Source organism: Lemur catta, chromosome 2 (genome assembly GCF_020740605.2).
Source record: "Lemur catta isolate mLemCat1 chromosome 2, mLemCat1.pri, whole genome shotgun sequence".
NCBI classification, from domain to species: domain Eukaryota; kingdom Metazoa; phylum Chordata; class Mammalia; order Primates; family Lemuridae; genus Lemur; species Lemur catta.
The window spans coordinates 46004452-46148630 of record NC_059129.1 but is presented as its reverse complement, the minus strand read 5'-3'; the positions used below and the strand labels follow the sequence as shown (position 1 = coordinate 46148630).

Below are 144179 nucleotides of genomic sequence, written 5' to 3'. Positions count from 1 at the left end.
GGCTTTCCAGGCCAGGGTGCTGTGAGTGGCAAGGGCCCATGAGAAGCTCCAGTCTACGCCTCCCATTTCAATGGGGAGGAAAACGAGGCTGGCGAGGGGAAGTTTCTCTCCTGAAAGCCTTGTCTGCTCCTTCTCCTCAAGGCCGGGCAGTGCCGTCCGTTCCTCTGTGTCCCTGGAGGGCCCGGTGTGCCATTCAGAATGGAGACACAGGTGTCCATAGGATTCTCTAGACATGAGACGCTGAAAGGAAGTGGGGCCGTGGGGTCTCACCCTTATGCCCCTGACCTCTAAAGGTGTGTAAAGGTGTGCACCACATCGAAGGAAGAAACAGGAATCGCAATTGCTAGTTGCAAACACTCCTAGAGCACGAGGGTATAGAATATATATATATATATATATATATATATATCTCCTTTACCCCACATTTTTCAAACTTTCCCCGCAGAGAGACACCCTTCAGCCAATATGGAGTCAGAGGGGCTCTCTCTTTGGGCTCCTCTTTCCTCCTTCCCTGCATCCCCTGGAATTCTCCAGGCCCTCCCCCATTTCTTTAGTGACAAACCCATCTTTTTTTGACTAAAATTGGTCATCTGTCATAGTGCCTATTATTTTGCTAAAAGACCTGCCCAGTGGTATGCCGGTAAATATTGAACAACCAGCTCTCCAGGGGGGAAAAAGATATATCCACAACCCTAAAAGAATCAATAATACTAAAATATGGTAATATAACTAGGAAGCAATGAGTTGTGAGTACATATTATCTTTGTACTTAATATAATTTATTTAATTCTGAGTTTATATCATATATTCTCAACAGGGGCAAAAACTAGTTCTTAGTGGGGAATTAAAAAAATCTTGGCCAGGTGCAGTGGTTCATGCCTCTGACCCCAGCACTTTGGGAGGCTAAGGTGGGAGGATTGCCTGAAGCCAGGAGTTCAAAACCAGCGTGAGCAACAGAGCAAGACCCCATATCTACAAAAAAAATTAAAAAAAAAAAAATTAGCCGGCAGCGTGGCTCAAAGCTGTAGTACCAGCTGAGGCAAGAAGATAGCTCAAGCCTAGGAGTTGGAGGCTGCAGTGAGCTATGATTGCATCTCTGCACTCCAGCCTGGGTGACAGAGTAAGATTTTGTTTCAGTAAATATATATATATATGTGTGTGTTATTCCTTTTATGTATAAAGCACAGATATACACCTAGTGCATAAACAAATATATAGTATATCTGTGATATTAAACTTTCATGGGGGGAGGCAGTGATGGTAGGAGACTAAAGGGAAAAAAGTATAAAGGGCTCCTCAAGAGGCAGTAATGGACAAATGGTTGCGAGACACTGGCCTACATAATTTGATTCTTAATGACCGTTGTGTTTAACAACCAGCTCACAGAATCCCTGAATATTTAACAGTCAGCTCTTGCAAGCCTATATGAGCTGGCTCCAACCCCCAGGCCTGCCCCATTTGTGGTGGGGTGGGAACAAGGTAGAAGGGGGAGAGAGAACCCCTCAGCCCCCTGCAACCGACGCGTAGGAGAGATGTTGGCAAGTGGGGTTGAGGAGGGCAAGGAGAGTCTTCTGGGCCCCCAACAAATCAGTGGGGGTTGCCCACCCTCTCTGTCAGCCACCGAGTCCCTGCCCAAGACCCGGGGCCCTGGCCCACTTCATCCCACCCATCAGCGGTTCCCGTCCTCCAGTACCCGGGGGCGTAGCCAGCGTGGCAGATGGGTGGTGGCAGCCCCGCAACCCAACAGGGCCCAACAGGGATTTGCACACACTCTCGCCCTGGAAAGGAGGCTCGGGGAATCCAAACCATCTTTGTTGGGAGCCTCTGGTCGGGTGCTCCCGCTGAAAGGCCTAGCTCAGGCCTGGGGGTCAGGAAGGGAGGGGCTCATTTCCCATTGGGAATCAGAGGGGCCCATTCAGGGATGTTCCTCCTAATCAGATGTTCCCAGGGAGAGTAATGAGGATGACACAGCCCGCAATGCTTGATTAGGTTGGGCCCATGGAAATGTGAATGGCCATGGGGCACCCTTTCAGTGCTAGCCGGGGCGGGGGAGGGGGCTTGGGGACAGGCCAGGCATGCAGATCCCAACGGACACAAGCATGGGGCCCCCACTTGGGCCTTCAGCTGCCGCGTGAGAGGGGCGGGGGGCAGGGCGGGGGGCAGGGCGGGGGAGGTGGGAGCCCTTGTCCCGGGAGCATCGCTAGTGGTTGCTCTAATTGCTTCAGGGGAACCGGTCCAGAGTCAGCCAAAGGCACTTTGTTTTCTGTAAACAGGGCGAAGAGACATGGGGACCAATGGAGAGGTGCTTCCCTCTCTTCCTCTGCCCTGTCTGTCCCCCTTTTGACCCATTAGGAGGCTGGGGGCTCCTCTGCTGATCCCAAAGGCTCTCCGGACCCGCACAAAACCACTGTGTGGCTCCTCGGAACCTCGTGCTCCAAAGGCCCAGCTGCCTCCCAGAGGCCCAGGCTGAGAAGCCGCCCCACACAGTGGCGCCTTTTCCTTTCCCTGCCCTCATCACCGCCTTCCCACCCAGTCAAGGGTAGGAGTTAACTGGTGTGTGTTGAGTGCTCCCAGACTCCTAGTCAAAGCTCCAGTGGTGGGGGGGTGACCCTTTGTGCCCCATCTCCCCCGAGGCTTCTTTCTACAACGGTCGTTTATATGGTGCACTCGGTTCCTTACTCTCCAAAGACTCACTAGGGACTTACCCCACTCCCTGCCCCACAGGACTGTCCCTGCTGGTCTCTAGACCAGCTTCCAGCTTTGAGGCTTTTTCAGGCCTCCCTCAGGAGTCCCCTGAGCCCAGCCTATTCCTTGGAGCTGTGAGGCCAGCCTCAGTGTGATGCGGGAGGGGTTGGCCACAGGGATGCAAGCTGGAGTGGCGGGTGTCGAGACAGGGGACTATGTGCCTGAGGGCTGGCCAGAGGTCAGGAGCAGGACTCGCAGTCTTCATGCTCGCCAAGGCCACCCCCTCCTCAGAGGCCTTGCATATGCTGTTCCCTCCGCCTGGACCTCTCCTCCTTCTTTTCTTCATTAGCTTAGCTCCCAGTCATCCTTTCTGTCCCAGCCCAACTGTCACGTCCTCCAGGAAGCAGTCTCTCTCATTTCTTTCTTCTTTTTAAGAGATGGAGTCTCGCTCTGTCTCAATCCTCCCATCTCAGCCTCCCACGTAGCTGGATTGCAGGCACAAGCCACCACAAGTGCCCGGTGGGCTCTCTCATTTCCACGTTTATAACAAATCCCCATGATTACAATTTTCATATAAAGAACCTGTTTATTGGAGCTCACTTTTCTGGGGTATAAAAACGTGCATGTCTGTGTCTTACCGAGAGCTGCTAGAATGCCTGGTTTCACTTACCATTACACCCAGTCCAAAGATTTATTGAATGAATGAATGAAATGACTTATCACCTCTGTGAGGCCTGCCCCCCCCCCACCTGACACTCTCCATCCTGTGCCGTGTCACCTGCTCACAGGTCTGTCTTTCTAGGGCTTGGGACAATGAGGGAGACTCGGTGGGGAATGTGGGTAGTGGTGCCCCTCTGCTTGGGCTCATACTCAGCCTCTGCTGATTGCTCGCTCAGCAATAAGCTCAGGCAAGTTAGTAAATGTCTCTGTGCCTCAGGCTCCCCATCTGTAAAATGAAGGTGACAGTAAATGAGTTAATGCATATGACGCAGGGTCAGGCACATATGCTTTCCAATGAATGTGTCTTTTATTATTCTATCTGTATCTCTGGCACCCAGACCCCAGGGCTGTGGCCTGATCGGTGCTCAGTGAAGGCTCACGGACTGAGGCAGTGGGGTCTGGACTCGTCCTGGCAAGAAGGGAACCGGGAGACAGGAGAGTGTGAGCCTGCGGGTGAAGACGGGCGGTTGCCAAGGGCAGGGAGAATTTAAACAGCCAGAACCCCAACTGCCCCAACGTCCCCTACCCCAGAGATACTTTTTCCATCTGACAGCAGCGGTTCATTCGAGGAGTAGCAGTTGATCTGTGTTTTTTCCAATATTCATCGAACCAGCCTCGAGGTTTCCCCTCAGAGATCCTAGCACCACCAGCTGGCAACCCCTCCCCAGAGGTCTGGCTCTCAGCTCCGTGGGGCCATCCTGTCAGCTCCTAAGTTTTAATAGCTCCGACCTTTTCCCTTTCTTCCTCCAGCCCTGGGGGAGCCCTAGCAGCTTCCTGGGGTCGTGACTTCCATGATACTTCAGCATCATTCTCTTTTTGCCTTTTCAAGTCCTCAGCACTTACTTAACAGTTCTGCATATTAGATTCTCTCTGTTAAAATAACTGGTGCGGTTCCCGTCTCCTGGCTGGACCCTGGCTGGCGCACTCCCTGGATCCTCCGACCCGAGGCTCAGAGTGACGTGGTCAGGAGCAGGAGCCCCCAGCCCCCTGACTTGCCTCAGCACTGAGAGAACAGCCGCTCCGGCTCCGTTTTCAGGAACCCCGTGCACTAGAGATGGATGTGTTGCTCACGGGGATATCTAATCAGCCCTGGAAAAACTGGGCCAACAGTTAAACCACACAAACAAAACAGCCAGAGCTCTACGCAGAGCTGCCTGCTGGGCAAACGCCAAGACAAACAGCCGTGGTCTCTGAGCCTCACCAGGGACGCGGGCTTCCTGGGCCCTTGTGGAGGCCCCTCAAAAAGGAGGGGCTGAACCCCCAGAGTCTCTCCTTCTTGGATTCCAAGTCTTCCCTCATTCCCTCCAGGACTGAGAAACAGCCAAATGGAACAGACTGCCCTGTCTTGCTGCTCTAGAACATTCTGGCCAAACACGGAGCCTTCGAGGCCTTGCTGCCCTCGGTGCACGTCCAAGGCAGTGAAGTGCACATTGGATTCATCTGGGGAGCGTCTGGAAATACTGATGCCTGGGCCCCACCCCGGGAGTCTGGTCCCGGCCCAGCACAGGCAGTTATTAAAGCTCCCCGGGTGATTCCACCGTCTAGTCCAGATGGAAATCCACCAAATTAAAAGAATGTACTTGGATGGCAGTTCTCAGATTTGAGAGTGCATCAGAGTCCTCTGGAGGGCGTTAAACCACTGGCTGCTGGGCCTCATCCCAAGTTTCTAATTCAGTGGGTCTGGGCGAGGCCTGAGAATGTGCATTTCTCACGCGTTCCCAGCTGCCGCTCCTGGCCTGGGTACCGTACTTGGAGAACTCGTGGGAGTGGCGTTGGACATCCCAGCTCTGTCAGATGCAGTGTCTGCCTGAGAGCGTTTTGTGAGGATTGAAAGACATGACTTGGATAAAGAGACTGGCATGTCACAATGTTCAATGAGCCTTGTTTTCACCACAATATGATTATTATTTTAACAGTAGGCGAGGCTGCACAAATCTTGAGTTATAGCATGTGACTTGGACCCATGATTTTAATCAGAGCCTCAGCTTCCTCATCTGTAAAACGGGGATAGTGACCCCGCGGCTCAGCCCACCTCACAGGCTCAAAGGAGCTCCCTGATGTGAGCGTTTGCAAAACTGTGACGCTCAGGAAAGAGTGTTATTAGGAAGGGGTAAGCAGGTGCAGTCCCACCCTGGTGCAACTGTGCTCTCTCGGGACATCTGAAATAGCAGCGTGACATGCTTGTGAGAGGGGGATTCCGATGCCTCCCTGCCAGCCGTGGGCATCTGGAATGCCAACCCGGCATGCCTGGATTGGGGGGGGCGTGGGCGGTTGGCTCTCCCAACATCTGAGGGGAAGAGATGGGGGGACGGCCACACTCCTAGCCCATCCTCCACCCCACCGGTATGTCTGCCGGGAAAAGGAACGTGGCAGAAGGGACCAAAGCTGCGCAAAGTCCCTCACAGGCCCTCACCACACAGTTGCTGTCCAGGTGCCCCCCTCCGTGACCCTCCCCCTCCCTCTCCATCTGCCCCCGCACCTCCACCCACCTGGCTCCAGGGAGGGAGGACAGGGACGATGCACACCCCGCAAAGCCCAGAGGGCAGAGAGGAAACAACTGCTCTGCTCTGGGCAGGAGCTCCTCCCCTTGGTTTCGTGTCTTTCGGTTCAACTCGCAGACACATACTGCGAGTCTGCTAGCGAACGGCTGACAGGCTGGTTAATGTCAATGCTTTCCGTATTTAAAAAGAGACATGTTTGAGAGGAATGCCCTCACAAGGCCTGAGTTGGAAAGAGCTGGGAACCCTTGGCTGTGAGGATGTAAGACTGGGTGGCCCCCGCACTGCTCGTGGGGCAGTGGGGCAACTGGCTTTGACTTAACTCAGAGGCCTGAAAATGTGCATGTTTTGACCCAGGGGTTCCGGTCTAGGAATCCGTCCTAAGGAAATGTCACAAAATGATCAGGCTGGTTTGAGTCCTGGCTCCAGTGGTGAGTGACTTTGGGTAAAATACAGCCTCATCCCTAAAATGGGACTTAACAGCATCCCACCGCACAGGGTGGAGGAAGAAATGCGACAGTGCCCGCCTGTGCGGCCCCTGGCACACAGGAGGTGCTCACTGATGCAGGCGTCTTGGTGTGGGGTCCCCAGACGCAGGCCCCAGGACAAGGATGGGGAAGGGGAGCCCAGGAAGCATGGGAGGTGGGTGACACAGGGAAGTGCGACCCGGAAGAAGGAAGCCCAGTGCGTGTCGTGTCGCCACCCACCGGGAGCCAGCCACCTGTGTGGGAAAATGCCTGGAGGTAGAGTCGGAGTTCTTTCATGTGAGAGAAAAATCAACCTTTCTCTGGTTGAAGCCACTTGTTTTGCTTTTCTGTTGCACGTGGCTGAATTTAATCCTTGCATGATGCTGGAGGCCAGTGGCTGTCCCACCAGGAGGTTGTCCAAGGGACCCACCTTGGAGACCCAATGTCACAGTTAGGGTCTCTGCTGCCAACATCACACCAAGGAAATGACCTCACCAAGAGACCCTAGTCACACTCGTAGAGCTTAATTATGCAGTGAAAAAATGTCTTCCTAGGTAGGGGTTCATCCCTTTGCCCAAACCCCAGGTATCTGTCACCTCCTTGCTATCCTCTCGCTGCTCAGAGCACTATGGCACCTCCCCAAGCACCTCCCTACCCGCGACCCTCCCACACTCTCCTCCAAAACTTATCTGTTCCTCGTGCCCTTCTCTTCGGTCTCTGCTCCGTCAGGCAACAGCTAGCACATCTGACAAGTGCATTGGTGTTACTGGGTTAATGTGTCACCCTCCCAAGTAACAGATGTGCATTTTTGACAGGGGCCTTCTGGAAACAGGCCTTATGCCCAGAGCTGAATGACGTAAAAATCCCCAGAAAAACAAGAGGCCACCCTGGTGCTGGTCTCACTTCCTCTGTTCCACTCCCATTTCCTCCTTCGTCCCATCTCCTCCCTTGGCACAGCTGGCCACTGCCACAGCTCCTAACTCAGCAAATGCCAGGTCCCCACCCTCCTCTGCCATCCTGCCTGGGCTGCCATACTGAAAGCGAAAGGAGGAGTTGGAACAGAAAGAAAAAATAATAAAACCACTGAAAGAGAAGAAACAGCTGGCAGAATATTGGAAAAATTCCCAGGCGGGAATTCCCAGCCCTCTAGGCCTATGCCGGACTGAGGAAGTTCTTAAAGGACAACCTTGAAGTTCGTTCTTGACATTGTTCCCAGCTCAGGGGTGCACCTGGCCCCTCCCTCATCCCTGCCCTGCCCCAAAGGGAGGTATGTGCACAAACCTGGAGGGGAATCGTGAGGGTCAGAGCAGAGAGGGTGGGAGAGAGGGTAGGGCTAAAGAGGCATGGGGAGCAGGGGCCCTGGTGAGGGGGGTCACACAGTGCTTGAGGGTCCAGGCCCTCCTGGGCTTCCGGGGGACAGGGCCTTTCCCTGAGGCAGTGCCCAGGGAGAAGGAGGCCTGGCAGAGCCAATGGCACATGTGCAGCTGAGGGAGCGGCTGGACTAGCAGCAACCGGGTGGCGGCAGCCAAAAAATCAAGTTGGCTGCGCTTACCTAAGCCCGAGTGAGAGCCTACATCCGCTCAGGAAACGTGGATGAAAGCTGGCCGAGGCCGGAACAGGGATCTGGCTTGTGTTTCTGGGAGACTGGAGCAGGCATGGCAGTGGGCGGCAGGCGGGGAGGCGAGCAGCGGTGCCACCTGTGTAAAACGACAGCTCCGGTTGTGCAAGGGGCCTGCAGGCTGGTCACCAAGGCGGCTGGTGTCGGAATTTCTCAGGAAGAAATACGAAGGGTCCTGTGATGCAGAGCAGGGCAGAGAGGACAGGTGCAGGGGTGGAGGGAGGAATGGGAGTGGGTCTGGCACTTACCTGAACCCCGAATTTGGAGAGAAGGCCTGAGGTGGACATTGTGCGAAGCATCATCACATCACCTGGCCGAGCCTGGGAGCCCCGAGAAAGGCCCCCTCCCTCCTCATGAGCTGCAATTAAGGACAATAAAAAGAATAATTCACAGTGAACCTAGTAATCAGTCTTCTTTGGGGACGGAATGATTTCTGCCAAGTTCACTAATTCCAGGTAAGGTATGGCCTGAGGAATGGTCCAAGCCTACGTACTGATTCTTCTCTGTCTTCACTCTCCCCTTCCCGCCCCATGTCCCTCCAGCCACCTGTCCCCCCATCAATTCCACACACCGCCCGGATTAATCTCCTGAAACCCCTGGCTCTCCACTCCCCCCGCTCAGCATTCTCCCTCTCCAGACCCGCCTCTGGTGCCTGGCCAACAGGACCTTTGGCCACTTTCTTATCGAGGGTCATGGAGTGGGGAAGTGTCACGGTTAGAGCATGGGTTCTGGGTTTGAATTCTGCCTCTACCATTTGGTGCCTTCACTGTGTCTGTGAAATGGAGATGATAAGGACACTATTTCATGTGGGTGTTTTGAGGATTAAATGAGTAAATATATATACATTTAAAATAGTGCTTGGCATGTCATAAGCTCTCAATAAATGTTAGCTCTTATTTATATTGTTGTTGTTATTCACTAAAATGTCCACAGAGGAGGGCTCATTCACCAGCTCTCTCCCTGTGACTAGAATAGTGTCTAGCACATAGTAGATGCTCAATTAATATGTGTTGAAATGTTCTATTCTATAAACCCTCTGTCTAACCACATTCTTTCCCCTAACACTCTATACACTGCTACCTCTATGCCTTTGCTCATGCTCCTCCAACCTCTCCAAGGACCCTTACCCCATCTAACATAATTCCTACCAATACTTCAAACTTCCAGCTCCAGCCTTCCCTCCCCTCAGAAGCCCTCCCTGGGCTCAGAACCTGTACCAAACAAGCGCTCAGTAAAGAAAGGCTCAGCAGTTTGTGGCTGGGTTTTTTTTATGCTTTGGCTGCAAAACAGAGTTTCTTCTCTTACTTGGCATTTAGTGCTCACCACCTCTGGGGGTGGCCCCCAAAAAGCAGAGCACCCTAGCTACTATATATGTGCTTTATCTTGTGGTTTTGACATTCAGAAAGGGCTTCCCAGGTGAAAGCATCTGAATAACTAGACACAACCAGACATGTGGTCGCCAAGCCACATTTTCTGGGCTTTCTAATTGGTGAGTTGAGAGACATGTCATCTGTTTGCCCAAGAAACATGAGCCAGTCAGCTCCACATCCACAGGCCGCTTTCCATCCCGGACGGGGCAGCAGCTGCCTAAAACTTGGCTGTTTACGCATTAAAAAAAGAAATTCCATGGTGACCAGTTGACTCAAGCCAGCTCCCAAAGTGAGGCGGTAGTTTCAAAGTAATCCCCAATGACAGCAAAAGCTCTCCACCCAGTCCTCAAAAAAAAAAAAAAAAAAAAGAAAGAAAGAAAACGAAAAAAGAAAACAGGAGTGAAATTTGAGCTGGAGTATGCATGAGCCAATACCCTAGACCTCTGCGGGGACAGGACGCAGTGTCAGAGCTGCAGTTGGATCCCAAAGGTCACCATCCCCACGGCCCCCTCCAGGCAGGCTTGCCCTCTGCAAACACCCCACCCTGGGATGGGGCACTCACCACTTCCTGAGGAAGCCCATTCCGCCATTAGGAAGGTCCTCCCTGGAAAGCCAGGTGTGGGCAGAGGACAAGAGGCTGACCTTCCTGAGTGGCGGCTGTGGGCTCCACACGGCCTCCTTGCCTCACGTGTTTGCTCCACGCCCACCATCCCAGCACTGCTCACACGCTAGGCCTTCTTCCAAGAGCGTTACAGACACAGCTCTTTCAATCCTCACAGCCAAGACGGCAGGCTCGATTGCTTCTGCCATCTTACAGGTGGGGAAATTGAGGCTCAGAAACTCTCCTGCCCGTACCACTTGAAAATGGCTGGGCTGGACGGAAGCTGGCTCTGCTGGGCCCAGGGTCTAGAGCGAAGTGGAATTTAGTGTGGGCCCTTCCTTGCCCGTGAGAGCCCCCCAAGTGTCAGAACCCCACCCCTCCTCTGCAGTAGCGCTGCCGGGCCTGTGCCTTCCAGTCGCCATGTGCGTGAACTTTGCGCTCTGTCCTGTTGACCCAGAAGGGCTCGCTGATAAGGAGGACATGGCCCAGGTTTACAGTTTCCTCCCAGCCTCTCTGGCGACAGCCGGCTGCTTCCCCCTCCCCCACCTAGTCATACACATACGGCCACACTCACACCCATTCACTCACAGTGTCACACGACAGTCACACACACAGGCACACACATTTGCACTCATACAGTCACACGTGTGTGCGCATGAGCATATACACGGTCATTCATCTCTCGTGGTAAACGGGTGAGGACCGACAGGCATGGAGATTTACTTTCTAGAAAATCACGCCTGACTTCCCTTGCCATCCTGCTCAAGCCACTGGAGTTATTAGGCTTCTGTCTCATCCGCGTATAATAAACGAGATGCCTCTGAAGGACCCCCTCCCCGCCCTCCTTCCTCCCCGGCCTGGGGGCAAACCTGGACAGTCCCCGGCCTGGAATTGAGAACCCGTTTTCTTCCTCGTGCTGCCACCTTGTGACCTGAGCCCAGAACTGCGGGTTCCGTGTCCAGGGGTTAACCAAGTCCCAGAAGGTTCTGGTAGCCAGGTCAGGGGAGGTCTGCATCCAACTGCCCTCCTTCTACAGAGGGGCAAACTGAGCGAGGAGCCCCTCCGCCCACACCTGACCCTCGGAGTCCCCAGGAGGTCTGACTGCGGTTTCGCAGGCAGGCTCCACTGGCCGAGATGGGGGTGCGCCCGCTGGACCCACCCCCATAGGATTGTTGGCCCACGTCTGTATTTTCTTGACATCCTAATAGCGGATTTGGCTAAGTCTTGGTGAGGTAGGCATGACAAGCCGGTGACTGCAACCTCGACTCCCAGACACGGCTCTTCTCTTCTTCCCTAAAGCCTTGGAGGGTCTGTCTGTGGCCTTTGGCTTGGAGTTTGAGCTCACGGAAGTGACTGTGACTGACCCTCCCTTCGTCCTCACACGCCCCCACCCTCACGCTTCCAGGCCCCTGCTTTGATGAGGCAGTCCAGGATGTGTCCCCACCTTTCCTCCTTGAGCCCAGAGCCAACGTATTTATTTCAGGCAGAGTGATTTCATCAAGTCTCAGGTTTTTACTCGGTTTTTAGTCCTCAGGTGCAGTGGGATGAGTTAGTTCTATTCCCCAGGTGGTGGCTTGCTGGCATCATTGGCACTGGCTGGTCACCTCTCGTTTATGTACCTCCCTTGTCCCATGGCTACTTCCACTGCCCTGCCCCACGGGAGGCCATCTAGCATGTCCTTTGTGTTCCTGTGCAGTGTTTTGTGGGCACGGATTGCCACACAGCATTGCGTGGCGTTGTCTTATCTCATTACCGAGTATGTTATTTAATGTGTTTGGGGACAGGGTCAATGAATAAAACTTGTTGGGGGGTGGTAGTCCCTTAGAGTTCACTGGGACTCTCAGCATTAACGATTCTGAAAGTGACTGCCCTTTTTCACCAAGTCGTATTTCCTAGAACATAAACTCAGGATTGTGGACCACGGACACCGAGACCGGGCGCAGCCGTCTGCAGGCCTGGGGCCTCACCTCAGCTCCGCCAGCCTTTCCAGGACCTATCAGGTCCTTCACCCTCGGACCCCTGGGGTCCTCATCCATTAAACAGCAGGTTACACTAAGGCCTCTCCAATGTCCTGTCTACCTTGCATTGTCTGTGACACTCAGAGAGCTATTGTCTAGGATTCACCAGCCCTAGCACTCTTTCATTTACCTCATAGGTTCTTACTGAGCACCTACTCAGAGCCAGACTGTCTGGGTTCCAATCCCCACTCTGCAGTTGCTGCTGTGACACTGGGCAAGTTACTTAACCTTTCTGTGCCTGTTTCCTAAAATGGGGATAGTAACAGCACCTAGTCTCTGAGAGTTGTTGTGAAGATTAAATGGATTGATACAGGTGAGCAGTGCCTTGCTTGGTGCCCAGTGAAGGTTATTTTGTTTTTTTTCATTTTTTCATTAGACCCTATAATAACCCCTCGAAGTAGTTTAATTAGTTCCATTTTATACACGAAGAGACCAAGGCTGAAGGAGCAAAGTCACTTGGCCAGGCTTGCAGAATGGTATTAATACCGCCAGGAGCCAAAGCTAGGTCTCCAGACTGAGACAGCCACAGGACCGCAATCCCAATGTGCTGCCTGGAAACGCTGCGCAAAACCTTCTCAACGCGGACCTGAATGACGAGAGGTAAGCTACGGGCTGCCAGAGGCCATGCCTGGCCCAGCGGTCTGCAGTCACCGGAGACATCCTTCTCCCATACTGTGACTTCCACAGTGACTGGCCATTTCTGAGAAAGCGCCTGCCTTCTCCAGGGGCTTTATGAGTGTCTGGGTTCACCAGGCAGCCTCTGAACCAATGTGAACCCTAATGCTAGGCCTATTGGTGGCATATACCACTGGTAGAGGAGACTGCCTTGGGTTCTCGTCCTGGCTGTGGCATTCCCTCACTCTGGGGACTTACTTTCCTTCTCTAAGCTTTGGTTTCCCCACCTGTACTACGGGAATAGGAACTCTAGCAGAGTTCCGTGAGTATTAAGTTTTATGAGAATACTCCAATCTTGATCAAACTAACATTTACCTGATCCCTGAAGAACAAAACACCTGTTGTATAGCTTCATGTCACCTACGAACTGCCACCCACTGTGTGCACCTAGCATTTTCCTTCCCCCGCAGGGAGATGATCCCCTGGACCCGCCATACTCACAACAGCCTTATTCTTTTTCTGGAGACACTGAAGCCCCGAATGTTGGTGCTGGAAAAGACCTTGATGGCCGTGTGTGGCAAACCTGTGTCCTACCAAGGGCTGCCTCTGCCCTTGACAGAGCTTGAGGCTCTGTCATTGCTCATTCACTCCAGGGTGCAGCATGGAGAGGGGGAGGTCATCATACGATCACCTGCCCGCTTTAGCCCTTCTACAGAGGGGCAAACTGAGTGAAGATCCCTGCTTCCTTCAGCTGACCCTCAGGGCCACCAGGAGATCTGATTGGCAAGGGTGGGGGGGGTTGCCACCTGGACAAGCGCGGCCCTACGGGGATCACATCGCAAGTGATTACTGACAATCATTACCCAATTAGGTTTATTGGCTGAGATCTTTATCTTCTTGGCACTCTGTAAAATTTGGAAAAGCAATCTACTTGACCTCACCCACTTCGATACGTAACTTTTAACATGGTAGTGTACTGTAGTCATTGAAACTGTATGTTTGTTTCTCTTTTAGAAAACAATGAAAATATTTGCTGGGATCCCTGAGACAGCGGGCTAGAAAACAGGAAAGACCAGAAGAAAGCAAAAACAGAGTAAAGAGCTCCTTTCGAAGCAAAGGGAAAGCCCAGAATGATAGCACCTACCTGCTGGCAAGGCCTAAGGGCAGTGCAAACTCAGTATCCCTAGGGGAGCGAAACGGAGGGGCCTAAAAACCCCACCTGCTCAGGTTGTTCATTCACAAACTGTCCACTCCCAGGACTTTAGAACAGGGCAAGCCGCCCAGCAGGAGTTTGTCTTCAGTGAGTAACGGTTAACCACCTCAAGAGCAGTGCTGTACCAGGGGCTGTTCGGGGGCAGGAACCTGAGACTTACCTGTGCCTCTGCGACCCTTTGTGGTCCTGACACTCAGGACACAGGCTCGGACTCAGCTGTGGGTTTCAAACACAGCTAACCTGCCTCCGATCTTCATGACCTTGGAGAAGGCGCTTCCTCCTCCTGGAATTCAGTTTCCTCATTTGTGAAGTGGGGCCATGATATCACCTCTACACAGGAATGAAGAAACTTCCCGGCAGAGCGCGGTGGCTCACGCCTGTAATCCTAACACTCTGGGAGGACGAGGCGGGGGGCATCAGTCGAGGTCAGGAGTTCGAGACCAGCCTGAGCAAGAGCGAGACCCCGTCTCTACTAAAAATAGAAAGAAATTATATGGACAGCTAAATATATATATAGAAAAAATTAGCCGGGCATGGTGGCTCTTGCCTGCAGTCCCAGCTACTCGGGAGGCTGAGGCAGGAGGATCGCTTGAGCCCAGGAGTTTGAGGTTGCTGTGAGCTAGGCTAACACCACGGCACTCACTCTAGCCAGGGCGACAGAGTGAGACTGTCTCAAAAAAAAAAAAAAAAAAAAGAAACTTCCCATACCAAGCACACAAAATAAAATAGGCTAGAAAAACCAGAAGCTATCGGGTCACTTTTTTCCTTTTTTGTTTGTGTGCTCTCTAATTTTCCTACTATGGTCATGGGTTACCTTGGAATTAAAGTGAGTGATTGAAGGGGGTGAGGCTGAGCTGATAACGTGAAGGAAAATGCTGGGCGTGGCAACTTTCAGGGCCTGCTCGGTGCCAGGCACGATTGTTGATGCTTCACCTGTGTTGCCTCATCTCTTTGTTCCAACAAGCCTGGAAGGGAAGCAGCATGGCTCCCACTTCACAGCTAGGGAGACTGAAGTTCCAGAAGCCCAGCCTTCACTCTGATGAAAGCCCATGGTGATGCGCCAGGAAGGGGTAGATAAATGTGCCGGGGTATTATCAAGATCAGCACTCCAACTCCTGAGAGAGCAGAACCTTCTCCCTCTCCTGAAACACTACCACAGAGCCTCTGAGAAAGGCCTTCCCCATCAGAGCAATGCTCCAGGAACCAACTTCCAGGGGACTTGCTCTGGGTGAAGAGGAGGTAGATTTATTATTAAATGGCAGCACTGTGTTCAGCCAGAAAGGCTTCAGTGTATGAACTTACTTTTAAATTATGTTTCTGCACGTGTTTCTGCAAACACTGTTTGCATGTCATACTCTCCTACTCAACACATCTCATTCTCTCAACAAAAATGCTAATTATACTGTGGTAAGAAACATCTCCTAATAAGGATTTAACATAAATGCTTTCCTCAAAAAAGAAAAATGAGCAAGTTAAATTTCTAAAAGTCCTGTTATTTTTAAGCAGATTGTTTCTTTCAAAAGGCAAATGCCAATAAATGGCATTTTATCCTGGGGGTGGGCAGTCTACCTGTTCTCCTGTGCCCCCAGCCACCACCTGTTGCCAAAGTGTCCGCAGTCAACAGGGCCAGCCCTAGTAACAGGGCACCCCACCCCACACTGCTGCCCCACCCTCACACTGGAACTGCTGCCAGTGGGGCAACGCTCTAAGTCTCCCAGAGGAATGGAGCAGACTTGTGCAGCCTGGAAAACTCTCAAAAGAGCCAATGCAAGTCTCACGGTCACAGGTGTGTCTGCCTGTTGCTCAAGAGTCCCAATCTGGCCACAGTGAGGGGACTGAGGATAAGAAAGGGCAGAGGATCAGGGGACAGCCTTTGGGGCTGGCTCAGGCACAAACCACTGGGTGAATCACACCTGCATTGATTCCTGGAGCCGAATACTGTTTGCCATCTGTCTGAGGCTTTATCTGACAGGGAGATGGGCAAGTGGCCAGGGCCTTCTCAAGGTGAGAGGTTGAACATCCAGGCTACCAAGCACACTGCAGTACCAGATGTCTTGCCTGGTCACTCAGGGCACTGGAGTCAAGAGGCTGAACGCCTGGAGATGGCCCCAACTGGGCTTCATGAGTCTGAGCCACTCACTCCACCTCCCTGGCCTCAGGCTCTTCATCTTAGTGTGACGGTGTGGGCAACACAAGGGATTCTCATACCCTGGCTGCAGAGGTCTCACAGACACTTAGATTGAGTTAAAAATACATACACATGTCTAATAATTTTTTTCTCTAAACACTGTGTTTCCAGTAAATCTCTAATAATTTTTTAAAGTTTTCTTTTTCTTACATAAAACCTATTCAACCAAATGCATGTTAACATGCTGAAGTGATGTTCTTCTATGCTGTTTGTGCTTCTAGGTTGTTTGGGGTGGAACTTCCTATGCTGTCACCTCTGGGATTGCAAAATAAGGTGTTAAAAAATGTTAACATTTGCATTTACTTCTCTGTATAGCCAACACACAAAAATAAATTGGGTTCTGGGGTGGATCTAAGACTGCATTCATCAAACCTACATTTTTCCTGTCTTTATAAGCCAATATTATCTATTAGAACTTGATACCATTTTAAACTATTTTATATATTCTATATATTTATTATGTAAGATTTCATTCCCAAAAAAGTTTGGCTAGATTTAAAGTTTGAAAATCATCATCTCTGATGATCTCTAAGGTTTCCTGTAGCTCTGACGTTCTACTGAGCTGCCATTCCAAGCTCTGAACAAACCCATAGGGTTTTAAAGTTGTCCATATGGAACCTTTTAGTTTCCTGCCTTTGTGCCTATATGCACATGGCTTTTTCTTTATACAGCCAACTTTCTATCCAAACCCCATTCTTCAGCACTTAGCTGAAGTAAAACCCCTCCCACACAAAACATTTAACATGGGTCTTGGACCTAAGCTTTGGTTCCTAAATGGGATAACAGAACCTTCCTCAAGTGGTGAGGTTTGAGTGAGCTGGTAGATTTCTGTGTACATATATATAATGCTTAGCAAAGTGGGGGCACATAAGAATTCAAGGAATCGTAATTATCACTATTGACTAACAAAGACATTAACAAATGTATTATTATTGTCATGGTGGAAAAGCCTTTGGAGTCAATGCAGACTCAACTCTATTGATGTGTAACCTCAGGCAAAGAATTTGGCACAGTGACTCTCAATGGGGTAGTACTGCCTCCTAGCGGGTAGTTGGGCAATTTTTTTTTAATGACTATCACATTGGCCAGGGAGCATAACTGGCTTTAGGGGAAAGAGAACAGAGAATAAATGTCTGGGACATAAAAAAATTGCTCACTGCAGATATAAAATACGAAGAGTGCTTTAAGTTTTGCAAAAGCCAGGTAACTCAGGATAGAAAAAGTGTAAAAGGAATAAAGACATTGTCTAGAAAAAAACTGAATAATTAATTACATTGTGCATCCTGACTACTCAACTTTTCCCTAATCCAATTACTCCCCTTCTACTGAAGTATTTAAGTGCCAGGAACTGTTTTGTGCACATTTCTTATACAGACATACCTCAAAGATATTACAGGTTCAGTTCCAGACCACTGCAATAAAGCAAGTCTAATTTGTTTCCAGTGCATGTGCAAGTTACGTTTACACTATTCTGTAATCTATTAAGTGTAGAAAGCCATTATGTGTTTTAAAAAATGTATATACCTTAATTTAAAAATACTTCATCGCTAAATAATGCTAAGGATCAGCTGAGCCTTTAGCAACCTATCTTTCTGCTGGTTGGAGGGTCTTGCCTTGATGTTGATGGCTACTGACTGATCAGGGTGGTGGTTGCTGAAGGTTAGGAATTTCTTAAAATAAGTTTGCCACATCGACTAACTCTTCACGAAAGATATCTCTGTAGCAAATAGTGCTGTTTAATAGCATTTTACCCACAGTATAACTTCCTTCAAAGTTACAGCCAATCCTCTGAAACCCTGCTATTGCTTTATCAAGTAAGTTTATGGAGTATTCTAAATCTTTTGTCACTGGGCAGTGGCTCACACCTGTAATCCCAGAACTTTTGGAGGTCAAGGTGGAAGGATTGCTCGAGGCCAGGAATTTGAGACCAGCCTGGGCAACGCAGCAAGACCCTGTCTCTACAAAAAATCTTTTAAATTAGCCAAGTATGATGGTATGAGCCCTAGCTGCTTGGGAGGCTAAGGTGGGAGAATTGCTTGAGCCCAGGAATTCGAGGTTACAGTGACCTACGATCATGCCACTGCACTCCAGCCTGGGTGACAGAGTGAGACACTGTCTCCAAAAAAATAATTACATAAGAATTTCTTCCAAACTCCTGATGTTATTTTGGCCTCCTCCCATTTTGACTCTCAATTCATGAATCATGAGTGTTCTTAATGGCATCCAGAACGGTAAATCCTTTCCAGAAGGTATTCAATTTACTGTGCCTAGATCCATCAGATGAATCACTATCACTGGCAACTATAGCCTTATGAAATTTATTTATTTATTTACTTTTGCACATAGCTCATTCAGCATGAGAAATAAAATTTCTTAGTAAGACTTGAAAGTTGAAATTACTCCTTGATCCACAGGCTGCAGAATGTTGTTAGCAGGTATGAAAACACTCATTTCTTTGTATATAATCATCAGAACTGTTAGGTGACCAACTGCATTGGCAATGAGCAGTAATATTTTGAATCTTTTTTTTCTGAGCAGTAGGTCTCAAAAGTGGGCTTAAAATATTCAGTAAACCATGCTGTAGGCCGGGCGCAGTGCCTCACGCCTATAATCCTAGCACTCTGGGAGGCCGAGACGGGTGGATAGTTTGAGCTCAGGAGTTCGAGATCAGAGATCAGCCTGAGCAAGAGCGAGACCCCTGTCTCTACTAAAAATAGAAAGAAATTAGCTGGACAACTAAAATATATACAAAAAAAAAATTAGCCAGGCATGGTGGTGCATGCCTGTAGTTCCAGCTACTCACTTGAGCCCAGGAGTTTAAGGTTGCTGTGAGCTAGGCTTGACGCCACGGCACTCTAGCCTGGGAAACAGAGTGAGACACTGTCTCAAAAAAAAAAAAAAAAAAAACCATGCTGTAAACAGATGTGCTATCACTCAGGCTTTGCCTTTTCATTTTATAGAGCAAAGGCAAAGTAGATTTAGCATAATTCTTAAGGGCCCTGGGATTTTCAGAATGGTAAATGAGCACTGGCTACAACCTAAAGTCACCAGCAACAATAACCCCTAACAAGAGAGTCAGGCTGTCACTTGAAGCTTTGAAGCCAGGCATGGACTTCTTAACCTCTCTAATATTTAAGTCCTAGATAGCATCTTCTCCCAACAGAAGGCTACATCTACATTAAAAATCTGTCATTTAGTGTAGCCACCTTCATCAATTATCTTAGCTTGATGTTCTGGGTAACTTACTACAGCTTCTACATCAGCTCTTGTGGCTGCACCTTGCACTTTTAGGTTATAAAGATGGCTTCTTTCCTTAAGCCTCACGAACCAACCTCTGCTAGCTTTAAGCTTTTCTACTGCAGCTTCACCTCTGTCAGCCTTCACAGAAAGGAAGAGAGTTAGGGCCTTGCTCTGGATTAGGAATTGGTCAAGGAATGCTGTGGTTGGTTTGATCTTCCATCCAAACCACTAAACTTTCCCCACACCAGCAATATGGCTGTTTCACTTTTTTATCATTCAGATGTTCAATGGAGTAGCACTTCAAGAACTTTTCCTTTGCATTCACAACTTGGCTGACACAAGAGGCCTACCTTTCAGTATATCTTGGCTTTTGATATGCCTTCCTCACTAAGCTTAATCCTTTTTAGCTTTTGGTTTAAAGTGAGATGTGCAACTCTTCCTTTCACTTGAACATTTAAGAGGCCACTCTAGTTATTAATTGGCCTAATTTCAATATTGTTTCTCAGGAAATAGGGAGGTCGCCCAAGGAGAGGGGGAAGGGATGGGGAAAGGCTGGGTGGTGGAGCAGTCAGAACACACACATTTATCAATTCAGTTTGTCTCATGTGGGTGAGGCTTGTGGCACCCCCCAAAAATTACAATAGTTAACATCGAAGATCACTCATCACTGTAACAAATACAGTGATAATATAAGTTTGAAATACTGTAAGAACTAACAAAAATGTGACACACAAAGCAAGCACGTTGTTGGAAAAATAGCGTTAATACGCTTGATTTGATGCAGGGTTGCTACAAACCTTCAATTTGTTTAAAAAATGCAGTATCTTTGAAGCACAATAAAGTGAAATGCAATAAAACAAGTTATGCCTGTTTTAATTCTTATTAACCCATGGGGTAATGTCATTACCCCACCCATGTTAAAATAGGGGAGTTATCTTGGCTGGGCACAGGGGCTCACACCTGTAATCCTAGCACTCTGGGAGGCCAAGGCAGGAAGATTGCTTGAGCTCAGGAGTTTTAGACCAGCCTGATCAAGAGGGAGACCCCATCTCTACTGAAAATAGAAAAATTAGTGGGCATTGTGGTGCAAACCTGTAGTCCCAGCTACTCAGGAGGCTGAGGCAAGAGGATCGCTTGAGCCCAGGAGTTTGAGGTTTCAGTAAGCTGATAATGCCACTACACTCTACCCAGAACAAAAAAAAAAAAAACAAAAAAAAAAAAAAAAGGAAAGAAAGAAAAACAGTTATTTTTGACATTAAATTTTAAGGCCCAGTTTATAAAAACATTGCACTTCATCTTCTCCAATCCAGCAGTCTATTTGTCTTGGCATGTTATCCCTACTTCACTGAGGTCTATTTTCTGTGCTTATATTCAAATAACTGTTCTATCATTAGTTTCTGGCTGTAGTTCCCATTCTAGTTATCTACATGTGCCTCCACTCTTAATTTCCTCCAGGTATATGAAAGTACGGAATGGCTTCAAGTGGGTTCAAGCATCGTATTTATGCGTTCTGGCACACTCATATCTTGTATTTACATACAGAAATAGTTTATTTCAAACACTGCTTTTCTTCTACTTTTGTATTATAGTTAAGGTTTCTTATTTATATTTTTAAAAATAACGAATGTAGAAAATGGATTTCAACTTCAGAACAGTCAAGGATCATTACCAATTTTTGTTTTTTATAAAAAAGGGGCCCTGAGTCTGATAAAAGTTGAGACCACTTTCCCTCTCTGAGATTAATGGGAGATAACCCCAAAGTCACAAACTTGTGAAAAAAAAAAAAAAGCACCACGCATGTGCTCAGCATATAGCAATTCCACTATTTAGTTCCCTTCCCATCTGATTGGCTACCTTTTCACTCCCACACGTTGCTCAGGGGATATCCCCAGCACCAGCAATATGAACGCATTGAACGAAGGAGCAAAGGAGAGCATTTTCTGGTTACAAGCCTGGCTGCTCAGTGATACCAAGGCACGCACTCAGGGAATGCTGGGAGTTTCCAGTCTGGTGCCATAGCCTCAAGAGAAATAGAACCAGGGCTGCCTCTCCCAACAAAGTTGAACAGGACTGGGCAGACATGGCCAGCAGGCAGGGTCCCAGGCTGAGAGCACAGATGTGGCTTGTCCCATTGTTCCATATACAGGAAGGCCTGGGGGAATTGAGGTAAAAAGACAGTGAGGGCAAGGTGCAGTTCCCCTTCTTTAGAAGCTGCAGCGGGAGGACTGCTTGAGCCCAGTTCTCCAGGGATTCCATAGTGCAGTTAGGGATGTTTCTGATCCCGCAATGGTTCAAATGGCCACTTTTTTTAGAGGTCTCACTCTGTCACCCAAGCTGAAGTGCAGTGGTGTGATCATAGCTCACTGCAGCCTCAAACTCCTGGGCTCAATGAGGGAACCAATCCTCCTGCCTCAGCCTCTAGAGTAGTTGAGGACTACAGGCATGCACTAGCACACTTGAGTGCTTACTGATACCAGTCAGTGTGAGCCTGCCACAGAACTATTGCTTACTGAGTGTGCCATACCCTGCACTGAGTGCTTCATGTGCATCATTCCACATTCTCAAGGGAGATCAACACTAGAGACAGTTGCTTATTACCCAGATTATGTAACTGGTCCAAAGCCATAGACCTGTAAGTGAGGAAGCCAGGATTCAAACCTGGGCTGCTGGTTTCCTAGCCTGAAGGCCTTAATGTTACACTGCTCCCTGCACCAAGCACTGGAAGAGCCTTTCTCTGCCCATGTCACTGTGATCTTGGACAAATCCACCTTCTCATTTCTTTAGAGGACTTGGGACTACGGACTGTAAAGCCTCTTCCAGTTTATCTACACCTGGTCCTACAACGCAGGTTATATACAGTTTCAGCTCAATCACTGCTGGGCTGCGACGACTTGCCAAGCCCCTCTGAACTTCAATCTCTTCCTCAAGAGAAAGATGATACATCCAACCTACTAATGCCCTTTTGAATCACTGTCTTCCCGTCAACTGTTGTCATATCCTGAAAGTTGGCCCTGGTTCAGATACCAGTCTTAGATGACACACAGGTAAAAAACCTTTCCTTCCATCCACCTTTATTGAAAACTCATCAAAATCACCTCACGAAAGGAATGGACCATTTTTTCCAGGTCAATAGACCACAGTTGCTGGTAGAATATTAAGTAACTCTAATTACCAAGTCTGTAATCACTTAATCTAAACCAGTATTTTTTCTCCAGCAACTCAGAAATGCTACACAGTAAGCTCCTAAATTGGGCTACCCTCTTTTGAAACAAGAGGTCATGAATCCCTGGGGGAAAAAATGTATACTTTCCTCAGGCTGAAAGTTAGTATAAGTCCTCTAAGTCTGGTGTTTACCAGTCCTCATCTAAATACTCACCAATGTTGCTCTCACATTTCTAAAAGAGTCAAAACTGGGGAGGTAAAACCAGACTATATAGTAGTGGTATCAACTAGTCATAGCTTCGAATCATCCCCATGACAAAGTTAGTAGTGAACATAACAGACTAAAACAATGCCAAGCCATCCACACCTTCCTTGACAATGGCAAATTTTTTACCATATTGTACTGTGCATCACTTGGGCAACACAGCTAGGTAGGCCTATCAAGAAATGACTTAACTGCTGAAACAATTATGGTACCTGCCCATATAATGGCATATATTGTAGATCTATACAGTATTCATGCCTCAGATAAACAGACTTCAAATGTGTAAAGGAAAAAGCTGAAGGACGATGGTTAGCATAATTTCTATCTATAAATATTTGCTTATGATATATGCGTTAACTTTCTACAAGACTACACAATAATTTTAACAAGTTACATTTATAAAAGCCTGGAGGAGGTAATTATTTTTCAATGTGTACACTACTGACATTTCTTACCTTCAGCTTGTTTTACTTTTATAATTGCACAGACACACCCTAAATCCTGACAGTCACTGAGTGGCAATAAAATTGCTTTTTATGATTGGGTTGAGAAAGTTAAAATGTAGTGGAACAGAAAACAATGGATTTGGAGTCAAGGTTGGCCTGGATTCTGAATATACTATTTTAGTAGGACATGTAATGTGTAAAAAACACTTTCTGTTCTCTGTGATATTCACACCTCGCAAGTGGTTCAAGATCATATGAAAATGGCTCTGCTCAATGTTTGGCAGAGAGGGGCCCAAGGACATTACTTCCCTTTCCTGACCACTCCAATTGTCTTCACTGACGCTTCCAATTCGGTTCATAGGCCTCTCCTTTATCAGTGTGTTCACCCACTTCTCCAAACCTCACTCCTTGAAGCCAATTTCATGTCAAACAGACTGTCACACATTGCCAACTGAAGTCAGTAAACTACCTGTTCTCCATTAAATCCCAGACAGCTAGAATACACGAACCAGCCATTTCATTAGTACACTAGCAGCCCCAACTTCTTGGCTTTCCTGTCAGTACTAAAGCTGGTACAAGTTATCCAATATCCGCTTGTTCAAAACTATGGCTAGGCCGGGCATGGTATGGTGGGCTCATGCCTGTAATCCCAGCACTTTGGGAGGCCAAGATGGGAGGATCACTTGAGGCCAGGAATTTGAGATCAGCCTGGGCAGCACAGCAAGATCCCATCTTTGCAAAAAATTAGCCAGATGTGGTGGCACACACTTATAGTCCTTGCTGGTTTATGGCTACAGTGATCTATGACTGGGCCAATGCAGTCCAGCATGGGTTAACAGCGAGGCCTCATCTCTAAAAAAGTAAAATAAAATAGATCAATTTAGAATCTCCAAAAGTATGGCTAATGGAAAGTCAAAAACCATCAAAGTGGCTCTACTTCAAATTTGCAGCTTAATCATCCTTTGTTTTACATCTAAATTCTGGTGGTTTACATTCTCAATCGCTTCCCCGTCTCAACTTATGATTAAGTCATTCATTCCTTCCTCTTCACCTCAGATTCTTCATTCGTATCATTTGAATGTGAGTTCTTCCTTATGTCCCCCCACAGCACGTTGCCATTTTACACAATTCATTAGGTTTATCCTGCTAGCACTAAGGGGCTTTTCAAAGGATCCCCAACTAGAGATTCGCTGCCTAACTCCAGGTCTAAGTCATCCCTACAGGGCATATAAAAACACTACAACCAACACTTAATTATTCTAATCTAAAACGGGTGATAATGAATTGTTTAGTCTAAAAGTCACAACAGCCTAAAATTAACTCCAAACACAAATATTACATATGTTCTTTCTAGATATTGAGCTGGAGGTGACTTACCACTGTACCGATTCCTCACTGAACGCCTGTGTCATGGACTTTGCCACATGAAGGTGTCAAACGAATGACAAATCAACATTCCAATTTGTATTTTAGCTGTAAAATACTCCTTGAGAATGTAACATGGGTGGTTTTATCTAAACTAAAAATAAATTTCCTCACTATGAGATTCTGGTAACAGAGAGCCAGTTGGAATGGGTTTTTAAGTTACCAGCTGCCTGAGTTTAAGATTTAGAAATTGTTTCCTGAGGGGGTTATTCTTTCAAAATGAAACTAGGTCTCAAAATTTACACTATGTTCTATTTTTTACACTCACATAATTCCCATTTCCTTTTCCAAATGACCAATACAAACTGCAAATCTCCATTTCCTCCTCCCCTCAGGCAGTATTTTATAACTTAAGTGGCACCAGGCCATTCAACACCATTCTTCTTGGCTTCAATTTGAAGTTCGGGGCTTTGCAAATAAAAACAATGCCAACTTGCTCCAGATCAAATCTGAATGAGGTGCCCATCACAAGTGAACAAGGCTTTAAAAAGAGGAAAAGTCTTTTAATCTATATACTACCTTTTCCGGAAGCTTAATTTTGCTCTGGAAGTAAGAGTATAATATTCATCTCAGGACCCCTGCAAATGACCCACCAGGAAACAAAGTATCCAGTGTTTTGACATTTTCACTTGCTCACACACACTAACGTATAGCAGCAAAGACCCTAAGTGGCCACGTTCCAAGACTTTTGTAGTAAAACAAGTATACGTCTTATATCAGAACTGAGGAAAAACTGAAGTTGAGAAAAGCAATGTTCCTATACGTATATTTCATGTTAGCTTAGAAATCACTTTTAGCTGTCCATGAGTTCCAGATAATTAAGAGAAAGCACTAGGATACCAAATGAGAATCTAAACAACTGTATTATGAACTTCTGCAATCCAACAAGGGAAAACTTGCATGGGCAAACTAAGCAGTTATACTGAACTTATCAAAACAAATTTCAGTGACTCCATCTCACAGAACCTCTAGAGTGCTCAATTCTTTTCAGGTATCCAATGAATCCTTAATAAAACAAAATGAAGAGAATTAGTATGAACATAGAAAATTAAATTCAAAACACTACTGGATTATTTGGATAAAAATATACTTCCAACCCAGTTTTTCTTCAATGACTTTAATTAAAAATCTTTCATGTTCTTAAAAAATGGAAAACCAGAAAGCAACAATCTAGTAGTACAAAAATATACAACTGGAAGAGATTACCACCAACTAGATCTGACAACTAAATCCCATCCAGCATTCTGAAAAAACACATTTAGACAAAGTTCTAAATCACTGTTTCTTATATAACCAAGGATGTTTATCACCTAGAAAATCACTTCCAAATCATACAGAGCTAGATCACCCTGAAAAACTAAGTCAATGAGGCTGGAGTTAGGCTGTGTGTATTTTGAAGATCTCTACAATCAACATCATTCCTAACTAAGCGGCACTGTACTAAAATGAATATAATGAAACCCGGATTTCCCATCCAAATACAGGTTTGAGTGTGAGCCACTAACTGTGGTCTAATAGGGTACAGATGCCATTTACAGATCACATGATCTTTTCAAGACTCTCTAAGATACCCAACAGATGAATGGTACATACAGGATTAACTACATCTCGTATAACTAAGGTTTCTCTGGCTAATTTTGTTTTCAACTTTCTGCTTAAGACATCGAGGTCAGAACCAACCCACAACAAACTGAGAACCACAGATCAAGTTAAATATTCTTGAAAGCATTAAGAGCCAATTATAATCCTTAGATGTTTCCCTTATATTATCACAAAGTATTAATAGTGACTTCCAGTGAACACTTACTGTAGCCAAAGTTGTTTTGTGACTTTTAGTATTATAATCAACTCAACAAGATGAAGATGACTAGCTAACGTGACCTATAATTTTAGAAATTACAGAAGCTTCAGAACTTCCAAATAGCCACAATCCATTCCAGGTTTTAACAATCTCCATGTTCCAAATATTCTACAAGCCATAAAATGGTGCTTAGGACTTCTGGTTAAAGTAATTGCCAATTTGTAAGGCAAGGATAACTCCCTGATGAAGTCAACTCTGAGGTTCTGTATTATTTCCTCTATTAGCCACATTATACCTACCATAACCAATTGTCCTTTTTACAGAAACTCTTCCAATTTAGACTCCAAGTTGTATCCTGCCCAAAAAAGTCCATGTAAGTGTCCATTTATAAAAGCAGTATAACTGACACACCATATTGCTTCCTTAACTTCTTGGCTATCTTGCCCTGTTCCTAATACAAACGTGTATTTTAGGCTATGAGGAAACACCAAAAAGTCCAAAAACCAAGGTCCCAGTAATCAACAGGCCATCTTAAAAAGTGTCTTCCTGGAACATGTCCAACTACAAGGCTCATAGTGAACCTTCCTGACAGCAATTCTCCCCTCCCTTAATGAGATTTGTGTGAATGTTTAATAGGACCACTGGAAATAATTTTAGGGCCTAAATTTCAATACAGCCCTATAGATTTAACTCTTAATGCAATGACTTATCTTTCATGTTAAAGAAAGTATAGCATAATCAAAACTATCTTGAAAGTGCATATTTAAGGAAACTAAGCCACAAGACTGTTGCATTATGATTTAATCTAATTGCACAAAAATTTGAAATTACAACTCCCATTTTCTAAAAGGAAGGTTATGCATGCCTCCATATTCAATTCTGTACTATTACATTTGAACCATATCGTGAACTTTACATCATGGTGGACTGGTTTAGAATTCCCATGCAACACCTCAAATTATAAAATGGAAGCAAGTTTTAAAACTTTGTGGAAACTTTTCATGCTAAAGATAAAAGCCATTTTTAAACGGGCAACTCCTGGGTTATAATGTACCAGGATGCTGCTATACTTTAAAATATTGGTCACTATCATGGACCTCAAACTGGCTTCTATTCCTTAAAAAAATGGGTAACTATTATCACTTAGGTGATAACTAAATATTCCTGTCACTTCAGAAGACTAATCCATAGTGCCTCTCAGTTGTTTCTAATAAAATAAGAATTGTGTAACCAACTGCTTCCCCTGGGGTAAGAACAATGGTAAAAGTGGGTTCAACTGACTATTACACAATTATGCTAATATTTTATTAATTCAAAAGCACTTTACAAGAAAATATAAGTATGGCTTCCAATAGGAATGTTATACCTGGACTTTGTACCAAGCTCACAGATTTGAGTTTGCAAGGAAAAACAGGCTTTCAAGTTAAACAACAATTGTAACCAAAACTTTAATCCCAAGGATTCTCACAAAACATATTACAAATGACAGCATGGAAAAAAAAATCTTGCACAGTAACTCAAAGTTCAGCTCTACAATGTACCCTTAAACTGGCAGGACATTGGTATTTTGATTATCTCAAATTTCCAAATAAAGAACGCTACAAACAGCTATGTATTCGTATATAGCAATCACGTAAGGAACTTAACTTAGGATCTAAAGCAAAAGAAAAACTTTCTTGGAATTTACGTGATTCTATACCAATTAGGCAACCTCTGCCCAGGGTGAAAACTAGTTGGATTTTTCAAAAACCTCTAATTTAGTATAACAGTGCAGCTTTTATTTTTACCTGCTGGCTTGTTTCACACCAGCTTTTAAAGACTGTTCAACCATGGCTACATACTATATCCCAGAAGTGGAAAAAAAAAAGCAAATCTTAGTTCAATTTTTGCCAATTTTGTTTCTATATTTAAAAAAAAATCCACACTTCAGCTGGGCAGAATTTAGAGGTTTATTATTAGTTTATGCAAAACTAAAAAGCAAATTCAATTTTGCTTAAGGGAACATTGTAAAGTAACAATTCTTGGTATTACATGCCTCATATGATCCATTTCAAACCATAGAGAATTAGAGCTTTTCTGTCACTGTTCCAAGAGACAAACAAACTTGAACAGCTAAAACATCTTAAAAATGCACCAAGCTTATGAAGTCTCAAACAAAACTTGAATTTTCTGTACATACTCCTGTCAAATGAAGTCATTTCCTGTACACCACTTCTCTTGCAAACTGGTCTTCTATTTCCTTTCATTTGACCTAGATCGGCTAAAAGAAACAAAACAAAAACTTTTACATGTGTAACTTGGTGACAGTGACATATTATCAATACATTAAGGTAAAAAATTATGGCTTAGAAGACCAACCTTAGTGTATTATAGGTACGCAAGATCTTACCTTCGAGACCTAGAGAAGGATCGGGAGGGCTTATGATTTCTCTCCCGAGACAGTGATCTCTCTCTTCTCCTATCTCTAGAAAGGGACCTAAACCAGAGAAAGAACACGAGGGCCATTTTAAGTACGATAATTACACTTAACAGAATTATTTTCTAAGAAGTCTTTAAAAACTGAAAGTTGGCTTATCCTTACAATCTAATATTGGCTTTATATGCCACTTGATTCACTGTTAAAATCAAGGTCTATTCCCATTAACCAAGTTATTTGGAAAACAGCTTAGGAATAGCAGAAACTGCCATGTCTGAGAATGTAGCCGAAACAGGTAGAAGTTATTTACCTGCTCCGGCTGCGAGAGAAGCTTCTCCTTCTTGGAGATCTAAAAGCAGAAACAGGAAAATTAGGCTAATCATCAATTATCATTTATGGCGTGAGGTATTTCCCAACTTTTCAATCTCACTGTTGGGCCCAGTGAATGTGCCGAAGAACTGGCACCCATCGTCCAAAAATAAATAAAAATAAATAAATAAAAAGAAAAGAAAAAAAAGGCACAGAAAGATTAAGGAACAAAAAGCTCAAGTGAAAAGCAGGTATTCCAACCATGGATTCACTTTAACAAAGAATGCTTCACAGCAGATCTGTCCAATGCAAAACTTCATGTCAAACTAACTTCACTACCCAAACACCACACCAAAATGTAGTCCCACAAGTAGTTCCAAAAACAGTACCATAAACCAGTATTTGGAACCCATGCAAACCTATAAGTCCATGACAAGACTTAGGTACCAAGTGGATAGTGTAATTTTTGTGAAAACGCGCTAGGTGTAAATATTGATGCCATTAAGTGCTACATTAGAACTGCATTTGTGATCGTCACATTTAAGAGTGTGTTTAGGCTTATCAAAATCACCTTAGCTTGGCCCACACTTCACCCCCAAAATTTTAAAATTTTGAAAACTGTTAGTAAAACCATTTAAAGGTGATAGGATTCAACAAATTTTTGCCAGAAAGGAAAGCTAAATCTGTTAGAGATATTAAAATTTTTAGTTTGGCATCTCACACATGCAAATAAGTTTCACTTGAAGGTCTAGTTACATTATGAGTTCCCTATCACCCTTAAAAGTTTTTTCAAGCAATATATATGTACGTTACCATTCAATTATGCACAGCCAGCCTTTGATCCAGAAAAAAGAATTACTTTAAGCCGCTTACTCCTTATTTTAACCAGCAGTAAACTGTATAAGCAGGAAAAACTTACTAGTTTTGGGTTTCAACAAGCTAGAAATGGTGAGGTGAGGCTGCCGGACTGACGGCCAGGAAGAATTTGCTGAAAAGGTTTTGCCAGATGTTGCGTTGGATTTAGTTGGTTGGCGAAGGGGGTGTTGTGGATTTTTCCTGCTTTTTTGTTAGCCGAAGGCTGCTGCTGTAGTTGTTGTGAAGACATTTGGTAAATAAACAGCTGAGCTGATTGGCCAGGAATGTGTGGGCGGTCGAGGTGGCTGCTGCCGATTTGGTTAAGGTTGGAGAGAAGGCTGAGAGAAAACAGCATGCTCGGGAACCAAAGGGCGGTGCAACCTGACGACTGGCCAGCCTGGGTCATGTGAAACGACACCAGCCAAGCTGAATGGGGCGCGCTGGTCACATGACGCTGAAAGGGCTAGTTGACTGGCTAATGCAGATTCAGAGGGTGGTGAGAAGAGACATGATGGTGACTCTGTAACGGGGTTCATTTTTATTAATAGATGGACCAAAAAGCACAAAAAAAAAATGAAAAACAAGCCATCAGTACAACCATCTATTAGCTAACAAATACTCTTTATTATGATGGGCAACAGTGTGTTGTTGTTTTTCAAAATAGCAAAAGGGGCAAGATTTTGAACTCCTATCTCCTAGAAGGACTTCACTCACCTGTAAGAGGTAAATTTAGTCCCATAGAAACTATTTTGGAGATTTGAGGAGATGTGGAGTTATCATCCAGACAATACTGCCTGGTCCAAGAATGATGCCATTTTCAATTACAAAAAAACTGAATTCTCTCCTATTTGGGATTGAAGAACAGATGACTGGGATTACTTCTTTTTTAGCCCCCTTTATTGGTCAGTGACTTAAGTTAGTTTCAGAATGACTTCTACTTTACCAGTTGTAACATTAAAACAGCTGCCTGTTTGATAAATATTACAATTGTGCTAGTAGTAGAAAACACATATTGTGAAGAGCTAGAGTTGAATGTAATGTTTGTCATTATGGAGTCAAGAAATGGAAAAAGGCCTAAACTGAAGTATAAAGACTTGGAAAGATGCAACTAGAAGATGAACTAGAAGATAGATCCAAGATAGAAGTTACTGACTACCAACATGAACAGTGACCTAAAGACAAAAGCCAACACTCAGCACAACTCACATACCCCAAACTACACCCAGCAAAAGTTTCATAAAAAGTTCCGATTCTTCAAAGTTTAAAACCCACCAACAAACTTTAGGAGAAATACCTGCTCCTACTAGCTACTCCATTACACCAATACCTCTAAACACGCTCTCTCTCAAGTACCTGCGGCGAGGTGGAGGACTCCTCCTACGATAATCATCTCGAGGGCGACGACCCCAAGAGGGAGGTGGGCCGCGATTTCGACTTCTTTTTTCACCATTCGACAGTTCCACTCTTACACGGCAACCACACAGTGTTCTATGAGGGGGAAGAGACAAATTTAAAACAGTTTACCTTTCTGAGATATGTGTATTAAAGCAAAAAGTAAACACTCCCAGTTAGCTACTTTACAAACACGTTTGAATGTAAACTCTTTTAATATCAAAACAAGTTTCGGTTCCCTTACTTTTCTAATATTAAATGATTGAACTTTTTCCTCCAGCTTAATTTCAAATTAAGCACAATTAGATGGGTTTTTAACGTACTAACTGACAAGGAAACCAACTTTCTTTTACCTTTTTGTCAATCAGTCTGATTATTGAGCTCAATGCTAACTTGCTAACTAACGGGTGTGACCTAAATGTGAAGACCCCTGAATTTATCCTCGAAGAACTAGTTCTCCTACATCTTCATTGTGACTTCTTCCCTTGAGGTTTCCAGCACTTATTACTTACTATGCTGTATTTATTGGCTCTCCCCCAACCATTTTCCAAGTAAATGTCAAAGACAAGACAACCATTTTGGCTTTTAGATCACCCTCTCCCCTCAGTAATTGGCACATTAAGAAATCACAACCAAGAAGAGCAGAAGAAGTCCATTATCCCCCACCCTTTATCTACCCATAGCCATTAAATTTAGATAAACCATATTTGGACAGCAATTTGGAACAGTAGGCTCTGGAAAACATTACTGCAACCTGCTTGAGTGAAGGACCTTTCATACAGCTTTACAGCCAACCCTCAGATCCTTTTTTTTTGGTTAAGGAGAAAAGAGTCCCTGAATATTGACATGCTCCAGGACAGAAATTCTAAAGCAAAACTGATTTTTGAATCTGAAGGATGACCTGTTTTCCTTGATTTCATGAACTCCAATGGTTTCCAAATGTAGGGGGAGGGGAGAGAAGGAAAAAACTCAGGTGTTACTTGGTCAAACAGAACACTATAAACACAAAGGAAAATAGTAACCAAACCACACTTCCTGGAATTATTTCAAACACATAAAAGTAAACGTAATAACACAATAAAATCCTGTGTAATTATGATTTGTAAACAATTTTAAACAATTATCAGTCCATGTTCACTACTAATCATAAAAAAGTAAAAAAAGACTTCTCACTTTATGATGACTCTTAAAACATTTGATTTCACAGTTATTTCTAAAGACTTTGAAAAGCCATTCAAATACCATATGTCCTAGAGATTTTAAATAGTAAAAGACAACATTAGCCATTACTATAAATTAATCATTAAATTACCTTCCATCTAGCTCTCGGACCGCATCAGCTGCATCTCGGGGATCTTCGAATTCAACAAATGCAAAGCCGGGAGGGTTTCTAGCAACCCACACACTTCGGAGTGGTCCATAGTAGCCAAAAGCCCGTTCCAATTCAGTCTTGTTGCCATTGTTTCCAAGATTACCTACATAAACCTTACAGTCCAACGGACAGGAATCACGATGCATTTCTGTAACAAAAGAATACCAAAAATATTAATTTATCCAAATCATCTACAGTTAAAAACACAGATCCTCAGGTAAGAATTCCAAAATGCCAAAAAAACAAGAAATACTACTCCTGAAACATCCATTCTCGCCAATCTTTACTCACAGCCTTAGAAAGCCAGCAAATTAACAGTTATTAACCACAATGTGAGTCATGAGTTAGCGACTTAACCTGTCATTTCATTTAATACCCAAAATAAAGCATTTAGAAAAGTACGATAATTTGCTCAGAAACAAATTCTGCTGGGGACCTGAAAACCAAATGGAACAATGATGAAGACAAGAAAGCCAGTACTTATACCACCAAGTAAATTATAGAAAAGTGCTTTCATAAGCCAAAACTTAACCAGTTTTAATAAAATAAGGGCAACAATTTTCACTTAAAAAAGTGCCTTCTTTTATGCTACAGAAACTTTTCTTTTTCTACAGGAACAAGGTTAATACCTACCACATGTCATTAAATAGATCAAAGTCTTCTGCAGTAAAAATTCCTCAAGCAGAAGACTAGGTGTCAAGTTTTTAAAAAGTGTAAGCTCACAGCAGTATTCATAAGTAGCCAAAAGGTGCTAACCCAAAAGTCCACCAACAGATAAATGGATACCCAAAATGTGGTACATAGCCCTACAATGAGCTATTATTCAGAATGAAGTACTGACAAATACTACAGCGTTGAAAAATCTCTAAAACAATGATGTTAAGTTAAATGAAGCCAGACACAATGTGCAGATACTATACGAATCTGTGTATATGCAAAATCTAAAATAGGCAAGTCAAAAAAATAAAAATAAAATGGTAAGTCTACACAGACTGACTAGTGGCTGGCAGGGTCTGGAGGAAGGTGGGACCTGAGGGAACTGGGGGTGACTACTTAATGGGTACAAGTCCCCTCGGGGAGATGGAAATGTTTTGCAACCAGATAGAAATTATGGTTGCAAAACATTTGAGAACATACTTAATACCACTGAATTTGTACACTTTAAATCTTGAATTAAAGATGTGAATTTCACTTCAATAAAAACACTAAATTACAAAAAGACATTTCTTACTCAAAATTACTGCACTTCCAAAGGCTTATTTCTGATAAACCTTCAATACTTAAAAATCACTTCAGCAGTGAAATCAACTTGTAGATCCGTTTGAATTATATGAAAACAACCTACTCAGTAATTGAGCTTGAAGACGCTTTCCATAAACACCACGTTCTTCTCACTCTGGGCTAATCTAATTAAACAACCCAGTCAGGGCACATCCTATTCGCCGTGACCACACCCTGAGCCCAGGAGTTAGTTTTGAGACCAAAGCACTGGTGGAAATTGATTTTTAAAAAAAACACTGCCATGACCACTTTCAAAGCTACATATCAATGGGAAGCAGCTATAAGAACCGTGCAGCTCAACTTCAAGGAAGATCACCCGGTTAAATAGAAAGTGATTAGATTCAAGCTGAAAAAAGTGGAATCAAATTAAAACTACATGAAAATAAAGGTCAAGTACGGAAGCCATTTACTATAAAATGAAAAGTCCAGTCTTGATTACTGACTTGCGAAAAAAATCCTGAGAAGCTTCCCGAGAAAATGAGCCCCTCCCCCACCAAAAAAAAAGGCGCCATAAAAACTGAAAGGCCGCGACCAGGAGTACAGCTCGGTCACCGGCTCCCCCTCTTCACCCCAACTCCCGGCTAATCCCCTATCTCGGTTCATCCCCCACAGAAGGGTATAAACCCCTCCATTCCAAGGCTCGGAAACCCTCTGATGAGCCGGTGGCCCCCGCCGCCGCCCCGTGCTGAACGTCACAAAATGGCGGCGGCGCCTCTTTGTCTCAATCTGGCGCCGCCATTGGGCCTGGCTCCACCTCGCTACCGTGAAAGTTCCAATTCCCACGTCACTCCTTCTGTCGCCTTCTCTTACCGAAATCTAAGGTGTAAGTGCGGAGGCTCAAGTCCTCACGCTCCAATGGACCGTCCCGCTCCGCTCCGGCCGCACTCCCGCAGATGCTCTCCCTCACCCGGCGTCCACGAAATGGCGGACCACCGCCTTCTCCTCGCCCTTATTTATACGCCACACTGGGAATCACATGATTGGACGGACACGCCCAATGAGAGGCGGAGGAGGCCCTGACGTAACGGCTACAAGCGCCGCGGGAGCCGCGGTTGCTGGGAGCGCGCTTGGGCCGTGCAGCCGTGTGCTGGAGAGCTGGGCTGGTGCGCGCTCGTCGCCACGACCCTGGCGCTTGCTCCGGTGTTCTTCCGTCTGCCGACCCGCGAGCTTCCCACAGACCCCTCTTCCTCACGTCCACGTGGGCTGGGGTTTAATAAACAAAACCATTGTCATCACTACCAAGCACTGATAGAGCCGTTGGCTCCTAACAAGATTAAGGTATTGGCTGGATGCGTTGATTATCTCACCCTTGTGGGTGGTTAGTCAGGAACTAAGAACATCGCGTTTACAAACGTGGCTCAGAGTTGCTCCCAAGGTCACTGAGCTGTTTGTGACCAAGCTGGCACCAGACTGTGGCCGCCTAAGTCCCACACTTAAGGAAAAGCCTGGCTTGGAAAGTTTGCCCAACTCTAGCAGGTTTTCCCCCTGTCACCCAAACTTCCAGGACTTGGCACAGACGGCAAATCAGACCGGTCAGGTGATGTGGAAACTATCACCTTTAGCAAGTAACAGGAAAGGGAAGTTTCTGAAGAAGATTGAGTTTAAATTCCGGGCCCCCAAGCAAATGCCAAGCAGGGTAGCTGGGGCCTTTCTCCTAGCAGCGCTTGCGCTGCCTGGCAAAAGCTGCCGAATTTACCTGGGCCTCTTCCCCCCTGGAAAGGCAGAGCCTCAAAAATATTAACCATGTTGGAGTGAAGATACTGTGATTGTGTTAGAAAAATCACCCAAGATCTCCCTCTCCTGAATAGTTCGGCTAGGAACTTTGTCTCGTGCCCCCAAATTTACCCCTACCCCAAGCCCCTTTCAGTCTAGTCTGACATATTGCTAAATTTCGTTATATCTGCTCTGGGAAAAAAAGAAAAATAACCCATATTTTCAGTGATTTACTCCCCCTTTGCTGAAAGATATGCCAATTATTTTTTATTTCTCCAAGATATTTTTCCTTTGAAGCCTTGTATCTTACTGTGGCTACAAAAAGTTTATCTGTACTGGGGGGGGAAATACAAAGATTTAATAGCTCTAAGCTTGGTTTCCTCACTTGTAAAATGGGAGTTTCATACTACAAGGGAAAAGGGAGAGTGGGAACTACAACTGTTGAGCCAGGCCCTGGGCTGGCCTTGCCTGGTGTGTTTCCCAGGTGAGAAGGGATTCTAGTAAATCTTTTCTTTCTCCTTTGTCTCTCCTCTAGATATTCTTCTTTAGCTTACGTATATTTGCCTTGATTTACTCCCCTTCTCTGTGTAAGCTTTTCTCCTCTTTTTAATTTTATTTTCTTCTATCAAATCAAAGGCTCTAAAGTCAGATAGTCCTGGATTTGGATGGCAGTCCCCACTGCTTGTTACTGCTGAAGTATCAGAATCCCTTAACCTCTCTATTAGTTTCCTCTCTCTAAAATAAGATATTTAACACCTGCCTTGCCTTGTTATTATGTGCTGTTAAGGTTTTGTTTTGTTTTGTTTTGTTTTCTTGGTGGGGGGACAGGGTCTCACTCTGTTGCCCAGGCAGGAGTGCAGTGGCATCATCTTAGCTCACTCCAACTCCTGGAGTCAAAAGACACCAGCCTCAACCTCCCAAGTAGCTTCGATTACAGGCATGAGCTGCTGTGCCGAACCATGCTGTTAAGGTTTTGTCCACCTTTTTCCTATTATGGTCATATCTGCATCCCCAGGGCTTGAAAACTGACACAGCAGGCAAGCAATTCATATATTTAATTTTTCAGTTAATTAAGAGAAATGATGTATGTAAATAACCTAAATATTCTTTTCCCATCTTGTTATGCCATTTTTTCCCACCACTTTTCCTGTGTCTTTGAGTGTGTAATACTTGTCAAGCATGTGTCTTTCAGTGGAGTTCCCTTAATCCCTCCAACTCTATTCACAAAAGCATTCTGAACCTCCTCTGGCCATCTGTACCCACTTTCCATCTTCTAGTGACTTCAGCCAAGTGAATTATCCATTTGTGAGGGAGTATTTTAATGTTCCTTTAAATTTGTACATCCTAGAACCACAGGAAGCTTCAAAGGGGCATGTCAGAATTTCTTGGTAGGGATACAGAATAGGGATCATATGTCGTAGTGAACATCTCTTGATCTTCTCTGGGAAACTACCCTTCTCACAGTAGTCCATATTATCGATTCAGATGTGGTTGGGCCCTATACCCCACTTTTTCAGGGGCAGGGACATGACTACCTCTGGTTGATTAAATCATTCCAGTTCTTAGCCCCTCACTCCCCCCCACGCCCTCACCCCTCCACCCCCGCCCCATTAGGAATGAGGATGAGTAATCCAGTCAGACCAGTCCACCACTGCTCCTAGGCCAACCAGAGAGAAGTGTGTACGTTTCCTCTGATTAGCACAGTGCTGAGCCAGGGCAGCCATCTTGTTTGCAGGAGGGAAGAAGCTGTCTGAGGTAGACACAACACAGTGGGAAGAAAAGCTGAGAGATGGGAAGTAGGACCCCTGGAGGCTCTTGTTTAAAAAGCCTTGAACCTAGCTCCACTTTTGGAATTCCCAGTTATTTGAACATAGAGTCAGCTCTCTGCAACCAACTGTAGATTGAAAATATTTTTTTTTAAATCTCGAGTAAAGTGCAGTGGCATCATCATAGTTTACTGCAACCTCAAACTCCTGTGCTCACAGGATCCTCCTGTCTCAGCCTCCAGAGTAGCTGGGACTACAGGTGAATGCCACCACACTCATTTTTCTATTTTTAGTAAAGACAGGGGTCTCACTCTTGCTCAGGCTGGTCTCGAACTCCTGACCTCAAGGAATCCTCCTGCCTCGGCCTCCCAGAGTGCTAGGATTACACTCATGAGCCAGCTTTTTGCCTGAATAAACCCTTTAAAACGGGATTCTGATCCTTTTGATTATTTCAGGTTGACAACCTCATATAAGTGAAATCATGTAATATTTGTCTTTTTGTGATGGGATTATATCATGTAGCGTAATGTCTTTAAAGTTCATCCATGTTATAACATACTATGTATTTTTACATGATTCTCTTAAACAATTTTTGGATCACAATACAAACTGAATCATTCATTCATCCAAGAAGTATTATTATGGGCCGGGCGTGATGGCTCACGCCTGTAATCCTAGCACTCTGGGAGGCCGAGGCAGCAGGATCTCTCAAGGTCAGGAGTTCAAGATCAGCCTGAGCAAGAGTGAGACCCCATCTCTACTAAAAATAGAAAGAAATTAGCTGGACAACTAAAAATATGTAGAAAAAGAATTAGCCGGGCATGGTGGTGCATGCCTATAGTCCCAGCTACTTGGGAGGCTGAGGCAGGAGGATTGCTTGAGCCCAGGAGTTTGAGATTGCTGTGAGCTAGCCTGACGCCACGGCACTCTAGCCCAGGCAACAGAGCAAGATTCTGTCTCAAAAAAAAAAAAAAAAAAGGAAGTATTATTATGTATCTTCTATTTTTCAAACACTGAGATGGATTTGGGGAATAAAATGGTAAGCCAAAACAGCCTCAGCCTGCTATCTCTTCCAATAGAGAGAGGAAATTAGTGAGATAGTGAGAATCACACAAATTGTTGTGAGATTACTTACTCAGAAAATGGTCTGGAGAAGAGGGAATTGGTGCCCTAAAAACGTATCATAGGAGGGATTGGCCTGATCAGGTAGACCAAGGCTGGCTTCCCAGAGGAAGTGATGATTTGGTAAAAAGAAGGCAATAACTGGCAAGGTTAGTGAAAGAGAAGAGTAAGAGAGTGTCCCGGGAAGAGGGTACAGCATGTGTAAAGCCCCTATGGTAAATTAGAGAAATTAAGAATTTAATTTTTTTTTTTTTTTTTTTTTTTGAGACAGAGTCTCGCTTTGTTGCCCGGGCTAGAGTGAGTGCCGTGGCATCAGCCTAGCTCACAGCAACCTCAAACTCCTGGGCTGAAGCGATCCTCCTGCCTCAGCCTCCCAAGTAGCTGGGACTACAGGCATGCGCCACCATGCCCAGCTAATTTTTTCTATATAGATTTTTAGCTGTCCAAATCATTTCGTTCTATTTTTGGTAGAGATGGGGGTCTCACTCTTGCTCAGGCTGGTCTCGAACTCCTGACCTCGAGCGATCCACCCGCCTCGGCCTCCCAGAGTGCTAGGATTACAGGCGTGAGTCACTGCGCCCGGCCGAAATTAAGAATTTAAAAAAAAAAAAAAGACCATTGTGGCTAAAGCATAGAATAAGGGGTAGATTTGAGGTTTTATTAATGATATGTGTAATGGACTGAATGTATCCCTCCAACATTTATATATCGAAAACCTCATCCCCAATGTGATGGTATTAGGATGTGGGACCTTTGGGAGATAGTTAGATCACAAGGGTGGGGCCTTCATGGATGGGATTAGTACCCTTATAAAAGGGACTCCAGGGAGCTCTCCCACTCTCTTTTTTCTGCCATGTGAGGGTACAAAGAGAAATGAGCAGTCTGTGACCCAAAAAAGGGCTTTCACCAGAACCTGACTATGCTGGTACCCCGATTTCAGACTTCCAGCCTCCAGAACCATGAGAAATAAATTTCTGTTGTCCACAAGCCACCCAATCTGTGGTATTCTGTCACATCGGCCCAAACTCAAACAATATGTAAAATACTCATACACCCATTTGTTCATATATCAACAAGTACTTACCAAGTGCCTACTACATCCTTTCAGTGGGGCAAAGATTATACCAATGCGCATTATTTAAGCACTTACTATGTTTGTCTCTGGAAAACTCATAGAAACCTCTATGATGGTTTGTTAGAAATATATGCACTCAGGATACTGTCTTCCCCTCTCCCTCCCACGTAGAAGACCCCAGGTGGCAATTGGAGTGGTTTTGTTTGTTTGGTTTTTATAGAGACAGGGTCTCATGATTTTGTCCAGGCTGGCGAATTCCTGGCCTCAAGTAACCCTCCCACCGCTGGGATTAAGGCGGGAGCCACTGTGCCCAGCCAACAATTGGGGTTTTATTAAATAAGGGGGATCTTGTGCCTGGAAAGGAATAGTGATTGATTCTGGTGTTTTGATTAATGTTAAATTTATCAAAATTTCAAATTCTTTTTTTTCGATGCTGACATTTAAAAATTTAATTTAATTATCAAAACAACAACAAATCACTGAAGAAGTTCCTAAGTGGCAAAAACACACTAAAACAATTATTTGTATTGGGCATGTGATGTTGTGAAATATATATTTAGTCCAAATTCTTAAATTCAGTTATTTTTGTACAGTTAAGCTAAATTTCCAATCATCACTATTTTGTTTTCTGAAAATCTAGTGTTTTTATAATAATAAACTCACTAATTCCCAGTATACTTAGATAATTTTTTTTTTTTTTTTTTTTTTTTTTTTGAGGCAGAGTCTCACCTGTTGCCCAGGCTAGAGCGCTGTGGTGTCAGCCTAGCTCACAGCAACCTCAAACTCCTGGGCTCAAGTGATCCTTCTGCCTCAGCCTCCCAAGGAGCTGGGACTACAGGCTGGTACCACCACACCTGGCTAATTTTTTCTATTTTTGGTAGAGATGGGGGGTCTAGCTCTTGCTCAGTCTAGTCTCGAACTCCTGAGCTCAAGCGATCCTTCCACCTTGGCCTCCCAGAGTGCTAGAATTATAGGCATGAGCCACCGTGCCTGGCCTACATAAACCTTTTATTCACTCCGAAGTTAAGTAGAATTTCTCTAAATTTACATACTTGATTAAGTTCCCTTAAATATATGAAGCTACATTTATCTGGTTAATATTTAACATTTGATTTTTGAAGTATTTCAAAGATCTATCATAGCAGACTTAAAATTCTAACAAGCAATACATCCCGTGTTCGTGGATTAGAAGACTTAATATTATGAAGATGGTGATATTGTCTAAAGCAATCTACAAATTCAATGCAATCTCTGTCAATATTCCAAAGACCTCTTTTTCAGAAACAGAAAAGCCGATCCTCTTTGTGCAAAATGTATTCAGGAAAAAAAAAAAAAGAAAAGCCAATCCTCAAATTCATGCAGAATTTCAAGGGGCCCCATATAGCCAAAACAATATTGAAAAGAAAAACAAAGTTGGAGGGCTCACACTTTCTAATTTCAAAACTTACTATGAAGCTATAATAATCAATACACTGTGGTATTAGCATAAGGATAGACATATAGAAGAATGGGATAGAATTGAGAGTCTGGAAACAAACCCATACATCTATGGCCAGCTGATTTTCAACAAGGGTGCCAAGACCATTCAGTGGGAAAAGGATAGTCTCTTCAACAAATGGTGCTGGGGCAACTGAATATCCACATGCAAAAAAACGAAATTGGACCCCCTACCTCATATCATGTACAAAAACTAACAAAAAATAGATCAACAACCTAAGTGTAAGATCTAAAGTCATAGATAGCTTCATGCTGGGGGCTGGTCACTAGGAAGACCAACTAAATGAGTGGAGGGTTGGAACTTTGAGCCAGCCTGACCTCTGGAGACAGGACAGGAGCTGCAGATTGAGTTCAATCCTGTGGCTGATGATTTAATCAGTCAAGCTTACTAACGAAGCCCACAGTAGAATCTCTGGAAGCTGCCAGTGGAGCTTCCTGGTTTGTGAACACATTGATGTACTGGGAGGCTGATCTACCTTCATTCCAAGAGGAGAAGGCATGGAAGCTCCATGTTGGGAACCCTCCCAGACCTCTCCCTATGTTTAGAGGCTTAAAACACTTTTGCTTGTTATAATTTTTTTGATTGAGATAAAATTCACATAATATAAAATTAACCATTTTGAGGTGAACAATTCAGTGGCATTTAGTGCATTCACAATGTCGGGCAACCACCACCTGCACCGAGTTCCAAAAGATTTTTATCACTCCAAAAGGAAACCTGGTGCCCATTAAGAAGTTGCTTCCCATCTCCCCCATCTCCGCTCCTCCTATCCCTGGAAACCACCAATTTGGTGTATGTTTGAAATTTTCCATAATTAAAAAGTTAAGTCCAGGCACAGTGGCTCACGCCTGTAATCCTAGCACTCTGGGAGGCCGAGGCGGGAGGATAGCTTGAGGTCAGCAGTTTGAGACCAGCCTGAGCAAGAGCGAGACCCTGTCTCAACTAAAAATAGAAAAAATTAGCCAGGCATGGTGGCACATGCCTGTAGTCCCAGCTACTCGGGAGGCTGAGGCAGGAGGATCGCTTCAGCCCAGGAGTTTGAGGTTGCTGTGAGCTAGGCTGATGCCACGGCACTCTAGCCCGGGTGACAGAGCAAGACTATGTCTCAAAAAAAAAAAAAAAAAAGAAAGAAAGAAAGTTTAAAAAAAATAGAAGGAAAAGAAAAGGAGAGTAACTAAGAGAGGAAAGCATAAAAGATGGAGAAAAAGAATACTTTTGCTGCCATTGATGTCATAAGAGAATAGCATTTGATAGATTGCAGAACATTTACATCCAGTAATTCAGAAGAGACAGGCTAGCTCCCAGCTTCTTTCCAAACCCCTTCTTCCAGCTGCAGAATCCCTGCATGCCTTGAGACCCTGACCAGTCTGGCACATAGATGACACTCAATAAATGTTCATCAAAAATGAGTAATGGAAGCTCTCATTCACAGCCCTCCCCACCTTCCCCAGAGGCTCTGCCACAGTCCTCTTAGCCTTGGTTTTACATCAGACAGAGACTGAGGCAGGGACCCATAGCAATTGCACCTGTGCTCCCTGTCTCTTTCTGGTCTACCAAGCACATCTTGAGTGCTTCTGATTGCTGGCTGCATATTTTAGAATTTAAATTACAAATTTACCCAGATCTTTATTCCCTTGCCAAAAACCTGTAGCTTGCTTCATAGATTTTTCTTGTTACTTGTTTTTGTTTTAAAATTTTAGGGGGCCTGGCACAGTGGCTCACACCTGTGATTCTAGCACTTTGGGAGGCTGAGGTAGGATGATTGCTTGAGGCCAGGAGTTTGAGACCAGCCTGGACAACATAGCAAGACCCCCTTCTCTACAAAAAATAAAAAATTAGCTGGGCATGGCAGTCTCAGCTACTTGAGAGGCTGAGGCAGGAGGATCGCTTGAGCCCAGGAGTTGGAGGTTGCTGTGAGCTATGATCATGCCACTGTACTCCAGCACAGGCAGCAAAGCGAAACCCCGTCTCTACTAAAAAATAGAAAGAAATTAACCGGACATCTAAAAATATACAGAAAAAAATTAGCCGGGCATGATGGTGCATGCCTGTAGCCCCAGCTATTCGGGAGGCTGAGGCAGGAGGATCGCTTGAGCCCAGGAGTTTGAGGTTGCTGTGAGCTAGGCTGACGCCACGGCACCCTAGCCGGGGCAACAGAGTGAGACTCTGTCTCAAAAAAGAAAAAAAAAAAAAAAGGGAGGGAGGTGGGAAATGGGGCCAGCAAATGAAAAATGTTCATTTCATGGCTTATGGTTCTTTGCAAGTTATACTTCCTCTCATTCACCATGTTGTGTCCTGGGAAAGTTTAGTTATCCCAAAGTGTGTGACAGAATCAAATCACTGGGAAACACCTATCAGCAAAGAGGATTTACGTATGTAAGGAACTGGCAGGGCTGGTGGCCACTGAGTGGGTTTTAAGGGAATTCATAACTGTTCTTACCACCCCCCCAAAAAAGGTTACAGAACAATGTAGGCATGATCCACTTTTCAAATATATTATAAGTATTTATATGTATATATGTGTATATATGTGTGCATATGTATATGTGTGTATACGTGTACATATAGACACTGAGAAAAAAGTAGCAAAGGTTATGTATCAAAGTGATAACTATTACTTCTAGATGGTGAGACTTTCTTAGCTATTTGTTTCTCTGGTCTAATTTTCTGCAATTATAATTTAATGAAAATTAATAAAAATTCTTTTTATTGAAGTAGAGAGCCAAAATACCTAAAATATGATTTGACTTTAAAACTTTTATTTTAAATTGGTCCACACTGGGTTTCCAATCATCATCAGTTAATTATCTGATTTCTCCTAGTCTGGGAGTGTCACACAATCACCGAAGTTTGTGAGTTTTCCGAGCACATTTGGGTAATTCCACTTCCCTGAAATGCCACCCCGAAACACATTTCTCCACATTCAGCAACACCCCACCCCATCCCAAAACACACACACTAAATTTCACCCTGTGGTTTTTCCTGGAATGCATCTGATTTATAAAACGTAATTGTAGCACTTGAAACAAATGGAAACTAGCTGGGTGTTCGTGGTACACCTATAGTGCTAGCTACTGATAGGAGGCTGAGTCAGAAGCATTGCTTGAGCCCAGAAGTTCAAGGCTTCAGTGAGCTATGATGATGCCACTGCACTCCAGCCTGAATGACAGAGTGAAACCCCCGTCTCTAAAAAATAAAATAAAATAAATAAAATAATAAAATATAAAACTAGGACACAGAGAAGTTAAGTAACTTGGTCAAGGTTACACAGCTTTAAGGGATGAAGATGGGATTCAAATCCCACATCTGGCTCTGGAGCTAAGTGATCACTTGAGAAGCAGAAGGCAGCAATGCTCAGAAATTGCTTGCCTTTGGTCTCTCTGAGTGTGTCTGTTTGTTTTTCAGCACTGCCCCCCTTTTCCTCTGGGAAACCCTAAGGAACAGCATGTTACATGAACACATGTCCTTCCTTGCTATGCTGGGCCCCTGAGACAGCACAATTCCCTAGGCTCCCAAGACGGTTTTTCCCCTTTTCATTTCAGCTCCACCCTCTCTCCCCCTCGGCGCCTGAACTTCAATGCCTGCGTCCTGTGTTACCTTATTTGGTTCTTAGCCCTACAAAGAGGTCTGGAAAAGGATCCAGGCCAGAAGGAAAGAATTGCTGGTGCCGTGGGTGGGGGTGAGAAGTCTTTATTCCAGTGACCCTAGCTGTCAGCCTGGAAATCACAAATACAGGGAAGCAAGTTTGACCTCAATAGCAACTACAAGAAACAACTGAAGAGGGCAGAGTAGAGATGTGAAGATGTCACAATTTTTAATGTGTGCTTAATTCTATGTTTGTCTTTATTCAGCTCCAGTACGGCTGTCTTTTTTTCTTTCCTTTTTTCCTGAGTTTCTAGAGTTTATACACCAATCTCTAGTTTACAGCCAAGGAAACTCAGTCCCAGAAAGTGATAGCTTTCATAATTTAGCATATGCTTATCTGTAGCAACTATAATTTTTTAAAGCTGGTTCAAAGCATTTCTCTCTTAATCTCTCCCTCTTTGTTTCTCTGTCTCTGTCTCTCTGTCTTTCTCTCTTATTCTATACCCCCCACACACACATGCTTATTTAATCCTTGAAACTCTCTGAGGTAGATGTTCTTATTATCTCCATTTTATGGATGTAAACACTGAGGCACAAGAGGTTGAGTCACTTGCCCAAGGTCATAGAGCTCTGAATTACGAGAGCCAGGATTGGCCTCTGCAGTCTGAATGCCTAACTACAGACCACGCTGCCTCCCCGCCCCAGGGATTCCGGAGTCCTTATCTTACCAGACCTACGGCATTTCAGCCTGTTGGTGTCCTTCCTCCTGCATCGCTGTCCTCTCTCTCCCAGTTTCCAAGTTCCCATCTCTCTGGCTCCTCTTTCTCCATACCCTTCAGAATACTTCTTTCTCCACTGCCTGCTAATTCAGGGAGCCCTCTGCGTTCCCTCCTGGGCCTCTTCCCGGCTCCCTGTGTGCCTCTCTCCAGGCAGGACCCGATCTGCTCCCAGGACCTCAGTCCTTTGCTTTATCTTTGGTGGGATGGGTGTTTTTCTGCACACCTGAACCATGCATCGAACATACAGACTTCTTTCTTATGTCCCCAATGTGCTTCAGACCCCCAATTTTGTCATCTTTCCATTCTGTGCCCCACATCTGAGTGTCACTGGCCCCAGGCCACTCTTGACTGACCATAAGCCTCATGACCTTTGTACCTAGCCCCTGCCTCCCTCCTGGGTATCTCATTATTTCCTCTCCAGAAATAAGCTGTACACGTCTACATTCAGACTCCTCTGCCTGGAGTGCCCTAGCCTAGGTTTTTCAAATTTTTGACCACAACAGTAAGAAATACATGTGACATCACAACCCAGTACCTAAAAGGACATATCCCAAGGGTAGACAGAATCAAGGCTGTCTCAATAGTCCCAGACAGTGGTGGGTGACACTGTGTTCAAGTTAGAATATGGTTGCCAGGTCACACTAGTTAGAATTCCAACCCAGTCTGTGTCCACACCCAGGGAAGTTATTCAAAATATTTAACCATAGTTCAGCCTGGACCCTAACTAATCAAAACGGTCACGGGAGGGAGGCAAGAGCAGAGACTGGGTGCTGGGGTGTGTGGCAGTGAGGCGCTGGGGACAGGTCTCAGAGCAGCAGCTATCTACCAAGGAACACAGAAGTATTTGCATATTTGCACAACTGCTACCTCTGTTCCAGAGCCTTCCAGCTGAACTCTGTCCACCGATTCGTTTCTGAATGCCTCTCTGACTCCACCGTCTAGTCCCCCTTTCAGATTCCTGGCTTCTCTGCCACTTGCTACTTTCTACCCCTATCCTCGCTTGGCAAGGAGCCCAGGAGGCCATTCCTAATTAATTCCAATTTCTGAAAGAAAAGCTGTCAGAAGTCGGTGAAGGGCGCTTTCTTGGCAGAGGCCTGTTGGGCCACAGTGTTCGGCTTCTGCCTCGCACCCGCAGGTGCTGGGAAAGGGAGCACAGCAGCCTGTGAGCACGGGGTGGCAGAGATCTCGCTGAGAGGAGGGGCCGGTGGCAGGGAGATGAATGTTTCTTACTAGCCCCTGACCACATTACTAGGAAGCAGGTGCCCAGTCAGGCACACTATGACCAATTTTCAAATTACCTTGGCAACCGAGAGCTTTTACTGTAGAATCAAACTCTTACTGGGATTCTTGTTTGTTGGCTGGGATTGAGACCTTGAGCAACTTCCTTAAACTCTTTTGAGTCTTGCTGTCATACCTTTCAGACTGTGAAATGAGATAACCAGAATGACCTATGTGAATCAAAAAGGTGTGTGAGGATTAAAATAACTCTTTGTTTTGAAAATTGGCAATTAAAGGGAAAGGATTAAACATTTAACATATCTTTCCACTGGGAAATATATTTAAGTAACTACATAATCTCAGTTGATCAGAGAAAGCTCTATTTTATCAAAGAATGCCAGGTAATCAATGTAGAAATAATGTTAGAAATACAAAATCAGCTTCTTGCAAGCTCTAATAAAATTGGTTCAAGCAAGGATTGTCCACTGCTTTTTTAAATGATCAGGTGACCCACCTATTACAATGGCTAGAATTAAAAAGCCTGATCATACGCTAACTGTTGGTGAGGACATGGAGGAATTGAAACCCTCATACATTGCTGGTGGGAATATAAGCCACTTTGGAAAGTAGTTTGGCAATTTCTTAAAAAGTTAAATATACATCTACCTTATGACTCAGGCCTTCCACTCCTTGGTATTGTATTTACTCAAGAGAAATAAAAGCACATATCCACACAAAGACTTGTATGTGAATGTTCATAGCAGCTTTCTTTTTTTTTTTGAGACAGAGTCTCACTCTGTTGCCCTGAGTAGAGTACTGTGGCGTCAGCCTAGCTCACAGCAACCTCAAACCCCTGGGCTCAAGCGATCCTCCTGCCTCAGCCTACCGAGGAGCTGGGATTACAGGTACATACCACCATGCCTGGCTAATTTTTCTATTTTTAGTAGAGACGGTCTCGCTCTTGCTCAGGCTGGTCTTAAACTCCTGAGCTTAAGCAATCCTCCTGCCTTGGCCTCCCAGAGTGCTAGAAGTACAGGCATGAGTCACTGCACCCAGCTTGTAGTAGCTTTCTTTGTAATAGCCAAAAACATGAAATCAACCCAAGTGTCATTCAATAGATGAATAGATAATGACATAGTATATTTGCACAATGGAATATTTACTACCTAGCAATAAAAGGAATGAACTACTATTATGCACAACAACATGGATGAATCTTAAAATAGCTATACCGAGTGAAAGAAGCCAGACAAAAAAAGTGCATTTATATAAAACTCTAGAAATGCAAACTAATCTATAATGACAGAAAGCAGATCAGTGGGTGCTTGAGGATATGGAGTGTGGAGGGGCAGTAGCAAGAAATTACTAAGGGGCATGAGAAAACTACTGAGGGTGATGGAATATACAGACACACACACAAACACAGTTGTGCATCACTTAATGATATGAATACATTCTGAGAAATCTGTTGTTAGGTGATTTTGTCCTTGTGTGAACATCATAGAGTGTACTTAACACAAACCTAGATGGTAGGTTGTCGTGCTAGGACATTACAACAGCTATAGCATCACTAGGTGATAGGAATTTTTCAGCTCCATGATAATCTTATGGGACCACTGTCATATATGTGGTCCATTGTTAACTGAAACATTGTTAGACCATGCATGACTGTATGTTAAAACTTATCTAATTGTACCTGTGATGGTCTTTTTGGTGTGCCAACTTCGCTATGCTACAGTCCCCAATTATTCAACCAAACACTGATACAGGTGTTGCTGTGAAGATCTTTTTTTTCTTTTGTAAGGCAAACACGAAAATGAGGTTTATTGAGCAGAGGAAGATAGGATTACAGAGCAAGAACAAGATACAGGTTTACAGAGCGTGATACATACGCCACAGATGACGACCAGATCCATCATTGCAGCAAAAGGAAGGGCAGAAAAGGTGTGAAGGTCTTTTGTAGATGTAAAGTCCATAATCAGTTAACTTTAAGTGAGAAAGATTATCCAGTCTGGGTAGGCCTGATCCAATCAGTTGGAAGGCTTTAAAAGCAGAGCTGAGGTTTTCTTGAAGACGAGATTTTGTCTATAGACAGCGGCTTTAGTCCATGCCATGGAGCTCCAGCCTTTCCTTCCTGATGGCCTGACCTACAGGATTTTAGATTTGCCTAGCTGGCCCCACAGTCACATAAGCCAATTTCTTTCAATAAATTTCTTAACATATATCTCTTGCTGGCTCTGTTCCTCTGGTTGAACCCTGGCTGATACAGATTTTGGTACCTGGAAATGGGGTGCTGCTATAATATCTAAAAATGTGGACGTGACTTTGGAATTGGACAATGAGCAGAGGTTGGAACAATCCTGAGAAGCATGAAAAAAAGCCTAGTGTCCCTTGAACAGACTGTTAGTTGAAATAAGGATGTTAAAGACTCTGCCTGTGAACACTCAGAAAGAAGTGAGGAGCCGGCTAGAGGAAATGTCTGCTGCCCCAGAGAATACCTACATCACTGTAACCAGACTGTTAGAAACACGGGTATTAAAGGTGTTGCTGGTGTGGGCTCAGAATGAAATGTATAACCTGTCATTGGAAGCCAGAGAAAAGGTGATTCTGGTTCTATAATGACAGAAAACTTAGCAGAATTGTGTCCTGCTGTTACAAGGAAAGCAAAATGATGAATTTGGATATTTAACTGAGGAGATTTCCAAGCAAAATGTTGAAGGTGTGGCCTGATTTCTTCTTGCTGCTTATAGAAAAATTCAAGAGAAAAGAAATAAATTGAGCAAAGAACTGTTAAAGAAAGGGGAGCCAGGACTGGATGATTTGGGATATTCTCAGCCTACCTACATGGCAAAAGATGCTAAAATTAAGAAATTCATTGTCAGGAAAGCATGGTGTAAAGAAAAAGCCAAGTGTGTAGCTCCATAGCCTTTTGCTAATACCTCGGAAAGAGCAAAAGTTCAGAGTGTTAACTCATGCAGAAGGCTCTTTGAAGAAACTAAGAGTGTGACTGGTAGATCCTTTCAGCCATCTCAGCAGAAGAAAAAATATACAGAGATGAAGATATCCAGGAAAGATAAGCGGAGGAGCCTCTTATCTACTAGTTAATCTCCGTGACATATACAGGAGACCCACAGGGCTCTTGGGAACTTTACACCAGCAGAAACACAGACAGCTTGAATTGAAAGGAACAGACAGAAGATGAAATCAAAGAAGTCTATCAGGCTGGGTGTGGTGGCTCACGCCTGTAATCCTAGCACTCTGGGAGGTCAAGGCAGCAGGATCGCTTGAGGTCAGCAGTTCAAGATCAGACTGAGCAAGAGCGAGCCCCCTGTCTCTACTAAAAATATAAGGAAAAAAAAAGAAAGAAGTCTGTCAGAGCCCCTAAATTCTACATACAGGAAATAGGCTGATAAAACTACTCCACCGTAAACATATGCACCTTTCATGAAAAAGGAAGGATGACAGAGAAGGTGGAGCCTCAAACCCAAAGAGCAGAACCGAGAGCTCAGGCCTTGAAACCTAATGGAGTTTGCCTGGCTGGATTTTGAAATTTCTTGGGACCAGTGACTCCTTTTTTCCTTCTATTTTCTCCCCTTTTGAATGGGAATGTCTATTGCTGTTATCAGTGTGCCACCATTGTCTTTTCAGAGCAGAAAACTTGTTTTCTATTTTCACACTTCCCCAGATAAAGAGGAATTTTGCCCCAGGGTGGATTATACCCACAGTCTCATCCATATGTAATTTAGGTGATTTCAGTGATGGGACTTAGATGAGACGTTGGACTTTGAGGTGATGCTGTAATGAATTGAGACTTTGGGGGACCTTGGAAAGGGGTGAATGGCATATGAGATGAACATAAATCTTTGGGGATCACACAGCACACTAAGGTTGGTAGAATAATGGTCCCTCAAAGATGTCCACATCCTAATCTCTGGAACCTGTGAAAATGTTATGTTAGATGAAAAAATGCAATTAAGGTAGTAGATAGAATTAAGGCTGCTAATCAGATGACTTTAAAATGGGGAGATTATCCTGTGTTACCGGGATGGGCACGGTATAATTACCAGGATCCTTAGAAGCAGAAGAGAATGTCAGAGGGATATATGACTACAAAGAATAGTCAGAGCCGTGCAACATTGCTGGCTTTTAAAACGGAGGAAGGAAACCATGAGCCAAGGAATGTGGGCAGCCTCTAGGAAAGGCCAGGAAATGGATCCTGCCCAAGAGCCTCCACGGAGGGACGCAGCCCTGCCGACACCTCGATTTGAACCCAGTGAGACCCATGTTGAACTAATCTACAGAACTGTAAGGCAATAGATTCATGTTGTTTTAAGCACTAAGTTTGTGATAATTTGTTAAAACAGCAATAGAAAATTAATACAGTACCCTTTAAAATGTATCACTTGTTGTATGTCAATTATGCTGCAATAAAGCTGTTAAAAATGAAGTGAATGGTTTATAGAGAACTGGACATACAAACAGTGCCAATTAATACCACACTATATCACTTCTAGTCTCAAACTGAGGCTGACCTCAACCATTTAGTGGGAAAATCAGACAGTTGTTCCCCTAAGCCTGATTCAATCTTAGCATCAGTAATGGCTCATTAGGTGTCTTCTGATGATATAGTATGAATGCACAGCACCACTTACAGTATAATCTAGCTAAAATGTTGATACGATGCCCAGGCTGGATTCAAACTTCTAGGCTCAAGCAATCCTCCTGTCGGAGCTTCCCGAGTAGCTGGGACTACAGGCACCTACTACTGAGCCTGGCTCTGTCACACCTTTAGATATAACTTTTAATTTACAGTAAATGCAGGGTATAGGGTAAATATTGGCACAAGGAAGCAGACAGACAATCCAGAAGGTGGAACGTTCTGCAGGGCAGCTGGCCTGATCTCTTTGAAAGTCAACGTCATGACAAAAGGATTAGAAGAGAGTAAAGGCCGTAACAATCAGATCAATGAGTAGTCCTGCATCAATAGTGGTGTCAGCAAATTTACTTTAAAGGAAATCTTGGGGGAAATTTGAATATGGTATGGATGTTAGATAAAATGAAAGTATACAAGAGTGAAAAGGAAGACTTTTTGTTTGTTTGTTTTTTAAACTTTTTGTAGAGATGCAATTTCACCATGTTTCCCAGGCTGGTCTTGATTGAACTCCTGGGCTCAAGCCACACTCCTGCCTCTGCCTCCCAAACTGTTGGGATTATAGGAGTGAGCCACCCCACCCAGTCAAGACTGTTGACTAAAACAAAAGGTTACAAAGTAGTATGAAGCATGTGATTTTGTGTGGGTTAAAAAAAACGTGTATAGAAAAAAATCCAGAGTGATATACACAAAGCTGTTAACAGTAGAATCTCCAACAATGGGATAATTTTCTTATTTTTGCCTGCTTGGATTTTCCAACTTTTTACCCTCAACATGCATGATGTTATAATAATAAAATATTATTTTAAAAAATATATTAGGAGTGCGTGAGATAACAGATAATACAAATCAATCATTGGGACTGTATTAAGCACATCTGTGGCTACTCTGCAAGGTCTAGTGCAGTAATAATAACTAACATTTACTGAGTGCTCACAAGGTGCCCAGCCACACTTCTAATTGCTTTACCTGTAGTCATTCAAAGGTGTTCAAGACTTCTCTTTTTTAACTTTTTTTTTGTTTTGAGGCAGGGTCTCACTCTGTCACCTAGGCTGGAGTGCAATGGCACGATCATAGCTCACTGCAACCTTGAACTCCTGGGCTCAAGTGATCCTCCCACCTCTGCCTGTGGAGTAGCTAGGACTACAGGCGTGCACCACCACACCGGCCTATTTTCCTATTTTTTTGTAGAGATGGGAGTTCTCACTGTGTTGTCCAGTGTGGTCTCAAACTCCTGACCTCAGGTGATCTTCCTGCCTTGGCCTCCCAAAGTGCTGAGATTACAGGCATGAGCCACGCACCTGGCCTGTTGTATTTTTTTTTTTTAAATAAAGACAAGGTCTCACTCTGTTGCCCAGGCTGGAGTGCAGTAGCTCACAGCAGCCTCAAACTCCTGGGCTCAAGTGGTCCTCCCACTTCAGCCTCCCCAGTAGTTAGGACAACAGGGGCATGCCACCACACCCAGCTAGAGGAGTTCAAATCTTTTTGATGGTGATTCACAATAAGAAATATATTTTAGGCTCATGGCTGTAATCCCAGTGCTTTGGGAGGCTGAGTCAAAAGGATCCCTTGAGGCCAGGAGTTCCAGATCAACCTGGGCAACATGTCAAGACCCCTTGTCTTAAAAAAAAAATACATTTTACAGAGCAATGCAGCACACTCACGCATACATATATACTTTCATACTATACACTGTGGAAACAAAAGCTTTCAGAAAACAATTACCTGCCATGACTATGCAATGCATTCTGGTATCTTGTATTCAATTAGGTTCCATCTAATTCTATTTTATTTTTTAAAAAATGCTGGTTAACCCATTAAATTGATTTCATGACTCACTAATGGGTCTTGACCTGCAGTTTGAAAAACCCTTTTAACTCATTTAATATATGCACAGACATACACAAACTGCTATGAGGTAGGAACTATTACTGTACCCATTTTTTAGAAGAGGAAATTCTGACACAGAGAGGTTAAATAACTTGCCTAGCACACACAGCTAAGGATGAAGTAGGAGAACCAGGATTCCAACCCAGGGAGCCAGCTCCAAAGTCTACCCTTGAACCACTCTCTCACAGGGACTCTCTCCTCCCACCAGCCACATGGTGATAAATGTATATCTGCTAATATATATTTAACCCTCCAAAAGGGGGATGCAAGTAGTATTTTAACAGAATTGGCACGTTCAAGGCTACAGCAGATTTAGGGAGCAGAAGTTGTATTTTCTGATTCTTGTTATTTCATGATGAACAATAGTACTGTGTAAGGAGCAAAGTTGGATAATTCTAGGTTCAAATACTGGCTCCACACCAGGGACAGATCCAGATTTTGTGGGGACTGAAGCTTATGCAATTTTGAAAGCTCCTCTTAAGAAGAAGAATAAACATTATGAATACAGAGTTAGGTACAGTGCCTCGAAAGGGGCCCATGTAAGTGGGTTCCTGAAGCTTCATTAGCTTCCTGGTTAACCTGCCTCTGGCTGCCCGTCATTATCTTTTATTTCTGACACTCAGTTTTCTAATCTCTGAAATAGGGGCAACAATTCCCGTTTCTCGTGGTTGCCGGAAGATCAATTGAAAGAACCTAACGGAAGGACTGAGTAGGCACTCAATAAGTGGGTGTTGTTAATAATAATAAGAAATAATAGAATACTTCAATTAGAAGCCAGTTTTAAGCAAGGTTTGAAATAAGAACATGATGTGGAGAACAGTTATTTTGTCTGCTCATTTAAGCTTCAGCTCTGCAACTTGGCTCTCCCTGGAGTTTAATTATTTTGGTTTCTCTGAAGCTGTCTCTCCAGAGAGAAGTCTAAGTGCAAACAAGAAGGCATCAGAAAACAAAGGCAGATAGCGCATCATGGGAGGGAGTCGTTGGCAGGGACCCCCACAGGCCAGATTTCCACCACAGGGATGTCAATAAGAAAAGATATTTAACCATTTTAAGTCTTGTTAGTCTTTCTCAATCAGCCCAAAGAAGGCAGATTTCAAGGTGCATTTTGGTGTTGAGAGGGAAGGCAGCTAGACAGGTTCTATTCCGGCAGCATTGAGTTCTTGGTCACCTGCAGGCGAGCCACTTGGAGCTTGTTGTTCTGCTGTGTCCTGAGGGATTATCTAAAAGCAAAAGGCCCCTGGGATTGGTCTCTTGCCCCCTAGAGAACTAGCAGTATTTGCAGAAAAACATGAGCTCATTTTACCTAACACTTGCATCATATACTCTCCTCCCAGGGTTTGAAATTCTAAAAAAAGAGGTATCTTAATATATATTTACAAGAAAACATGACAGGAGTCCTTCTCAAACATGTGGCTTCTCTTGGTTGTCTGTGGGCTTTTCCTTTAGGATGATTGTGTTGTTTCATTTAGGTAAAAATAAATGGTGATATGTGGGAGGAGAAAGGTCAAAAGATGGTAGGAGGTAATTAGATTAATTAGGTAATTAAGGGGAGATATGTGGGTGATTATTAACTTTGTTACTAGCTACATTTAGGCACAACTACATGTGTTATTTTTGTTAATATTTACAAATGACTCATACCCTTTGCTATTCAACAAACACAAAATCTTCACATTTCCCTCTAGAAATTCCTCTCTGTAATACTGAAGATGGAACAGCCATTCTTTTCCTACTCCTGGGCAAAATGATTTTTTTTCCCTCCTGCTATACCTTTTGTCTAGTTTCTGAGGACATCAGGAAATTCTGGAGTCATCTTTTGTCTCCAAACCCTTGTTTGCCTGGATTCTCAATACCCACAATCCACATACTGTGTCAGGGTGCTATTTTGGAATATTTTAACTGATGGCTTCTGTCCCTGGGATTTTATTTTCTCCATGGCCCCTGTCCCCGTTCTGTGAACTAATCTTTGTTGTCTCAACTTGGGGAAGAGTGGACCCAGCTGAGAGAGGAAGGAGTCCTCTGTGGGCTTTTGAGCCATGACCCTGTGGGAAACAGAAAGAACTCACGTGCAAAGACAACACATAAGGCTTGGAAGAATCTACCTCCAGATGAGATCAGGGTCCTTGGACTGAGGAGAAGACTGGAGAATTCAGAAGTGTGTTTGTTGTCCAGGCTCTGTGCTGTGCCCCCATAACTGGACCAGGCCTTCTGGGGTGGGAGTTAGAAATGGAGATGAAAGGAATCCCCTGATTCCTTTTGGTGTCTTTGTTGTTTGTTAGGGGAAATTTCACACAAAGAGGCTGTGTAGCCACTATTAGGCCACCCCCAGGGACTGCTGCTTCAATCATTTCCAATATCACTTTGCACAATGTCTGGAAAAATACTGGGGAAAAATGAAAATGTGTGAGGGGAACGAAGGGGAGTGTTCAGATCACTGTAAACCAGCATGCATGAGGACTGTGAGCTCTTAGTATGTTTCAGCCTGGCCACTATACCAGATGATGTTCAGGAGCATGAAGCCACCCTCCCCTGTGTCTTGCTACCACAGAAGTCCCTGGAAATTAAATACAACCCGGGGGAAAATCTGGGGGTGTAGAATGACCCTAGCACATCTAATTGCAATCTGGGATAATTGCTACTCTGGCAAAGCACAGGAAGCCATGCAAACTGGTCTGAGGGGACAGGGAAGGGCTCCCCGAACAGAGACCTGAAGGGTGAGTTCGAGATAACTAGGTGTTTGTGAAGGGAGAAAGAAAATCCAGTCCCTGGGCTGGCAATTACCTGGTGAGCCACCCAGAGCCATTTAAAAATTATTGTCATGAGGAAGATGACAAATAAACAGAGTACTTCAAGGAGAAGGGACTGGTCAGTGGTGGCAAACGCTGCACAGAGGCCAAGCAAAATAAGGACCGTGAAGAGTCCATTGGATTATATAATATGGAGGACATTGGTGTCGACCTTGTCAAGAACAGTTTGAGCAGGTTGTGGCAAGAAAGCAAAATTGCAGGAGGGTGACACATGTCGGAGGTGTAGACACAGAAATGGTAAACAGAGACAACTTATTCAAGAAATCTGGCAGTGAAGGGAATGGTAAAGTGTAGTAGTGGGAGCTGGACAAAGGAAGAGACTTTTAAGATAGGGAGCTCACCCTACGCATAAATGTTGGTAGGATGCAGCAAGTGGAGAGGGCAGGTAAAAGAGAGAGGATAGAGACCCCGAAGAGCCAGGAAGTGACACAAGCCAAAGCCCAGGTAGGAAATTGGCTTAAATAGGAGGAGAAAAGAATGGGAGTGGATGCAGACGTCTGTAGATTCGGTGGCAGAAGTAAGGGAGCTCTCTTTGGCCTCTGCCTTCTCTGTGGAGTGGGAGCTGCTAGACTCTGCTAATGGCATAGGGAGTACTCTGGGGAATGTGGATGAGTTGGAAGGGTTGGCAACATCAAAGAACTGAAGGCAGAGAAGATTTGAAATAGCCATGAGAGTGGGCACAAATTCCCAGTGTGCAAGAAAAATTTATATTTCTATATCTTTTCAGCATTCCTGTTTCAAGCTCTCTTTCCTCTAGGTGGTCAGAGCCTCATCTTAGTGACTTGATGAAGAAATGACAGGGAGGCAGTTGGGTACATGGCTTGAGTTCAGAAGAGGAGAAAGAGCCGAAAACATCCATTTGGGAGTCATCAGAATACAGTTTGTCTCTGGAGTCCCTGGAAATACTGACTTGGCTCAGGGAGACAGAATGGGCTGCAGAGCCAAACTTGGAGAAACCCCAACATTTAAAGGCCTGGTGAAGGAAGAAGAGTCAGAAGGTAGGAAGAAAAGCAGGAGATCTCAGAGGATGAAATGCAGAGACAAGAAAAAGAAAAGAAAAGAAAAGCAGGCCAGGCGTGGTGGCTCACGCCTGTAATCCTAGCACTCTGGGAGGCCGAGGCGGGTAGATCGCTCGAGGTCAGGAGTTCAAGACCAGCTTGAGCAAGAGTGAGACCCCGTCTCTACTAAAAATAGAAAGAAATGATCTGGCCAACTAAAAATATATATAGAAAAAATTAGCCGGGCATGGTGGCGCATGCCGGTAGTCCCAGCTACTTGGGAGGCTGAGGCAGGAGGATCGCTTCAGCCCAGGAGTTTGAGGTTGCTGTGAGCTAGGCTGATGCCACAGCACTCACTCTAGCCCGGGCAACAGAACGAGACTCTGTCTCAAAAAAAAAAAAAAAAAGAAAGAAAAGCAGGAGATCTCGTGTCTTAGAACTAAGGGAAGTGAATATTTTAAGTAAGTAGAAATGAAAGGTCAGCTAGCAGTAGGATAATCAAATATCCACTGGATGTCATACATTCTTCTTTCTTTGGCTTGAGGCACAAAGAACAGTAAGATGTAATCATGGCAATCATCATATCTACTATTACCTAGTGCACAGTTCCTGATTATGTCATTCAGCCAGCCAATCAATCAGTCCTGTAAGGTATTAACTGAAAACACACCATGTGTCAAGCACTGCCGAGGACAGCGTTTCCTCTCCCGGTGCTCATCGGGGCTCCTCAGTCTTTTCTCTGTCACACATAAAAAATAATACCACTTGTACCTCCCCCGTGGCTACCCTGAGGGCTGAGAGATCAGAATCTCATCATCCCCTGCCTCTGATCACAGTTTTCCTGTTCTGATGTTGCGTGTGACTACAGACGAGTTTTATGGTTGTGAGCGCAGAGCAGGGGACCATAGGGTACACAGGAGCTGCTAGTGATCTTCAGCAGGTTAAGAGCGAGTCTTGGAGAGTGAGGCTGGTTTCGAAAGTTTGGCACTTAAAAGGAAAGAAAAGAAAGAAAATCTGTTCAGTTTTCAGTAATGAGAGGAGAGAGAGAGAGAGTGAGAGAGGGAGGGAGAGAAGCTTATTGTAAAAATAAGGAAAGGGGGAAAGTTACTCTAAAAATTAGAAATCTTGAGGTAGTCTGAGCTTCAACCCTGAGACTTAGGAGGTGAAAACACTTGTGAGTTTCTGTTGGGTGTGCATTTGTCTGTAGGTGCCCATGCTGTTCTCACTGTGCCCCGTGCACAAAGGGACGCACCTGAGAGGATCTTGTTTCCTGCGATAGAGTGCAACTGAAAACAGGCCTGCAGATATTGAATCAGATTGTCAGTGGAATAGTTGACTTCACCATGAAAAAGAGCTCCTTTTAATTCATTTTGATGTATCCAACAATGGGAAATTATGCAGTCCTTGAAAAAGAAAAAGAATAAGACACTTCGATTTGTCCTGATACGGAAGGCTTTCCAAGACATATTTTTCAGCGAAAAGTAACAAGGTACAAAACAGTATGTTTATAGTGCTATTTTCAAAAAAAGAATATATATGGATATGTTTGCATATGCAAAGAATATGGAAGAACACACAGGAAACTGGTAAGAGAGGTGGGTGGCCCATGAGAAGAGGAACTCAGTGGCTGGGGATCAAGGTGGAAGGTTTTCATTGTATACTCTTTTGAATTTCATACCAAGTATAAGTATTATTTATTTAACGAATAAATATATGCAAGTACATAAAAAAGTCTTTGGTGAATCATTTTGCAAGGTTCATTTGTAATGCAAACAACCACTCCCTAATTTGCTTTGGAAATGTTGACATTTGTGTGCTGGATTTTCTTAAAGCATGAAATACCAGCGTCTGCAAACCACACCCTGAGTGCTTAAATTTGAGGTCACTGAAAAAACCAGCCACACAAGTGTGACTTTTCAAAAAGCCAAACATTGTTAAGAGAGGCAGAGAGAGTGGCAGGGGCTCCATGCATTCCCAACATCTGAGAATGTCAGAGAGAAAGAGTCGTGGACAGTCAGTGCAATCTCCTTTCTTCATAAATCAGAAAACGAGGGTCGAAAAGGGAAGAGACTTGCCTAATAAAAAGATCATGCCATTTTGTGTAAAAAAGGGAGAAAAGTGGCCAGGCACAGTGGACCACACCTGTAATCCTAGCACTCTGGGAGGCCAAGGCAGGAGGATCGCTTGAGGTCAGGATTTTGAGCCAGCCTGAGCAAGAGCGAGACCCCATCTCTGAAAAATAGAAAGAATTAGCTGGGGGTGATGGCATGCGCCTGTAGTCCCAGCTACTTGAGAGGCTGAGGCAGGAGGATCACTTGAGCCCAGGAGTTTGAGGTTGCAGTGAGCCTGGGTAACAGAGTGAGACTCCATATCAAAAAAAAAAAAAAAAAAAGGAGAAAAACAAGTCTCTCTATCCATATTTGCTGCCATTTGCATAAAGGACTCCAGAAGGATACACAAAACGCAAATGCAAATGGGTAACTACATGGAGAGGGAAGTTGGGAAATAAAAGGATGAGAGACAGAGGTAGGAATGAGATTTTCACTTTTAATCTTTTATAATCTTTGATCTATTTTTTTAATAATACAAAAACTTTGAAAGAGAGATGGACCACGCCATCTATACGATCTACCATTCAGTTTTCAAGGAAGATATCATAAGTCTGTGGGTTCAGAGAAAAGTTAAGAATCCAGTGTTGAAATCACAGATCAACTTCTGCTCCTTCACATGCCAATAACTGTTTGAATTATTTCATCATATTGAAGTTTCACCATATTGAGTTTTTTTCTTTTTGAGATAACATGGCCATCAGATGGGCTAAGATCTCATTTTTTATTATAGGCAGATTTGTCAAAATCATGTAGTACCAGTCCATTGCTAGTCTGTGGATTCCGTCATAACGGGGACATACAATAGGGCAGGAGAAAAATCAGTGGACAGAAAGTCAGGAAACCTGATTTTAATCAAGTCTTGCAATTTAATTAACTTTGTCACCTTGGGCAGTTTAATTTCTCTCCTTAGGCCAGTTTTCATATCTATAAAATGAAAGGCTTAGATGAAGTGATCTCTATGTTCCCTCCAGCTCTGATATTATTGGATTCTGAAATAATTATTAGTAATTCAGAATGTAAGGGGAATTTATGAGACCATTTTTTAAATTCAGGAGATGGTAACAGGTTGTTGGGCCTCTTTTTGCTCTTTTGACCTGCAGCTACACAAGAACTATTGGGTGATCTGCTCAGCCCCTTTCTCCTAAGCTCACACCCTGATGGTGACTATCTAGATCTGTGTTTCTCACAGCACAAGTTTAAAGGAAATGTTAATCTGTGTTCCACAAAACATCTCAAATAAATTTGGGAAATTCTGTATAACAACTGTTCCTGATGGAGAGTCACAATGCTATTAAAGGCCTTGAGAAGTCCTGCAGTAAAGAAACTCACGTAACTTACTTAACCCAGCATTTTCAAAACTTATGCATATGGAACACTTCGGGCATGTGTGTGTGTGTGTGTGTGTGTGTGTGTGTGTGTGTGTGTGTGTGTCCTATTACCTCTATTTGGAACAAATGGGATCCAAATACCTCCATTTTTAGGGAATTTATGAGATCAGTTATCAGTTGGCAGTTAGGACAGTTCTGGGGCCTCTGCAGACATGGGAAGATTTAGCATGTTCCAGAAGGAGGCTGACCCTGTGATTCATGCAGCTCTCCACCCCACCAGTTGAAAGAAAACCTTCCAACAGTGGGAGCCTCAGAAACTCCCTTGTTTTACAGGGAGGTTCCCATCTAAGCATAATGAGGTCAGTGGACATCTTATCCCTTTCACTTCTGCCTTTGGCTTTCAGATTTATTTTTGTTTGTGGGAACTTGTTTTCATCACCCTTTTTTGTTCACAAATTATACAGTTCTCTTTCTTTCCTTCCTCCATAAGGCCTTCAGGCCAGGTTTCCCTCCCTTCTAATATCTTCACTCCCAAGCAAGCAGGTGAGAAAAGTTTTGGGCACTGGACCTGCCACACTTCACATCCTTCGTTAGTTTTTGAGATTTTCACCCTCAATTCCCAGAGAAACATTGACTCATCACAGCACAGACACACAGTCATTTGGAAAAAATTAATTTAAAATATGTGTCTCTTGAGACTTCTCAATTACTTTGGCCCCATCCTTAAGCATTCAGTTTAAAGAAAATAAACTCTCTAGGCAGGCAAAAACATATGACCAAAGCTATCATTGTACTATGTGTTGGCATATCTGCATGTCTGAAACTAACGAACAATATGGAAAGCTATTTTTGCATTTAGTGCTCTCTTTCCTTTGAGATTCTCAGGTCTGTAGTCAAAGCATCAGGATAGAAATGACCAGTCAGACAGCTGTTGCAGGCCCAACTAATTATACTAGTGCTTCCCTGAAGGACTGGAGCTGCAAATACATCTTTCTCCTTACCAGACTTGGCTACTCGCCAGACTCAGCATATCCCACAGAGCATGTTTCCTGGGCTCAGCACTCTCCCTCCTCCCTCCTAGGATGGTGGGAAAGAAATGGAGGTGAAGAGGCAGCTAGATGGGGGTAGAGGAATTGCCCATTGACTCTCCCATCCACCTTGTATTTTATTTTTTTTTAATTTAATTTTTTTCTTAAATTTTTTTTTGTAGAAATGGGGTTTTGCTATATTGCCTGGGCTGGTCTCAAACTCCTTGAGTCAAGTCATCCTCCCACCTCTGCCTCCCAAAGTGCATCAGCCACCACAACCAGCTCACCCTGGGGTTTTTAAAAACACTTTGACTACCCCAGCACTATTCCTTTTATTTATTTATTTATTTTTTTGTGACAGAGTCTCACTCTGTTACCTGGGCTAGAGTGCCATGGCGTCAGCCTAGCTCACAGCAATCTCAAACTCCTGGGCTTAAGCGATCCTACTGCCTCAGCCTCCCGAGTAGCTGGCACTACAGGCATGCGCCACCATACCTGGCTAGTTTTTTCTACACATATATTTTTAGTTGTCCAGCTAATTTCTTTCTATTTTTAGTAGAGACGGGGTCTCGTTCTTGTTCAGGCTGGTCTCGAACTCCTGAGCTCAAACAATCCACCCGCCTCAGCCTCCCAGAGTGCTAGGATTACAGGTGTGAGCCACCGTGCCCGGCCTAGCACTATTCCTTGATGGTTTGTCTTAATTCACCCGGGAAATATTAATATTTGCTGAAAGCTATGGTCGATATATAAAAGGGGGGCCAGAAATTAAGTGGCAGGGTGACACTAAAGAGAAAAAACTAAACAAAACATGGAGGGGAGATTAATTAGGAGGATGGAGAGTGTGATGGTTAATTTTATGTGTTAACTTAGCTAGGCTATGGTGCCCAGTTGTTTGGTCAAGCACTAGTCTAGTTGTTGCTGGGAAGGTATATTGTACATTTAACATTTACAATCACTTGACTTTAAGTTAAGCAGATTACCCCCCATGATATGGGTGGGCCTTATCCAATCAGTTGAAGGCCTTAAGAGCAAAGGCTGAAGTTTCCTAAGGAAGAAGGAATTTTGTCTCCAGAAGGCAACATAGAAATCCTGACTGAGTTTCCAGCCTGCTGGAAAAACCTGTGGATTTCAGACTGAAGACTGCAACATCAACTCTTGCCTGAGTTTCCAGCTTGCCCCCTACATTTCAGACTTTCCATCACCCCCCACAACTGCATGAGCCAATTCCTTAAAATAAATCTCTATTTCCATATACTCTCTATTGGTTCTGCTTCTCTGGAGAACCCTGACTCCAGAAAGCTCCAGGGAGGATGGCTCTAGAGGAAAAAATTGAGCTGATAGACTAATTGTGAGTTTGACTGTAATCTGAGAAGTTTTCCAGTGTTGTCAGAGAGCTTGCAGATAAGTGATAGTTATTTAAAAACAAAACTATGCAAGAGAAAGAATTGAGGCAATTGTTAACTCCAGGGAAAACAAAAAGTGGTACAAGAAGACAACTTGATTCAATTGAAAACACTGAATACTGGCCGGGCATGGTGGCTCATGTCTATCATCCTAGCACTTTGGTAGGCTGAGACAGGAGGATCACTTGAGGCCAGGAGTTTGAGACCAGCCTGGGCAATATAATGAGACCACGTCTTTACAAAAAAAATAAGAAAAAAAATTAGCTAGGCATGGTGGCAATGCCTGTAGTCCTAGCTGCTGGGGAGGCTGAGGCAGAAAGGGTCACTTGAGCCCAGGAGTTTGAGGTTGCAGTGAACTATGAGGCCACTGCACTCTAGCCTGGGCAGCAGAGTGAGACTGTGTCTTAAACAGAAGGAAGAAAGAAAGAAAATACTGAATATTGATTTAAGAGGGATTGTGGTAGTGAAGAAGTTGTATGGAAATTGCAGTGTAAGTAAGTTAAATTCTCATCTTCACTGAGGAAATTAAAAAGATCTAAAACTGGCCAGGCGGGCTGGGCGTGGTGGCTCACGCCTGTTATCCTAGCACTCTGGGAGGCCGAGGTGGGAGGATCGCTCGAGGTCAGGAGTTCAAGACCAGCCTGAGCAAAAGTGAGACCCCGTCTCTACAAAAAGTAGAAAGAAATGATTTGGACAGCTAAAAATCTATACAGAAAAAATTAGCCGGGCATGGTGGCGCATGCCTGTAGTCCCAGTGACTCGGGAGGCTGAGGCAGAAGGATCGCTTGAGCCCAGGAGTTTGAGGTTGCTGTGAGCTAGGCTGATGCCACGGCACTCTAGCCTGGGCAACAGAGTAAGACCCTGTCTCAAAAAAAAATAAAAATAAAAAAAAATAAAACTGGCCAGGTGTGGTGGCCCACGCCTGTAGTCCTAGCACTCTGGGAGGCTGAGGTGGGAGGATCACTTGAGGTCAGCAGTTCAAGGCCAGCCTGAGCAAGAGTGAGACCCTGTCTCTACTAAAAATAGAAAAAAGTAGCCAGTCAACTAAAAATAGAAACAAAAAATTAGCTGGGCATGGTGGCTCTTACCTATAGTCCCAGTTACTTGGGAGGCTGAGGCAGGAGGATTGCTTGGGCCCAGGAGTCTGAGGTTGCTGTGAGCTAGGCTGATGCCACAGCACTCTAGCCCAGGTGACAGAGCAAGACTCTGTCTCAGAAAAAAAAATAAAAAACAAAAAAACAACTAAAACTGAAATTTTAAGAAGTAGCAATGTTGTTTAGAAACAAAGAGGTAAGTAAACAGCAGAAGAAACAGCTAAAAGCGCTGAAAGCAGCTGCTTCTACTGAGTGAATCCGATAGGAGTGGGTGGGGCAGGGAACTGCTGTTTATCATTTTAAGTCTTGTAGATCATTTAATCTGTTTCAAGTCTGTACATGTATTACTTTGATACAAATAAAAACTAAAAGTTAGCTATTCCCAACTGGGGCAGGGATTTAAAAAAATGTTATGTGGGTCCAATGTGGAAAATTTGGAAAGTACAGAAAAATATAAGGAAGAAAATAATAACCACTCATAATTCCTCCACTCAGAGAAAGCCACTGTATGCATTTTAGAAGAATAGGATTATTAAATGAATTTGTGAGATTAAATTATTAGAGCTTAAAGATTTAAAACATCACAATTTAGATATAAATGAACAAATAAGAACAGCATACCATGTGTGTAATATTGTAGGTATATTTATGTAGTTATAATATAACCATGTACAATATGATCCCACATGTGTTTATATGCAAAGTAGGCTGTAGGGATACCCACCAAAATGTTACTTGGTGGGTGTGTTACCAGGGGTGGGACTTGGGTGAGGCAAGCAAGGCTCCCAGGATGTCAATGTAAGGATGCCCTCACCCTCAGGATCATGAAAGTGCGGGGGTGGCACCCGAGGTTTGTATCTCCTTACATGTTGTGCCCTGGGTGCCTCCCTCACATGCCTAGGACCTAGGGCTGCTGGATTCTGGGCACTTTCCCCTTCTTATTTTTCACTTGGATATATGTTCAAGCTCCTTGCTACTCCAAGTGTGGTACATGGACCAGCAGTGTTAGCATTACCTGGAGGCTTGTCTGAAATGCAGTGGCTCAGCTCTGCCCCAGAACTTCTGAACCAGAATCTGCATTTTAACCAAATCCCAGGGGATTTACGGGCATGTTACAGTTCAAGAAGCATTGGGCGAGCAGGCACTAAGCTCCTATTATAGAAGGAATGTTCAGAGGCAACTGATGCCATTGCTCCCAATGGGTGGTAAGATGCCTGTCTTTAAGAGGGTTGTGGCTGTCACCAAGAGGCTGAGCATCAGCTGGTGAAGCAATCACAGGTCAGCCTGCTGAAGGAGAAGCAGGTGATTCCCTTGGGACAAAGAACCACTTGGGGCAACGTTTAAAGAGGAGAGAAAGGCTATTAGGTCTGAAACTGGGGAAAAGAACAAGACAAAAAAATGCTAATATTCAAATCAAGTAAGTCGAGTCCCATGGGGATGAATAACTTAGTGTGCTATAAGGTTGTTTTTTTACCCAAGAGTTTTAGAGAAATTTGTTACAAAACCAAGAAGCTTGGATTAGGTGAATTATAATTATTATATGAGGGCAGAGACAATATAGAACAGATAGTATAAAGGGATTGTCTCTGTTCAGTGTTCCCATTAACTAGAAGTCAATAACAGTCCCTCTATGTATGTCAGTTCTCCATATAGATTAGTTAGATTAAAATAGAACAGTAGAGTAACATATACTATTGTGACACACATTATTGGCTAGATAACCTAGTATCCATTCCCAGCCCCTTTCTTCCTGCCTGCCTCCAGAACAAAAAATGGGGGAGGGGTACTGGAATACTTGCTTTCTCAGGAAAATGACACAATTCTGCCAATGAGACTCTGAAAATATACTGGAGTCTTCTGAGAAAGCTCTTGTTCTCTTGATTAAAGGGAAAGACAGCTCATGGTGCCCCGATTCCCTTCATCCACCTTACATGTACACATGATGCCTGGAGCTGGGGCTGCCAACTTATATCAATGAGGCAAAACCCAAAAGAATTAGAGAAAACAAGCCTGATAGCATTGAGCCATGTACCTCTAGAATTCTTTATATGTGAGAAAAAAAAGCCACATTTGTTTAAGCCACTATGAATCCAGTTATCTGTTACTTGAAAAGAAATGCATTCTAAATAATATAATTCCTGATGAGTACCCATCCTTTTTGTTCAAATAATGCCAACATTTTCTCTGATTGGCATTTTGTGGGAATTCTAAAGTGGTACGATTCTATCCCCAGTTTGGTGGGTCAGTGGCTGTAACCCCTGGTGATTTAGGTGAAGTCATAAAGTATGGGTGACTTTACCACACAATCTATACAACGAATAAAAATAAAGCAGTATTATATCATTTTGCCTAATATTACATTTTTATTTTCAGAAGTCCTTGGACAAGAGTAAGAAGAGATATTGCATTGGTCAGAGTTTTTAAGTGCAAATCACAGAAACTAACTCTGGCCAATTTATGCAGAAAAGGACTTTATCAAAAGGATATTGAAAAAGGAAATAAAGGATACTAGGTAGTACCCAGAATGCCAGGGACAGCCATAGAGCCAGGCTTAGTGGCAAAGCCTGCAAGAAAGAGGCTTAATATCACACTGATGATTTGGTCTGATGAAGGAATCTGGGCCCAGATCTTGAAGCTGGCATGGCTGATACCATTGACAGCAGATGCTGGATATGCTGCCACCTAAGCCATGGCCACATCAGCTTCTAGAAACTGTGTGAAGCAGCTCCCACCCTCACCAGAATGGATTCAGAGTGATCCTTCCACAGCCTGGACTAGAGTGAGTTGAGCAGGTGAGCAACTCACCTTGGGTAGAAGATTTAACAGGGCAGCAAAAGACTCAGTAATCAAGATAAAGATCTAATGCAATGTTTTAAAAAATCAAAATTAATGCAAAAAATCCATTATGAACAAAATATCAAAATTTAAATAAAGGCAGGCTCTGACAACACCAGGATTAGTAAGGCAAGTACAGGTCAGGTCATCCAAGTTTCTAATTCACAGTCTAGGGTGGGTGTAAGTGATTGGTGACATAGAGGTTTTGTAACCTAGTTGCAAGGGAGTCTAGGAGAGAGGACATTTGGAATTTTCAGTTTTGGTAGTGGGAAGTGGGAAACATACTGAAGGGATTCAGGTGCTTGGGTGGCCAAAAAGAATGACAAATGTCTACTATACTTATTGGAGTCTTGGTAAAATGTCATCTTTTGGGTTCACAGAGAGCAGCATATTCTGGCTATTTTGAGGAAAACTTTAGTGTTTATTAGAGTTGGGGTACAGATAAATTAATATAGGAGAACAGAGAACAGAGAGTGAAATAATTCTTCTGAAACTGGGAAGGCTCCAAGGGGAAGATAAAGTTTGAACAGGGCTTTAGAGGAAGGAAAGGGGAAGGGAGAAAGAACATAGGATTTGCAGTCAGGAAATGGGATTCCCTGCTTGGCTACTTGGCTTATTCAGGCAGGTCACTTAGCTTCTCTAAGTGTTAGTTATTTTATCTGTAAAATCTTATCTTATGTGACCTGCCAAAGAGTTGTGAGGATCAACTGATTAAATGAGTGAAAGCTGTTTGCAAATTGTAAAGCACTATGCAAACAACTTGGACTGTTATCAAGAGGTTAAGGATGGGTAGGACTTTGATAAAAGGCTCTGGGGGAGAAGGGCAGTGAGAATGAAAGGTGAAGTGATTTTTGTATGAGGCTAGACAAAAGGAAACTGGGCTTTGAAGATGAAAGCAGTCATGGAAGTCTTGTTTTTTCAGATCATAAAGGAAACAAAGCCTAAGATCCCAAGCTTGAAGGATAAAACCAAGTCCTGAGGTCTCACCACAGTTACAGGAGAGCATGGGACACCATAACACCCGTCACAACACACCAGGATGATGACTGGAAACACATGCTCCTTTCGCTCCCTTGATGGTCCCTTCAAAGGCAAGCAGGGACCATGTCTTACTCATCTTTGTTTCCAGAAGCCTGATACATTCTAGTTGAGGGCATTCTGCTCTACTTCCAAGGAATGAGTGTGTGCCCAAAGGTTACTAAACTTGGGACCTCTTGACCCCAAAAGGTGGTACAGACTAAGCGGTTGGGTAGCCTTGAAAAGCAGGTTCTGTGCATACTGGGTCGCCTTCTGGGTAGCCTCCCAAATCTGAGAGCTCACCGTATCCCAGGTAAGGTGTATTAATCCTTAATTTAAGGAGGAGTGGGTGGGACGAAGGGCTCCAGCAGACCTATTCTAAAATGGTTGAAAATCAAGGGGGGTGGGCTATGCATGTGATAAAACTTCATAGAACTACATAATACACACATGCACACGAAGGATGACAAACTGGTTAAATCCGAGTATGGTCTATAATCAAGTTAATTGTATTGGTTTTGTTAATTGTATTGTTGCCAACCTCGATTTCCTGGTTTTGAGAATGTATCTTACGTAAGATGTTGAGGAAAGCAGGGTGGGTGACAAGTATACGGAACTTCTCTGTACTAACTCTGCAACTTCTTGTGAGTCTATAATGATTTCGAAGTGAAAAATAAAAACAAAAAAATACAAGGGGAACCGCCCCCTCCCATCCCCGCAGCCGACCTCTACACAGTCCACACATCATCACACACCTGGCCTCCCCCGGCCTCGCCCGCCCGAGGCAGCGGGGCGGGGTGTGGGGGTGGGGGGGTGTGGGTGGTAGCGCCCGCGGTGGTGCTAGGGCGGGGCAGGGCGGGGCCACGCACGCGCAGTCCTGAAATCCCGGCCGCGCTGGGAAGTCGCGCACGCGCAGTCTTGGCCCCGGGCTGCCGCACCAACCCCTCTCCGAGACTGGGGCCCCGGCTGCCTTGGCCCCTCCGCGGTGCCGTCTTTTCCGGCAGTTGGGGCGCTTCCTGTTGTCCTGACCCGCAACCGCTCCTCGGCCCCTGTCTCAGAGCCCCTGGCGCGTTCCCTAGTCTCCTCTGGCTGGCTGGCTGCTGCCGCTGGGGCTTCGCCTGTCTGCACGCCGAGACTGCGGGCCGGGAGGGGGGCGTCTGCGGCTGTCCGCCGCCCCCAACCCTACCTCCCCTGGTGCTCTGGTGAGTTTCTTGACGTCGCCGTCTTCACACCATCCCAGGCTTTTTCCTTCATCTCCTTCTTCCCCCGACTCCTCCTTCCCGCCAGCGCCCTCTTTCTGGCTCTGTCCTCTCAGCCCCTCGGCCCCTCTCCTCAGCCTCCTGTCCGTCTACCTGTCCTCCGTGTCCGGAGGCTCCCCGTTGGCACTCCCCATTTTCTCAGTCCCAGGCTCTCCACCCTGTCCTTTCTCTTTCCCCTTGTGCAGTTGGGACGGGGAGCCAGGCTCTCCTCTTCTTTCCATGTTGCCAGCTTTGTCTGCTAACTGCCACCAGTCCGTCCCCTCAGAGATCTCGGTTGTCACCAGTTTTCACCAGCTTTTCCTTTTTCTGGAGTCTAAGAACCTGAGAGCTGTTATCTGAGGTAGAGATGTCGAAAGCCCACCTTGGGGTGTGGTACCTTTGAGTCTGCTCCCTTCCCTATAGTTGGTTTTGGGGTACTGGGCTTCAGCGAAGACTCTTGAGAGTGGAAAAGGATGGGCCAGAGGAAAGGAAAAAGTCAATAAGGACTTAGAGGAAAGTCGGTGTCAGAAAGTCTGCAGAACGCCTAGCAGAGAGACCGGATCTCCCAGTTCACTCAGAGGACTAAAAGACACAAAGAGAAACTTATTCTTTTTGTAAGGCACTGAGGAAGGTTGGAGTGAAGTAGACCCTACGCTTCCTCTCCCTTTCAACTGACCTTGGCTCTGAATTAGACAAGCAGTAGATATGGTTTCCCTAAACATAAAACAGCCACCACCACAATAACAGGTTCCTCTCCCCACCGCAAACATTAGATATCAGCTTCCTTATAAGAGGATGAGAACTCTGTTCTCCAGCGCTGTATAGAAGAACATTTCATGTCCCAACCCTATCTCCCATCAAACATACGTATTCTGAACTCTTAGGAATGGACATCAACAGTGAGTGTTTTCTCTAGTTAATCTTTTTTTTAAGGTGCTTACTAAGTGCATAGCACTGTGCATGAGATGGGGGAATATTAAAACGAGTATAAGACATTGTGCTTGCTTTCCAGTGGCTTATACTTCAGTAAGAGAGATTAGATATGTGGCTAGAGGAATAGTCTTAGCCCCAGTGTTGAATTGTCCAAATGAAAGGTAATGGATTGTAAATCACAAAGAAAGAAAGTACCATATTCATGAGAAAAGTATTTATGGAGATCACAGAGTACCATTGTAAAGTCAATCAGTCAACCAGGCATAACCATCTAGATTGAATAAAACAATGGTTTTCATTTGACCTCCTTTTGAGTTTGAAGTCCCTATCCCACTTGTCAATTTTTAAAAACTTTTAAGAATTTCTGGTGGTGGTGGGGTCATACAAAAAAAAGAATTTCTCATCTAACTATTATTCCCTAATTCTGGCAGAGTTGAAGGAAGATGAAACAAATTGGGTGAGGTCCTCCAATGGCCTATAGGTCAGGGCAGGAAGGCTTGAATTAATGAAAGCTTCAGGAAAAGCCCTATCTTATGAAAAGTTGGTTGACCTAGTAAACCTATGAATTGCTGTAGGGCAATATTGATTGTATCTTTTGATTAAAGGTTATTAGAATTAAGGTAAACCTTTTGTGAGTGGAGGAGGAGGAAGAGGAGGGTTTAAAGAAAGGTCAAATGGTAGGACAGTGCAACCTTTATCATTACATTAGAAACTGTATGTGGGCCGGGCACGGTGGCTCACGCCTGTAATCCTAGCACTCTGGGAGGCCGAGGCGGGTGGATTGCTCGAGGTCAGGAGTTCGAGACCAGCCTGAGTGAGACCCCGTCTCTACTAAAAATAGAAAGAAATTATCTGGCCAACTAAAAATATATATAGAAAAAAATTAGCCGGGCATGGTGGTGCATGCCTGTAGTCCCAGCTACTCGGGAGGCTGAGGCAGGAGGATCGCTTAAGCCCAGGAGTTTGAGGTTGCTGTGAGCTAGGCTGACGCCACAGCACTCACTCTAGCCAGGGCAACAAAGTGACACTCTGTCTCAAAAAAAAAAAGAGAAAGAAACTGTATGTGAAAGTTGAAAACTACTCTGCTAAAAAATTTATTGGCCTAATATATGAGGATCTTTGAGTGCACTTTCTGTCTTTTTGATCTTTTTAAAAAATGTTTGGGAAATAATGCCAATGACTTAAATGAGTCAAAACTTCTTCCCTCAGTTTTTTATGTACCCATTTTGTTCTTTACTTTTGTTGACAACTAAAAATCATTAACTTGTTCACATTACATTTATTAACCACCTGATGTGGAGAAGGCAATGTTTATCTTAGGCGTAAATTCTCTCAAATTGTTGTATTTTTATGTTGAAGTAATTTCAGTTGTTAAAATATAACTACATATGTGTAAAAAGGGTCTCCTGAAATTTTCAGGCAAAGGAGCAGTGTAAAGTTCTCACTTGCTTTTGACTTGTTTTTAGATCTGGTTTTAAAATTTCTTCACCAGACACACTTAGAGTACATGTGGTTTTCATTGTGGGTGGAGGGGGTACAGGCTGACAAATAAGGAACCACACCCAAGATTCATAAACCAAACAGAGGTTTTTAAAAAAACTTCTTCCACTGATATTCTAAAAACACTTGGTATTAGTAGAAATTTTCTCATAAAAAAATAACATTTTATAGTAAGGTAACTCTGAGTACAGTGTCTTGAATTTGTGATTACTGATCATTTGGCCTATCATGAATCAAAATATTTGACTCTAAAGTAGAGCCTTGATTTTGCATCTCTGCTCTGAAGGGATTATTTTTATGTGAATTTTGTCTGAGTATCTTTTTTAAAAATTGTTTAATGTTAAGCCTTTTTTCTTAGCAATAACAGTGTTTACACTGTTTCTTACAAGCCTTAGTTTAATCCACAAAACACTTTAAAAAGCTGCTAAGTATTATGGGGGAAAACCTTAAGAAAACTTTTTATAAAATGTACTATCTTTGAAAATGGCCCTTGGTCCCTCCTGATTTTTACTCAGCTTTATATTGGGATGAAAAGACAGAAGCATGATAAGAATTAAAAGATCAAGCACTATTGCCAATGCTGGAGTCAGGTAGTTTTGGTGAACAATTTGACCAAGTGTGATAATATAGGTTATCCAGAGTATCTGGGGGAAATGAGATTTTAAATTTAGGAAAAAATCATTCTATAAGTTATGTAAAACTGTTGGTATTGTTTTTGGTTTTTTTTTTTTTGAGACAGAGTCTCACTCTGTTGCCCAGACTAGAGTGCCGTGGCGTCAGCCTCGCTGACAGCAACCTCAAACTCCTTGGGCTCAAGTAATCCTCCTGCCTCAGCCTCCCGAGTAGTTAGGACTACAGGCATGCGCCACCATGCCTGGCTAATTTTTTCTGTATATATTCTTAGTTGTCCAGGTAATTTCTTTCTATTTGTAGTAGAGACGGGGTCTTGCTCTTGCTCAGGCTGGTCTCGAACTCCTGACCTTGAGCGATCCGCCTGCCTCAGCCTCCCAGAGTGCTAGGATTACAGGCGTGAGCCACCGTGTGGTATTGTTTTTTTCTTATATAAAATGAGGAAGTTAGGATCCCTGGTTTTTAAGGTATCTTTCATCACTAGAATTGCAATTCAGGTTTTTTCTTTGTAACATTGTTCCCTTTATAGGTCTTTATTTTAACTTGTAAATTCAAATAAACGGCAAACATTTATCAACTATCTTAAGGCTGTGTTAGAGCACATAAATACCTACTGATTAACATTTTATTCATAGTTTTTTTTTTTACTGTAGAAATTATAAACTTAAAAGTTATTGGTAACAGTACATGCTCATTGAAGAAAATACAGAAAAACATGGAAAAGCATAAGCCAGTACACGCCTGGCTAATTATTTTTTTGTAGAGATGGGAGTCTCGATATTGTCCAAGCTGGTCTCTAATTCCTGCCTTCAAGTGATCCTCCTGCCTCAGCCTCCCAAAGTACTAGGATTACAGGCATGAGCCACCATGCCTGGCCTTATTATAGATTCTTGATTTACCCATATGGTATTGTGATCTTGTTCTCCTCCTTTTTAAAGATGGCACTGTGTTTTAAGGATATGTTCACGCGGCTTGTAGGTACCGATAGAGTTGCTTCTGACCTTTACATGGTATTTCTTTTTTTATTTTATTTTTATTTTTTATTTTTTTATTTTTCGTCACACACTTCAGTGTATGCATGGTATTTCCTATGTATCCACAGCATTTTATTTATTTATTTCCTTAATGAGTGGCCTCCAGCTTTCCATAACACAAATGATGGCATAACGAATATCCACTTCTCATTTGTGTTAGTCCCCTTAAAAGCCTGTGTGACAATCCCTAGTTTTTGTATGTAGAGGTGGGATTTCTGGGTCATAGGACACTAATATATACTATTTTAACTCAGTATTCTGTTTGTCTGGCTTTTGTCACATACTATCTGTTTATCCTCCAGAAAACTTGTACCAATTTAAATTCCTACCAATAGGGTAGGAGAGTGCATAATTGATGGATTCTAACTCCAAAACTATTACCTCTTCTTTGTTTCTAGCAACCATGGCAATGACAGGCTCAACACCTTGCTCATCCATGAGTAATCACACAAAGGAAAGGGTGACAATGACCAAAGTGACACTGGAGAATTTTTATAGCAACCTTATCGCTCAACATGAAGAACGAGAAATGAGGTAAAGAATTTTGTTTGAAAAAATCGTGTCATGGCGTTCATGTTTTGTTTCATAAACATACTTACATTGTTGAAAGGAGACAAGAATAGCAGCAGCCATGTTATAGCCTATGCCATTACAATGGAGTGATAGCGTAACGGATTTTCAAAGTTCCTGCCATTAACTCACTTATGTCTACTAGTCAATAACACAAAATTCTATTGCAATATAAAAAAATAATTGGCACTCGGGAGGCTGAGGTGAGAGGATCACGTGAGCCCATGGAGTTCAAGGCCAGCTTGGGCAACATGGTGAAACCCTGTCTCTTAGAAAAAAGAGGGCCAGATCCTTGGAGTTAATTGTAAAGGCAGTGTGATATATTGGAAAGAGCAGCCTCTTTGGAGTCAGATCTGGCTTTAGAATCCTTTCTGCACCGTTTAGTAGCTATATAAAGTTAGAACAAAGTTCTTTAGTCTTTCTGTGTATCATTTCCCCCATTTGGGAAATGAGAATAACAATACTTACCTTGCACGATTGCTGTGGTAATTAGATATAACATACATGTATACCCACCACAGTGCTTTGCACATAGTAATCACTTAGTTAATGGTGGTAGTAGCAGCTATTATTATTACTGATCTGGTATATACTATCCATGTAGTCACTCATAATTTAAAAAAATCTTTCCAACATTTTATGAGGAAAGTATTTGGAAGTACAGAAAAGTTGAAAGAATTATACAGTGAATACACATATACATATAATCTAGAGTCTATAATTATCATTTATTGTATTTATTTTATCATATAGCTGTCTATCCCTCCATTCATTAGTCCATCTTAATTGTTTGCTGTACTTGGTATGTTACAGACATCAGTATACTTCTGAATATTTCTGCTTATATAACATTAATTAGAGTTCAATATTTATATATTTTTTGGGTGGGTATAAAATTTACATACAATGAAATGTACAAGTTGAAGGGTTCCATTTGATGAGTTTTGACAAATGTATAACTTAAACCCTTATCGAACCATAGAACATTACCATCCTCCCAGAAAGTTCTTTCATGCCTCTTACTCCTTCAACCTCAGGCAACCACTGTTGCGATTTTGTTTCTACCGTAGATTAGTCGTGCCTATTCCATGCAAGTGGAACATGTAAATGAAATCATACAGTACATATTCATTTGAGTAAAGCATCTTTCATTAGTCTAGTGTTTTTGAGGTTCATCTGTGTTGCTGTGTGTATCAATAATTTGTTCCTGGCTGGGTGTGCTGGCTCCACCTATAATCCTAGCACTTTGGGAGGCTGAGGTGAGAAGATCACTGGAGGCCAGGAGTTTAAGACCAGCCTGAGCAACATAGGCAGACCTCATCTCTACAAAAAATTTTAAAAAAAAGTTAGCCAGATGTGGTGGCACATGCCTGTAGCCCTAGCTACTTGGGAGGCTGAGGCAGGAGGATAGCTTGAGCCCAGAAGTCTGAGATTGCATTGAGCTATGATGATGCCACTGTACTCTAGCCCTGGTGAGAGAGCGAAGCCCTATCTCAAAACAAAACAAAACAAAATAAAATATTAAATATTCTGAGTACCATTCTGTTTTCTGACTATCTCATTTTGTTTATCCATTCTTTTGTTGATGGGCTTTTTTCAGTTTTTGGCTATTTTGGCTTTTTAAAAAAATAATATTGATTTTTTTTTTTGAGATGGGGTCTCACTCTGTTGCCCACCAGACTGGAGTACAGTGGCGTGGTCATAGCTCACTGTAGCCTCAAACTCCTGGGCTCATGAGATCCTCCTGCCTCAGCCTCCCAAGTAGCTGGGACTATAGGTGTGCGCCACCATGCCCGGTTAGTTTTTAAATTTTTTTTTTTTTTTTGAGAAAGAATCTTGCTATGTTGCCCAGGCTAATCTCAAACTTCAAGCCTCAGGTGATCCTCCCACTTCAGCCTCCCAAAGTGCTGAGATTATAGGCATGAGCCATCGTGCCCAGTTTTTGGCTATTTTGAATAAGCTTGTATGAACATTTGTGTACAAATCTTACAGAGAAAGTTTGTTTTTAGTTCTCAAGTAAACACCTAGGAGTGGAATTGCTGGATCATAAACATGCATAGGTGTATGTTTAATTTTATAAGAAACTGCTAGATCTTTTTCTAAAAATTACGAATAGTATATGAGAGTTCCAGTTGCTTTACATTTTTGCCAAGAATTTGTGTTGTCAGTGTTTTAACTTTAGTTATTCTGGTGGGATGCTTAGTGGTATCCCTCTGTGATTTTCATTTGCATTTCCCTGATGGCTAGTAGTGTAAGTCCTCTAGCTTTGTTCTTTTTATTTATTTCAAGATTGCTTTGGATATTCTAGGTTCTTTGCATTTCCATTTAAATTTCAGAGTCACCTTGTCAATTTCTATAGCAAAGCCTAATGGAGTTACGATTAGAATTATATTGGATCTGTAGATCAAATCAGGGAGAATTGACATCTTAACAGTATTGAATCTTCTGATCCATGGTTATTTTGGATACCATATTCGATGGTATATCTCTCCATTTTATAGGTCTTCTTTAATTTTTCTCAGTAGTATTTTATAGTTTTTAGTGTGGAGGTCTTACATGTCTTTTGTTCACTTATTCCTACTATTTTGGGGTTTTTTTCATGCTATTATGAATGGATATCTTTCACTGTCCAGTTGTTTGCTGCTAGTATATAGAAATATAACTGAATTTTGTATATTGACCTCATATACTACAACTTATTAATTTACTTATTCATATTTTTTTGCATATTCCTTAGGATTTTCTATATAAACAATCATGTCATTCATATAGAGACTGTTTTGCTTCTTTCTTTTCAATGTATTTAACTTTTTTTTCTTGGTTTATTGTGCTGGCTGGAACTTCCAGTAAAATATTGACTAGAAGTGGTGGGAATGGATATCTTTGCTTTATTCTTGATTTAAGAGGAAACTTGCTCAATATTTCTCTATTAGTTATGGTGGTAACTATAGGTTTTTCAAAGATGTCCTCTATAGACTGAGGAAGTTTTCTTAGTTTGTATTTGGCTGAGAGTTTTTATCATGAGTGGGTGTTAAATTTTTTCAAATGCTTTTTCTGCATCTTTGAAATAATCATATTTTTTTCTCCTTTATTCTTTTAATAAGGCAAATTACATGGAATGATTTTTTTTTTTAAGAGACAGTTCTTTCTTTTTCTTTTTCTTTCCTTTTTTTTTTTGAGACAGAGTCTCACTCTGTTGCCCAGGCTAGAGTGCCGTGCCATGGCATCAGCCTAGCTCACGGCAACCTCAAATGCCTGGGCTCAAGCGATCCTCCTGCCTCAGCCTCCCAAGTAGCTGGGACTGCAGGCATGTGCCACCATGCCTGGCTAATTTTTTCTACATATTTTTAGTTGTCCAGCTAATTTCTTTCTGTTTTTCTTTTAGTAGAGATGGAGTCTCACTCTTGCTCAGGCTGGTCTCCAACTCCTGAGCTCAAGTGATCCTCCCGCCTCAGCCTCCCAGAGTGCTAGGATTACAGTTGTGAGCCACCGTGCCTGGCTGATATTCTTACCTATTTTTTCTTAACTGTGTCTACATTTGATCTGATCTGATACTGAGTAGAAGTATGTGATTATTATTGATCCAGTGTCAGTTTTTTTTTTTTTTTTTTTTGAGACAGAGTCTTGCTCTTTTACCCGGGCTAGAGTGCCGTGGCATCAGCCTAGCTCACTGCAACTTCAAACCCCTGGGCTCAAGCAATCCTCCTGCCTCAGCGTCCCGAGTAGCTGGGACTGTAGGCATGCGCCACCATGCCCGGCTAATTTTTTCTATATATATTTTTAGTTCTCCATATAATTTCTTTCTATTTTAGTAGAAATGGAGGTCTCGCTCTTGCTCAGGCTGGCCTCAAACTCCTGAGCTCAAACGATCCACCTGCCTCAGCCTCCCAGAGTGCTAGGATTAGAGGCGTGAGCCACCACGCCTGGCCCAGTGTCAGTTCTATTGAAGCCCTAAGGATGGATAAATCCAGACCTTTTAGTGGTCTTCACTCACCAGACATATAACAGTGAAACCAGAGTATAGAATTGAAGTAATTTGTTGGAGATTTAAAACTTATGAGTAATATTAATTTTCAGGATATTAGGCATTTTCTCAATTTTGATCATAGAGATATAATCACAGTTTATACTATTTTTCCTGATTATACGTCTCTCAAGAACAGAAATTAGAAATACTGTCTATTCACCTGTCTTGCAGAGTGGAAGAGCTCCCTCTTTCCATTTTATTGCCTCTGAATCAGGCTATGATGGGATGGGAGCCTAAATTAGGTATAAAAAAGATTGCTAATTATAAGTAGTAGTCATGAATGTGTCTGCACATTGTTACACATTCTGACCTGTTTATTTATTTTTTTAATTTAACAGCATACATTTTTAAAACTAGCTGTGTACAAAGCACACTGTTTGTAGTAGAGACAGGAGATTCAGATGTGGTCCTTGCCTGCAAAAGAATTTACCCTCTCATATGGGAAATGAACATACATGCAAATAAATGGAGCACATGGAAAGGCGTTGCTGGGGTGAGCGGGGTGTGGCCTCTAAGTGTGAAAAGTGGCCTGGTCTCTTTCCCAGCATTCTGCTTGGGAACACTGGGGTTGATTGAGGGGGAAGGGTGGCTCCACTGAAGACTGGAGTGTTAGCTAACCTGGCACTGCAACTAGAGAGCATGCCTTTTGGGGCGCTTGCTTTTCTTTTTCATTATGAATAATTTTAAATATACACACAAGTAGAAAGAATAATACAGTGACACCCCCCATATGTTTATCCCTTAGATTCAGTAATTATTAGGACTTTGCCACATTTGCTTTATGTATTCCATTTTATTTTTTCTTTCTATTGTGTTTTAAAGTAAATCCCAAACATCTGTCATGTTAATTCTACATACTGTAATGTGCATCTTCAAAAATATGGCCAATTTCTTGCAGAGTGTAAATGCTACCTTGAATCTAACCAAATTAACAGTCATTCAAAAAAATGTAACCAGGAGGTATGGTGGTATATGGTACTCAAGACACAAAAAGAGCTGACCATAGTTGAGTTCTTACAGCTTTTGCCAATACGTTATGCTTTGACTCTTCTTACTCTTCCCTACTTCAACTATCTAACGACTGAAATGGAATTAATTTACACCCCTGAAACTACCAACAGTACAGCTTTCTCTCTCCATTACATGTGCACACATAGATGCATATCTCAAAATATTCTGGGAACTGGGAGAAGAAAATTGGGAAGGCTGGGAGCCATGTAGATGCTTTTTTCTTTCCATCAGGATCAGAGTAGATCATTTCACTTCCTCAGAGTTTGAACGCAAATTCTTATTCATTGTTTCATCCTATGAGTTTGTAATATAATTTCTAACAAAATATTCATTTTAACTAAATGCTATTATTACAATAAATATTCATTGACCAAAATGAAACTCATTTTCTTCCCATGTTCCTTTTATTTTTTTTTCTTTTCCTCCACTCCATGTTCTTCCCCCATTCACAATGCAGACCAGGCACAGGGCCTGGGCTGGGGTGTACATGGGGTAGCTTTACTCTGCCTCCTCTTCCTATACAGTCAGTGTAAGAACACAGCCTGTGGTAGCACTGGGAGGCCTCTTTCCATGTTCCTACATCTGTGTTTCCTATGTTAGTTAGTGGCATCATTATCCCTCTAGACAAGAATTGTAAGACTTTTCCCTTGACTCCCACTGCCAGTTGGTCATCTTTGCAGTAGCTCCTTTCATTTTGTTCTAGCTTCAGATCTTTACTACATATCTGAATCATTACAATAACTTTCAACTGGCCTCAGATCTTTCTGAGTTGCTTCCCCTGCCAGTCCATCAGATTCTCATTATTGCTGCTTACCATTCTAAAATAAAAATCTCATCACGTCATTCTTTTGTATACAAGCCTCCTTTAAGCTCTCAGTTGTCTACAGAATAAGATTCAACCTTCTTGGTGTGGCATGTTAAGTGCTATGTACATCAGCCACACTAGACTACATGCTCTTGGTACAGCATACACTTTTATTCTTCCCTGCGCTGTCCATATTGCCTGTTTATCTGGAATGCTGATAAGTGGTGGAGATTTCTAGCCATGTGCTTTCATTTATTATTCTGAATAAATGAAGTTTCTGTGGAATTGGTTGTAAGGAAGTTTTACTTCTTTTAATTTTATCAAGTCAGTATGAGACTATATATAAAAAATATTATTGGATGCAGTTTCTAAACTGAAGTTCAGTACTCTAAGAGTTTGTAGTCTTAAGTTTTGATAGTGGTGCCAATCACCTTTCTTTATTTTCCCCTTAAATCTCCAAATTCTGTCTTTACCTTTGTTGCTTATTACTCTTTTCTTGTGGCAGGGAGGAGAAGGAAGATGCTAAAGTAAAGGAAGTAGATTTCAGTCAGAGGGAAAGAAACACTATGATATAAGAGATTATCAAATACCAGCTGTTTCGTGGTTTGGTAAGGAGGAAAAACCACAAAAAAAAAAAAAAGGGAGAAAGTACAAAACATCACAGAATTTGAAACAAGATTCTTTGTTGCATTAACTTCTTACACAATCTTTTTAAAAATGCAGACCTCAGGAAGGATGGGAATCTTTTCACTTGTCCTGGTAACTGTAATTTTTTGTGTTTCAATGAGGCATTTTGAGATTTACCTGTTTTTGTCATTTTTCAAAACCAATTACAGTATTATGTTTATATAGAATTTTCAGAAAATTATCATTCACATGTTATTTCGTGTGTCTCTTGTTTTTGCTCATTTGTTTTAGACAAAAGAAGTTAGAAAAAGTGATGGAAGAAGAAGGCCTAAAAGATGAAGAGGTAATTAATATTGGAAATTTTTTCTTTGAAACCCGCATGGCAGGTTGTATCTTGTCCAGCAAGTTGCTAGCCTTGGTGCACACGGGAAGGGTTTTGGCTCAATAACAGAGGAATGTGAGGGATGGTGTGCTTCTGGATTTGGATATTCATGCACAGGGAGAAGTTAATTATTAACTACCCAGGAGAGGAAGACTTCTTTAGGCATAGTTATAATAAATTAGATTTAGAATTACAAGAGAAAGAAGGGATGAATTCAGTGAAGTCAAATTAAAATTTAAAAGAGTAAACTATAGCATTCTTACAGAATTCACTGGAAAGGCTCCATAGAAGTGGGGCATATTTCTGAAATCTTTATCAAGGCAAAATATTCATCTCAAATCAGCCCTTCCACCCAGTACCCACAGATGTCGTAGGAGAAAATACAGTTAACAAGGGACTGTGCAAGGAACTGAAATGGCAGTAAATAGGATTGAATCATAGAACCCAGGCAATGGAAATGCTTTCAGAAATGGGATTGAATCACAGAACCCCAGGACAGTGGTGAAAAATATTTGTAGGAATACTAGAGCATACAGTGAGCTACAGTGTGTAAAAAAAAACCAGAGGGAAATAGAAAAACACATTTTTATTTTATATAAAAACAGGTAAAGGAAAATGGTTTTGATTGTTTATCCCCCCTTTCATTAGAAGTGTTGGAGTAGTGGATGGCTCATAGCCAGAGTTCTTAGGGGAGGCATTCATCTGTTCAGTATGGCTTGGGTGTTGTGTCTGAAGGTCAGGGAAGGGAGAAGTCAACCTCTTAAGGATACTTCTGTGGTGCTTTCACGTGTGAAAAGGCTATGCCTAATCTAGTGTGGCCCTGTTTTCCACCTGATAAGTCACAAATATGACGACTTTGTTGCAGAGTTTCAGAATTTCAACTTGTTCCATTCCCTGCTCTCCCTTATTTAAACATTAGAAACGACTCAGGAGATCAGCACATGCTCGGAAGGAAACAGAGTTTCTTCGTTTGAAGAGGACAAGACTTGGCTTGGAAGATTTTGAATCCTTAAAAGTAATAGGCAGAGGAGCATTTGGTGAGGTAAAAACCACAGCTACTTATGAAGTATAAAAACATCACAGAACTTCAAAGCTTCTGACATACTGTAAGCTCATGATTGTTGATATAACTGAAATATGTGGAATGTCAGGCATGCCAGCCCTACATCCTGACTGCTTTGTCTGTCCTTTCTCTCTTTCTTCCCCTCTCCACTGTCTCAGATCTCTGTTGTTTTCTGTTGTTTTGCCAGAGATGATGTTGGTGTTTGAATACTGATCTAGAGGGAGAGTTGAAAGGTAGAAGGGAATCAATATTTGTTATTTATTCAGTGCTTTTCATCTACAATCAGGACAACAACCCATTTTATAGATGATGAGATTAAGAGTCTGAAGGTATATATAGTGTCTCAATGTCACATAGCCATTGAACATTGGGACCAGAAGTTGGGTCCAAGTCTTTCTGCCCTCAAAGGTCTTGCTTTTTCCCAGTACTGTACTACCTCTCTGGGAGCAAACTAACAGTATATCTCCACCCTTTATTTTTATTGCCAGATTGGTACAGCTCTAAAAAGATGGCCCTAGGAGACAGAATTTATAGAAAGGAGTTACACTGGTAGTGGTGGAGAGTTGAAAGCATTTATAGCTTTGTCCTAGCTATTCTTAGAAATGAATCCTGCTTGGTCACAAGAGTGTTCTGTTGGGGAGAATTTAAATGAGCCCACACAAGGTCATTCCTATTAATGGAGAACCTAAAGTGGACAACCTAATGATGCAATAGTTTCGTGTACAGAAGGAGCAGCATATTGTTAAAAACCAGTATACAGGGAAATGTGAGCATATTCAAAGGTACAGGTAAAGATAAACTAGGTCCCTTGGTGTTCAGCATCCCTGTTGGACTCTTGAAAGAGGGAAAGGTATAAATACCACCTCTGAAAGAGCTTTCTGTTCAGTGAGGAAGGGACATGGTACTCAATTAGGAAAAACGTGAAGAAAGGTACAGGAGGAAGAAAACATACTTATCTTGGGAGTGGAGGAGAGGATATGCAGGAACTTGGGAACTTTTCTTTTGGCTTGTAAATCATTTTCTTTTCATCATAAAATTATTCTCTTTAAGGCCAGGCACGGTGGCTCACGCCTGTAATCCTAGCACTCTGGGAGGCCGAGGCGGGAGGATCGCTCGAGGTCAGGAGTTCGAGACCAGCCTGAGCAAGAGCGAGACCCCGTCTCTACTAAAAAATAGAAAGAAATGATCTGGACAGCTAAAATTATATATATAGAAAAAAATCAGCCGGGCATGGTGGCGCATGCCTGCAGTCCCAGCTACTCGGGAGGCTGAGGCAGAAGGATTGTTTAAGCTCAGGAGTTTGAGGTTGCTGTGAGCTTGATGCCATGGCACTCTAGCCTGGGCAACAGAGTGAGACTCTGTCTGAAAAAAAAAAAAAAAAAAAAAAAAATTATTCTCTTTAAAAACATTGGAAAATATAAAAGAGAAAGGAAAACTGCATAAAACCCCATTTCCCTTTCCCTACTTATACATTTCAGGGTTTTTTTCCTTATATTTTTCCTATGCGTGAAGTTTTACTTTATTTTAAACATTGTTGTAATCATTTACTTAGATTTTTCTGAGCTGACTGAATGACATATGCCAGAGGTTTAATGAGTCTTTAAGTTTGAAACTGAAAATTTTAAATTAGATTGGTTTGTTTAACTAGGGAGCCAAAGCTATTCAGATATGGAGTTATTTGAGGATGTTTCCAGCATTGACATCACTGTGTAATGTATTCTTTTGGGAATGTATTCATTTTCTTCTGCTTTGTTACTGCTAGTTGCTTATATTAAAATTATCGTACTTTTTCAGTTTAATTACTGCTTCCTGGAACACATGAAAGTATTAGCGTGGTAGTGTGAATTTTTGACTTGGCATTTTTTTTATAACTTTTAGGTGCGACTTGTTCAGAAGAAAGATACAGGGCACGTGTATGCAATGAAAATACTCCGTAAAGCAGATATGCTTGAAAAAGAGCAGGTAAAGCACAGTTGAAGCAGTGTTTTTAGTCAGCTTATGAATTTTTGTCTCCTAAAGCTATTCTCTGTTTAATTGAAATGTGTATTTTTATTACAATTTTCTTTAGCTCTGTCATGTATGACTATACATATAATATTACTTTTTTACCCCTACAAAGAAGCAGTTACATATTGAAAAGTACAAATAATGCCTCTGGATTATGTACAATTTTCTTTAAAGTTGAAAACCTAATAAAAAAGCAGCTGCTATTTGTGTCTTTCAGTTGATCACAAGATGTCCTTGTCATGAGAGCCTGTTTTTTGAAGTCATACTTGGTGTGGCAGTATGTTTCTTCCCAAATGCTGAGAAATAGAAATTACATATGCACTTTGGAACTAAGGACTAGGAATTAGAATTTGGAATTTATAATCTTAAACATGTCTTAATGTGCTTCATTCTGTATACCTAAATAAAAGTTGGGTGTTCTAGGTACCTCATCGTAGCGTAAGAGAGACCACCAGTCTTCCAGTTTCTAACATTTGAAAAATACAGTGCAAATGGTAGAACAATACAAATTCTCCTTTAATAAGTAAGAACACTTTCTAAAATCCAAACCCACTTTACAAATAGATCTATAAGGTGCATAAGTACTTTATGTGAAATAAATAAGGTTTTAAATATTGGACAGTATATTTTAAAAAGCAAGATGCAGACTTTCTATAAATCTAGTTTAGTTTAACTGGTTGCTTAAGAATTGATTGGAGTGGATGATGACTACCGATGTCCTGTAAAAGATCTGATGTTACAGGAGAGCAAAGAGAGACCCTGTGGCAAGGAAAGCTCCTGATATAGAACTCAAGAGCAAGAATGGAGATTGGCCCCACATCCAATTCTTTCTGTCTCTTGAGAGGAGGTACAATCACTGAGTTTTCTCTGTCTTCATTTAAAAATTTAAAAATTCCACCTCAAAATTTGGAATTTTTATTTTCTCTTTAATTTTCATGTTACTCAGAAAATTTAGACTCCTAGGAATTGCAGTTGAGAATGTCAGATACCCGAGCAGTAAATCTTCAGACACTGTACTTTATGCTGACACCAACCTTATTCAGAATGCACAGTAGCCCTATTTATATATGACGTAAAAATTACTGTGTGGTCTGAGTGTGTAGGCACTGAAAGAGTTCCAGTTAACTTGAGAAGGAAAACATAAAGCTTCTACATTGACTGGTCAGCGTATTTGTATTTCACGAGTGAGTTTTATTTTTACAATACATATTTCCTACAGTTTTAACCAAGGCTTAAAACTTCTCTTTATGAAATAATTAGCAGTCAGAGTAAAATTGTAAAGAGAAGTACGTATCATTGTATATACTTTGAGAATTACTAATTCTACGTAGCATGTGCCAGGTGCCCAGAATAGTAACAGAGGAAGATCCAAACGTATTTTCTCAAATATTGTACCTTCTTCAAAATCAATTTTTAAAATTTTTCTAAATGAAAGTAAAGGAAATATCTGTTAGGATTAGGATTTTTAAATTATGGAATAATTTATTCATTAAATGGTACATTAACTTAATTTTTTAGCTGACCTTAGCTGATGGACTCAAATCCCTAGGTTTGATCTCAGTATGGGCCAGTTAAAGTCTCTGGCCACAGACTCTACCTGGGTCAGCCATCTTGAAGAAACTTGCATTGGGTGTGTGCTAGGTAAAAGCTGGAAGTAGTCCAGTGCAAATCCATCATCTTTTTTGGGTAGGGTTGACAAAGTTTAGATTCAGAACCTAACTTTTCATAGTTACAGGTGCCTTATCCAGAGGAAAACTTTTGTTGTTTTGTTTGTTTTTACTAAACTGAGCAGGAATTAAATCTATGCACTGAGGCTGGGTGTGATGGCTCACACCTGTAATCCTAGCACTCTGGAAGGCCAAGACTGGAGGATCGCTTGAGGTCAGGAGGTTGAGACCAGCCTGAGCAAGAGTGAGACCCTGTCTCTACCAAAAATAGAAAAAATTAGCCAGGTGTGGTGGCACACACCTGTAGTCCCAGCTACTTGAAGGACTGAGGCAAGAGGATTGCTTGAGCCCAGGAATTTGAGGTTGCAGTGATCTACGATGATGCCACTGCACCCTAGATGGGACAACAGAGTGAGACTCTGTCTGAAAAAAAACAAAAACAAAAAACTATGCACTGAGAATTCAGGTTGTTGTTTTAGTCCACAGGGTGGAAATTTCTGCTATGTGGAAGATTTTAGAGAATAAGACATTGGCATTTAGCTAGTTTCTGATGTTTCTCTTTCAGTGCAAAGGAAAACCTTCAGTTGTGATGCCAGTATACTATTAGTGATGGAACAAAAGACTGGCTTTTATCTCTGCTTTCTTTAGTGCCCAGGATAGCAATTTGTACCTCCACCCTATTAAATATTTATGGAATGAGGGAAAGAGAACGTTTTTTGTGTGAATTGCACCTCTCACTCTTCCCTCTCTTATCCTATATTCAGCTGACTCCACTTCTAGATCTTGAGGTTTCTTTTTTTTTTTTTTTTTGAGACAGAGTTTCACTCTGTTGCCTGGGCTAGAGTGCCGTGGCATCAGCCTAGCTCACAGCAACCTCAAACTCCTGGGCTCAAGCGATCCTTCTGCCTCAGCCTCCTGAGTAGCTGGGACTACAGGCATGCACCACCATGCCTGGCTAATTTTTTCTATATATTTTTAGTTGTCCAGCTAATTTCTTTCTCTTTTTTAGTAGAGACAGGGTCTCGCTCTTGCTCAGGCTGGGAGATCTTGAGGTTTCTGACTGCCATTTCAGCCTCAGGAGAGAAGGGCAATGTGTACATACATTTACTGTAGCTTTCCCCTTGACAAACAGGAAATGTTGCTGTCACCATTCTGTCCTCCAAGGTGAGTGACAAGTGGTAATTGTTGTGCCTCCCCTTTTCTCTGGCTCCCTGCAATAGGTAGGGGACTTAACAGGAGCCAGGGGAGATAGGCAGGTGAAGGCTGCTTCCTACACTATTAGTGTATGACAGTGGCTAGGTCATAGCCAGCAGTGGATCAGCAAGCGGCATTACTGTTTTACAAAAGCTTTATTTTTGCATTAACGTCAAGTGAAGGCAGATGCTGTACTTGGCTTCTTGATGGTTTCATGGCACTGTTCCTTATCACCCTTATTGTCCATTTTTTCCCAACCCCGCACCATAAGTACAGATAAAAAATGTAAGTCTTCTGTAACATTGAAGGTATTAAAAAATTCCCCAAAGAAAAATTTTAGTCGAGACGTGAAAACTCAAATATGTAAACTCAAATGCTTCTAGGCCCCCAAGAGTTAGCTTGGAAGACTGAGGCATTAAGTGTAAGACAGGAGAGAGGGTGGGATCTGTGTCTGAATGGAAGAGTATTAGAAGAGCACGTGGTCTTACTGAAGGCATTCCAGGAAAACAAATGTGCATTGTATCAGACAAAACAACAGCCGTGGGCTGAATTTGTCAACAGAAGTGCCAGTTTGTGAACCTTGGTACATCTTTTACTTTAAAACATATTGTAAAAACTCAAGACTTGTAGCATGTGTGAAGACCAAAACCTCTATTCAGGGATTCAGCTGGGTCTTAATAAATGTATACCTAGTTCAACCCAATTTGCATCTTGTGATACTTAAAAAAGAGGAGTGGGGTGGGATTTGCTAATATGCAGTGATGTTTTGATTACTGTTCTATATTTAAAGTAAATAAGGTAAACTTGACAACAAAGCATTATTTTAACAATGTAATTTTAGTTCTCCCACACCTCCTGTAACTTCATCTCCTTAGCAAGATATTTCAGTAAAAGTAGAAAACTGGAAATGTCATTAATTTGAATCTAACTTTTCTTAGGTGTTCTTATATTTCAATTCATTAAAGAATTGATTGAGCACATGCTATGGCATAGCAGCGAACTAAATCCTGTGGCATAGCATTCTAGAGTTGTCAACCAGGGCACTGTCATTGCAGATAATCAGATATCAATTGCAGACCTGAGGTAGGACTTGTTTAGAGTCTCACCTTGAGGACTTATTTTTATCACAAAAGATTATTAGAACAAAAATGTATGTAAAAGAGTGGTAATTTTAATCAGAGGTTCACTTTATAGCATGTTAAAGTTGCTGTATGCATGAAAGCCATTCATTTTGCCATTTTTAAAAGCCTTTCATCACTCAAGTTTTCATCACCGAATACCTTCAAGTCAAATGCTGCTGTCAATTTTGAGTTATAGGTTTGTCTAAACAGAAATGAGATCTTTTGCATCATCACCATTAAATACTCAAAATAGTATTTAAATTGTTTAAACAAATATACAGTCTAATAAAGCGGAGCAAGGCTTGTCATTAATCAAATGCGTATACCTCCAGGTTGGCCACATTCGTGCGGAGCGTGACATTCTAGTGGAGGCAGACAGTTTGTGGGTTGTGAAAATGTTCTATAGTTTTCAGGATAAGCTAAACCTCTACCTAATCATGGAGTTCCTGCCTGGAGGTAATTACTTGACGATGAAAGGTCATTTTTCCTTATTGTTCTATGGTTTCTTTCTCTCACATCAACAATTAACCCTCCTTCCTACTTTTACTTGTGCTCACAAAGTTGCTTTCTGTATCTTTTTTTAGGTCTATAAAGGAGGTCAGTAACCTGTCTTATGCTGGGGTGCATTTCTACAATCTTAGTGCCATAAAAGTAACCTTTTCATTCATTCTCATGATTTCAGATGGACCTTTCTTTCTTTTCTTTTTCTTTGTTAAATATATAGGAATAAACTAGGGGGCTCTGCCTGCTCTCTTATCAATTGGAATCATGTATGATAGGTTACCCAAGTGACAAAATTGAAGCTGTAACATTCTTTGCTGCAACTTTTTCTTTCTTTTTGTATAGCCTATATTAATGAGGAGTAAATTTCTCACTACCTATATCTGTAGACAGAATCAATCCTTGTTTCTGAGATTTCAAGTTTTATGTAACTCGGCATGTGTATCTCCTAAGACAGCTTCAAAGTAAACCCAGAACAGAACATGCCATCTGTTCTGGGGAACACAGTCTGTTTCCCAGTGAGTAGATGAACTCTGAGCAAACTCTGGTGGGGAAAAAAAGAAAAACTTTTTCCTTTTTGGTTCTTAGCAAGGCACATGTAATTGTGGCATATTTTGATTTTGTGACAACTCTTAGATTAGGGTCATTGATATTTTTCATTAGCAATTGCTCAAGGTTAGAAAAGAGTTTGGTAGAATAAGGAGAAACTTTTTAACATTTAGATGCTAGTTCTTAAATAGGAATAAGAGCCAGCTTGGTCACCGGCTCCTAACATGTGTCTTCTCAAGCCTTACCTGCACCATCTTCCATAGCTTCTCATGTCTCCTGGACCCTGCCCTTTGCACTCGGTGGAGCTGGCCTGCAGAGCCATAGACCATCTGGCCTGAGCTCTTTGATCATCTGGGCAAACTCGCACAGGTGAGGCCATTGGCTACTCTCCTGGGCCACGGAGCTAAGGCCACACAGCTGCCTCAGAGTTGGCCTGAGTGCGCTACTCCTAGTCTCTGCTGTCCCTCCAGATTGAATGGCTGCCAGGAGTGATTAGGGAATCATATTTTTCAAGCCTTACACCAAAAAAGAGCATTTAATAAATGGTTTAATTTTTGCCTGAGGGAAAAATATCTACTTTTCTCTAAGAATACTAAAAATAAAGTTATAGATGAAGTGAAATTCAAAAAGCAGCGCAATGCTATCAAAATCAGAGGTTTCTTTCTCCTTTCCCTGTTTTCTAACATAAGTGGCTTTATGTGAGGTCTAAACCGAATCTTTCCTGTTTCTCTTAGCTTTAAACTACTTATACATATTTTCTTTGCTTTTCTAACTGTTGAGTTAGGATATGAATCTTTTTCTACCATTTTATGTTGCTGGTATTAAGCAGAAATAATTAAATTTTGACTTTGTAGAAAACTAAGGAGGTTACCTTTCAATTGCTAAAATACTGATACTGTGTTTTAAAAGTTACATAAAAGGTACTGGTGTACATTTAAATAACTGTAATAAAACACTTGAGAGACAAAAGCACTGATCTTGAGAGGTGTTCAGTGAGCGCTTCTGGGAGCGCTTCTGGGAGGCAGTTATATACATTCTAATTTACAGCATTTTCACTTCATTTTTAGCTTCTGTTGACTAAGTCCCACCTTTTTATTTGTTTATGTTCCAGTGTTTTGTGAGTAGAAATTGGAAACCTTGTTTTCAGCCTCCCCAAATGTTTACATTTTTATTTGGCAAATATATTAGCCTCCCTAGCAATAGCAGTGTAATCTATGTGGAAGAAGTGCCTTTTGGTTCTAGATGTAGAGAAGCTTGTAGATACTTGTGCAAAGTAAAAAGTAAAATAGCTTTTTTCCCACAGTCCAAAAAATTATCCTAAGCAAATATACTTTTTTTTTTAAAGTGTGAGAGAAATTTCCTTTTTCTCTTAAAAGTAAAATAGAAATCACAGCTTAGGGGTCAATATAACTAGCTTAAGTGTGAAAATGCTTTGCTCTCTCTGGCTGTGATTTTTATCTTTTAAGTACTACTTACCATTTCCCCCCATATTGGCAATGTGGGTCTATCTCTAGAACACAGCAGAGGTCTGTTTAGCTGCCTTATATTGGCAGATAGAGAAGACATATCTGAAAACTGTTACTTACTCATATGTTATTTGTATGTGTGCGTGTGTGTGCCTGTGTATGTGTGTGGTGGCTTTGTATGTTCTTGTTTCCAGGGGACATGATGACCTTGTTGATGAAAAAGGACACTCTGACAGAAGAGGAGACTCAGTTCTATATAGCAGAAACAGTATTAGCCATAGACTCCATTCACCAACTTGGATTCATCCACAGAGACATCAAACCAGACAACCTTCTCCTGGACAGCAAGGTATCTGTGGCGGGTAGAAGCATTGATAGTGCATATTTACTTATGTGAGCAGCCTCTGCTTAGCACCTGTACCACTTGTAATCACAGTAAGGGAGCTGTGATCTACCTTGTAGGTTTTCTCTTTTTTATAGATAAGTTTTCTGTCACATGCTTTCTCTGAAAAGCTTATCATTCTATAATTCAGTTGAACATTCCTCTTAAAGGACATTCTTGAAAATGATCAAGAGAAAAATTGATTTAGAGGGTTATTTTGTAATAAAGCCAGAGATGTTCATCTTCTCTGAGCATGTAATTAACTATACTGTTAATGCATCACCTATCTAGAACCCCTCTGTTGGGCAACCTCATCAGTTAATGAGGAACCCAGGCAAGAACCAGGAAGTAAGGCAAAAACAACTCACAACAAAAACCTGTCACAAAGTCCAAGTTCCAAATCATATGCCCTGTGCTTAAAGAAGAGCCCTACTCAGCCTCTGTAATAGCCTGTTTATCTTTAGACATGCAAATAAGCTCAGCTGCTTAGTTCCTGAACTTACATAAAATTAGAAGGGGATCCCTATGCTGCTGACTAAATTGCTGGATAACCTTTGGCAAATCTCTTACGATCTGGACCTCACTGTTCTTATTTATAAAGTGAATATGTTAATCTAGAGAACCTCTGAAGTCCCTTCCAGCTCTAAAATTTTTAGAATGTTATATTCTGTTATGCAGAATTGTTGTTTTGACTGAATTTTTCTTTTAAGTAGAAAAGTAAATTTATTTCCTAGGATATTTTTTTTCCTCGCTGTCTTTTGATAACTTTCTGGCTATCTTTGAAAAATCTAAAGTGTTTTTGTCTGTCTTTGAAAACCTTTGTCTTTCTATTTTAAGAGGGAAGGAGACTTGTCAGATAACTTCTTCTGGTTAATAGCTTTTTTCTTTCATTATAAGAGTAATGCACAGAAGTAGAGAGTAGAATTGTGATTATTATAGGCTGGGGAGACTGGTGGGAAGGGGAGATGGGAAGAGGTTAGCCCCCCGCCAAAGGAATAATACACATACACAGTAGAAAATTTGCACAATACAGACAGTTATAAAGAAGAAAAATTACCTGTAATCTTATCATGGGAAGATAACCACTATTTTGTTATAATAGCTTTGATACGTTTCTATTTGTGTCGATAATTTCTATAAAGTTAGCATCCTAAAAGTAAATAGTATGATATTCTACTTAAACATTAAAACATTAATGCTATACAAGATATTTTCCTATGTCATCAAGTTCAGATATATATATATATATATATTTTTTGAGACAGAGTCTCACTCTGTTGCCCAGGCTAGAGTGCCATGGCGTCAGCCTAGCTCACAGCAACCTCAAACTCCTGGGCTCAAGCAATCCTTCTGCCTCAAGCCTCCCGCGTAGCTGGGACTACAGGCATGTGCCACCATGCCCGGCTAATTTTCCTATATATATTTTTAGCTGTCCATATAATTTCTTTCTATTTTTAGTAGAGACGGGGTCTCTCTCTTGCTCAGGCTGGTCTCGAACTCCTGAGCTCAAACAATCCGCCTGCCTCGGCCTCCCAGAGTGCTAGGATTACAGGCGTGAGCCACCATGCCCGGCTCAGATATATTTTTAATAAAGCACTGGCTTTACCTTGTACGGTTTTGGGTTCAGATATCCTGGCTTAATTATCCCCCTATAGTCTACATTCAAGTCCAGCAAATATATTAAAGTCAAAGATCTTAGAGACTCAGTATAGCTGAAGAGAAAAGGGAGATCCTGTTAGGTACAGGTTTTCCCTCTACAGTATGCTAGCTCACACCTGTATAATGTTCTCAGAAGCAAGTTCATTTCTGTGTTCAGCTACATAGATTATAGTAGTGAAATGTAGAAGTTTTGAATTTCTGCTGTATACTCAGAATAGCTACACCCAAACCTAATGGGATTTGTTTTAAAACACAGTGTAATAAAACCCGACCCATCTGAGCAGGCCTCCTGTATGTAGCCTTGTGCTCTGGGAAGTTGACGTGTTAAAACCTGAGGATGTCCTAAAAGAAGGTGGTATCATGAAAAGGCCACAGACATTGAAGTCATTGGAGCTCAAGTCTTTGCTAGAATACTTCTGATTATGTGACCTTGAGCAATGTAGATCCCTGAGCATCAGGATTCCCTCTTCTATTTTTGATTTCACCTCCTCATCTACTTAAAATTTCACCACCCCAAGAATACCTACTTCTTCCTGAGGGCTAGTTATATGACAGGCATTGTGTTAAGAGTCTTACATGCATTAGTTCTCATTCCTGCCAGAAAGTTATCTTTATCCCTGTTTTCTAGATGAGATAAGGGGCCTTTGGAGAGGTAAAGTAATTCTGGTCTAGGGGGAAAGAGCATAGGCTGATTTCTGGCTTTGATTTTGCCATTTCACCAGCAATCCATTTAATTACTCCAAGTCTGTGATGTGTGGCTTAAGAGTTATAAATGAAATGACACAATTGAGGCGCTGATCATGGTGCCTGGCTCATAAGTCTGTTTTCCTTTATGAGAATTATAAAGTCAGAGGCTTATTATTGAAATATGGTATGGCAACATTTATCAAGAACTATGCAATAATTTTTTTTGTCTTTGAAATAGTTTACTCCTTGGAATTTATCCCAATGCAATAATTTAAGAGGAGAAAAAGCTATATGAACAAAGATTTGTTCAGCTACTCATTGTTTTAACAACCACTGATTAAGGTCATCCTCTGTATCATGTATAGCTAGAGCTGGAAATACAGACCGTCTCTGTTAGAGGGTGCTTATGATCCAGGTTACATGAGACAAAGAATTGAAAATGGAAAAAATATCCAGTTTTAGGGGGATGGCTAGGTAAATAATAATGTACCAAGTCAATTGAATCTTATGTAGAATTTTCTTTTTTTAAATGTTTTTAGAAATGGGGTCTTGCTTTGTCAGCCAGGATGGAGTGCAGTGGCACAATCATAGCTCACTGTAACCTGAGCTTCACACTATAACTCCTAGGCTCAAGTGATCTTCACACCTTGGACTCCCAAAGCGTTGGGATTACAGGCATAAGCCACTGTGCTGGCCTATGTAGACTTTAAAAGTGTAATTTTGCATGTGTGGTGTTGTACTCTTGTAGTCCCAGCTACTTGGGAGGCTGAGGCAGGAAGAGGATCTTCTTGAGCCCAGGAGTTTGAGGTCGCAGTGAACTGTGATGACCCCATTACACTCTAGTTTGGGCAATAGAGTGAGACCCTGTCTCAAAAAAAAAAAAAAAAAAGTGGTAGTTTTGACTAGGTGCAGTGGCTTGTACCTGTAGTCCTAGCTACATAGGGGGCTGAGGTGGGAGGATCGCCTAAGCCCAGGAGTTCGAGGCTGCCGTTAGCTGTAATTGTGCTACTGCACTCTAGCTTGGGCAACAGTGTGAGACCTCCATCTCTGAAATAAAAACGATAAATTTAAAAAAATGGTCTTTTTGAAGACCATATAAAAACAGGAATAGTTTAATTAAAAAGGTAATAAAATTGTCTCTAGATGTTATGGAGGGGTCAACTATGTTTAAAAGTCTATATTTGGACAAGACCAAAGGTAATATGCAAAAATGAAAATAGTTTTATTAGTGTAGTATAAATGGGATCTGGTCTGATCTTTAAAAAAATTCTTTGCTATTACATCCTTTTTCCTATAATAAAGAAAAAAAACCCAGCATACTTTGTAGAGATGTAAAGGATACTAGAAGGGGCGGGAAAAGATAATGTTCTGTTCTACATCCAAGAATGTTTATCCATCCATCACCTTGTTTCTTCTTCCCAATAGGGCCATGTGAAACTTTCTGACTTTGGCCTTTGCACAGGACTGAAAAAAGCACACAGGACAGAATTTTATAGGAATCTGAACCATAGCCTCCCCAGTGATTTCAGTAAGTGGTAACAATGATGTTAGCCTTTCTTTTCCTTAACTGGCCCTAGAAGAACTGTTCCCCTGGCAACCAAATTATGCAGGACAGATAGGAGATTCCCATGGCATGAGTTTTTAGAGAATAAAAATACCTTCCCAGGTCTGCCTATGATTTGTATTGTCTGGTGAGGCAAATGAATGCTATGAAATGTGTAAAGGCAGATATTGAAAGAAGCTCTATTTAGAGCTCTACTGAGAAGGTAACTGGGGATGAGTATGGAGCAAGCAAGCAAAGGGAGTAGAGGAAAAAGTTCCGGAAACAGCTCCACACTGCATTTATCCTAGGTACTTCTTTCTTTCATGGCAGAGAAAGTTGTTTATGAGGGTTACTTCCACTTGAGTGCTATCAAATCATTAACAACTATGTAGTAAAATTACAGTTCATCATAGAAAACTTATGTCAAATAATGTATTATAAATTCAGAAGTTGCTGAATATATAACAGTTTCTACTCATGGACAATTGATAGTAATTTTGAGAGGTTGTGAATGCTTTAGGTCCACTTCAGGACCATTGGTTCTGATTGAGACTGAATTCCCTTTAATTCTTCTGATTAAGGCTGTGTCCTCTCTGGCCACCTGATCCACATGGAAGTGCTATTTGCAGGTCTCACTGTGTGAGTCTTTAAGTGAATGATTAGAGCCTCTGATTTGGGCTTCCTGTAGCCTCACTGGGAAGTGTGTCACCCAGAGTTTTTGATGTATGACTAGAAAAGCAAGACTTTAGGGTTTCATGTGACTTGATCCAGAGCCTAGAAAAGTAGTAAACATTCCTGTCTGAACTTTGATTAAAGCTTATTTTCTCTGCTTTTAGCCTTCCAGAACATGAATTCCAAAAGGAAAGCAGAAACCTGGAAAAGAAATAGACGTCAACTAGTAAGTAATATCTGTAGCTTCTGAAATGCTACAAACCAAGTATGAGTAAGTTAAAAAAATATACACATAAGTTTCCATTTGATAAATATATGCAACATATCCCTTGCTTTTAAGATTACCTTAAAGGAACACTGTCATTATGTTGGTAGCACCAAAAGGAATCTTTTGAAGGAGGGCAGATATTAGGTTGTTTTGATTGTGACATTTTCAATGGGTGACATCATTCTGACCTTCTAGGTTGGTACAATACTTTTCCTTCCTGTTCCACCTTTTCCCTATTTTTATAATGGTAAAGGGATTATATTTAAACTGGAGATCTCTAAGGGTTGGTTCAAAGGTAGTGAGTTATCTCAGTTGATTGCTCACAGTCAGTTACAGATTGAACTCCTTGTTCTATTCTGTACCCTCCTCTCACTACGGCACTTGACTAGTCGGGGGAAAAAAAAAGTACTAATACTTACCTAGAGCTTTCAGGCACTGGTTGATCTACTTGGGCAAGTCAAGACTCCTCAATTCATCTGCCCCACCCTTTCTTACTTTGTCATGGAAAAAAGAACTTGTTAACAAAAATTGGAGAGAAATATAAAGGAAATGCTTATCTCTTTATAAGCATTTGAGTATATACCCATATAAAATTATTCCCCACAAGCTTAAAAATAAGAAACTATTGCATTTACCTTGATAGTGTGTTGGAAGTTATTTAAATAGTTAAAATTCACCATTGAAATATTTTTGTCTATGCAAAATTTATTCTTACCGATAGCTGATTAATTGGTTCATATTTTACATAAAAAATGTATATGTCCCAGTGTCCAGTTATTGGAAAATTATTCACCACGTAATAGAAATGTGTATCACTACGTACTTGGGCTTTGTTAGAAACCCATAGCAAATGAAATTGAGGACAGTAAAGCCAAACTAACATTTGGTCATTAGAAAGCAAGAATAGCCCCAGAGAATAGCCCCAGTGGGAAACTATGACTAACTCGGAATGATGGCCATACACATGCATTGTCTAGAAATGATAGCACTTGTGCTTGTCTACATATACAATAGTAACTTGGCACGTTTGCCATACACCGTTTCAGTCAGACTTCTTAGTAAAATGCTGATGTAAAGTTCTCTATCGTACCTTTAAGAACTCACTTAGTAGGTCACTAATATCTACTAATAAGTAGATAATCAGTTATATGTTGAGAGTGGAAGCCTGTGGATGGTTTAAGAAAGAATCAAAGGAAAGGCTTGCATTTTTTGATTTATTTGAAGCCCATCAGTGGGGCCTCAGACCATGCTTTGAGATTATGATTTTTATGTTAAACCTGGGAGAGACATTAACTTAAACACCTTTGGAGCTGCAGTAACTGAAATTAATCTTTGATGTCTTTTCCTGACATGAACTTGGGGATACTTTAGTTTAGTATAATTAGCCACAACAGTCTCCTTTCCTTAGGAGGTCTGATACTTTCTCAACTTCTAAATTCTGCATGTGGTTGAAAAACTGTTCACATAGCTTCCTGAGGGTTAGGGAATGTCAGAAACAAATTGGTCAGATACTTCTATTATGTCTCTCCATAGAGCAGTAGACCTTGGCTGCACAACGAAATCACTTTGGGACCTTCAGAACATATTGATGTCCAGGTCCCACACACAGAGATTCTGATTCAGTTGATCTGGGATAGAGTCTGAGCATCTGATTTTTAAAAGACTCCTAGCGATTCTACTGTGCAGTGAATGTTGAGACCCTCCACTGAAGACACTATGTCTTTTTTTTTTTTTTTAAAGAGAGAGTCTCGCTCTGTTGCCCGGGCTAGAGTGAGTGCTGTGGCGTCAGCCTAGCTCACAGCAACCTCAGACTCCTGGGCTTACATGATCCTACTGCCTCAGCCTCCCGAGTAGGTGGGACTACAGACATGTGCCACCATGGCCGGCTAATTTTTTTTCTATATATATTTTTAGTTGGCCAGATAATTTGTTTCTATTTTTAGTAGAGACGGGGGTCTCACTCTTGCTCAGGCTGGTCTCGAACTCCTGACCTTGAGCAATCCGCCCGCCTCGGCCTCCCAGAGTGCTAGGATTACAGGCGTGAGCCACCGCGCCCGGCCAAGACACTATGTCTTAAATAGTAGCTTCTGCATTGTTGGGAAACTGATATTTATTTATACTTTGGAACTAACAAAAGGTAAGGAATCTTTTGTGATTTTTTTTTCTTTTTTTTAAAAGCAGGCCAGGATTTAACCTTTGGTTATTGTGTTAACATTTATTTTGGGGATAGTTAAGCTTAAGTACCTTGAATTGTCCTCACACTCTGAGATAAGCTTTGTGGTCTTTGACGTGCAGTGAAGCATCATGTAAGGCTTACTAGGAACCATTTCTATAGTTCTATAATGAAGGCAATTTCACAATTTCTGTACTTGGAGTCAAATGTCATTTAATAGTTTAAAAAGTTCTTTGAAAATCTGAATAAACTTAAGGCCCTGATGCTATGATTAAGGTTCTTGCTTGTGTATTCTATACACAGTAGAAATGGGAAAGTGTAAATTAAGGTCATCCTCATACTACCTTTTCTCATAACTTGAAGATAATAAAGCCACCTCTCAGTTGTCCAACTGTTAATTAACCATGTTACTTTGACCTTTTTTTTGTAAGTGAACCCATTCAGCTAGTACCAGGCTGAAGGTTGATTTTAGTTAATGCTTAATATAAATTTACTGCTGTAGGTTAAGGCTAACATGTAATTGCTTACCCAGGTTATTACGTTTCAGAACATTGGGAATAACTGGAAAAAAAAATTAAGGCTTTGGCTTTATTCCTTGGCTACTTGAATCGTATTGTAATGTTTTAAATTTGTTATGTGGTCCTGGGTAACCTTAGGCCCCAGTAAGTGATTAGAGAATAGGTATGAGTCAGCTTTAAGTTATAAAACCACAGAAGTAAAAAGGTGGTGGATATATAGGCATCCAATCTTTGTCAGTTTATTTTTTTTTAGGGTAGAATTTACAGAAGTGATTAAGTAGGAAATTAAATTCTTTATTTCTCCTAAAACTCTAAAATAAAATTGTAAGGTTAGAACACATCATGTGGTTAAAATGACTATTAACAATCAACAGAGGTTTTCTAGATTGCAGCTCTAATTGACACTAGAAATACTCAGACAGCAAAAGGAAAAACGAGGGTACAGATTTGAGAGGTTGGAGTTGGAGGACACCCTGGTGTGGAAAACAACAAAGGTTTGGGTCCCTAAATTGGAAAGGCTCAATGTGGTACAAACGGTGGAGTAAGTAATGTGGTAAAATGAGAGTGAGCGCCTGTAGCAAACTAGTTTGCACAGCAAGAGCATTTTTCTTACTTTCACAGGTGGAGCCTGTGTTGGCTATATTTTATAACTCTAAGAGTTTTTTTAATGCTTTGGTATCTTGAAGAAATTCTTTTCCTATGACAATAGACCTCTGGTTTCATAATAGAAATCTCTGGACAAGTAAGATTTGCTTAACATTTGTCTTTGCTAGGGTAAATCTAGTCTCTAAATTAAAGGGTATCTGTAGTTTCTTTATGATTAGAATGAAAATATTTCTGCTTGGGCATATTTCAGACTTTAAAGCTTAAAAAATTGCATTTATGTTATTTAATATTTGTAAAAACAGCGTATTTTATAAAACAGTGTATTATATATCTATATGGAAAAAATGGATCCCTACCTGACAGTATATGCAAAAATCAATTCTAGATGGAAAATACAACTTTAAAAAATTTTAAAGAAAATTCAGGGTGATAATTTTATGATCTTGGAATAAGGAAGGATATCTTAAATAAGAAACAAGAATTACAACTCATAAAGGAAAAACCTGATTTATTTACCACTTTTAAAGGGGAAAAACCTTTCTGTATATCAAAAGACATAAACAAATGAAAAGACAAGCCATGTGGTGGAGCGACTTTGGAATTACCTTGCAGAGTTCCTGTGCACACCCTACAGTCCTGCAGCTCTACGCCTAGTCATATGCCCTGGAGAAACTACATGTGAACCAGGAAACACATAGAATGCATTTTCGTAATAGCAAAACACTGGAAATAACTTAATGTCTGTTGACAGGAAAATGGTTATGTTGTGGAATAGAATATTTTGCAATAGTAAAAATAATTGAACTAAAGCTACATGTGACAGTGTGAATCAATAACGTTGAGAGGAAAAATCAAATAGAAGACTGCATATAGAATGATACCGTTTTCATAAAGCTCAAAAATAAACTAAATATTTCATTTAGAGAGGCACATGGAAAAACTATATTCTTTTTAAAAACAGAGGAATAATAAACATGAAATTCACCATGGTTAGGAGAGGCAGGGGAATGGATGGGGAGGAGTACTTGTTAGCTTTAATAATGTTGCTATTCGGCCTGGTGTGGTGGTCACGCCTGTAATTCTAGCAGTTTGGGAGGCCGAGGCAGGAGTACTGCTTGAAGCCAGGAGTTCAAGACCAGCCTGAGCACAAGTGAGACCCAATGTCTACAAAATATAGAAAAATTAGCTGGGTGTGGTGGCGTGCGCCTGGTCTCAGCTACTTGGGAGTCTGAGGCAAGAAGATTGCTTGAGCACAGGAGTTTGAGGTTGCAATGAGCTCTGACCTATGATCATACCACTGCACTCCAGCCTGGATGACAGAGCAAAACTTTTCCTTAAAAAAAAAATTGGTAGTCTTTAGTTCTTTAATTGAACTCATGGATATTCATTTTCATTGTTATGTGTCATAATTTGATAATTACACATGTATGTATATGACATTTATTTTTGGTATGTATGTAACAAATATTACTTCATTTAAACAACTATAATAAAAATAATAAGGCTCAGACTGGGAGAAGATATTTGCAATATGCAAAACTTTAAAGGTTTAATACCCTGAATTCATAAAGCATTCCTATGAATCAATAAGAAAAAAGACAACACAACTGCAGAAACCAGTGGGCAAAGGATCTGAACAGGAATTCACAGAAAAAAAAGACCAGGATGCCTAATTAGAATATATGCTCAGCCTTGCTGGAAGTAAGGGAAATGTAAATTAAAACAAAGAGATCCCAGCCAGGTACTGTGGTGGGCCCCTTTAGTTAGTCCCAGCTACTCAGTTGGCTAGGGCCAGAAGATTGAAGATCACCTAGCAACTACACTCCAGCCTGGGCAACATGGCAAGACTCCATCTCTAAGAGGAAAAAACTAAAAAATAAAACACAATGAGATTTCATTTCATATTTATCAGATTGGTAAAAATGTAAAATTCCGACAAAGCCAAGTCTTGGTAAGATGTAGAACACCAGGAGTTCGTCCCTACTGGGCCAGTATAAATAGGACTAACCACTTTGGAGGACAGTCGGAGGATAGCTTATTAAGTTGCAATGCTCATAACCCAGGACCCAGCATTACTATTATGAGTCTATACCCTAGAGAAATTCTTACACAGTGCCCAAGGAGGTATTACAAGAATGTTTATTCAGGCGTTGCCATAGAGAAACATTGGAAGTAACGTAAGTGTTCATTTACAGAAGAATGGATTAAAACAATTATGATTTATTTATACAATGACATAGAAAAATGAGTGAACTAGAGCTCCATGAATAAATGTCAAAACCGAATGTTGAGTAAAAAAAGCAAGTTGTAGCATTGAAGAATAATGCAGTTTGGTATGAAACCCTTTATTAAAAGTTTAAATATACAAAAAGTAATACTGTGTTAATTATGAGCATACTTATATAAGAACACAGCAATTTCAGGGTAGTTTTTACTTCAGTGGGGAAGGCGGAAAGGAGATATATTGGGCAGAGCTTTAATTGTTTTTACAGTTCTGTTTCTTTCAAAAAGACAAATGGTCCGAGACAAATATAGCAGATTATTAACCTCTTTAATGTGGGTAATGGGTATATATGTGTTGTATTATCTGTTTTTTCCTGTATGTTTATAATATTTCATAATATTTTAAAAGACAACACAGCTATAATTTTTAATTTTAAAAGTTTTATAACATTTAAAGCACCTATATTAGTGCCTTGCACATGCTAAGCCCTCAAATGTTAAGCACATTTTAAGGATTTGACTGTACTTTCTCCTAGTATTTTGCAGTCCCGGTATATTAGAGTAAAATACTGGAACTTAAAAAGTGTTCCTCTAAGAACTATTTACAGAAATGATGAAGTTTGATAAATAGACATTTAGAAACATTTGACTAATGGGATAGCTTTTGATAATAAAACTTCCCTTTATGATTTTCTCAAATCAAAGAATATATATAGTGGAAGGAGGGATGATTTGGAGCAAAATTAACTTCCAGACTGGGCTCTGCCACTTAATTAGTTCTGAGGCCTTGGGCAAAGCCATTTTGGGCATCAAATTTTGTCTATTTTATCTTTAAAGTTGGGCTAATAAGGTCCTTCTTAGAGAAGTTTTTTTGGGATTAAATAGGCTCATACGCATATTAAGAAGTACAGAGCCTGGTATTTATTGGGGCTCAGTACCAAATTATGGTACTAGTTATGGTAGAGATAACTTTGACCTAGTGAATTATGGGCTTTGGATGTGTTTAGGAAGCCTCTCTCACCTCATTAACAAAGCTTTATTGTTCATTTTGGAAAGTGCTTTGGCAAATCAAGCTTGCCATTAAGCTACTGGGCAGTCCTGCTTATTTACTTTGGGGGTAGCTCCAGGTGGTGCTTGTAGCCTTTGGTCTCTAGAACAGAACTCTGGGCACCCTCCTGCCTGGCTGGGCCTCCCTGATGTGTGGTCCATGTTTCAGGCCTTTTCCACAGTAGGCACTCCTGACTACATTGCTCCTGAGGTGTTCATGCAGACCGGGTACAACAAGCTCTGTGATTGGTGGTCGCTTGGGGTGATCATGTATGAGATGCTCATTGGTAAGTTGCATGCTTTCAGAGGACTTTTTTGTGCATCCAAGAAAGACTTCTGCATTAATATTAGACTCTCTTTCAGTAGGGGGTGATCTAAGCACTTTTCCCCCCTTCAAAGTGAAGTTTCCTAGATAGCTCTTTCAATCAAATGTATCCCACTGTATTCTTGGGCTTACTGGCATCCTGTGGTTGCTTTGCTGATCATTTATCATTTTCTTCCTTTTACATTTTCATGCTGTCCATCTAGCAGCTCTTTTAATTACTAGCATTTATTAAACATCCATTGTATGCAGAGTGTTTTAACTGGGCATTGCTTCTCTCACTCTTTGCTTCTAATTTGCTACCCCCTTCCTCTGTCAAAGCCTTCAAAGCATGGAACCCACTGGATTCTCCCTCTTCTATTGGGTTGGTATGTCTCTGTATTTAGGGGACACATCTGTGGGGGTGGCCGTGTGCCAGTGAACAGTAGGACAGGGAGTATATCTGTGGTGGTCCCAAGTGAGTCTGTCTGGCTGTGTTGTCTTTGAGAACATTGGAAGGATGCCTGTGGAGGTAGGTGTGCATACCCTGTGTGTGGAGGGCAGATGGGGTAATAGGGTGAATGTTTATCCTCTTGCCTGCAGTTCTCTAAAAAAGGCATAGTGGTCACTTTTAAAACTTAAGTGTTTTTTTCTTATTCAACTTGTTTGGCACTTTACCCATGTAAGGCTTTCCTGGAATGGAGTTGTTTCTTAGTGGTAGTGTTGCATCCTTTGATTTCCTCATTTCTTGGGCATGGTGATTCCCACACCTGCAACTCTACTTGTCCCCTCCTTTCTTTTCCCAACTACTAGCTGGCTTCCTATCGGTACCAGAGGTACAACTTAACTTTGGGTTTAGGAATTTGGGGGAAAATGAAAAATTGGTCCAGATGTTTTCTAGGATGAGTAGAAATCCTGCCCATGCCATGGGGGGATGGATATACAGAAGTATCCAGTAGTCCTTAAAGACATACAGAGTCATACTAGGGAGCATAATCTTAGATTCAAAGTTCTGGGGTGTAAAAGCTCCGAAGTTCCTTTTTTGTTACAGGCTACCCACCTTTCTGTTCTGAGACTCCCCAAGAGACATATAAGAAGGTGATGAACTGGAAAGAAACTTTGACTTTTCCTCCAGAAGTTCCCATCTCTGAGAAAGCCAAGGATCTAATTTTGAGGTATTAGAGAACATCCCTCCAGCTCCTGCCCAGGCTTTTTGACATGAGTGAATCATTATCTCCTATATCTGCCTGTTTCCTCCCATTTCTCTCTTGAAAAAAAAATAGAGAAAGGTTATTCCTTTCCTTTTTCTGAAGAGATTGCTTGAAGTGTGCTGAAAGGCCTCTGTCTTTTCCAGATTCTGCTGTGAGTGGGAACATAGAATTGGAGCCTCTGGAGTTGAGGAAATCAAAAGTAACTCTTTTTTTGAAGGTGTTGACTGGGAACATATCAGGTATACTCCTATAAAAACTTTTAGAATTATTTCAAAAAGTCTATAGTTTGCTTAATACTTATTTGAAAGAACCGTCATTGGCAAACCAAGTTAAGGGAAGAGAGCTTCTTAGAAATTTAGGGTCTTTTCCTGATTTTCATTCATGGTGAAGATAAGTTGGCCTTCTTGTCAGCTGTGTGCCAGGGGATACATTGAACCCAGAAGTTATTTGCAAAAGTGAGTGAACTTTGGGTTCCGTGGTGAAGGAAGCATCTGAGAAGCATGTTGCCCTTGCTTTTACCTAGAACTCAGCAACCTCTTGGGGCCACCAGCAGGACTGTCCTTGCCCAGGGTAGAGGTTCTCCCTGGAGATAGAGAAGGGAGAAAAGAGTGGAGGAAGGATTGGGGGAAGGGAAGTGGACAGGGAAAGGATGTGGAAATTGTCCTGGTGGGGGTGGCAGAGTGCTGCTGACGGCCATGAGAGCCTGCACTGCCCGCTGCAGTCCAGACCTCCTTACTCAGCATTCCTTGGGTGTTAAACAGAAGGTGAAGACGCTTTCATTTATTTTATAATTGTGTTCTGATTTACATCCTGGTGATTTTTACCTTTTCCTCCTTTTTGCCACTTTTTTAGCCACCCCACTCATTGGCACCTCCAGGGGAAGAAGGGCAGAACCCTACAGGAGGGGGACACTTAGGGGTTCAGTTTCCATTTTTAGTGGACAGGATAGGCCATTGAGGGTAGTACATTAACTTTAGATTTTAGTTATTCCTTATTATTCCTGTCTTTCTTTATGGATATGAATGATATTTTTCCTCCTAATTTATTTGGATGCAGTCAGTTGACTTGGTTGGTCAGTGTTTACAAGCTTTTCAGAGAAAATAAATGCTGCCTGCCAGTGAATAGTCTTCTCATGTCTGACCAGGGGTCTTTTTTGGAGAAAGACTTGATTAGTATGATCCACATGATTACTAATGGCATATGTATTCTTGGCAGAGAGAGACCTGCTGCAATATCTATCGAAATCAAAAGCATTGATGATACGTCAAACTTCGATGAGTTTCCAGAATCTGATATTCTTAAGCCAACAGGTAATATCACCAGCATTGCCTCCCACTGCTTTATAAGCACATTAATTTCCCCCCAGTTTTGGGGTGATGTTACAAATCAGGGTAGAGAACATGGAGAGGAACTTCTTTAGGTTCTTTGTAAGTATTTTTCCAGTGCTACTGCGGGGTAGTGGTGAAACCTTGCTGAATGGAAACGAGTGTCAACTCCCATGTTTAGACTGCTGAGCTGGCTTTTGTGAGGAAGCCACAAAAATCTGTTATTTTGTGATTTATTAAATTAAAGGTTAGGTAACCTGAAATGACAGGAATGGGAGAATAAAACTTTAAAAATATTTGTGAAGAAATATGAGGGTCAAAGAACACAGGCAAGTGAATGTAGAAAATTTGCAAAGTGAAAAATAACCTTTCCCAAATGGAAACCGTGGTATGTTCAGTATCATGTCTTGAGTACTGTGGGTCGGCCAGTAGAGGTAAGGCAGTGAATCAGCTCTCACATCTATTTCTTTCCCAGTGGCCACAAGTAATCACCCTGAAACTGACTACAAGAACAAAGACTGGGTCTTCATCAATTACACGTACAAGCGCTTTGAGGGCCTGACTGCGAGGGGGGCAATACCTTCCTACATGAAAGCAGCAAAATAGTGCCCTTGTCACGGAATCCTAAATGGAGCAGAGTTCTTTATACAACATCATGGTTTTCTTCTCATACTCTTCTGAAAGAGCTTCCAAGAAGTTTATGGAACCCACCAATATGTCATAGTAAAGTCTCCTGAAATATGATAGTAAGAGGATTTTCTTCCATAATGCATCTGAAAACCTATAGAACAAAGACAACCATTTCTACTACATCAGCCACAAACAGCTGTCCTGCTTCTTCAGAAGCATCATGAGCCAATTTGATAGGTGTTTTAAAAACAATTTTTCCTAAGTTCATCAGAATAAAGGGGAAATACAGCCATCATCCAACATTGTTGAGATTGTAATGTATACTCATCGGATGTCAGCCAATTCCTTGATGTGACACACCGTCAGCCAAGCCCACCAAGTATTTTTTTTTCTTTGTAGCTAACAGTTCCACTAAGGAAATAAAGCAATAATGAAAGTCTCAGCAGCCAGCATTCTGGCTGAGGGAAATGATCCACCACCCTTAGGGGTGGTGATGGTAACTTGTCCCCATACCTCGGCCTCGGGCAAGTGGCTTTTTACAGCCTCCATTCATGGTGCACTTTATTTATGGTACTAAGATAAAGACCCTCAATCCATTGATTTATCTCCTCCCTCCCACCTATCTGAAATACTCATGCTGCTTTTCTGAGTGCCCATGGTGGTGGGGGATACCACCTTGACCCATTGTTGCTAAGAAGGCCCAAAAAAGCCACTGGGCATTGCCAAGGGATCCCAGATCATGTGGAAAACCCTGACTTTCTTTTCACGGCTGTTACCAGAAAATCCTAAAACAGATGCTGCCGTGGACCAGCAATACCTGCAAGTGCTACCAACAGGAATTCAATTTATTCCTGGGAACATAGAAAGGAGGAACCCTCTTGACTAAGGTGCTGCTCCTGCAAGGTCTCCAGAACCTCCTGGAAGTGGTGAAGGAACCAACCCAACAGAAAGTGCGGTGCCAGCTGACAAGTCAAGTCCTTGTAGAGTTCACTCCTCAATCCTTGGTGCAACCGTGTTTTGTCTTCTCTTTTGGTATTCCTTCTCTCCCAACTTTAAGTAGCCATTTTGCCTTGGAATCATGATTACAAGTTTTCCTTTGCAGATGCCTTCCTGGGGGGTACTCCCCCTCACCCTAAAGGGTCGCCTGCTGACCGGGCCACTCCACTGTGGTGTTCTCTCATGAGAGACCCTCTGAATTTTAGCACAAAGTGCCTTCTTTTTCACAGCTGCCACTACCTTTAGAGGAATTTTGTCAGAAAAATATGGAGGCTTCCTATTAATGCATTATTACTTTTTTTTTTTTTAAAGTTTTGGTAAATCTAAAGCATCATTTGCACCTGTGTGGTAACTGCCTGTTGCAGAGCATCATGGCCGTCATGGCCAAGCTACAACTGGGAAACTGCTCTTTGCCAGTCTGTGGTTGTGAATATCAGCTTGGAAAGGAAAGTATGTCCTAGTGTAGCCATTGAGAAGAGAAAAATCGAGTATCAGAGTTACAGTCGTAAGTGAAACGGCTTTGGGTTTTAACATCTTAGAGGAACTAAAAGGAAGGTTAGGGAAGTCTTAACTCTGGATGAAGGTGATGTGTTTGCCCCCCAATTTTCATTCATAGCCTGTTAGTGAAAAGGAAGTAAATGAAATTCTTTTGTGTAACTTTGGTCTCTTTGTATTACCAAATAGTTGGGGCCTTGAGCCCCATGTGTTCTGCAAGAGTGTGTGGGGTAAGTGCGGGTAGAGAGGAGTGAAGAGAGCAGTGAGTGGGAGAGTTTGTGTTGGGGAGTGGTAGCGAATGGTTTGTTTTAGGGGAAAATGCCCACATTTTAACTTTGAAACTTCTGAATAAACTGTGTAAAAACAGTAGTGGAAATCTGTGATGTGTTTTAAAGCAAACGTGGCTTGTAATTCAAAGAGGCAGAGTGCTGGTGGCTTCCTTTGTAACCCGTTTGTCCATATATTTTCAGAATATCTAATTTAAAATGTTAAATTTCAAAACTGCATTACCATCTCCATGCAAAGTGCTTTCTGTCCCAGGGAAGCTGGGACTGATGTTTTTGTTCCCAGGGAGCTAGTCTTCTGAATTGGTGTCCAGATGAAATGACTGTTGCCCCACTGCACATACTTTTTTCTACCTGGTGCAGCATTATAGGACATTGGTTCCCCACTCGCAGTGAGGCCAGGGACACCTGACAAAGTGCTGTCAACTGGTGGACCTTTTACACAGCTGTTTACAGCCCCATTTTTTCCAGCCTGGGGTTCAACTAGAAATCCCCTGAAATCACAGGATGGGATTTCTGAGCTCTCCATGTGCACCAGAGCAGGGTTCAGTCTCTGAGATGTGTACAGGAGGAGTCCTGCATGTCCCACTTGCTAGCCCCTTTTCTGGTAGGGAAGGGAGCCTTGGAAAGAGTTGAGAACAGAGGGATGAAGACTGCTTAGAGTAGAACCTGCAGGCAGAGGGAAGCTAAATGCAGCCAGAATGGGTCATGTCTTTTATGGATCCCAAGAAACATGTTGGGAAAACACTGGCTCAGTGTTGATCCTGTTCATAGATAATTCTGTTTTCTACTCTCATGGGGGGAGTTAGAAAATAATAAACTTTACTGTATATGAAAATGAAACTAAACACTGATGTCAGTCAGTCTCCTTTTGATTCATGAATGCATCACAATTTTATTTAGTACTTTTTTTTTTTTTAGAATTACTTTCAAAAGTAAGATTCAGATGAGTTCATTCAGGATTAATATTCAGGTTCTGAATAACAGGCTGCTAATTTAAAATCTCATTTATGTGATCTAATAGGAGTCCTCTGCCATCAGTTGCTAATGCTTTTTCTCAGAATCATTTCCTTGGAAAGTGTATTTTTGGCATCACCTTGTCCTGTTTGTCCTGGGCCTCTATGTAACCCAAATGGTGCTTTTAATTGAACTCAACAGGACACACTGAATGATATTTCATTTCTTACACAGCATACATTTCCCTGGAATAATCTATCAGTGCCAACACTGAGTTAAAAACAGCCTCTGTGATGCTTTTTGACGCATCTTCAGAGGAAAACATCTTGCCCAAACATTTAAGCATCCATAATGTGCAGAACTCAATACCCAGGAACTCTGGGGATGCAATAGGGAGCGCACCATGGTTCTGACTTGCAGATCAGTTTGGGTAGAGAATTCCCACCAAGTGGCTTAACAGATTGCAGCATCAACTTAATGTGATTACATTAGTGTCGGTGTGAGTGCTGACAAGCCAGCCCAAACTGAGTAGCTTAGGGAAGCTTCCCAGGTGTTTGCATTTAAGTAGCAGTGATTTGGCAGAAGGGAAAGAAGTGAGCACTCCAGGATTTTGGAGGTGGTAGGTATGGTCTTGTGCTGTGGAAGAGGCATGGAGCTGTGAATAAGCATTACTTTGTGAAGAATGGCAGGACACCACAGTCACTTTTGTTACTTCCTCATTTTCCCTCTCCTCCTTCAACCCACGCCAGTCTGGTTTATCCCATATGTGAACCATGTTAGTATTAATCATCCCATGTATAAAACATGCTGGTATTAATTATCATTCCTCGTCACTGATGTTCTGCTGTATCCATTGGGTTCCCTTTAGTCCTCATCTTATTTGATCAACCTGTTGCACTCACAGTTAACCTTTTTTTGTTTTAAACTCTTCCTCCCACATGACTTCTTTTTTTTTTTTTTTTGAGACAGTCTCATTCTGTTGCCCAGGCTAGAGTGCAGTGATATCATAGCTCACAGCAACCGCAAACTCCTGGGCTCAAGTGATCTCCTGCCTCAGCCTCTCGAGTAGCTGGGACTACAGGCATGCGCCACCATGCCCGGCTAATTTTTCTATTTTTTTTATAGAGTTGGGGGTCTTGCTGTGTTATTCAGGCTGGTCTCAAATTCCTGGCCTCTAGCAATTCTCCTGTCTTGGCCTCCCAAACTGCTAGGATTACAGGGATGAGCCACTGTGCCCAGCCTCTGACTCCTTTTTTAATGATCCCTCTGCCCACCACTTAAATGTTGGTGCTCCTCAGAGCCATGCCTTTGCTCTTTCCACTCACGTGATCTCTTGGTGACCATCCCCATATGGTGACTTCAGCTACCACTTTTGTGGTGAGGTTTTCAAAGACCTGTTTACCAATCTACCTAGACCCCTTCCCAGAACTCTAAATCCCACGTAACCAGGTACCTACTAGACACTGTCACCTGAAAGGCCTCCCTATAGGCTCAAACTAAAGCTATCCAAATGGAGCTACTCTTGCTCCTATACCCTTTTTTCTAGCTCAGTCTGCCCAGACGTCCAAGCCAGAAACCTTAGCACCTTTGTACATGGCTCCCATGAGTAAACATGCATAATTTAAGGGCATGGCCATCCATTCTAGCAGTGTTTCTGAGGTACCTGCCTGGACTCCACCTGCCTTTCATTTCTGCCATCGTTTCTCGCTTTAAACCAAAACTAGAACACAGAAGTTCATGGATCCCCTTATCTTTCAATTTTATGTTTGGCCTTGTGGGGTCCTGCTTAGTTGGATTTAAGTGTTCAAGGGGTCTCAAATACAAGTCAACCAGGAACTCAAGAGAAGGCAGACCATTAAGGGCTCTGGAACCTGTGAGTTATAAAGAAATAATCAGGGTGGGAAAAGCACATGCAAGCTCTGGGCAAGCTCCATGTCTCCTTTAGGAAAGGAAGAGGTTTGCTCTGGGCAGTCTGGGTGCCACCCCTTTAAGTCCCTTTTAACATCTTGATTTCCAATTTTATTTTCTGCTAAAAAAACAACACAGACACAGAAATGATAATATTTTATTATAGAAAAAGCATCCCAAATATAGGATTTCGTAAACACTGGTAGGTGAACAAGTGCAATTTAAAAGTAAATACAAATTAAAGAGGCAAAACCTACAAGCATTTTGCCTTGAGGAGAAAATGTAATGTTCTCCTGCAGAGGTGATCCCACCCAGAACACAAATGTGGCTCCATCTTCCACGAAGGCATTAGGTTTGCTTTCTGAGCTCACTACGCCCGCCCATTTTAATAATTTCAAAATGATGGCAAGAAGTGGCATTGTATATATTACTAAAAATCCTTGATTTTTAACTTTCTGTTGACACTTGATTTTTAAGAAATCTGCATATGAATTAAAGCCTGTGGTCTGAATATTTGTTTTACTTAAAGAAGGATGCTTTGGGACACCACTTGCAAATACATCTATACTTCCTGGGCTTATTCCACAGTATTTTTTTATAGACGTGTACATTAGATATCCCACAGTTCTCTTGGGATTTAGTTTAAATTATATTGGCTACTGAATATTGTGCAGTTAATCCAGCTACTTTCCGTCTTCCTTCCCTTTTTTTATTTTTTGGAAGGGAGGAAGGGGATGATGGGGGCGGGGTGAGGTAAGGGCTGTCTTCCTTCCCTTTTTGCTGTCACTTTCAGTGTCTTTCCTCCACTTAGGAGAAACCATTAAATAACCTGACACATTTTAGCATGGTCCCCTTGCCATCTCTCCAGCTCCTCAATGGCAAATGTTTCCTATCAACTATACATGATATGATGCAGACACAAACTCAAGATTCTAAACCTCAAATTCAGGTTCATCTTGGCTTGCTGAGATGCTCTAAGATACTCTAGCTAAAACCATTTTCTTATGAAAATGTTTCTGTATAAACAGCCTGGCTTACTTATTTAGGCACTTAGAAAAAACACCAAACCCGAGTTCTACCTTTTTTTTATTAGAGAGAAAGGCCTCTTGCCCATCTGGCCAGCAACTGACTCTGAAGGGGATGACCAAAGCCCAGCTCTTGTTCCTGTGAGGACTGAGAGGTCCTGCCATTGTAAAATGTCCTGACCCTGGAATAGAGCAGGATTGGCTGGGAGGAGCCACCAAATTACAGTGAAGCTGAGCTCCACCTTGGGGGAGCGGAGTGAGAGGGGTGCAGAGGAAACTTCCTCTCCACCAGAGGGAACCCGTGGTTCCAGCCTCTCCTTTAGTCACTACCACCCGGTAACAACAGCAGATACACCTTCACAGATTTCCAGCTTACTCACACCCCATGGGTTGAGGCCAGATGCATGTTAACCCAATTTGGGGGAAAAGACCTAGTTCTTAAAAGCCTGAGGAAATTGAATACATAGAACAAAGAGTTAAATATATGCCATACTTTCATATCTGGCTTTTTACCTAAGCAAGGACTAATTAGTTTTAAAGTGTTAGCTGTGGCATGTTTATATTTAAATGTTAACAATATATAAACTGTATAGTAGAATACACAAACATTAGATAATTCAAATTTCCTTTGTAATGGCATGGACATCCACTGAGAAACGTAAAGGAAGCACCATTTAACAATTATCTGGGCTGGCCAACTGCTAGTGGGTATGAATGTGGTGCTGGTAAGGTCAAGACCAAACCTGACCTCAAATATGAGCCAATTAGTTTCACAGAAATAAAAGTTTCTTCTGGCTACAAATAACCCTAACCCTTGACCCTGTGGCCGTCAGCCTTGCAAATGGATGCCAATGGTTATCAGAAGAATTCTAGGTAAAGGATGGCTCAGTTTAACCCCTTACTACTAGTTTTTCCAAGTAAGCAATAGAGCTTTGATTTCCGCTGTGATGCTGGTCACATGCACAGAGAACAGAAGCACACTCTTGTTCTTCAAGCCTGGAAAGAGGAGTCTTGAACACCTATCTAACTTTTATCTTTGGAGGATTTTAACTAGGGCGTCATAAAAATGGAATCAAGTAGCTTGCCCTACACAGGTGAGTATCCCAAATCCAAAAATCCAAAATCAGAAATGTTCTCAAATCCAAAAATTTTTCAGTACCAACATGATGTTCAAAAAAAATACTCCTTGGACCATTTAAGATTTTTAGATGTGCAGTGTTCAACCAGCAAGTACTCTGTAAATATTCCAAAAACTGAAAAAATCCGAAATCCAAAATACTCCTGGTCCCAGGCATTTTGGATAGAGATGCTCAACCTGTGAGCATATGAACTTGGTTCATATTTTCAAAGAAATTAATGGAAACTATGTACCTCTTCACAATTTGTGATGAGTAAACACCCCAGGTGAGTGATTGGAAGGTCAACTTCTACTACAAAGTGAGAGATAATCCCAAAATACTTTTATCTGGCTCTGGACTCTAAATTTAGCTCTGCTATTAACATCCACAGAGAGAGGAAGAGGGAGGTGGGCATGGAGTCAGTGATCGGGGTTGTCATTTACCACACACTGTTAACAGAGCTGACAAATCAAATGAAATGACTAGGCCTAATTTCCCTTCAAACCACTCTTTAGGGCTGACATTAGTATCATTTTCTTACCCAGTATATGAGCAGCTATTAGGCTATTTCAAAAACTTAAATATACTGATATTCAAAAAAAATTCATGGTATGAAAATTACATATATAGAAAAATCCTACACCAAGACAGAGCCTGTGCAGGTGACATTTCCCACCCAGCTTCACACCAAATACCTCCTCCCTGGAACTCTTATAAGTCTTTCTATTGAGAAACTGAGCACTTGTGAGAAATTTCTGCCCTCATCTTGAAAGCCTTTAGTCCATATTTAAGGTCTCCCAGCCACACCCAGGGCAATATGCTGCCCAAGGGTGTCAAAACCTATGTTTTCATACCAGATTCCAAGCCACAATAATCCAACTGGTCTGATTTGGAGAGGTTCTTCTACTTGAGTAGTGAGTTTCATTCCAAATGAATCATCAATTTGTTTAGGCTCAAAAACCTAAAAGCTAAAAAGGTTTCATAAACATTGTTATTCCATTATCCTTCCTGCCAAGGAATCTGTGTGTTTTGGATTGTTCATTGCATTAATGAGAAACAAAACTGAATTAAGCTCTTAAGAATTTCCTTTTGGACATTTTGAATGACAGTCTAGTTCTCCCCAGATGCAATCTGAGTGCACAGGCCACCAAGCATGGCATCTTCAATAACCTCTAATGAGCATCTCATTAGTGCCTGCTTTTAGAAGATAGAGATTGTCTCCTTTTAAGTTTGGTCCCTTTGCTACTAAGCAATTTGCCTGGTATAAAACAAAGCAAGCAAAACCCAAGAAGAGAGTATAAATGACAAGGACTGCTTTGCTAAACATGGGGCAACAGGAGTCCTGACTTCCTTTCCTGCTTTTGCAGTTATGCAAAGACTCAGTGAACAGCACCAGATCCAAAATTTTCAAGTTACCAGGGCTGCTGCAAAGCTGGTAGCGTAATTACCAGTGAGTACTTCTTCATCCCCTGCCAGAGGCACGGACTTACTGCAAAGGACACATGTTAATTATGGGAGAAAGGAAAAGGATAGGGGAGAAGCATATCTCCTACTTGGGGCGAGACAAATCCTGGGGAGGCTGGGGAGGGCTGGCTGTGGGCCTCCCAGACTGAGAAGAGCTCCAATGAGGGGTGGACCCACAGCTGGCCTAATCCTGAAAGTCATTAGAAGCCATCTGAGAAAGTGGGGCATTTAGCCGGTCAAGTTCATCCACTTGGGGCGGGTGATGCATTAATATCTCCTGGTCTTCCAAGACGTCCTCACCAGCAGCTACCAGATTGGTGAGGGATTTACTTCGAACACACTGGAAATCTACATGGCGACTCTTTCCTTCTTCCTTTTCCCATGACATCTGGATAAAGGGGCGTTGTACGTAATTATAGATGACTTCAGACCGGCCACCAGGTCTTCTCTTAATTTTTTCTTTACAGGTAGGGTAACCTGAAGCAGAGAAAAAGGCCATTCTCATAATTGGCAGATTGTGCTCACTCTGGTGTCCTCCCTAACCACATCAATTTTTTTCCCAAATCTATAGACAGCATGAAAAACGACATGAGAAGTGTCCAATCCCTGCCCCATGCTTTCCCAGCCCCAACCACCTTCATGCTCGCTTCCCTCCTGCTCAGGTTAGTAGGTCTTGTCCCCAGAAGGGACTAATGTAAGAGAAGTAACAAGAATTCTATCCCTGCTAATGGAAGGGGGAGAGAAGCCTTTTACTAATTCAGGAACCTTTAGTCGCTGGCAACAATTATCATAGGACAAAAATTCTGCCAGTACATGGCTACTCTAGTCCTCTTAATTCTGTTGCTTAGAGGGCACACTGTATGAGAAACAGTTAAGGAAATGTGGAATGTTTAGCCTAAAGAAAAAACAGGGATGCTGCCTAAAATACCTAAAAGACTCTCACATGGAAATGGGAGAGATCTCATTCAACACAGCTTCCAAAGCTACGGGCAGAAGGAGGCAGTTATCCATCAGATGTATGGAAGAAGGTTCTGATCCCTATTTACTATAACCTTAGGGTTTCCCAAGAGATAAGAAAAGATATAGGGGAAGGAGGTTTAACAGATAATCTCAAAATTTTCCTCCCACTTTAAATTTCAGTCTAAGTCAGACACTGAAGGTTTGATGGGTTCTGTGGGCAGAAGTGAGGCAGCAAGAGTAGTGAAGCACAAGAGTCAAAGATCCATGGAGGAGAGACCAGGATGGCTCCAGCACTCTCCAAGAATCAGTCTCTGGGGCCCTCCCATGGGGACCACAGGTTGGGAGCCGTTGCTCAAGATCACTTAAAGTAGTTCTGTCATATATCCAGACATTCTTCAAAGGTATGGAATAATCTTAAATTTTGAGTCCTCAAGCTGTATTTTTCAGAATGACTCTTCCAGATCCCAGAAACATCCTCACAAAGAGTGTTGGCAGAATGATCCTACCACTTGGTGAGCCCACAAGCCCTGCTGCGTCTGTCCACCAGCATCCTCTGCCTTCACTGCTCTTTATCCTGGAAGTAGTAAGCTTGAACCTAAGCCTGTGGTTGTTTTAAAGCATTTTCAACTGGAGATAAAAATAAAAAGGAAATAAAATAAAAACAAAAATAGGAATCCTTCACATTTGAGTAGGAATGTGATTTTCATGTATGTCTACTCTCTAGCCCTCTGGAAGCTGAATTTCCAATGTGCTTCATAAGCATGCAACCTGAACACTCACTGGGGTTTTTTTTTTTTTTTTTACCTTCAATTCCAATGCGAATGTTTTTCAGGCCCCGTTCCTTTAACACTGTTTTTGCAACATCCCGATTCTCGATATATTTGAAGAATCTGTAGAGCTTGGAGCTATAAAGAACTGAAAAAGAAAAAATTTAGGATTAATCATGGTGTGAAGACCTTGGTAATAGGAGGGAGATAAGCTAACAGAATCAAACTAACAGAAGGTACACTTGACCTCTCATGTCAAAATAATCCAGATGGATCAAAGGTTAAATGTTAAATAATACATAAACCATAAGAGAAATTTTATAATCTTAGAGGAGAAAAGGCCTTTCTGGGTATGACATAAAACCTAGAAGCCATAAAAGAAAAATTGATGACTATACAGAAATAATATCTCTGCATAGCCCAAACCACTATTTAACAAAGCTAAAAAGAAACCAAATGGGGAAAATATTTGCAACTCATATTACAAAGGGCTAATTTCCTTAATATAATATGTAGAAAGAGCTGTCACAAATAGAGAGCAAATCACTAAGTAAAAGACTAATAATCCAATTTTGTATTAGGCAAAAGGCACAACAGTGTTAACAGAAATTAGAATGGTTCTTAAAAATTAAAAAGATGTTCAGCCTCACTAATGAAATGAGAAATGCAAATTAAAACTGATGCTGATCATGAGATACAGTTTTTTTTTTAACCTACTAAGAAAGTAGTAAAGATAAAAGTTTTTAAAACATGCCAGGTGCCATGGCAAATGCCTGTAATCCTAGCACTCTGGGAGGCTGAGATGGTAGGATCACTTGAGGTCAGGAGTTCAAGACCATCCTGAGCAAGAGCAAGACCCTAACTCTACTAAAAATAGAAAAAATTAGTTGGGCATGGTGGTACGTGCCTGTATTCCCAGCTACTCGGGAGGCTGAGGCAGGAGGATTGCTTGAGCCCAGGAGTTTGAGGTTGCTATGAGCTAGGCTGATGCCACAGCAAGTTTTTAAAACACTGTTTTGGAGACAGTGTGGGAAACAAACTTGCCATATATTGTTTTGTGAGTATAGATTGGTATAATCTTTATGGAGGATAATTTGGCAACATCTATCAAAATTATAAAGGCACAAAGCTTTTGATACATTCTGTAGAGACATATACATACATGAAAAGATTGTGTTTAAAAGGATATTCAGGCTGGGCGCGGTAGCTCACGCCTGTAATCCTAGCACTCTGGGCCGGCCGAGGTGGGTGGATTGCTAGAGGTCAGGAGTTCGAGACCACCCTGAGCAAGAGCAAGACCCCCATCTCTACTAAAAATAGAAAGAAGTTAGCTGGACAACTAAAAATATATAGAAAAAATTAGCCGGGCATGGTGGCGCATGCCTGTAGTCCCAGCTACTCGGGAGGCTGAGGCAGTAGGATGGCTTAAGCCCAGGAGTTTGAGGTTGCTGTGAGCTAGGCTGACGCTACAGCACTCTAGCTCGGGCAATAGAGTGAGACTCTGTCTCAAAAAAAAAAAAAGGATATTCACTACAGTATCATTTATAATTTATAGCTTACATGTCCAACAACAGAGCTGGTTAAATCAATGATGGCACATTTGTGTAACAGAATACTATGCAACCATAAAAAAGAATATGGAAAATTTTTATGTAAGAAAGGGTACAGAATAGTCTGTATAATACAGTATCATTTCAAAAAAAAGGGGGAAAACTGTTTATGTATGTGCATTGAATATACTTGGAAGGATATAAAATAAACTGAAGAGGAAAACGGGAGATGGGGCGGGGTGGGAACAAAATTTCTTAATATATATATCCTTTTATACTTTTTGAATTTTGAATTATTACCAATTCAAAAGGATTTAAAAATGAAATGAATGAAAAGAAGAATGACAAACCATTTAACGTGCTGCCTCAGTTTTGACACAGTACTAGATAGCAGGGATAGGAGTGGACGGTTTAACAAAATTCACTATATTCCCCAGCATGAAAGTTAGACCTGCATTACTAGGGGTTTATCATCCAGGTGAATGTGCACATCATGGAACCAATACTCATATTGGTTCTAAGATCTAGCTGCTACTCTGGGCAGCATGTTTCTTGCTGAAAATATCTACACCATGCAGGAAGCTCCTACTTTGGGAATATTCCTCCCCCATGGGTGGGGGATGGTCTTCATCCCAGTCCACAGAATCCTCATCTGTCAGCACAACGATGTGGCACTCTCGCTCCCCTTTCTTGGCACAGCCCACCATGATGGGCAAGATCAGCTCTTCGAGGTAGTGATCAAACTGCTTATGAGCACCATCGTTAGACAGTTCATGTAGTAAAGCACCTGGGGAGAGAAAACGCAGATAAGCATGCTATCTGTCCAAATGCAAATATTACTGGAGTGAAGAATATTGATGAAGTAATGGCTGTTATCATTAATAAGGTCCAGAGAAGTGGCACATTTAAAGGGAAAGAGATTATTTCCTGCCAAAGGTGATAATTACACTGACCTTGTTAATTCGTCTTTCATATTCTATCACTCTTCAATTACTCATGTTTAATAATCCCTGAGCATTCTGATCAATTGAGGTTCTGTTGGACATACAGTGTCAGATCATAGATGTTAATTCTACAAGAGATGGAACCACACTCTGGACCCTTATTTCATGGAGTTAAAGTACTACCGTAGAGGAATAATATGAGTTTTAGTGACACCAAAACACTTACTCTAAGTGTGTACTAGACCCAGTATAGAAATCACAAGTCCAGAGGTCTTTATGTAACATGCAGGGAAATGCATCATTAAATTCAAAGAATAAATCTTTAAATAATTTCAGGAAGCCTGGGTAATTATAAGAGCATGGAGTTTGTAGTCAGACAATCTGACTAGTTCTAATCTTAGCTTTAATGCTTAGCTTTGAACAAACTTAATTTCTCAGTCTTCTCATTTGTTAGTTGAGGTTATCGCCCATCTTTTAGGGTTAACTTACGAGGTTTAAGCAAGTCCACATCTATAAAGCACTTAGAAAACACTAAGTTAATTAATAATGATAAAAATAATGGTAAGAACCCCCCAACCAATCTATGCTGTTTGACTTTATTAGTGAGCCTTTCCTCATGCTGGACAATCAGTATCCTTGTCTGTTAGCGTTGAGACACCAAGGTCCCAAGAGAGGAGCAGTAAACTTGGACACTCACTGATAAGCTAGACTTAGAACCTACTACCTGTTTTCCTTTGTTTATTCCATTTCCTCATAGTGCTTTGAAGCAAGAAAGGGAACAGGTTAATTAGTATCACATTTTTGCCTCTGTAGATAATTTTCAACCCACACTCAAAACTCTTGTTTAGTAATAAAAAATATCAGTTATTTCCACCAAACTCAAAGTTCAGCAACTCTAGTGCAGATGGCAGCTGCTCCTGTACTTACTCAGGTCCTGACATCGGATAGTGTTGAAGTCAAAATTAATGCAGAGATAATCACATGTATCTCTAAGGTCTGGGATAGAGATGCCATCAGGACAATTAATGATACCAGTTTTGTAATAGTCCTGTAAACAGATTAGGAAGAAGATATGTAGGCAAAGAACAAGATAAAAAATTACTTCATTATCCCTATTCATTCTTGGTTCTGTTAAAGCAATGGGTTACTGCAATTATCACCAAGTTGAATGATTCACTAGATGGCAAAGCGGCTCCTGACTATCCTGACATGTTTAATCAGACGTGGTAACTGAGCTCACACAAGCAGGACAGACTTAAAAGTTACAGGCATAAAGAGGACAAAGAAACAACTGGAAACCACAGACCCTAAAGTCAATAACGTAGTTGATGGAATTCTCAAGGCTATTGACCATGCATGTCCCCGGGGAAGAGGATGTAACAAAAAAGGCTTCTTTCTACATACCAGCACGGTGCGAAATACTGTTGCGCTGATTCCTTCGGCAATTTCATATTCTCCCTTCTCATTGGGCCGCGTGAAGTTGTACTCTCTTCCTGGCCCAAACATCCTGAAAGACAACCAGGCAGCAATGTTACCTTCTCCAGGCAGGATTCTTCACCAGTGAGACTTCTCCCCTCTTCACCTCATTCTGGAAGACTCCATTCCACTCTCTTATAGTGTAAGATAGAAACACAGCACTGGGACCTAATGCCTATAAGACAACTCAAGTCTTAGGAAACTCCCTTCAGAAAGGAAAAGATAGCAATTGCTTTAAACATTTGTGTGCAAAGAGAAATGAAGCAGCAAGTCTACAGCTTCATCTGTAGTGAGTTTCTTTGGCAGCAAATGCAGTAAAACAGCAACTGCAGAGGCGGCCACTGGAAAACATGACAACTCAAGAAGACAGCATCTCTGCTCCTAACCATTCCTATTCCTTTCCCTCCTCTACCAACAGTGACCTATCCAGTATGCCATTCCTCAATATTTCTGAGTGTTGCTTTTCAGCATCTAATCTGACAGATGAATGTGTATTTTAGGCTATGTTAATACTTTCCTTTTCCTGGTATGTCTTAATAGTGGAGCTCTGGAAAAAATGGCCTTATTCCATCTAAGGAGTAACTTTGACAATGGTACTTTCAGGTCAAGTAGAAAAGCCTAATAAGCATTAGGTTCATCTGCAGTTTGACACGTTTCAGAGAGACAGGTCTGCTCTTGGCATGAACTCAGAAGTCATGAGGGTACAGGGAGGAGGGCTTACTTTTCTTATTCACCTCTCCCATCCTTCCTCCCTTCTGCCAGATCCCCTCCAGTCTAACTGACCTCATGACTTCTCCTGCTGCTGTACTTTTGCATATGAGCTGTGGAATGGGAAGACAGCATGAAGGACAGGGCAGGCTGTCGCTATCTTCAGCCAGCCTGATTCGATTTCCCGGTGGGGGCTCACTGCCATTTCCTTCCTTAACCTGCTGGGAAGTGCTGCTGTTCACAACTGTTATCCTCCACCCTGAACTGGCTGCTTTTCAGAGGTCGAAAAATGATTCCATATCACGTGCTTTCCAAATCATTGCACCATGCGTAAGAAATCCATCCTGGTAAAAGTAGCCTCCAAAAAATGCTGACTTTTTTCCTAGAACACTGGTTGAAGTCTAGCTGAGAGAGCTATGAATCAAAATAGTGAACAACATGTTGGAAATATAATCCCCTCTATCATCAGTAGAACTTGAGCTGAGCTGTTTATTTAGTAGTGGCATGGATTTTCATTAATCCATTCTCATTCTCTCAGCTTGTGACTAGTGGCCCCATCTGTAAGCTCACTGGCAAGGCTTATGAGTACTGTATGTAGCCACAGGACAGGCAGCCACAAGACAGAACAAACCTAAGTAACTCACAGAATTTGTGACCTTGGCCTACTCAGCCGAATGAACCACGTGGATAAAGAAGCAGACTCTCTCCTCTTCATGGGACAACTCATTCCTAGATTCAAAGAACCAGTGTCACCTGAGAATCTGTTACCCAGAAAATGCTTGCCTTTCTTCTCTTGTTCGCTACTTTCAAAGGCAACATACCTAAAAGAGCCAGCCTACACCCAGGAACACCTTTTTGGGGCGTGGGGAAGGCAGGCAATGGTGGAGATACCGAAACTAAGAGCAGGAAGTCAAGCCTGATAAAATACAGGGCCAATGTGGAAAATGTTTTAATGTTCTACTTTCATCTTACTTTAGATGTTTGTATATAGACAGGTTTGGTTGTAGTTAAGAACAGTTTGTTGTGAATTTATAACTTCAAATATACACATATCTAAATAGCTGGCTTCCATTCAGCCTAGAATTCAGCGTAATAGAATGATCCATTCTGACTTCTAGTTTATTTCAAATTTGTCCAAAGTCCTGAGGTTAGATCTTTAAACAAAATAAAAGTAGATGAAAATCCTTAAAAGCCAAACCTACAAACACACTATCATTATTGTTATTTTCACATCCCAAGTTGCTCTTCCTCAGGTTAAGGTCTATGGTTGCCCAGGAAAGAGAATCTCTTAACTCCCAGCCCAAGCTCCAAGACTCCTTCCTGGACAGTACTCCTCCTTAGCACCTATTTTCATTTCCAAAATTCTAACTCCAAAAATCTGAGGGCTGGAGCCTGAGAGAGGAGAGTAAGTTTGAATGAAGCAGCACAGAGAGTAGACCATGAAGAATAAAGAGAGCAACATGAAACACGAAAAACAAAACAGCTAGATATAAAGATTCCATTTCAAGCAAACTGAATAGTAATGGAGGCATCAGAAAATAACAGCAGAGCATCCACTGCCAAGCATGAAACTGGCAATAAATGGCGGGCAAAATGTTTTCAGTAAAATGGCTTTGTTCTTGTGTCATGTGGAACGTTTGTCTAATTCTGTTTTTTATTTAAACAAAATAAAACAAAACCTAGGTCTCACCTTACCCCCCAGCATCTTTGACCTGTGGAACTCAGAAAAGATTTTTTTTTTTGAGGCAGAGTCTTAGTCTGTCACCCAGGCTAGAGTGCCATGGCGTCAGCCTAGTTCACAGCAACCTCAAACTCCTGGGCTCAAGCAATCCTCCTGCCTTAGTCTCCCGAGTAGCTGGGACTACAGGCATGCGCCACCATGCCCGGCTAATTTTTTCTATATATTTTTAGTTGTCCAGCTAATTTCTTTCTTTTTTTTTATTAGTAGAGACGGGGTCTTGCTCTTGCTCAGGCTGGTTTCGAACTCCTGAGTGCTACGATTACAGGCATGAGCCACTGTGCCGGGCCTGATTTTTTTTTTTTTTTTGAGACAGAACCTCACTTTGTTGCCCGGGCTAGAGTGAGTGCCGTGGCATCAGCCTAGCTCAAAGCAACCTCAAACTCCTGGGCTTAAGGGATCCTACTGCCTCAGCCTCCCGAGCAGCTGGGACTACAGGCATGCGCCACCATGCCCGGCTAATTTTTTCTATATATATTTTTAGTTGGCCAGATAATTTATTTCTATTTTTAGTAGAGACGGGGTCTCGCTCAGGCTGGTCTCGAACTCCTGACCTCGAGCAATCCACCCGCCTCGGCCTCCCAGAGTGCTAGGATTACAGGCGTGAGCCACCGCGCCTGGCTGGATTTTTTTTTTTTTTTTCAAGACAGAGTCTTGCTCTGTCACTCAGGCTGGAGTACAGTGGCACAATCTTAGCTCACTGCAGCTTCCAACCTCTGGGTTAGGTGATCCTCCTGCCTCAGCCTCCTGAGCAACTAGGACTACAGGTGCACGCCACCATCCCTAATTTTTTGTTTAAATAGATATAGGGTCTCGCTATGTTGCCCAGGCTATGTTGTCATGAACTCCTGGCCTCAAGTTATCCTCCCACCTTGATCTCCCAAAGCACTGGGATTATAGGCTCGAGCCACTGCGCCTAGCCAAAAACATTACTTTACGGTGAGTTTATGGAGGAGTAGGGAATGAGATTCAGCAGGTTATTTTTTATAGTTCAACTAGATTTTACTTCCTTTTGTGGAGGCTCATTTACCATACTGGCTTTGCAAATGAAATAAGTACACTCCCCCTCACCCAAATCACTAACACATATCAGGCTTTTACTAGCTTGCCCTCCCTTTTTCACAAAGTGAAGGGGGGGAAATGGGCAATGCAATGCTTCTTATACTCACAGCTAATGCAAGATAAACAGCAGATATTTCTATCTATAATGAACAGAGTGGATTTGAAAGAAAATTATCATTGCTTACCTTCCCAACATGGTATCCGGATGAGCAGTGAAAATTTGTGGATTCACAACAAAACGTGTGCCATCTACAAGAAGCGTCACTTTCTCCAGCGCTTGGGAATGGGAGTTAGTGCCAAAGCCTACGCTGCTGTTTCCAAATCTTTCTGGAGCAATAAAGGGTTCATGGTTCCGTTTATTCCCATTTTGGAAGCAAGAGCCTTTGATGTCGTCAGGAAGTGGCATTATGTGAGAGAACTGCAGATTTGCTGGCGGAGAGGCGTAGTCAAGTGACAGGTCTAAAAGAATATACAAACAAACCAAAATAACTTGAGAGCAAAATACACTCTGTCTTCTTTAAAACAATAAGTAAACAAACAAAAAACCAAGCTTTTAGGTGTTCGTAGGCAAAAAATCTTCCCTAGAACAAGTAAAAAAGAAATAAACAAGAAACAAGACTCATCCTGGATCTCCCTGAACTTTTTTCCATGTATGGGTGGGGGTGGGGGTGGGTGAATGAAGGCAGGAATACCCACACTTGAAAATAAAAGATTTAAAATTTCTAAAGTAAACTATGTACGTGGTTAAAAAAATTAAATAGAGAAGAATTTAAGTGGCAGCTCAGCAGTCCCCCACCACTCCCCTCATCTCCCCAGTGTTGGTTCACAGAAGCAATCGCTTTTTACTTGTTTCACTTCTACCTCTAATACTCTTGTATCTCCTGTGCCTTAGTTAAGGAACTAGCTACGCCTGTGTAACAAAACTGTTCATATTCTTCAAAAACTGTATTTAAATTTTATTTTCCAGAAAGGATGATAGTCTCTGATTGTCTAATATACCATTCTTCCTAGAAATTCTCACACACACACACACAAATACATTTTCACTATGTACAGGAGAATCCTAATATCACCTACACAATTTTAAAAAAGGCAGGTCTGACTCTCAGCAGAAAAGTTCCAGTGCAAATGGCATTAGGATTCTTTCAAGGAATCCTAGTATCACCAAAAAGCTGTTTTCTTAAGCAATTTATTTAATATTTCTAAACCTAGTCCATCATCTGTAAAACGAGGATAACAATGTTCACTCCATCTACTTCACAGGGCTTTTTGTTTTGATTATCAACTGAAATTAAGGACTTGAGAGCCCTTAAAAGTATACAATACTGCATGACACAAATTAGGCTTAAAACTAAATATTAATATATGAAATCTGGATGTATACAGGAGACAATCACAAGTAAATACTTACAAAAAGATTACCAGAGGGTTCTTTCAAATAGGTAGTCTAATTTAATGTAAAAAAAAAAAAAAAAAAAGTTTTTGGCCGGGCGCGGTGGCTCATGCCTGTAATCCTAGCACTCTGGGAAGCCGAGGCGGGTGGATGACTCGAGGTCAGGAGTTCGAGACCAGCCTGAGCAAGAGCGAGACCCCCGTCTCTACTAAAAATAGAAAGAAATTATATGGACAACTAAAAATATATACAGAAAAAATTAGCCAGGCATGGTGGCACATGCCTGTAGTCCCAGCTACTCGGGAGGCTGAGGCAGGAGGATCGCTTGAGCCCAGGAGTTGGAGGTTGCTGTGAGCTAGGCTGACGCCACGGCACTCACTCTAGCCCGGGCAACAGAGTGAGACTCTGTCTCAAAAAAAAAAGTTTTTTAATGAAATATTGTAAACAAACATTTGAGTGCATATGGAAGCACAGACTCAACATTTTACATATGTCCCATCATCTAGATTTGGCAAGTTTGGTTAACATTTTCCTACCTTTTCTTCAAGCCCCCTTTTTTAAAAGAAATAAAATGTTTTAGATGCAACTGAATGTCTCACTCCCACCCCTTGTGTTTTTAAAATTTGTATATAATTATTCATGAACATAATTACTGCCCATGACCTCTGGGAATTATTTATTCTGATTTCTTTTTTTTTTTTTTTTTTTTGAGACAGAGTCTCACTTTGTTGCCCAGGCTAGAGTGAGTGCTGTGGCGTCAGCCTAGCTCACAGCAACCTCAAACTCCTGGGCTTCAGCGATCCTCCTGCCTCAGCCTCCCGAGTAGCTGGGACTACAGGCATGCACCACCATGCCCGGCTAATTTTTTCTATATATATTTTTAGTTGTCCAGATAATTTTTATTTCTATTTTTAGTAGAGACGGGGTCTCGCTCAGGCTGGCCTCCTGACCTTGAGCAATCCACCCGCCTCGGCCTCCCAGAGTGCTAGGATTACAGGCGTGAGCCACCGCGCCCGGCCTATTTATTCTGATTTCTTGTACTCAGACAACCAAATAAATTGTTAGCTAGAGGACACTTAATTTTTTTCCTCATTTGCTTGTAGATAAAAGGAAACAAAAATCTAGACCAAAAACAAATTTAGAGTTCACATCCTACAGCTTCTGATAAATTTTCAACGTGGTCTCACGTTTGCACACCAAGAGCTAAGCTTCCATGCAGTTCACAGGCAAGCTTGTCACAAGTAACACTGTGATCACCAGACTAGGCTTTCACACTTGAGGTGCTGTTCTTAAAAATGAAACAGGTACTGGAATTACTAATTCAGCAGTACTTTAGAATGCTTGATTTCCCCCAACAATGAAGCAATTAAATTGGGTTGATTCCCAAACCCAAGGAAGAAGCCTCAGGTTCTACCCTGCTTAAATGGGTGAGCAGGAAAAGAGACTCATTGCACAAGTTCTCCCTAACGGTGCACTCTAGGGTGGCAGTCACCTGCTTTTCTGTCAGTTGACAGATATTAAATATATAACACAGCCTGGCCAGAAAGACACAGATTCAAACCCTGGCCCACTACCTCCTAGCAATGTGAATCTGAGCAAGTTATCTAACCTTTCGAAGCCTCAGTTTCCTCATCTATAAAACAAGGATAGTAGTTGTAAGGATTAATCTAGAGTAGGGATCAGCAAACTTTCCACAAAGAGCCAGAAAGTAAACATTTTAGGCTTTGTGGGTCACAGCCTCTGCCACTACGGAGCAAGAAAGCAGCCACAGACAATATGTAACAAATAGACATGATGGCTGTGTTTCAATAAAATTTTATTTACAAAAACAGGTAGCCAGATTTGGCCATAGTTTGCCACCCTGATCTAAAGAATGTATGTAAAGTTCCTACCACGGTGCATGCTCAATAAATGGTAGTTGCTATTATTGTTGCTGTTGTTTTTATTAAAAGTTAAAAAGAACCTAACAGTTTATCAGGAGCTTTCACATCAATTAACTCATTAATCCACCAGCCTTGCAAGGTAGAAAGAATATTAATATCCTTGTTTTCTAGATTAAGAAAGCAGGGCTCAGAAAGATTAAGAATCTTATCCATGGTTACAGCTAACAGGTAGCTGAGCTAGATTTTGAATATGTCTTCTGCCTCCAAACCTGTGGCTGTTTTTCTTACACCGTCACCACCAAGTTGGATGTGCTAGACCGATTAAATAAGTGGAGATTTCTGTGAAGATCAGCTTTGTGTAATTGTGATATGTAGGCTAAGCCAATTGGTGGGTCAGTCGGTCATTCATTCATTTGTTTATTTAGAGACAGAGTCTCACTCTCTGTTGTCCAAGCTCAGTCAGTTAGTTAGTTATTAATTAATTAATTAATTAATTAAGAGACAGGGTCTCACTCTCTGTTGTCCAAGCTAGAGTGCAGTGGTGCAATCATAGCTCACTTCAGCCTTGAACTGCTGGGCTCAAGCGATCCTCCCACCTTGGCCTCCCCAAGTGCTGGGATTATAGGTATGAGCCACTGTGCCTGGCCTTGTATGATTTATTTATATTAAGAACATTCATGGCCGGGCGCGGTGGCTCACGCCTGTAATCCTAGCTCTGGGAGGCCGAGGCGGGTGGATCGCTCGAGGTCAGGAGTTCGAGACCAGCCTGAGCAAGAGTGAGACCCCGTCTCTACTAAAAATAGAAAGAAATTATCTGGCCAACTAAAAAATATATATACAAAAAAATTAGCTGGGCATGGTGGCTCATGCCTGTAGTCCCAGCTACTAGGGAGGCTGAGGCAGTAGGATCGCTTAAGCCCAGGAGTCTGAGGTTGCTGTGAGCTAGGCTGATGCCACGGCACTCACTCTAGCCCGGGCAACAAAGTGACACTCTGTCTCAAAAAAAAAAAAAAAAAAAAAAAAAAAGAACATTCATGCCTTCTGAGCAGAGTAGATGCTGAAGTGTCAGAAAGACTCCTAAATTAGGTCAAGAGGTAATCACTGCACCTTCATTCCTGGGACCTAGGGGATAAGTAAGACTATGAAGACCAGATGAAGCCAAGCCATTTGTTTCTTTTTCTTGGGCTGCAGCTGAAGTATCATCCACTAGGCAGCTGGCCTCCTGTCGCAATAACCTGTCGCCATCACTGCTGCGGTGAACATTCATCCTTGGACTCTGTATCTTGAACTGTCTGCTTGATCAGAATGAAATCCTACAAGACAGGAATAAACATGATTTAGAACTCATAAAACAGGTTTCTAAGAAATTCCATGGTATGAAAGCCAAAACAGAAAATTGATGGACAGCTCTCATTCTTGTTCTCAGGAGAAATGGGCATCTGAAACATTTTTGTGATTTTATATTGAGAGGAATTGGGCTGATTTAAATGGTCTTTACCAAACCACAAAGAATGCTGATAAACTTGCTACCAGGGAATAATTTTAAGCTTTATCCATAAATAGACATCAAATTCACTGATTGGCCACATTCATGATCCATTCTACATATTAAATGGTGGTAAAATAATTCAGTGTTGTTTATACGATAGAGACATGGTCAGGGGCAATTGTTCAATTAAAGAAAACCTGCCCATGTTTTAAAAAACTGACACATACACTCTTCTAACAATTAAACACCAGGAAATTAAAAACAATCACAACCATAATGTCTGTATGAGAGCCATCTGTGCTTAAAAACAAAAACAAACTTTGGTTTGTAGTGCTCAAGTTCTCTCTTTTATCTTCCCTTTTCTTTCTTTTACCCTGTGTACCTTATGCTCAACTCCCAAACTCCACCTCAAAATCATATTGCTGTAAGGCTAACCAGGTCATCTCTCCTGCAAGAAACTCACAATCCCCATGCCATGAACAGCACATACCAAGTGACTGACATGTGCAAGACACTCACTGACCAGGGAGAAGGGAGGAGCACACACCTTTCTATGGGGTAATCACACCCTGCAACTCTTCCATCCTCACCAGCTGCCCAACTACTCAAAACATTCCTGAAGTTCACCCTACTTAGCATTTTCACAGTTTATACTCTACTAATTTTCACTTGGCATTCTGCTGGAAGAATCATCTTCAATCACCAGTAATTTGTACGTATATGGATTGCATGCTTAACAATATTTTAGGAAGCAGGAAATTCACCAAGGGTAGTAACAAATTTTAATACTCCAAATTTCCAGACATACCAAGCATGTAGTAGGTGCCAACAAACATCTATAATACACATAATAAATATGTGTAATGTGAATTAAATTTTTTTCTCTTTCTTTTAGCCTCTTTCCAGAAGAAATGAATTAAATTTTGAATCCCTTCATAACCTGTATTAAAATATTTTGAGCACAAGGTTGATCAGTTTACTGTCTATTTTCACTTGGATGAAATATAAAAATGACCACTTTGAAAAGAGGGATCAATGCATGTGCCTGAAAATAAATCATTTTTAAAAAGAGATACTTTCAAGCTGATGAAATCTTTATTCTCAGATAATGGCTCTTACAACATAAAGCAAACTGAAGAAATAAAGTGAATGTACTGGCACAAAACCTGCTCTGTGGCTTCAGCTTTTTCAGGATTACTCTTTCGTAAAGAAAAAACATATTCACATTACAATAAATGCAGACACATGAAATTATCTCTAGTGATTGGTAGAACCACCAATACTTCAAGTTTGACCCAGAAGATGTCAAAATAAAGTCTAGAGAACAAGATAAAGAAGGTCCACAGAACTGGAAAGAGCACTGACATCCCAAAGAGCATTAACAACCAAAGGGAGTCTGGTTCTTTAAGCTTAATCGGTTTTGAACCATAATGTTCCAATCTACCAATAGCTATTGCTTCTCTAGCTGCTCAAAACTAAGGCTGGCTGTGGTGGCTCACACCCGTAATACTAGCACTCAGGGAGGCCGAGGTGGGAGGATCACTTGAGCTCAGGAGTTCGAGACCAGCCTGAGCAAGAGCAAGACCCCGTCTCTACTGAAAATAGAAAAAATTAGCCAGGCTGGTGGCATGCATGTATAGTCCCAGCTACTCGGGAGGCTGAGGCAGGATTGCTTGAGCCCAGGAGTTTGAGGTTGTAGTGAGCTGTGATGAAGCCACTGCACTCTAGCCTGGGCAACAGAGTGAGACTCTGTCTTTTTTTTTTAAGCCAGTCAAGAGACTCTGTCTTAAAAAAAAAAAAAAAGTAACTTTCTGAACACTTCATAGACATTTGTACTTACTTTTTATAAGTAATACACGAATATACTGCCTTTTAAGAAAATGCAAACCTTACAGATAAGGCAAAAAGGACCCTTTGATCATCCTCAATCCCAGTCTCTTCTCCAAATAACTATCACTATTTGCTTGGTATGAATCCTTTTAGAATATTAAAAGGCATTTATACTATACAGATAAATTTAAAACACAAACTATATACTATATGCATAATTCTCATTCTGTAGTGTTTTTCTAAATTAATGTTGAGAACCATCCATGTTGGAAGATCTAGTTCACTCCTTCTAAACTGCTGCATAGTATTCTGATCCTATCTATGAATATTTGTTTATAACTTAACTATAACAATGCTTCAGTGAACAAGATCAGACTGTACTATGAAACTCCAAGAGAGGATCCAGTTTGCAGAGATTTCCCAAATGGATCTGGCCTCAGAACTCCTTTTTGCAAGAAACCTTCTCAGGACTACTAATGTTTAATGGCACACACTTTAAGAAATCACCTAATCCAGCATTTCCCAAAGTCCCCTATAATCCCAGAATGACAAAACAAAAATCTCTTGACCTATGAGAGAGAGGTTAGGCCCTTTCCCCAATCATAACTCAAGCTAAGAGGCAGGGATAGATTCCAAACCTGGGTCCTTGGATTTCCATATTCTTTCCATCCCATCACACTGCTTCCCCAAACCATCTTGTCTTCCATCCATTACTGATTCTAGAAGTTATTCTTTCCTCTATCGTTTGTCAGAAGTGAAGAGAAAATCAGTATTTTCCAGGGTCACTGCTGCTGAAGTTCATATCAAGTAGGAGTTAGGGAAGTAATGCAAAAATCCAGTGATTGAAACATTATTGGTGTTTTACTGCTCATAAAATTAATATGTGCTCATTAAAAAAATTCAGTCAATATAGAAAAATATAAACATTTGAAAAATTAATGATGTTGTGGTGAAATCTTTGCACATGTATCTTTGGGCAGTTACCCCATTATTTCCTTGGAATAAACTCCTAGAGGTAAAATCGCTGTGGAAAATGGTAATTTTAAAGGTTTGAGATGTACTGCCAGATTGACCTCTATAAACATCAATTTACCCTTCCAACAGCATGGAGTGTCCATTCTCCAGAACCCTTGTTAACAGTCATTGTTTCAGTCTTCCTCATCTTTATCTGATAAAGAAGACAGCTCATTTTAATGTGGTCATTTAAAAAGTCATTCATTCTCAACAATACGCCAAAATTTCACCTTTGAGAGCCTTAAAAATTTTGGGTGCTGGAGTTAAAACTCATGCTTGATGGATACTAGGTAAGAGCAGTGATTTATTCCTACCAAGTTTGTCTGGCTTCATTAGAATCACTGGATGCTTCCCATGACTTGCTCCCATCTCCCTGGAAGTCTATGAGATAATAAGACACAATGACAAGATCACCCACCAGATGAAAGCAAAGCAGGTTCTGGCAGAGGTAATAAAACTCAATTATGGTACCACTGTTAACACAATCCCAAATGGTTACTGATAATGAACATATTATTTCTATACGTCAAACCTGTAGTTTTAAAACTAAACACTACACAGCTTTCCAATGATGTAACTGGATCTTCTGTATTGTCTAAGCACTCATATCAGCGTGGTTTCTTTTTTAATATGTCAAAGCTGTAGAGGGCCGGGCGCGGTGGCTCACGCCTGTAATCCTAGCACTCTGGGAGGCTGAGGCGGGTGGATCGCTCGAGGTGGGTGGATCGCTCGAGGTCAGGAGTTCGCGACCAGCCTGAGCGAGACCCCATCTCTACTAAAAACAGAAATAAAAATTATCTGGACAACTAAAAATATATATATAAGAAATTAGCCGGGCATGGTGGCGCATGCCTGTAGTCCCAGCTACTCGGGAGGCTGAGGCAGGAGGATTGCTTGAGCCCAGGAGTCTGAGGTTGCTGTGAGCTAGGCTGACGCCACGGCACTCACTCTAGCCCGGGCAACAGAGTGAGACTCTGTCTCAAAAAAAAAAAAAAAAATACTCAATGTATATTTACCAAATGTCTACTGGGTGGAAGGCACGGTGCCAGCACTGAGACACACGAGATTGAGCAACACTTTCAAGGGCTGGCCCTCAGCTCCCAAGCTGGGTTAAGTGGGGATATATGAAAAAGATAAGTAAACTTCAGTAGATACACAATAGGTAGTACAGACCAGTGGTTCCAGATTCTTAAGCCTGTCCTCTGAGAGTCTTTCTCCATGAGCTTACACTGTGGTTTGGGAATTTGTAATTTAAAAAAAAGAAAAAACAACTTCTAAGGCAGTTCTCACCCACATTTAGGTTTGAGGATCACTAGTGTGATTGGGAAAAGGAAGTTTTCATAAAAGAGACAAAATCTGAGCAGGGCTCTAAAGTATAGGTAAGATTTTCTCCCTAACTTTTTATTTTGAAACTTCAAATCTATAGGAAAACTGAAACATTATAATCGGTACTTTTATACCCATTACTCAGATTCACCAGTGATCATCCTGCTTCACATCCTGCACCCACACTCTCTCTCTCTATATATATATATACATAGATGCAGTTGTCCCTCCTTATCCGAGGTTCCTGTGGTCCAAAAATATTAAATGAAAATTTCAGAGATAAAAACAATTCATCATATTGTTCTGAGCAGTGTGATGAAATCTCATTTGCTGTCCCGCTTTGTCCTGCCCAGGACATTAATCACCCCTTTTGTCCAGGGTATTCATGCTGTCTACACTACCCACTCATCAGTCACTTAGTAGCCATCCTGGTTATTGGGTTGACTGCTGTGGTATTGCTGTGTTTGTGTTCAAGTAACCCTTATTTTACTTAGTAACAGCCCCAAAGCCCGAGAGTAGTGACGCTGGCAATTTAGATATGCCAGCGAGAAGCCATGAAGTCCTTCCTTTAAGTGAAAAGGTTAAAGTTCTTTTTTTTTTTTTTTTTTTGAGAGAGTCTCACTCTGTTGCCTGGGCTAGAGTGAGTGCCGTGGCGTCAGCCTTGCTCACAGCAACCTCAAACTCCTGGGCTTAAGCGATCCTCCTGCCTCAGCCTCCCGAGTAGCTGGGACTACAGGCATGTGCCACCATGCCCGGCTAATTTTTTCTATATATTTTTAGTTGTCCAGATAATTTCTTTCTATTTTTAGTAGAGACAGGGTCTCGCTCTTGCTCAGGCTGGTCTCGAACTCCTGACCTCGGGCGATCCACCCGCCTCGGCCTCCCAGAGTGCTAGGATTACAGGCGTGAGCCATCGTGCATGGCCGTGGTTAAAGTTCTTGACTTAAGAAAAAATACAAAGGTTGCTAATATCTACAGTAAGAATGAATCTTCTACCTGGGAAATAGTGAAGAAGGAAAAAGAAATTTGTGCTAGTTTTGCTGTCACACCCCACACTGCAAAAGTTACAGCCACAGTTCATGGCAAATGCTTAGTCAAGATGGAAAAGGCATTAAGTTTGTGGGTGGAAGCCATTAACAGAAATGTTTTCTGACTGACAGCAATCGGGTTTGGTACTACTGGCAAGTCTTGGAATATACCCGCTTCAGATAAGGGGGAACCACTGTATACATATATACATATTTTTCCAAATCACTTGAAAGTTATAGACATCACAATACTTCATTCCTGATGCTTTAGCATGTGTATCTTGAAAATTAGAAATTTTTTCTACAGATCAGTGCCATCTTCACACCTAAGAAAATTAACAATTCCATAATTCCATCAATATACAATCCATAATCAAATCTACCCAACTGGTTTCATGTTTGCTTTTATAGCCTTTTTTTTTTTTTAACTATCTAAACACTAGATGTTCTCATTGCTAGTGGGCTGTCACTGCTTCTAGGCCACCTTCAGTGGACAAGTTGGGGATTTTTTTTTCTAAAAAGCAACCATGAGTTTATACTGATATCTTCAATTCAAATTTAATACTAGTTTTTCCTCATTTATTTTATATTAGTATATATTTTCCCTCACATTGAAAATCTTGGTCCATAACTGGTTTCAGAATTATAATGTGAATACCACTACTAACAATAAACCCACTAAGTTTAGGTGTTTGGGGGGCGGCAGTTCTTTTTGTCCTTAAGTACATCCCACTAAGGACGTATGGTCAGCATGCTATGTTCAAAAGTTATTTTTTCTCTGTGTATTCTGTAAGTTAGGTTCTCTTTATATCAATTATAGCATATTTTTCATTATTTTTTAAAATTTATTTGAATTTATTTTTTGAATATATAAAACACATGGTTCAAAAGTTAGTCACATAAAAAAAGAATGCTCAGACAAGTATCTCTCCTTTTCCCTTCCCCTCCAATCTGTTCCCATTTATTCCCTACAGAGGACTAGTTGTCTTAGTCTATTTGTGCTACTGTAACAAAATACCTGATTTATAAAGAACAGAAATTTATTTTCTCACAATTCTGGAGCCCGAGAAGTCCAAGATTAAGGCACTGGCAGATTGGATGTCTGGTGAGGTGGCTGCTCCTCATAGATGACGCCATGTAGGTGTCCTCCTCACATGGTGGAAGGAGCAGAAGGGCTAGCTAGCCCCCTTCAATCCCCTTTTAGAAGGCACTACTCCCATATATGAGGCTCTGCCTTCATGGCCTAATCATCTCCCAAAAGCCATGCTTTTTTTTTTTTCCCCAGAGTCTCGCTCTGTTGCCTGGGCTAGAGTGCCGTGGCGTCAGCCCAGCTCACAGCAACCTCAGACTCCTGGGCTCAAGTGAACCTCCTGCCTCAGCCTCCCGAGTAGCTGCGACTACAGGCATGCGCCACCATGCCCAGCTAATTTTTTATATATATATATTTTTTAGTTGTCCAGCTAATTTCTATTTTTTTTTTTTTTTTAGTAGAGACGGGGTCTCGCTCTTGCTCAGGCTGGTCTCCAACTCCTGACTTTGAGCGATCCTCCTGCCTCGGCCTCCCAGAGTGCTAGGATTAAGCCCCGCCTTTTAATACTGCCATTGCCTTGGGAGTTTAAATTCCAACACATGAATTTTGGAGGAACACATACGTTCAATCATAGCATGGATTTTATTAGTTTCTGCTTATCTTCCATGTTTCTCTTTGTAGAAATAAGCAAATATGTGTGTATACATATATTGTTTTTTCATTTTTTATTGAGGTAAAATTATAATTTACCATCTTTACCATTTTTAAGTATACAGATCAGTGGTAATAAATACATTTATATTCTTTTTGCCTTTCTTCTCCCCCAGCCTCTGGTAACTAACTACCAATCTCGTCTCTATTTTCATGAGATCCATTTTTCGCTCCCACATATGAGTACGAACATGCAATATTTGTCTTTCTGTGCTTGGCTTGTTTCACTTAACATAATGCCCTCTAGTTCCATCCATGTTCTTGTGAAAGACAGGATTTCACTCTTTTTTATGGCTAAATAATATTCCATTGTGTAGATATCCCACATTTTTTTTTACCCATTCATCCACTGATGGGCACTTAGGTTGATCCCATATTTTTGCTATTGTGAATAGTGCTATAATAAACATGAGAGTACAGATATCTCTTTGATACATTTATTTCCTTTCTTTTGGATATATACCCAGTAATATAATTGCTAGATCATATGGAAGTTCTACTTTTAGTTTTTTGGAGGTATGGCCATACCGTTCTCCATAGTGGCTGTACTAATTTATATTCCCACCAACAGTGTACAAATGATAGAACACCATATCCAGTCTTTTGTACCTTGCTATTTTTGCTTAACAATATATCCTGGATATCACTCCATAGGAATTCTGAGATCTTTCTCATTCTTTATCATGGCTGCATGATATTCCACCATGTAGCTGGTAATATGCAGAACTTCAATAACAAAAAGGGGAAACGGGGCATTCCAGACAGGGTGAATAGCAAATAACTGCCAGGAAAGTAAGAACAAACAAGACTTTATTATTACATGAAAGAGAGAGAGAGAGTAAACCAATCAGGCTAGACAGAGTAATGCAAAAAGGTGGGAAAAATCAGGGTCACCATCACATACAACTCCTGGAACGCCATGCATACCATCCTCTAAGGAACTGTGTACAACGCACAGCTTGGATGGCTGCACACCAACTGCCACACACCAATTGGGACCAGTTTAAAGAGGCCATTGAATTATGAGGTAGAACAGAGTTAGAATTTTCTTGTGAAGCCAAATTTTTGCAGAGAAGTATCATGTTCAAAATATTCCTGTAAGATAAATAAGGCCATAGACAGACTGAAGGGGTTATAAGAGGAAGTTGCTGGATTTGTCTAGGAGTGAGGTAGTAAGGATATTAATGAATTGACAGCAAAGAGAAGGGTAATGCCTAAAACAGTCTTGTCTCCCTTCAAAAAGTTTATAATCTAATTGTTGAGATTATACAAGAATTACATAATAAAAGTGATATTTTAGAATCAGAAGAAACTTTAGTGATATTGTCCAATTCCCAAATTTAGCTGATGATCAGAATCACCTAGAGGAGTTGTTAACAACATATGCTTGGGCCCCACTCCCCAAAGATTCTGATTCATTAAATCTGGGGTTGGAGCTGGAGAATCCGAATGTGTAACAAGCTCCTCAAGTGATCCCAATAACTGAACATGTTTGAGAATCACTGATCTAGTATTACCTTTTCATTTCATGGATGAGAGGCTGAATCACAACAGCATTCTTCACCAAGAATATTCTAAGAAATTACAATCTACGGGTAGGGGGGCCTTTTAAATCAAGACCCAAAACACGAAAGCTAAAAGAAGACAAATCTAACTACAAAAAAATCTGAAAACATTTTTATGACAAAGGATCCTATAAACAAAGACAAGAGACTTGAAAAACTACCTTTCTAACAGACTACAAAGGGTTATTATCACAATATTCCACGAAGTTTATGAAAATACTTGAAACTAACCCAATGGAAAAATGACAAAAGGATGAAAAAAGGGGCAAATACCCAAAAGAGAGTTGGTGAAACTTTAATAATAACCTGCAAAGTAGAATTTAAGGCAAAACAAACTACACAAGTTGGGCAAGGCAGAATATTCAAAGGATGTTTATTGCCAGAACCACTTCTGTTCTTCATTTCTTCCTTGGAATAAAACTACAACAAGAAGGGAAGCAGGAGAGAAGAGGGTATTACAACTTCACAGCAAAGCTGATTCCACTTCCCTTTTCCTTCCTTCTCTGTGAATCACAGGCCAGGCTAACAAGCTGACAGATAAAAATGCAATGACAGTAGTGACAAAATCCTAATTGCTTGGATAAACTTTCCTGTCTCCTGTACTTGACACGCCTAACTTACCACCTTAGTACCTTTTTGTCCATATAACCTATTAAGGACAACTTTTGTGCACATAAAATACCATATTAAGTTACCTGGATTTATATTAAGACTAAGACCTTAAATTCAATTTATAGTTAAACAGTCTAAAGCCCCTTAAACAGTTTCTTTTATAACTTTATCAGCCAAATTAAAAAATTTAATGTACTCTAAACAAAAAGATTTAAAGAACAGTAAAAACTCTTGTCCACACTATCCAGTGTAAAATATAAAACATGAATCCCCTAAGTTTGGTATTTCCATCAAAAATTGTAAACTATCTTTATAATCTTCATATATTTTTTTTCTTGTGTTAGCACTTCAACTGCCTACCAAGCAAATTTTAAGTACTCAAAAAGTTCCAGTAAATCTTTAAAAATTAAACTTATAAACAAAGTATAGCTGGGCACAGTGGCTCATGCCTGTAATCCCAGTGCTTTGGGAGGCCAAGGCGGGAGGATCCTTTGAGGCCAGGAGTTTGAGACCAGCCTGGGCAACACAGCAAGACTTCATGTCTACCAAAACAAGTTTTTTTAGAAATAGTATATATAAAAAGTTCCTAAATATTACATCATTGTTTTCAAACTCAGCAATTTTTTTCATCCTTAAACTAATAATCAAATCTAAACCAACTACTCAAGAACATATCTTAAATGAGAACAAATTAATTTGCTGAGATTCTTTAATGTCAAATTATTGATTTAACACACATTTTATATATTGTTTAAATACTTTATAAATACTTAAGACTCAAAAAACTTTATGAAATAGGTGCCATTATTACCTTCATTTTACAGATGAGAAAACCGAGGAAGGAGGAGGTTAAAGAAACTTCCCACAGTCACACAGCTACCAAGTAGTGGAGCCAGGCTGCTGGCATCATAGTTTATGCTGTTTACCATCATGCTGTGCGCTCTCTCCTTATAGGTCTGATTCATACAACCTTTCTGTGTTCATAATGGGCACACTTTTTCTGTTTAAATAATTGCTACAAAAGGACCTCTAAATCAGTTACCCCCAGATGGGTGTTGGTTTTATGATCTGAGTTCAAATTAAGATTTTACCTAATTCTGCTATAACTTCTTTCAACTTTATTACCTAAAAATTGGATAGACAAAATTTGATAATTTCCACACAAAGTATTGCATCTTTTGATTAGATTTAATTAGTTAAGATCATTCTAATGATACCTTTAGCTAGGAACAATCGAAGGCACACAGTAGGCCAAGCAAAGCTCATGACTCTTAAGAAAAGACCAGTCAACATATGATAGAATCTCCAGGATGAGGTCTCTAATATCCAGGATACTCTTCTGTTTGCTATTAACTAAAACTCCTAAAGAAGAGATATGCAGGCTTTTAAGGATAATTCAATGACAAACTTCTAGTAAATCCAAAGAATATACTATTAGCAATAACATTTTTAAAGGCAGTGCAATGAAAAAATAAAAAATGCATTAAGCTATTTTATAGAAAAAAGCTAAGTGTTCACATGGCAAGAAAAAGAGCTGAAGGCTTGAACAATAAATCAGTACTGGAGCAAGAGAACACGCAGAAAATTCTGGAGACAGTTCAAAATCACTGTGTCAGAAGATGGTGTAAAAAAGGTCATCTAGTTAAGGACCAATGCCAATCAGTATAAGTTTTCATGCATTCTTGGCAAAAACGGGGACAAGTAGATAATGTAACACACACAGGCCGGGCGCAGTAGCTCACGCCTATAATCCTAGCACTCTGGGAGGCCGAGGCGGGAGGATCGCTCCAGGTCAGGAGTTCGAGACCAGCCTGAGCAAGAGTGAGACCCCGTCTCTACTAAAAAAATAGGAAGAAATTAGCTGGACAACTAAAAAAATACATATATATAAATTAGCCAGGCATGGTGGCGCATGCCTGTAGTCCCAGCTACTTGGGAGGTTGAGGCAGTAGGATTGCTTGAGCCCAGGAGTTTGAGGTTGCTGTGAGCTAGGCTGACGCGAGGACACTCTAGCCCAGGCAACAGAGCAAGACTCTGTCCCCTCAAAAAACGAAAAAAAAAACCAACCCCCCCCCCCCCACACACACAGTATTATCTGAGGCCTAAAGCACTTGACTTTTTTTTTTTGTAATTGTGACAGGGTCTTGCTCTGTCTCTGACGCTACAATGCAGTGAGTCATCATAGCTCACTGCAACCTCTAACTCCTGGCCTCAAATGATCCTCCCACCTCAGCCTCCCAAAGTGGTAGGATTACAGGCCAGGAGTTTGAGGCTGCAGTGAACTATGATGATGCCCCTGCACTCTAGCCTGGGCAACAGAGCGAGACCCTGTCTCACAAAAAACCCAAAAACCAACCAAACAAACAAAAAACCCAACAATAATTCATTGTAACTTTCCTCCATAATTTTAATAACACTATTTTACATTTGTATAACATATGAAATTCAAATTTCATTTACATTTATTACTTTGTCTGATCCTTACAACCTTCTCTATGAAACAGAAGTTTTGAGCCTAGGATCACAGAGCTAGCAGTAACAGACAACTAGAAGCAAATCCTCTGGCCTGGGTCATGGATCTTTATACTACATCCCAAAGCTTTCCACAATTTTAGTAAGGCTCCCCTGCCTTGGTAAGCACAGAGATAAAGTCTACTTTATATCTATACTTATCATAAAACCTTAGTATTTCAAATAATGGAAAGAACAATCTAAATTTAAATAGTTATCTTGAAATAAATTATAATATTTTAAAAAACATTAACAACCAGCATTTTCCAAAAACTTAAAATTTGTCAGGCATGGTTCTAAGCATTTTACATGAATTAACTCAATCCTAAAAGTCCTCTGAGGTAGGTACTATTTCATAGACATAGAAGGTGATGAGTACTCCATACAAGCTAGTAACTGGAGGAGGCAGGATTTGAACTCAGGCAAGACTGACTCCAGAGCCCACATTCTTAACTACTACCCAATGAAGTGTAACTAGGACACTATCAAGCATATATTTTAATGGCACTGAAGTCAGGTGGACTTAAATTTGAACACAGGCTTAGCCACTTACTAGGTGTATGATTTTGGGCACTCAGTCTCTGTGCCTTAGATTCTTCATCTACAAAATGGAGATAATTAAATGGGACAATGATATAAAACCATTTAGTGCAGTGTCTGGTACATAATGTATACTTGGTAAGCCCTTACTATTGCTATTTTTATTTCTATTACTTTTATAAATATACAAGAACAATCCAACACTGTCTAAAATTGGAGACTCCAAGCTAAAATATCAAATGGCCTTCTTCTTTCATCCATACTTCTTTCCTTCCTACTATTCCAGAAATACATGTACTATGCCAACAATCTCACTTCCCATAACTTAAGAAATAAATGAGGTTAGATCAGTCTTAAATTCTACCTCAGAGATACCTAGAAATATCTAATAACTCTGGTAAGGCATTAGTATACTTACAATGACAACTTCAAAAGATTCTGGACATTGCTCAAGCATATATAATATCTAATAAAAAAAATCACCTAAGTATTTATCTAAACCTTTACTGAATCTTTTTTAAAATACTGAGTTCATAACATCTCTTGGGTTTTATAAGATAGCTATCTGCTCGCTCTTATTTGTCCTTTCACTTATTTCAAATTTAAAAGCATTCCTTATATTAGTATTCCTACTCTTCATGATTTATATGGTTGGATCATATTCTCTTTCAATCTCCATCTTTCCAGATAAGATAATATTGCTTTTGTAGTTATATCAAAGTCTCTCCATTTTCTTCATCTACTCATAATTTCTCTGGACCTCTTCCATTTTTGAAGCATTTTTCTTGATATGATTTAGTGGGAAGAACACTGGGCTAGGAGCCAGGAATCCTCACTGTCACCTCATCTCTCAGGTTATCTGAAAGATGAGAGGATTGCACTCAATAAATTTGTAATAGGTTCCCTTATATCTCTAAGCCTCATATTTCCATAACTCTGGGTCTTCCAACTAGAAAACATTGTTTTCCAACAATTCTCCTTAATTTTCTATTCCATTTAGCCAAGGAGGGGCAAGAAGGTCAGATTCCGGGTTCCAGAAAGACACGATAATCAGGAAGCCCAAGGCTACAGAAGGAAAGACATGACATCTTGTGAATCAACAGAAAAAGATCCATTAATAAGAGAAATGAGACACCAAAAAAAAAAAAACCAAAGACAGGAAAAAAGTCAGAAACACATGGCCTAACTCTAATCTCATTTCTACACATCTATTTGAAGGAGGAATAAGAAATAGAAAAAGGTTTTGGCAGCAGTAGAGGTTATTCAGCCCTCATTTCTGCCTCAAAGGGGCAATGCAACTCTATGCCATATTTGCAATGTTGTTGATAAAATGGCCTGCTACAGTGCTTTGCACAAAACAGACATTACTCAGATATTTGGTGACTGAATTAACGTACAGCTGAACTGAAAGCCCTCATAAATACTAGTACTATTATAGCTCAGAGAATCTGAGAGCTCAAGGCCATGGGAATTGGCTGCCCTGGGTCTCTGGGGGAGTGAGCTGGAAGCGGGGAGATTGGGCATTGCTTAAGCTCTGATGATATTGGAAGCAGCCCTCACAAGGAAAAAGTACAGATTAATCAGGCCTGGGCTAACTCTGAACCACCAAGGCAATATCAGAATATGTATGAAAGTCATTTCCTACCCTGGTGACAGGGTCCAAGAAAACACTATCTTTCCTCACATTGCCTTCCAGAGAGTCAGGGTTTCTTGGCCTATATGACTGGTTGGAGGCAGAGGAGGAATAAGTCATCAAAAGGATAAGGGAGTTGGGTAATTTTAAAAATTTCCAGCAAAAATTACCTATTGAGTACCATGTACACCATTCTGGTGACTGATATACTAGAAGCCCTGACTTTCACTATACAATTCCACCACTATACAATTCATCCATCTAACAAAAAACACCTGCACTCCCTAACTCTATTGGAAAAAAAAAAAACAAAAAAACCCAAATCCTAGCCCAGCCCAATGGTGATGTTTCTCAAAGTATGGTCCCTGGATCACCGGTAATAGACCAACGGAGGAAGGAAGTGCTTGCTTAAATGTGCACTCAGGGACCCATCACAGATCTTTAGGATCAAATTTCTAGAAGTGGTGCTAGGTTACTGCAACTTTATTATTAAGGAGCAACCTTATGTTCTAGAACTCCAGCCCAGAGAATTTTCTAGGGGATAGAGAAGTTGAGGGTGAAGTTCTCTGACTCTGGATTTGTCACATTAAGTGATGTTACTACAACACTCTGTTTTGGGGACCACTAAAAAACCACCTCAATTTTAACAGTTGCAGGTAGTGGTTTCATAGCAAACAGGAGTTGGCTCACGCCTGTAACCCTAGCACTCTGGGAGGCGGGGGCGGGGTGGGGGGGGCGGCAAAGTATGGCTTGAGCTCAAGAGTTGGACAACAGCCTGAGCATGTGCAAGACCCCATCTCTATTAAAAATAGAAAAAACTGGCAAGCATGGCGGCATACGCCTGTAGTCCCAGCTACTCGGGAGGCTGAGGCAGGAGGACTGCTTGAGCCCAGGAGTTTGAGGCTGCAGCGAGCTGTGATGATGCCACTGCACTCTACCGGGGGCGAGAGAGACTCTGTCTCAAAAAAAAAAAAGGGGGGGGGGGACTTGGAAATATAGTTTCCTAAGCTGGTTAAACAGTTCCTTCACAGCTCTGCTTATCATGTCAGCTTTTTCACTGGATTCTCATTTTAAAATAAATCAGTTCAACCCAGGAAATTTCAGAAAGAATCACAAACTGCATAATACAAGTTTTCTGATAGTGCAGAACTGGCCTCGTAAACCTGTAGACACTGTCTGGTACAGAAAGTAAGGTTTTATTTAAAAGCAGATGACCGGTTAAGGATCTCTGTTGCACTCAGAGCCACCGATGAGAGCCAGTAATTTGTGGGTGGCGGGGAAGGAAGACTCCGAAGCAGGGGTGAAAACACCGAGCAAAAGGCCCTCTGTGCTCCCGAGTTGAGGAGGAAGTGCAACCGACTACCCAATTTATTGGATTCAATTAATTGCCAGAAAAAACGCGTCTGCATGTGTTTTGCCAGTAAACACTCCAGGGTTCGTCCCGTTTCTCCCGGCGGGATAAGCCACCGGAGGCCTGCAGAAAGCAGTCAAGTTCTATTTCAGCTGTCCCCAGGGCTGTGTTTACCATTTCGGCAAAAAGTGACCTCCCTTCCCCGATGATCAGACTTTACCCTCAGCACGAAAGCAGGCGCCCGTCACCCATCTGCCGACGTTCTCCTCGCGCAGAGTTTAGTCCCGCGGCCTTTCGATCCGGGGTCCGGGCTGCCGCGAGCGTCCCGAGGAGACGCCACCGGGTCACAAAGGCAGGACTCGGGCCACGCCCGCCGTCGTTCGCCCTGCCGGGTCTTCGCGCCTGAACCCTTCCCGCGCCGCCGCTCACTCGCCGCCGCCTACAACGCTCCGGAGCTCGGAGCGGGAATCCGCCCGGGAGGCGCGCGCAGGCCGCGCCGCCAGAAGCCGCCGCCGGGACCGGCCGTGCCGCAGCGGCGCGCGCCCCCCGCCCTGGCCGGCGCGGCCACGCGGCTGAGTCACCCGGCGCTTCACGTTAAGAGTCCCCGCCGCGCGGGGCACGCCGGGAAGGCGCGGGGGGCTCCCGCCGGGGGCCGAGCGGTTGGGGGCCCGGGGAGGGCGCGGCCTGCCCGAACAGCCTGGGCAGGTTCGGTGTTCGAGCTGCGGATACCCTCTCTCAATTATTAAAGGTCTAAGACGGAAAAGTTAGTTGTTTTCTGAATTGTGCAATAAGCTCGTGCAGCCCCAGGACAGCTAATGCTTACAGAAAAATGTGAAGCCCCGATGTCCCCGGACATTGGGGGACAATGTTTGTAAGAATACTGGAGTTACTTAAACGCATTTTCCTTGAAAGCCCCTATCCTGGATGTGCTTTTTGGCCAAAAGAAAGAAAAAAGCCTCATGTTTTCGTCTAACTGATTTCATGAAACTACCTCTTACGGCAAAGTTGAGCTCCAAATTTTAAATCAACTAGAAGCAAATTATTGGAAAACCAGCTGTGTAAAATATTTTAACACAAAAAACAAAAGAAAGAAAATAGCATCAGTTCTTACTGTCATGGTTTCTAGTGGCTTTTGTAATTTTAAAAATTACACTAATTAAATATTTATTCTGATTATGCAAGCTTTGCTATTTTTAAATTGTTATTGAAAGCTATATAAACTAATAGCATGTTTTTAAAATTGAGATTTAAATTTAAGGATTGTTTTCCTTACAAGGGAGCCTCTAAAAACTAATTTGGGGCCAAGGATTAGGATTGGCATTGAAATGGAAGGAATGTGAGAAATAGTTTGACTCATTCTAATAGG

The 144179-nt window shown here is 41.8% G+C and overlaps 3 protein-coding genes, 1 long non-coding RNA gene and 1 other non-coding gene across 6 annotated transcripts; 1 reads left to right on the top strand and 4 right to left on the bottom strand.

Moving 5' to 3' along the window:
• Positions 1 to 3800: 3800 nt before the first annotated feature.
• Positions 3801 to 8326, bottom strand: LOC123632882. The gene is made up of 3 exons (XR_006733494.1): positions 8237 to 8326; positions 7923 to 8067; positions 3801 to 3814 (listed from the first exon to the last, which is right to left on the bottom strand). It is a non-coding gene; the product is annotated as an uncharacterized LOC123632882 (long non-coding RNA).
• A 19277-nt stretch (positions 8327 to 27603) lies between these two features.
• Positions 27604 to 35072, bottom strand: SRSF3 (serine and arginine rich splicing factor 3). The gene is made up of 6 exons (XM_045543615.1): positions 34768 to 35072; positions 32617 to 32824; positions 31266 to 31400; positions 29059 to 29097; positions 28722 to 28808; positions 27604 to 28592 (listed from the first exon to the last, which is right to left on the bottom strand). The coding sequence occupies exons 2-6, from the start codon at positions 32820 to 32822 to the stop codon at positions 28565 to 28567; spliced, it is 495 nt and encodes a 164-aa protein (XP_045399571.1). The 5' UTR covers positions 32823 to 32824; positions 34768 to 35072; the 3' UTR covers positions 27604 to 28564.
• Positions 35073 to 68784: 33712 nt separating this feature from the next.
• STK38 (serine/threonine kinase 38) lies at positions 68785 to 107302 on the top strand. The gene is made up of 14 exons (XM_045543614.1): positions 68785 to 69077; positions 73609 to 73744; positions 80542 to 80593; positions 81552 to 81674; positions 83574 to 83657; positions 88017 to 88140; positions 90395 to 90549; positions 94354 to 94456; positions 95308 to 95369; positions 102148 to 102265; positions 103331 to 103454; positions 103634 to 103729; positions 104706 to 104800; positions 105291 to 107302. Exons 2-14 carry the CDS (start codon positions 73614 to 73616, stop codon positions 105419 to 105421), a joined length of 1398 nt encoding a protein of 465 aa, XP_045399570.1. The 5' UTR covers positions 68785 to 69077; positions 73609 to 73613; the 3' UTR covers positions 105422 to 107302.
• LOC123633778 lies at positions 79251 to 79381 on the bottom strand. The gene has a single exon (XR_006733783.1). It is a non-coding gene; the product is annotated as a small nucleolar RNA SNORA51 (small nucleolar RNA).
• A 2924-nt stretch (positions 107303 to 110226) lies between the features above and the next one.
• On the bottom strand, positions 110227 to 143341 carry KCTD20 (potassium channel tetramerization domain containing 20). 2 transcript variants are annotated; one of them, XM_045543613.1, is made up of 9 exons: positions 143034 to 143341; positions 130131 to 130280; positions 127281 to 127486; positions 123083 to 123356; positions 119318 to 119420; positions 118841 to 118961; positions 117559 to 117756; positions 115457 to 115567; positions 110227 to 114169 (listed from the first exon to the last, which is right to left on the bottom strand). In XM_045543613.1, exons 3-9 carry the CDS (start codon positions 127438 to 127440, stop codon positions 113877 to 113879), a joined length of 1260 nt encoding a protein of 419 aa, XP_045399569.1. In that variant the 5' UTR covers positions 127441 to 127486; positions 130131 to 130280; positions 143034 to 143341; the 3' UTR covers positions 110227 to 113876. The 2 variants fall into 2 exon arrangements, with proteins under 2 accessions (XP_045399569.1, XP_045399568.1); XM_045543612.1 differs by lacking the exon at positions 130131 to 130280.
• Positions 143342 to 144179: the final 838 nt, after the last annotated feature.

Coding starts and splice junctions, on each gene's coding strand:
- KCTD20 (XM_045543613.1), bottom strand. CDS start 127,440: ATGAATGTTCACCGCAGCAGTGATGGCGACAGGTTATTGCGACAGGAG. Junction 115,568..117,558: donor GGGGGAGGAATATTCCCAAA/GTAGGAGCTTCC, acceptor TTTCTTTTTCAG/TTCTTTATAGCTCCAAGCTC. Junction 114,170..115,456: donor CATTCGCATTGGAATTGAAG/GTAAAAAAAAAA, acceptor TCTCTGCTTCAG/GTTACCCTACCTGTAAAGAA.
- STK38 (XM_045543614.1), top strand. CDS start 73,614: ATGGCAATGACAGGCTCAACACCTTGCTCATCCATGAGTAATCACACA. Junction 90,550..94,353: donor ACCTTCTCCTGGACAGCAAG/GTATCTGTGGCG, acceptor TCTTCCCAATAG/GGCCATGTGAAACTTTCTGA. Junction 103,455..103,633: donor GCCAAGGATCTAATTTTGAG/GTATTAGAGAAC, acceptor TGTCTTTTCCAG/ATTCTGCTGTGAGTGGGAAC.
- SRSF3 (XM_045543615.1), bottom strand. CDS start 32,822: ATGCATCGTGATTCCTGTCCGTTGGACTGTAAGGTTTATGTAGGTAAT. Junction 28,809..29,058: donor TTCTCTCGCAGCCGGAGCAG/GTAAATAACTTC, acceptor TCTCTGGTTTAG/GTCCCTTTCTAGAGATAGGA. Junction 28,593..28,721: donor TCCTTCTCTAGGTCTCGAAG/GTAAGATCTTGC, acceptor TGTTTCTTTTAG/CCGATCTAGGTCAAATGAAA.